General features: G+C 43.2%; 3 protein-coding genes across 7 annotated transcripts; 1 reads left to right on the top strand and 2 right to left on the bottom strand.

Annotated features, from left to right (window-relative positions):
* Positions 1-6,835: 6,835 nt before the first annotated feature.
* SLBP (stem-loop histone mRNA binding protein) lies at positions 6,836-22,611 on the bottom strand. Of its 2 annotated transcripts, none has more exons than XM_075571197.1 (8): positions 22,418-22,611; positions 20,235-20,372; positions 19,787-19,894; positions 15,593-15,652; positions 14,143-14,274; positions 11,685-11,834; positions 10,917-10,998; positions 6,836-10,371 (listed from the first exon to the last, which is right to left on the bottom strand). In XM_075571197.1, the coding sequence occupies exons 1-8, from the start codon at positions 22,471-22,473 to the stop codon at positions 10,270-10,272; spliced, it is 828 nt and encodes a 275-aa protein (XP_075427312.1). In that variant the 5' UTR covers positions 22,474-22,611; the 3' UTR covers positions 6,836-10,269. The 2 variants fall into 2 exon arrangements, with proteins under 2 accessions (XP_075427312.1, XP_075427313.1); XM_075571198.1 differs by having other exon boundaries at positions 20,238-20,372; positions 22,418-22,603.
* Positions 22,612-33,910: 11,299 nt separating this feature from the next.
* TMEM129 (transmembrane protein 129, E3 ubiquitin ligase) lies at positions 33,911-49,292 on the bottom strand. The gene is made up of 5 exons (XM_075571196.1): positions 49,247-49,292; positions 48,389-48,753; positions 42,826-43,300; positions 40,940-41,099; positions 33,911-40,368 (listed from the first exon to the last, which is right to left on the bottom strand). The coding sequence occupies exons 2-5, from the start codon at positions 48,741-48,743 to the stop codon at positions 40,120-40,122; spliced, it is 1,239 nt and encodes a 412-aa protein (XP_075427311.1). The 5' UTR covers positions 48,744-48,753; positions 49,247-49,292; the 3' UTR covers positions 33,911-40,119.
* A 130-nt stretch (positions 49,293-49,422) lies between these two features.
* Positions 49,423-120,900, top strand: TACC3 (transforming acidic coiled-coil containing protein 3). 4 transcript variants are annotated; one of them, XM_075571192.1, is made up of 16 exons: positions 49,423-49,577; positions 61,457-61,619; positions 62,066-62,211; positions 64,436-65,611; positions 67,547-67,625; positions 70,678-70,882; positions 72,544-72,602; positions 72,907-73,040; positions 73,121-73,226; positions 74,900-75,049; positions 87,602-87,678; positions 90,467-90,510; positions 91,755-91,915; positions 95,692-95,798; positions 96,091-96,211; positions 97,073-97,256. In XM_075571192.1, the coding sequence occupies exons 2-16, from the start codon at positions 61,458-61,460 to the stop codon at positions 97,136-97,138; spliced, it is 2,793 nt and encodes a 930-aa protein (XP_075427307.1). In that variant the 5' UTR covers positions 49,423-49,577; position 61,457; the 3' UTR covers positions 97,139-97,256. The 4 variants fall into 4 exon arrangements, with proteins under 4 accessions (XP_075427307.1, XP_075427309.1, XP_075427310.1 ...); XM_075571193.1 differs by lacking the exon at positions 49,423-49,577 and adding an exon at positions 49,588-49,690; XM_075571194.1 differs by lacking the exons at positions 95,692-95,798; positions 96,091-96,211; positions 97,073-97,256 and adding exons at positions 118,094-118,151; positions 120,485-120,900.
* The last annotated feature ends 23,279 nt before the right edge of the window (positions 120,901-144,179 follow it).

Here is a 144,179-nt window from a genome sequence, read left to right as displayed (position 1 = left end):
AAGTTTTAGATCCGGTTTAACATATAGACATACTCCACCGCTTCTTTTTGCTCGATCCTTCCGGAAAAGGGAATAACCCTCTAAATTAACTGCCGAGACATGATTTTCATCCCACCATGTTTCAGTAATGCCTATATCATACTGCTGCTCCCTTGCAGCTGTTAATTCAAGCTGCCCCATTTTATCTGCCAGACTTCTTGCATTAGCAAGTGTAGCCCCCTTTCCCTGTGTCTAGGGTGACAACGTGTGGTGTGCTGTTACATGTAGGCTCGCAGGAGGCCAGATCCTCCGCTGCAGGGAGCCTGCGGTGCACCTGGTTCGTCCGGTGACAGCGCCTCCACCTGTGAAGGATCCTAGCACTGCTGGATACCCCTTGCACAGGACCCAATACAATGCACACACATTTGTATATATATATATATATATATATATATATATATATATATATATATATATATATATATATATATATATAATAGGTTTACTGAACATCCGATAAGAACATACATATGTCTGAATAACATATGTACTGTATGCCTCGCACGGCTGTAACCTCACAATGCCCCCAACCGCCTTGTCCACACCCTGGTGGGGTTTCCCCCCAAAATACTGAGGTGCCCTGGGTACCTAACCACCCGGTGTCCACAGTAGCCAATCCACCCAATGTGTTTGGCAGCACTGCCCACACTGATAGTGTTGTTGGTGCACTTGTTGAGGTACGGGCCCAGGTGCTCCAGCACCTGGGTATGGCCGAAGAGCAAACAGGGATCCGCTGATCCAGCGATCTCATCGTCGGCAAAGCCTCTCACTGAAGTGTCCAAACCATGAAGAGTCTCTAATTCTTTGGTGGTCAGGTCCCAGACCACAGGCCGCAGATACTGCGCGGCACCTCGCCGTGTCCCTGATATTTTGCAACTACAGGGTCAATGTCCCTATCCCTGTAACAGCCACAAACTTATGGGGGAGTTGGGGCCTATAAGGGATCTTTGGCCTACTGCAGGGACAACTGACACCCTGTACACACCCTCATCCTTCTGTGTCCCAGCTCCGACTGACGTGGTCTCTCAAGCGCGCCTAATGTATCATTTTGCAGGGAATCCTCACAGCCCTATTGGTGGTTGCGCACCACCTGACTAACAAGCCCTGTACATTATGGGGCTTGTAGTCCCCGCGGAGCCTTTGCATGATGGCTGCCGCTGTTTGCTTGCCTCTGCGTATGTGCCCGATCTTCTAATGGCCGCCACACTACCTTATGAGCATGCGCCAGTCTCAGGCATGCGCGGTTACATACAAGATGGCGGCACCGTGCTAAGGGAGCCGCCGCGGACCTCTGGCAACCCGCTCACCATCCTGACTACCAGCAGGTCCGCCTGTCTCCTGCACATCTCCCCAGCCTCTGCTGCCAGTCGCAGCCACAGCAGGAGGTAAGAGAACAAAAGGGGACCTACGTTCTGTACCATTATCTTATCTGCTTTTCTGCTGCAATTGGGTTTAGTCTTTAGAAGTTTTCTAGTATTATCTGTATTTACTATGGGTGTCTCGCTGCTTGCCAAACTCCCACTTGCCCTCATTCTACCTCCATGACCCCTAGCTATTTCCCCATCTATTCTATTTAGATCGTTATCCGTTTCTTGTCACTCCCCCCTCCATCCTAGTGTAACGGTGTTTCCCCCACCCCCTGGGAGATTATACCATTACTGGTCATGTGGTGCATGTCTGCTGGTAACAGGAGGGCTGATCTGTCTGCCAATGGTAGTGGGGACACATGATAGTTTCTGGGGTACATTACCCACATGGTTCTCTAGCAGTGCAGCGCCTTCATCTGCTGTAGGCTCCAGGTAGTTGAAGATGATCTCCTATAGCAGAACTAATCACCTCTCACCCCAGTAAGACTGCACACTAGGCGGGAGTATAACAACAAGAACGGGTTTATTCTCTCGGTCTGTACAGTACAGGATCAAGGGGGAGAGAGAGAGTGTGTGTGTATGTATGTGTGTATGTGTGTATGTATGTATGTATGTATGTATGTATATATATATATATATATATATATATAATCTCCAAAACGCATGCGGCACGTGTGTTCGCATAGGAAAGCGCGGCCGCATGCTGTATATTACAGCCCTTAGGGGTGCTCCGACCGCATTCCCCAAAGGAAAGTCATATCTGTTCCTGTAAACAAAGTTAAAAGAAAAGTTCCTGGCACCCGTTTCTTCAAGTGCTTACCATAACAGCCCTGCATGATTTGCAGCACCCTGAGACAAGGTAAATTAGAGACACTGAGCACCACTTGCACATAAGCAACACCTGAATAGACAGTGGATCACTTTGGAGTGGCTCTGTCACGTATAACCTCTGATACTAATGTTCCTATTTGTTCAATGTTTTGGCCCCAACGATTGGCTGCAGGTCATCATATACAGCACAAAACCATCACTCCCTCTTTTCAGATTAACGCACTAAACCATCTATTTATATAAACACGACACTTGTTCCTTGTTCATCCATGCCGTACACAGCAGGGGTGGGCAACTCCAGTCCTCAATGGCCACCAACAGGTCAGGTTTTCAGAACATCACTGCTGCTTTAGCATAAGTGGCTGTCTTCAGCCACTTTTACTGAAGCAGGGATATCATGAAAACCTGACCTGTTAGGCCTGTAATAAAGTGCATGTCAATGATAATTGTCTGTGTGAGCCTGACTTTGCTACAGTTGAGGTGCGCACGCACGGCCGTGAGCGTTGGAGCGGCAGATCTGAAGAAATTTTTTAAAAAAATTGTATTTTCGGTGTTACCGCACCAAGTGACGCTGTGAGCCGATAACAGTGTGGCCCAACGCAGGGACGTCATAGCCACGCCTCGTAGCCACCCGCAACAGCGCTTGCCCAATAGACACAACGCGCACACTATATTACAGGCCTCAGTGGCCCTTGAGGACTGGAGCTGTCCACCCCTGCTGTATGCGGGACGACTTGTCTTTGGACTGAAACATGAAAGTGTCAGCTGTATTAAAGAGCATTGCTGGGCGCATCTGTCCTTGTGTAATATAACTATGCACAAAGGCATACATCATTTGAAGCAAATCTACATGTGATAGATGTGAATCACAAACGACTTTTTGGCAGTACTGCAAATATCTACGTTGTTGTGAAGGGAGGGGGGGGGGGGGCGGGGAGAAACCACTTAACTTCGTGCCTTCCAGAAATTGTCGACTATTCGTGCATGTTACTAGGACGTGGAGTGCTTCCCAATGTATTACAGCAAGTTATCAGAAATGGCAAAATAAAATCTCCAAGGCGTAATGTCAGTCAGTGCATCACTCTTTGATAAAGCTCAGAACGCGTTAGTGACACCTGATTAAAGTTTTTTTCTTTCTTTTCAAACTTGGTTCTTGAATTGTAGCCCCAATTTTTGCCAGCTGTGCTCTGCTTTTTTTCCCACTGTACTGGATCGATTGTATTCACCATTTGTTTGATTCTTTACCAATTTTTTTTTTTTGGGCAAGTCTCAAGTGAAAACTTGATATTAAAATCACACTCCATTAAACACTCCCCTCCTGTTACCAAATGGTCCTGGTCACAGAGCCATTAATGTAAAACAAATATAATCACTGCGCTTCTCCATGTAAAGAGCATGCAGCTAGTGAAGGAAATGGCCATACAAATGTGCAAAACAGAAAGTGACTCCCTGCGCTTCTCCCATAGGGATAGCAATCAATGGGGAATATATATATATATATGTATGGTGTAAATATCTATAAGAAAAAAGGAGACCTTTGGTATACATCCTTTGATCAAATAATGCCAAGCCTGCTAACCACGTCAAGGTAAGTCTCTTTAAGAGCCATTAATGACATCACACGCGAGTGTTTGGCAGCAGGGAGATGCTTAACACTGAACACAGCAGCCCATTGTTTAATATACTAAAGGATGAAATATCAAAGTAATTACCTTTACATACAATCAGACAAAGTTCTTCTTAGTTGCAGTGTATCCTGCCGCTAACAATGCAGTAACCATTAAGGTTAAAAGTGCAATCCAGTTGCATTTCTTCGGGGCCTCAGAATGGGGAAGTGTTTGGCGATTAAAAGGTTCTTTACCCTTATCAGAATACCAATAAAGTTATGCAGAGGTCAGGAGCACATGCGTGACTTGTTACCAAGACGGCCCCTTGAGCAGTGAGCTCTGCAGAAACCGACCAGACCTTTTTTTTTTTTTAAAGCAACAAAGGCTATGCAGAGAAGAAAACACTCAAGCAACTAGCAACTGGGCTGCACCATGAAACCAAAACAAGATCTCCTCACGAGGCAACTCCATTTTTCCTGAAAAAAACAGATACGGAAAATGGCAGCGTCACAAGGCCTCCATCGTAATCCAAGTGGGGGGCAGAGGAACGATCGCTGCCCTCCACGAAGTCATATAGATTTAGCGAAAAACATTCAGGCAACAATCCATGCCGTGTGGGTCTAGTACGTCAATACAATAAGTAAAAAAATGTATATATTAAAGACAAGATGTGCAGTCACAATATAATGGCTCGTTGGTTGCTTTAAGAATTATTTTTCTGCTTCCAGGCTTGCTTTTCAGGAGGTTCCACGAGCCAATCCCCAACAAACAAGCCATATTAGCCTTTCCTCCCCTTTCTCACCATGCGTCCAATGACTGGTGTTTAAATATTTGTGTGAAAGACTTTTGGGAGGCTTTTAGTCGGGCTGCAGGAGAGAAAGCACTATTTGTGTGTCTTTATAAATGAATTAATATGTAACCAAATGTACCCCTTCTTCACTAACAGATCACATTATTGTAATTAATATTTAACAGTGCTTTGTTAACTTAAAAGTTTTAGTAATGGGCAGATTGCATTTAATACTGTTCGTAATCAAAAGGTTTAAGCACCAGTGTCTCCTTACCTTGAAAATTGCTTATAACAGAGCCTTGGGTCAGACATTTAACGGAATCTCATTCAAAAACACAACTTGCTTAACCTCTGATCATTTAATGTAACCATGTATTGCCATCATAACTGTGCACAGGACATACTTGAAAATGGGAGGCAACTCAATGTATTATTTCCTGGTAAAACATTTTATAAATAAAATAGAAATAGACATCGAAGGGCCTGAATTAACAGGTTACAATGCAAACAGCTAGAAACAGACATCCACTTTACTCATCCAGAAACTGCCATTTGAGTGTGATTTGCAACTTTATGAAATCAGGCCGAGGTGGAGCAAAAATATTGCCATGTGAACACTACTGAAGGCCTCTAACTTTAGACCTTACTGTACTACCTGTAGGAGAGGACTATATTTTGGCATAAAGCTGGTTAACATAGAAACATTGTCATGTAGAACCATTAACTATGACTGTCTCTTGCAAGTCATGTTTGGGGGGGCAGAGGCATTGCATGCTTAGAACAATCCGAATGAAACATTCCTTTCCTCAAAACCTGTAAAAAAATAATAAAAAGGGCATTTTGTTTTTTTAACGTGTTTGGGAACAGGGGCACCCCCTGAACCCAACGCCACAATTTTCATCTCCAAGGGATACTCCTGTTCCCGATACTTTCCAGGTTTAAATCTGCCGCAGCAGAAACAAAATGGCTGCCAGATCTCGGGTAAATAGGAAGCTGCATCATCATAGGTTGCGGCGGTCACGGGAGACCAGGACTATCACACCAGGGATCAATTGGCCAGACAAACAGTTTATAAAATTAATTATTGGGGGGGAAAAAAAATATCCACAACTATTTACAGTAAATCAACTCACAACTGGGAAACTGGGGTTACCCTATAAATCTGAGTGTAGGGAACTCCAAAGAGATTTTCCCCGCTCTTCCTGCAATGACCACTGCAGCTTCTCCCAGTTGCTCACAACTTCCTTCCAGCTGCCCCTGCTTATAAAATCTGAACTCACAGCTCTAACTTAGCTGATCTAGCTAGGGGTCTCCCTACTCCCAGATGTTAGCAATATGACCCAGCTCCTGATTGGTGGTGGGGGGTGGTGGGTGGCAGGGAGGGAGGAAATGCAATCAAACATTGACATGCAAAGAGCTACTTGGAAAGATCAGACCACTTTGCAACATTCCATTATCCCCTAGTTCCTGAAGTGCTGGAATCAGGCGTACAATACAGATATATTGTGATAACTAGTGACATACCGCTCACTCAAATAATAATTAATTAACTCTATAATATCAGCTGGTGCAAAGGGGATAGGGATGACAAACATACATATATAAGGAGACTAAGGATGCTCCTAAAAAGATCCCACTTTACCGCACAGCAGTAAAGTGGGATCTTTTTAGGAGCATCCTTTGTCTCCTTATATATGTATGTACAATACAGATATACATATATTTGACAGGTAGGGGTAATGGGCAGGCTTGACCTTTATTAAAACGCAGTCACATTTATTTACCCCTACTGTCACAGCGGCTTCCTAGTCGCCGGCCATTTAAATTCCTTTTAAAAACAACAAAGGGTGGGTAGGCATGTTGGGATGTAATACCTGCAACTTCACCAGTATGTATCCGGGGAACACAAGTTTCTTTAACCCATTAATGCAAACCGAAGAACTTACTAAAATCGTACTCTGCTAAAGCAGTCAACTACATTTTAGACCAGCTCATTTAAGTATATTTGCCAAGAACTATGAATTGTACCCCCTGGTTAACAGCCTCAATATTTTGTATATCCCATTACCAGTCTAATTTACATTTTACCTTGATCAGACTTCAGGCAACATCACATACAGTAATACTCATTAAGCATGCAATATCTGTGACAAATTCATTTCCAAATTATCTTTGCCCGTACAAAATAAAACCGAGAACTGTAAGAATACAAAGATAGCGATCGTTTTATTTAGCAAAGTTATTCATTACAGATCAATTGATTACATTTTAATATGAACCAAGTATACAACCCGCCTGTACAATAACACAAACATTTACAACATTTGTACATAAAGAGCATTACAGATTTAAAAGTCAAGTAAACGATATGCATTAAGTCAGGTCTGTACTTGCAGCATGAGCAAACAAGCCATGTGTAAATAATATTTACAGTTTCAGCTTCCGATCATGTACACACATTAAAAGAAAACCTGCCATCTGAGAGCACTGCAAAACCGGGCATGTCACATCACACAGCATTTCCACTGCAAACTAGTCATACAGCAAATACCAATATACTTCCTGGCAAACCAACAGACTTTAAACACTAAAATGAAACCAGCTCATTAAAACACTGTTTAAAATAAAAAAAAAATTAAAAAAAAAAGGGGGGGGGGGGGGGGGGGGGGGGGAGAGAAATACTCTATTCATGTTTAAGTTTCTTCCTGTATATTGAGAATCTGTTAAGCATGATGCCATGTGCAGTCTTATTGCAGGGTTGCGTGTTTTATCAGGCATACATCCACGTTATGTGTTCAATATGATAAACGCAAACTCGTTATTCTGCTGGTAAACAGATTTGAAAGCTGGAGAAAGATTTCTGCATAATAAAAAAATATAAAATTAGTTTTATCTGAGGCCAGAGTAAATCTGCAGATTTCCTAGATTTTTCACTCGCTCAATTGACTGCTATAAGAACCAGGAACTCCATACAACAAAAGTCTTTGTCCTTTCCCCAATGTTCCTGCCATGACTGGACATTCCTCATCCAAAAAACCTTGCGACAGACCATTGGGAATACACCCCAAGGGTGTCTCAAACCACTGTCCACACCAGGTTTTATTAATGCACTTTTACGTAGGATATTACACCTAATTTGCAAATAAATAGAAAGTTGGGTGGTTGCCCCAGAGCCATGAGGCAGACCCGATTTCTGAGAGGTGTAAGGCCGCGCGAATAGTGCCCGCGACGTCGCCAAAAAACAAATGCATTGCCACCGCATGCGATAAGCGAGACGGCGACAATGCGTTGCGAATTTTGGAAGCTGGCAATATTTGGTTTTTCAAGGGCTGTCGCCTCATGACAGCCCCTGAACCAACCAAATGCCAGTACGCCCACGACACTGGCACAAAGCGAAATATAACTTTCGCTAGCGGCGACGAGTGACATCACCCGCACTATACGTGCGGCCTAAGAACCACTACACCAGAGTTCAGGCATAAAGCACATTTGAATGCTCCATCAGGATACCCATAGCGATGGAACCTTAACTTTAGCACGTTACTGTACCACAGAGAAGAGCTCTGCGCTGCCTGGTAGGCTGGCGTAAGTGAAATTAAGCAGCAGAGGTTGACATGTGATCACTTTACTGCAGGCTTTTAGGTCATACTGAATGCAAAAACAATATTGTAATCAGCCTTGTGGCTCATGTTTTTATTTTAGGGGGCCTGCACCTTAAAGTCCTCTTCCCTTGCGTTTGCCCAATCATAATTACCAAATCTAGACTGGGCTTTAGGAGACAAAACATGCTTTGCCGTTTTAAATAATGCAACCGAGCTGTACATTGGAACTGTTGCGGTATGTAAAATCTTGGTAATCAACTTAAAGAATATGAAGCTATTATCCAAAATAGGAGTCACAACATTAAAGCAGCAAACCCCCAGATCGTCCAATTTTTTTCCTTTAATAGATTCATGGAGGTCAATGCAATACTCCCAATCAACAGGAACACCTGTTGCCAATTTAAACTACAAATATGACCGTCGACAGTAGAAAACCGTTGCGGCATACTATTTTGGTCTGTGGAAGTAAAGCCGACCAAGCAGCCATTTTATTTCCCATAGGGTAAGAAGAAAAAAAAGTAAGTGGTTTCATCAGCCAACAGAATTTAGTCTCCTGTAGAGAATGGTACAATTCAGCACAAGAAACCCAGAGAACAATCAAAACAGTCTGTAGCCACGTTTTTGATGCCACAAACAAGGTTGCAATCATGGAAGTCCGATGGCGCTCTGGTGTCAGACTTGCAGCAACAAAACCGGTAACAAACGGTCAAGGTAAAAAGTAGATCAATACTTTTCGGTCTCTTCTTGCACTTAAGGAGGCCCATGGGTTAATCAGTTTAACAAATAACCATCTTAAACTTGCTGTTAAGGAAATATTTTAATGTTGGGATGCAATGTCTGGCCCACATCCATACTTCTTTTAATGCAATGCCAAGCCACAATAGACCAGATATCCAAAAATCTATAAAGAAGTCTGCATACAAATACAACCACAGCAATCACCACCACCATAAATCCTCTGAAACAGTTAGCATCTCAAGTGTACGGTGGGGTACTTTGTCTGCAGCAGGGGTAGCCAACGCCAGTCCTCAAGGGCCACGAACGGGTCAGGTTTTCAGGATATCCCTGGTTCAGCACAAGTGGATCAGTCGTCGACTGAAGGACTGTCTTCGACTGAACCACTGATTGAAACAACTGTGCTGAAGCAGGGATATCCTGAAAACCTGGCCTGTTGGTGACCCTTGAGGACTGGAGTTGGCCACAACTGGTCTAGAGTGAAGGAACGTTCCAGCCGCCTCTCTGCACCCCATGCCCAGTGTCAGAGGGATACCCCATTTTTCTATCTATAAAAATTAAATAAATGCCCCAATCACACTTATATAGATTATGAAAACGGCAAATATATGGTCTAATTTAACAAAAAATGTTTTTCTTTGTTGCAGTGATCCAAGCTACACCATGAGCAAATGCAAGAAATTGGACTGGACAGTCTTCAGTCTGGTCATTGCCAGAGGTCCAAAAGCCCCTGAGGTTTAACAGTATTCATAACTTCTGGTTACCAAGCGTCAAACTCCAAACAACCAGAGGTAAATGAGCGTGTTTTATATTTTGGTTTGTCACACTAGTTTTGGCAAAGAAGACTTGCCATTGTCACACAAAGGAAATGCCAAAATGACAGTGCAGAAACATTGCAATCTGCAACTTGTTAGACATGTACATTACGACACATTAACACCTTTCAAATACGCAAACCTGACAGACGTTGTGTATGGCTCAGGTTTAGATGCACGTCAGCTGTTCAAGTATCAAGTGTAGGTTTATCACATCCATGTAGTCTTTAGATTACAGGCACCAATATGGTAAGTTACTTAATGCAGTCCAGTTGATGGCTCTAGATCCATATACACCCCCAAAAAGCTATTAATTGTGTACACAGTATCTGTGCTAGAAGCAGGAGGTTGCCCACACAAAGCTTGTGCCAGTGCAAACCGCAGAGTCTAGCTGGAAACGCAGATGTAATTGACATTATGCAGGAGCTTCAGAAGTAGGTTTCTTCCCCCCCTCGCCCCCTCCCGATGTTCAGGTACCGACTGTTAACTAAGCCACTTTGCATCACCGGTTTCATTCAAACATGCTTCCAGATCGAACCCGCCCTTCGACTCAACCCTTCTGACCTTGGTTGGAGTACCTGTATACTAAACACAAAGGAAAATCCAGTGTTAATGGTAACGAGGCAGCTTCCAATCCATCAATATAGTTATCCTGACTAAACAGAAAGAAAACCATTGTCCGATTACCAAAGATAAAACAAGGTGTAATAAAAAAAAGGTAAGGCAAAGATATGTAGATTAGTGTTACTTTTGTACTATGTGCTCTTACACCAAGGGTGGGTAACACCAGTTCTCGTGGGCCCCCCCAACAGGTCGGGGGTTCAGGATATCCATGCGTCAGCACAGATGGCTTAAGCCACCTGTGCTGACGCAAGGATATCCTGAAAACCTGACCCGTTTGGTGGCCCTCAAGGACTGGAGTTACCCAACCCTGTCTTAAGATATTTAGTTTGTGTTTTTGCAGGGTAAATATAAGAGACAACCAAACTGCTTCTTGAAAAGGGAGCTGGAGGTTAGAGATAAATGGACATGCTACCCATATAGTGCAGCATATTCAACTTCAAAACCTTCCCAGGAACGCTCAACAAATAAAAACAAAGGCAAATCACCACCAAGCACTGAACACTTACAAGGTTATCCTGGGAGCTAGATTGAGATTCTGTAGATCCACTGGTCAGAGAGTCAGTCTCCATTTCATCCAGGTCTTTAGTACTGTTAAAGAGACAAGAGACTTCATTGAATGAATCATGGCTTTTGATATATATGAACAGAGAATCCATAGGCCTATACCTTAAATAGCTTGTTACAATGCTCAACATGTTACAAGCAACTACAGACAACTGGAGTCTGGATCGCACACTGTCATTCCCAAAAAACGCTTTTGTGAAGCAACCACGACATTAGTCGTTCCCATTGTTAGTAAGAGCCACATCCCATGTCCTGATTGACTACTTTAGATGTGGGCAGCAAAGCTTGCAGACATACGTTGTAGTCTGAAGTATTTGCAAGGATAACAGATGCAGGGGAATTGATGTCAAGAGGCATTTTTGAAAAGGCTATCTTTTTATATTAAACAAGTTTAAAAACACACCGTATGTCATACAGACTTTGCTAAACTCTCCCTGCCCAACACTTTGCGCACTTAAAACTATGGTTCAGCAGTAGTTTTTAAAATGTATTTATTGTGTTTTAGAATATAAATGTACCTCATTTGAAAATAAATAATCTGCCATTCCAATAGGATCTTAATGACTTATTATAAATCTAGCCTAACAGAGTTTTCTGCAAAACATCCACCCTCATGTTTGCAAAACATTACTTTCCACAGAATCCCACTGCTCCACATAATGCATAAAAACAGGTATTACTAAGCACCCCTAAGGAAGGGACAAACTTACAATGGCTGCACCTCACTCCCTTCTTCCTCTGGAGGGTCCCAAGTATGAAGAGCAATTTTCCAGAGTTTGATTTGCTGGTCCCAAGATCTGCGGCTGTACTTTTTGAACTTATTGGGGGTTCTCGGGTGAGCCCCTTGTTTTCGAAGATTTCTAAAAAAATAAAAAAAAATGTAAAAAAAAAAGAAAATAAAGAGACGCAAGGGAACGAATAAAAACATTTATTTACAATACTACCCATTATGATCCTGTGAAATAAATGTACTGTATGATTAATCAAACATTATCCACACCACACCACTTATACATCTTTGCGAAGAGGAAGGTTTAATAACCAGCAGACTATTATCCAGCTGATCTTTACAGTTATTTGAATGCACCGATAGGGGAATGTTTTGGTACAAAGAACAGCTTTTCAAAATTCATATACTCCAGTTATTGAGGCTACGCATGAACCTCAGGAAGTAATGAATGGGCAAGATAAATAAAAGCAGTGACCGCACGCACAAGTGTGCGCATTTAGTTTAGAAAATGTGGGCCCACAAGAAATATCACAGCATTTGTGCTACTTTTAGTGTGTTCATTAAGGACACTTGCAACAAATATACCAGTTACAGGTTTACTTTCCCCCTCTACTAGTGATTTGATTAAAGCAGTAAATTTAAAAGTAACCATACATTTTTTCCTCTCAAATTATCCAAACCAGAACGCTACAGGATATACTTTGCCTCTTTCATTCAGACCTCACACTATTGTAAAGGCAATTTGAACAAAGAAAACATTGTTCAGGGGCAATATAACTAGAAACAGGGCCTTAAAACTGCCACAGAATGTTAATGCGGTAGTCTGAATATAGACTGGGCTTTCGCCTTTGTTATTCACAGTACGTAAATCCTGAAAACTCAAGAGGTCATGGGTGTGAAGGTGTTAGAAACAGATGTGAATTCCTGACTTTAGCTTAGTAGGCAAAGAGCTGTTTGGCCAGGAAACGTGCAATCTATATATATGTATGTTACGGCTTCGGTTTGAGTTGCAATGTACACATTTTTTTCACTGTTCCAGCTGCCAAATTCCTACATTTTAAGTTGCCATTTCAATTCCATTGCTTATGACTCATTGAATGTTTACCAGTATTTTTCCAGGCTAGCGTATTTGCTTGTAACAGGAGGGGCAATGTTTGTTTTATATGCCTCAAAGTTTAATGATTCCATACTACTAATAATTATATAAAAAATAAAAGCTTGTAGAGGCTCTAAACGGTGTAGGAGAGGACACAGGAAGTATGTGTCCTAAAACAAAATAACCAGGGAACACTTTAGCCTGTATTTCGTTTGAAGACTTATTGGGATGTTCTTGAAGGTAATTGGTACTTTGAGCGTCATCATTCTGCCATATTTGCTGTGAAGAGTTTACAAGGAGTACACACCTCAACAACCAGCACACATTAAGCAAAAACTAAACTTTTATTGCCTTCAAATGATGTAAGTATTTTTGCCTCAGTTAATCATATTCCATCTATTCAGCTAGCATAGTTTACACGCTTAAAATATACACCAAATGTTGAAGTATTTGTTCTTTATGAATTATTCAAGGTCATGCACATAAATTACTTATTTCGGGTATTTGTAATCTGCACGGCAATGGCACAAATCTTACTAAAATCGGTGTGGGGTATGGTCAAGGCAAGACTCTTATTTTCAGAAACAAGAATGTCAGCAACTGAATCTCACACACCGACGTATCCATTTGAGAAATCCTATGTATTAACATTTTGCTAGGTATTTTAAAAAGGTTGCCTTAAGTGAAAAGGATGTAACCACACGCTACATTCTGCAACTTTGTTGTAGCATTACCTCTTCCGTTAAAAATGAGCCCCAGCGTGCAGATGGCAAACCGCACGCAATTAATGGAACTATATTTGGGATATAAAACATTATGGCACGGTAAGGCTGTAAAAAGAATACATGGATGACAGCTTCTGCAAGTCCATACAAGTTAAGTGACTGAACAGTAAAGGTGCAGTCCCACATAGCAGGCCAAAAAGACTCTGGAAAAGAAAGTAACCATTTAATGGTCTTCCTGAAACTAGTCTAACCATACCAAAAGCAAGGAATTGCTTTGTGGGGATGGGTTGTGTGTGACCAAAGCTTTGAATAACAAAGTAATATCAGAAGGGAGCAGCCAGTGTACATCAAATGCCATTCACATCATCTCACCAACTTCTACAAACTAGAAATAATGTAAAGTGTCAATAACCCAGATTGAAGCTCTTAAATATATCTGCCATTAATACACTGCGGCACTAGGAAGGATTACTCCCACAAACCTGAGTTTTTGCATAAAAAGACTTTCAAAGGTTTTAAAAGTATGTTATCTTTCTGTAGAAAGATGTTATCCTTGATAACTACACCCAATATTAACACAGAAGTATATATATATATATAAAAAAAAAAAGTTATACCGTGGTACCGCCTGACTGTATCGATCATAAGCTATTGTATTCTTTCCGTAGTCTATCTGCTTCTGTCTCCTCATGAGAACAACAGAGTCCGTTTCCAGCTCTCCTTGTGTAGAAGAATCTTTTGAATCAGAACTGGAAGGGAAAACATTTGCCCGTGAGAAACCAAATTCATGTTTAAATTGAAAACGAACTAGCCTCAAGAAATGTTCACTTCAATTAATAATTTACAAACAAATCCCTGCAAGCTCTAACCCCAGCACATCAATTTTGGGGGCCAAAAGGAGTGCTAATGGGCATGACCAAAAAGTTTAACTAAATGGCCCTTTCTTATGAGAATGCAAACATTCAAGTATTTAAATATACATTTGTTGTCATATTGTATGTAGCATTGGGTATTTTTGTCTTTGTTGTATACAAGAAATTATAGAATTCGTGAAACCATTAATGCTGGAGGACAAAAATTACAATTAACAGCATTTCAAAGCAAGGGTGACGTAAATTTTTTTTTTTTTTTTAAATCTCATCTGCCAAGTTCAGCAGAATGTTAATGACTTTTCCATGTGGGGAAATTCAGATTACACTATACATAGAGTTGAAAAAATTGGAACAGCAGGAACCCAGAAAAAGCACCGATCAACTCACCAGAGGTAGCAAAAAATAAAAAAGGTTTATTGAATTACATTGTTAAAAACAAAAAACAAACTAACATAAAAAACAAAATCTCCTACATGTTTCAGACTCTCCAGCCCTTTTCTCAAGGAGTATTTTTTTTTTTATGTTAGTTTGTTTTTTGTTTTTAACAATGTAATTCAATAAACCTTTTTTATTTTTTGCTACCTCTGGTGAGTTGATCGATGCTTTTTCTGGGTTCCTGCTGTTCCACCAATTTTTTCAACTATACTGCCCCACGATTGGAGTGATGCACTTCCGCAGCGCAGGTCCGGCAATTCGCTACACCTCATGGGAGAACGCCGAGAGGAGACGGGCACCTCCATGTGAGCAGCCTAAAGTTTTTCCCGGACGGTCTGAGGCTTCGGTATCACCATAGCATAGCTTCAGCACGTGGGATCCTACAAGGCTTTATCATAAGGACACAGGTATTTACCTCAATATCTTTGGACATTAAGGGATGCAGAAGCTAGGACCGAGATATTTATGCTAATGCGTTACTAAGGGTTCGGTTCAAGGCTGGCTCTAGTTTCTCTAGCTACTCTCTTATTGGGTCCATCCTTCCCTGTCAGTTCAGTCCTTCATTGTACACAATAGGCAAAGTTATTTGCCCAAGAACTTATAACCTGATTTGCTGCGGATTTAGAATCATCTTTTGGACTTCATATATGTCATATACTTTTCATTTTTGGGTCTCTCAGATCATTTCTCAGTCTCTGTATCGCTATTTTTGGAGCTGGGAGTAGTTACCTATACAAGATTACACTATACATAGAGTTACCTTCCAGAGGAGGATCTCCTTTCTCTTCCAAAATCATTAATCAGAAGTTTCCTTTTGTATCTGAAATACATATGTACAAACATTTTGACCACAATCCATAAAAAGCATCTTATAAAAACAAAAAAACAGTCAGACATCTGGTAAATGTTAAGCAAATCAAAAATCAAGTCATTTACATTTTTTATGTGTTATAATGCAACAGGATTTGTTTCTATAGCAACCGTTTACAAAGTCACATCCCCTTCTGCTTCCGAGACAGGTCCTGGCACACCCCTTTTTGAGCCCTGCCCGCTCTCTAGCAGTGCAACAATTGTATCTAGTGACTGCCTGGTTACATGATCTTCCCCACAGAACTTTGCATCTTTGGTTTTCTTCTGCTACACTGAGCCACTTAAGTGAACCCCCGATCCGAATCTTCACCAATCGATCACAGTAGAACGGATCGATCGGCAACTTAGCTAATTATTTCTCATTGTGTGGATTGTAATGATGCACATATTAAAGGGAAAAAATTAAATGACTACCAACGATAATTATTCTCCACATGTGGTAGAGCTAAATTAGGCTTCAGCTCTGGATTTTTGTCTTAAGCAGCTTCCTGTTTCTATAACTGCTCCAACAGTTGTAAAGGATCTAGAAACTATGCTAGTCTAGCTACATCAGTGTCATCCACATTTTTGCTAGACATGCTATGTATCGCAGTGTGCTCTGGTTTCAGCCCTTCACTGGGTTGAACAGTTTCACTCCCCCTTCCTCCCCCCAAACTGTAGTCAAGCCATCAGGTTTAAATGATAACTATTTATATAGCGCTTTTCTACTAATTGGACTGAAAGCAATTCACTGCTACAAAAAGGGAAGAGGAAAACATTTAAGGTTATAAAAAAAAACGGGGAAAAAATACAGGATGGGACGATACTGTGACTATTAAATGTACAGGTTGTGGTTCATTAATTAAATGCCAGGGTAAACAGGTAGCCTTGTGTTATAGCTTTCCAGAGAAGGGGCCTTTCTAAGGGCTCGTCCAGGGTGGTGCTGAGCGGACGCGCACGCTAGACACGTTGCAACAATGCACGTGGCCTGCGTGAGCGGGCGGGCACGCCTGTGCGGCGCTCAGCCACTTACCGAGCGAGCAAATTTGAAGCAAGTGTCACGTGAGCGGATCGCCCAATGAGGGCGAACCAGCTCCGTGACGTAGAGGCTGCGCCCCCAGACAGCCAGGAAAAGCACGGCTGAGCAGGGCGCAGCGCCGGAGCGCGCCTCTACCCACCCTGGACGAGGCCTAACAGTACGTGGCAGATTGTTCCAAAGAGTGGTAGCAATGTGACTAGAAACTCGGGCCCCAAAAGAAGTAAAGGAGATTCTGGGAACTGTTAGAAGTCCTTCATCTGCAGATCGAAGTGAGTGTAGGGAACTAGAAGCTCTTTCAGATAACTGGTACCCTGGTCATGTGCTTTTTCCCCCAAGCATTTTTATTAGGCATTTGTATGGTTAACAAACATTGTAGATTACATATTGCCTAATACAAAGATAATTTATGAAGGATAAGATAGGAAAAAATATCACCTGATTGGGCGAGGCCCCTGGGCCACCTTGTGGCCCTAATAGAGAGGCTAGAAAAATAGGAGACGGGGGAAGGATGGAGAAAAAAAAAAGGGGGGGGGGGGGAGAAAGAGTTGACCCCCCCCCCCCCCCCCCCCAGCCGCCGAGAACCAAGACCCACCAGTTTGGTTTAGTTTCAGGGGGGGGGGGGGGGGGGGATATCTAATCATCTAGATCCAGATCTCTCTATCACCCGGCAGAGGCCAACTTTGAATTTCACCTATTTAATCAGCCAGGGCTCCCAGATTTTATAGAAGGCTTCTGTAGATTGTTTGAGGAAAGCAGTTAGCTTTTCCATATACATTGCCTCGTTAATCCTCTTTTTTTAACATTTGCTTAGAGGGGGAGATACTTTATTCCAGGAGGCCGCAATTGCACATCTCGCCGCTGTGAGAATGAAGGAGATTAATTTCCTCACTGGTCCTGGTCATGTGCTTTTAATGTCAAGACAATGTTAAATTTACAGGCAGCCAGTGCAGATAGCCCACTGCAGATAGGATATATTCATGCTCCTGTAGCACTTCAGTACGGAGGAAATTCACGCAATTTTATTTACAGTAAAACATCCAAACACATTGTGTTGTGTTCAAAACACTAAAAATGAATTCTCCAATCACACGGAGCGTCTCACTGCAGATAACACATTATGTGCGATTCTCGATAAAAAATAATTCTCCCGTTCTGTGAAACTTCTGTAACATGCATCAGTATAGTGAGATTTTATGGTAACATTTATTTACAGCAAGGCAAAATTCAATCCAAAACATTCAATACACCAAAGACATTTTCCCATTCGGCAGATCTAACATACCGCGGTATATTGTATCGATGCTCATCTAACATCTGTATGGTGGGATTTTACTGTCTAATGTTCTTTACAACATACTGGACACCTAACAAGCTCCTATTAAACCCCCAAAATACCCACAACATATATATAAGCATATGAGTATCAGAGGAGTGCTACTGAGCATGGCAATATGCATTAAAACCAGAGACATAACATAAAACACAGACAAAGCTCAGTTTTTAGCACATCTAGTGAGACTCATACACGGTACAGTGCCTAAATATATATGAATAAATATCTAATAAGTAAATGGTCTTTTAGTTTGACATTTTTGGCCAAAATTGTTGTAAGCCCCTGAGCCAACGCCAAGGCAGACCACATATCAGGGGTCCCTAACGCTAATAACCCATTAGCGTTAGGGACCCCTGATATGTGGTCTGCCTTGGCGTTGGCTCAGGGGCTTACAACAATTTTGGCCAAAAATGTCAAACTAAAAGACCATTTACTTATTAGATATTTATTCATATATATTTAGGCACTGTACCGTGTATGAGTCTCACTAGATGTGCTAAAAACTGAGCTTTGTCTGTGTTTTATGTTATGTCTCTGGTTTTAATGTTCTTTACAGTAAGGCTAAAATCTACCAAAAATACAGCATCGTGCCATTATTAAATAAATACTTATTTACAGTGTATGGAAAGAGCACATAATGCTGTGCTGGGCTGATATATTTTTTTAGTTACAGTAAAACAAAGTAAAATCACCCCATACTTATGTTAGAGGACATATAAAAAATATCTGTAGTAAGAAAAGTTAAATGGGAGAATTTTTCTTTATAGTGTTTTACAAAACCAGCACAATGCGCTTCAATGTGTTTTTGGCAGGTATTTGGTTTACTGTAAAAAAAGCATTGTACAGTAACACCGCACAATACTGATATATATTAAAGAGCACGGATACATCAGAACTGAAGTGCGAAAAGTTCAGTGGAATAGAATTGTTACAGGTTTTTAAAACCGCACATAATGCAGAATAATGTGCCTTCTCTGTGATATTTTGCCTCTATAAAAAGAAAATCTACAGTAATATCTCACCATACTGATACATGTTTTCTATGAGATGGGCTGCATCATATCTAGTGAGAAAACTTCTGTGGAAAGGGTTTCTTAATACGGTTTGTTACTTAACCAGCTACATTGAAATATGACGAAATCACCTTGTGCCGAGGGGGAAGATGAGTCAGCGGGCACTACGATGCAGGAACATGCATCGTAGTGCCCGCTGACTCATCTTCCCCCTCGGCACAAGGTGATTTCGTTCTACTTCCATTCAGCTGGAGCACACAGACCCGGCTACACATAAGGATATATGTGAGTACTTTCATGCTTCAAAGTGAGCTGCCCCATCACCACTGGTTTATTGTGTTCTTGGTGTATATTAGAGGTTTGGGGGGGTCCCAGGATATCCCCCATACAACTCTCTTTACCCTTGCTTAACCGTGGTTCATCTAGGGGTTAATGCCCAAGCTCCAAGCATGCACCAAGGATATCATGTGTGCCGGTTTGCAGTGAATTTAACAATATTATTTTCTTTGAACTAATGGGTATATGCTCTGTAGCACTAGTTACATTTGGGGTCCCAACCTCAATATCCTCTACTTACATTGAAATATGGTCCGATACCTATACCAACCTCTCAGGACAGCCGCCCCCCTAATTATTGTAACCATTTAAAATTAAATCAAACATAACAATTCTCTCAGACATTAAAAAGTATATGATGGGATCCCTGAGTTCAGGACATACCTTGCCAAGTCCTTGTTAACAGTTTCCTTTAGTAGTTCTTCCTCCTCTACTGCAGTTCCCCAGTCCGCACATCTTGACACTGGCTTGTGGCTTTCTGGTGTAGTAAAGCTGGAAGAAAGGAGGACCCGAAATGTCAGAATAGAACATGCGGAAAACTGTGAAGTTATGCGCTCCATCTTTCTTTTTAATGGAAAGTGCAGGAATACCCCAATACTCAGGGGTGAGTTTGTTCGCACGGGCAGGTGCCACCTTGAGGCCGAGGCAGGAGGCAGGAGACAGAATAACATGACCGTGTCCACTTTGTCAACCAGGGACTTCTGTTACCTGCCCCGGTATACCAACAGATTGAATTCCTTTTCAAGCTAGATTCTCCATCAAGAGTCACCATATAAAAATAGGCTCTTTCGCAATGTGCGTCTATAGCGCACGGAAACCCTATACGTACAACTACCTGTCCGATCGTTTGTCAGCTTCGCTGTGAGGTTTCTCTTCATCAAACACTGTCGAGTCGGTGTCATCGTAATTCCTCAGCTTCCCATCTGACCGACGCTTCCTCCCTTGAGACCAGCGAGACGGAGGTTGAGATCTATAAAAAAAAAAAAAAAACAGAAAAAAAAAACGATAAACATCTAAACACGCTTCAGGTGAAACCTTACAACAGATCCAACAATTGTGTTTCTGCTTTATGGACTAGTGTTACAATCCAGCAATTAAAGCAGCAGTTCAAGCAATATCCTACATGTGTTTTTTAATAAATCAGTTCTGTACTGAGAAAATACTTGTAGCATTTAAGAAAAATACAAAAATGTATTAAAAACATTTTTTAATGTTTCTAATGTAGGAATCAATTCCAAAGTGACAGCCCCCTTCCCCTTCTGAGACAGGCTCTGGCCCTTGAGCCCTGCCCTCTAGCAGTGCACCAACTGTATCTAGTAACTGCCCAGTCACATAATATTGCTGGACTACATTGCCCATAAGGCCGAGTCCATAGAAGGACAGGCCGCACTGAGCCGTGCGGACGCTCCGCACTGAGCCCCTGCATCCTCAATGAGGATGACTTGAGAGGGGGCTCACGCGAGCGTCCGCAGGCGTGCTGAGGCGCTGGAGTTTTCAGCCGACAGCCAAGCTGTTTTTCAGCGCGCTGTTAGCTGAAAACATCCAATCAGCGTGGAGCTGCGTCAACATCACGGCGCCGTGACGTCAACGCGTCGCGGGCGATTGGCCCAGTGACGTCACTGCCCCGCCTCCCTCAGTCTCCCCCTGCCTCCGATCGCACCCGCTGGCTCGCCTGCATGGGCATGAAATCGCGCAGATTTCAGCAGGCGAGTCTCAGCGTCAGCGCGGCTCAACCCTCTATGGCCCCAGCCTAAGGCTGAATTAAATAAACAGGAGCAAAGCGATTGATTACAGAACAGATGGATCTGCAGCTTAGCTAATTACTTGTTAGTGTGTAGATTGTATTGATGCACATATTGAATGGGGAAATATATATATATATATTTTTTTAAACGGCAGCTTAAACATCAAATGTATAACGTGCCAGCTCTTGGCTCCATCTTTCTATCCTTGCCCAGTTGTCCTAAGTAGAACAGTTGCATCAGTTTTGCAGATAACCCATACATCTGTGTTTGATCAATGTCAATATTTAACATGCCAGTGTCAAGTAAAAACATCAGATTTTACGAGTGGCTCCATTTTATTTTATGTTATATAAAAAAAAATGCACATCTAGCAGTCTGCCTTAAAAAGTGCGCATCCTTCTTGGGAACCCTCATGGCACCATGGTGTATGTCTTTGTCATGACTTCCCCACACAAAATACACAAGGCACGGGTATATAGAAAGCACCAGAATATAGTCCGTGATTTGTCCCCAACAGGGCTGCCCCCTGCAGTCAGGCCCGGGAAGACAAAGCACGTGACCTAGCCTACCCCCAAGGGGCGCTGCACGTGTTAACCCATCCGCTGCCAGTACGTTCGGTGGTAAATACCCTTCCCCCCCCCGAGCCACGCTGCTCTCATCGCGAATTAGTACCGCCCACCTCCGGGTGTAAGAGATTCGCCGGGGGGGCGGCGCTGACAGGAGGCGGGAGATATCTGAGGGGAATTGGCGCCAAATGTGAGCACAGGTGGCGGGAGTGGTTGCCCCCTTGACGAACAGGGCCACGGTGACGGGGTGTAGCTTTATCAGCATGTACCCAAACTGCCTTCAATTATAGTTATCTCCCAACACCATTTACAGTGGGGGAATATTATCCTGCAAAATAAGGCATGGGTCCAGGAAACCCCTGTCCACCCCCGTGTGAAAATAACGCGGCCTGTGTCACCCCCTTCTCCTATGGTATTAATCTCCCCAGCTCCTGTGTGCTGCTAACCCGCTCACCCTCTCCCCGCCAGGCAGCTGCTGCTCTGGTATTAATGTGTGAAGCGTCTTGCAGCCTCAATAAATCCTGCAAGAATTACACCACTTGAGTCTGAAATGCAATATGGATGACTACTAACTCTGCATGACAAATACCAGAAGCAACACTAGCAGTGCGAGGAGAGAGACCCCGGATTCACCGGGCTCACACTGCTCGCTATCCAACAAACAAGCTGCAAGGCGCTACAGTAATCCCTCCTGTGTGACCTACCTACAACTCTGCTCTCCGCTCCTGTTGTTGTTATTATTATTCCATTTATAGGCCATGGCTGCTGCGCTCCCCACTGACACGTCCGTCCCGTTCGGCTCTGCGCCCCCGTCTGAGCGAAGCGCGCCACCGACATCGAAGCTTTGTATACCCCTTCCTGGCGCCGGACTATACCACAACGGGGACGAGAAGGGGGGAGGGAAAGCAAACCACCCCTCCGGAAGCAGGGGCTGCTCTCACCATTAAAGCAACAACATAGGGTTGAACATAGGGAAGGAAAAAAGAACCTGTTGCGTTTGCTTCCGTCTTCCCACCCTGCCCTGGAGATGCACAATGGACTATTCCCAGAACGCTGAGAGGAGGTGGATTGTGATTGGTGGGATGTGGTTAGAACGCGCAGGGCTCTGATAGATATGCAGCTGTCCAATGTAAAGGCGCATATACATACAGTATGTGCTGTGTGTGTGTGTGTGTGTGTGTGTGATACTCATTCCCGCCAAACTCAACCGCCTCACATGGGGGTTTGGCGCGAAAACACAACCGGAAATTAGTTTTAAAAATAATAATATGGGGCGGTGTATTCTCAATTAATAATGTATTACATAGCTGTATTCCCAATTAATAGTTGGGCATTTGACAGTAGTTATGCCTTTAGTCTGTCACACATGCTGCCGAAATAATAATAATAATAAACCTATACAGTTCTAATAATACGTTTTTTTTTTTGTGAATACAGACTTTTTTGCTTAATAGTTTTAATGATGTGTTTAGGAACATACTAACAGTTATTTTTTAACTAAATGCGATTACAAATTACTTGATTGCCATTATTATTTTTCTTTTTACAAAGTATAACTTGACATGTAAGAAAAGAACGGATACTTTTGTTTCTGGTTTATTAACTCAATCATTCATATTAATTCATAATAAAAAAAAAATCGAGTGCTAATGGTTATTAATCTTTTAACATCCGTTTGGTAAATAAATTAACTGTTATCAAAGCCAGTGATAATGTGGAAAACAAAACTAACTTGCCCGAGGCCCATAATATAGTACGCGTGCCGCACACTTTGTGTGTATGCTGTGAGCGACACAGTGATGGTGTGTGTGTGTGTCACAGTGATGTAGTGTGTGTATGCTGTGAGCGACACAGTGATGGTGTGTGTGTCACAGTGATGTAGTGTGTGTATGCTGTGAGCGACACAGTGATGGTGTGTGTGTGTGTGTCACAGTGATGTAGTGTGTGTGTGTGTCACAGTGATGTGTGTGTGTGTCACAGTGATGTGTGTGTGTGTCACAGTGGTGTGTGTGTGTGTCACAGTGATGTGTGTGTCACAGTGATGTGTGTGTGTGTGTTAGTTATAAATACGTTTATAATAAATAAATACGTTGGTAAGAATAAATTATTTATTGTACATACACACATACATTTCAGCGGCGCGAAATCTTTATTTTCCCCGTCTTCTCCCCTGTCGGCCGGCTCCACGCTCACTCCCGTGCGAGCAGTCTTATTATAGGAAGCCTGACTAACCACAGCCAACTATAACTGCCCCGGGCACACACGTGCCTCCCTTCTATTCTCTGTCTCCGTGCCTCCCTTCTATTCTCTGTCTCCGTGCCTCCCTTCTTTTCTCTCTGTCTCCGTGCCTCCCTTCTTTTTTCTGTCTCCGTGCCTCCCTTCCTTTCTCTGTCTCCGTGCCTCCCTTCCTTTCTCTCTGTCTCCGTGCCTCCCTTCCTTTCTCTCTGTCTCCGTGCCTCCCTTCCTTTCTCTCTGTCTCCGTGCCTCCCTTCTTTTCTCTCTGTCTCCGAGCCTCCCTTCTTTTCTCTCTGTCTCCGTGCCTCCCTTCTTTTCTCTCTGTCTCCGTGCCTCCCTTCTTTTCTCTCTGTCTCCGAGCCTCCCTTCCTTTCTCTCTGTCTCCGTGCCTCCCTTCCTTTCTCTCTGTCTCCGTGCCTCCCTTCCTTTCTCTCTGTCTCCGTGCCTCCCTTCCTTTCTCTCTGTCTCCGTGCCTCCCTTCCTTTCTCTCTGTCTCCGTGCCTCCCTTCCTTTCTCTCTGTCTCCGTGCCTCCCTTCCTTTCTCTCTGTCTCCGTGCCTCCCTTCCTTTCTCTCTGTCTCCGTGCCTCCCTTCTTTTCTCTCTGTCTCTGTTCCTCCCTTCCTTTCTCTCTGTCTCTGTGCCTCCCTTCCTTTCTGTCTCTCTGCGGTCTCCGTGCCTCCCTTCCTTTCTGTCTCCCTGCTGTCTCCGTGCCGCCCTTCCTTTCTGTCTCCCTGCTGTCTCTGTGCCTCCCTTCCTTTCTGTCTCTCTGCGGTCTCCGTGCCTCCCTTCCTTTCTGTCTCCCTGCGGTCTCCGTGCCTCCCTTCCTTTCTCTCTGTCTCCGAGCCTCCCTTCTTTTCTCTCTGTCTCCGTGCCTCCCTTCCTTTCTCTCTGTCTCCGTGCCTCCCTTCCTTTCTCTCTGTCTCCGTGCCTCCCTTCTTTTCTCTCTGTCTCCGTGCCTCCCTTCCTTTCTCTCTGTCTCCGTGCCTCCCTTCCTTTCTCTCTGTCTCCGAGCCTCCCTTCCTTTCTCTCTGTCTCCGTGCCTCCCTTCCTTTCTCTCTGTCTCCGTGCCTCCCTTCCTTTCTCTCTGTCTCCGTGCCTCCCTTCCTTTCTCTCTGTCTCCGTGCCTCCCTTCCTTTCTCTCTGTCTCCGTGCCTCCCTTCCTTTCTCTCTGTCTCCGTGCCTCCCTTCCTTTCTCTCTGTCTCCGTGCCTCCCTTCCTTTCTCTCTGTCTCTGTGCCTCCCTTCCTTTCTGTCTCCCTGCTGTCTCTGTGCCTCCCTTCCTTTCTGTCTCCCTGCTGTCTCCGTGCCGCCCTTCCTTTCTGTCTCCCTGCTGTCTCTGTGCCTCCCTTCCTTTCTGTCTCCCTGCGGTCTCCGTGCCTCCCTTCCTTTCTGTCTCCCTGCGGTCTCCGTGCCTCCCTTCCTTTCTCTCTGTCTCCGTGCCTCCCTTCTTTTCTCTCTGTCTCCGTGCCTCCCTTCCTTTCTCTCTGTCTCCGTGCCTCCCTTCTTTTTTCTCTGTCTCCGTGCCTCCCTTCCTTTCTCTCTGTCTCCGTGCCTCCCTTCCTTTCTCTCTGTCTCCGTGCCTCCCTTCCTTTCTCTCTGTCTCCGTGCCTCCCTTCCTTTCTCTCTGTCTCCGTGCCTCCCTTCCTTTCTCTCTGTCTCCGTGCCTCCCTTCCTTTCTCTCTGTCTCCGTGCCTCCCTTCCTTTCTCTCTGTCTCCGTGCCTCCCTTCCTTTCTCTCTGTCTCCGTGCCTCCCTTCCTTTCTCTCTGTCTCCGTGCCTCCCTTCCTTTCTCTCTGTCTCCGTGCCTCCCTTCTTTTTTCTCTGTCTCCGTGCCTCCCTTCCTTTCTCTCTGTCTCCGTGCCTCCCTTCCTTTCTCTCTGTCTCCGTGCCTCCCTTCCTTTCTCTCTGTCTCCGTGCCTCCCTTCCTTTCTCTCTGTCTCCGTGCCTCCCTTCCTTTCTGTCTCCCTGCTGTCTCCGTGCCGCCCTTCCTTTCTGTCTCCCTGCTGTCTCTGTGCCTCCCTTCCTTTCTGTCTCCCTGCTGTCTCTGTGCCTCCCTTCCTTTCTGTCTCTCTGCGGTCTCCGTGCCTCCCTTCCTTTCTGTCTCCCTGCGGTCTCCGTGCCTCCCTTCCTTTCTGTCTCCCTGCTGTCTCTGTGCCTCCCTTCCTTTCTGTCTCTCTGCGGTCTCCGTGCCTCCCTTCCTTTCTGTCTCCCTGCGGTCTCCATGCCTCCCTTCTTTTCTCTCTGTCTCCGTGCCGCCCTTCCTTTCTGTCTCCCTGCGGTCTCCGTGCCTCCCTTCTTTTCTCTCTGTCTCCGAGCCTCCCTTCTTTTCTCTCTGTCTCCGTGCCTCCCTTCCTTTCTGTCTCCCTGCGGTCTCTGTGCCTCACTGCCTTTGGCTGGTATTATACTAAGTGCTGGCGTGCGTGCGGCCACGCACAAGGCAATGATAAATACCTGTCTCCCTCCGACAGCTTATCCAGTGCCGACGCGTGCGCGCACAGCAGACAGCGTTGGCGCGGTAGCTGTGTGGAAATACAAAGAAATGTGTATTTTCGAGCGGCTGCCATGCCACATGACACTGTGAGCCAATCACAGTGCGGCCTACCGTTGTGACATCATGGCCACGCCTCCTAGCTGCGCGCCACCATTTGGCCTATATGCACAAAACGCATGCGCCACATGGCTACGCAATGTCGTGCGCGCGCACGCGCTTAGTATAATACATGCCTAATGTTTCTTTAACACTACATACATCTGGTATAACCAGCCTGTGAATCCAATTAAGGGACACACCCCTCATTCAAGGGTTTTGGCATCGTTCAACAAAGTTAGCCACTATTATTTGATACTCATTCGCTGCAGTTCAAGTATCCTATTGTATTGTATGTCTTTATTTATATAGCGCCATTAAATGTACATAGCGCTTCACAGTAGTAATACATGTGGTAATCAAATAAATAACAGATAATATAAATAACAGATCATGGGAATAAGTGCTTCAGACATAAAGGTAACATTAAGAGGAGTCCCTGCCCCGAGGAGCTTACCGTCTAATTGGTAAGTAGGGAAAACGTACAGAGACAGTAGGAGGGAGTTCTGGTAAGTGCATCTGCAGGGGGCCAAGCTTTATGTATCATGTGTTCAGAATATCCATAGTGCTATTCATATGCTTCTTTAAGCAAGTGTGTCTTAAGGTGGGTCTTAAAGGTGGATATAGAGGGTACTGAGGGGAAGGGCATTCCAGAGGTGTTGGGCAGTCAGTGAAAAAGGTTTAAGGTGGGAGAGGGCTTTAGATACAAAGGGGGTAGAAAGAAGACATCCTTGAGAAGAACGCAAGAGTCTGGATGGTGCATAACGAGAAATTAGGGCTGAGAAGTAAGGAGGGGCAAAAGAGTGTAAAGCTTTAAAAGTGAGGAGAAGAATGGAGTGTGAGATGCGGGATTTGATCGGAAGCCAGGAGAGGGATTTCATAAGGGGAGATGCTGAGAGATCTAGGAAAGAGTAGAGTGATTCTGGCAGCAGCGTTTAGGATAGATTGTAGGGGAGACAGGTGAGAGGCAGGAAGGCCGGACAGCAGGTTACAGTAAACAAGACGGGAGAGAATGAGGGCCTGAGTCAGAGTTTTAGCAGTCGGGCAACAGAGGAAAGGGCGTATCTTTGTTATAATGCGGAGGAAAAAGCGACAGGTTTTAGATATGTTTTGAATGTGAGGGGCGAATGTGAGAGAGAAGTCGAGTGTGACCCCTAGGCAGCGTGCTTGGGCCACTGGGTGAATGATTGTAGTTCCAACAGTAATGTAGAAGGTGGTAGTAGGGCCAGGTTTGGGAGGAAGTATGAGGAGCTCTGTTTTAGCCATGTTGAGTTTAAGGCGGCGGAGGGCCATCCAGGATGATATAGCAGAGAGACATTCAGAAACTTTGGTTTGTACAGAAGGTGTAAGGTCGGGTGTTGAAAAGTAAATTTGTGTGTTGTCAGTATAGAGGTGATATTTAAACCCAAAAGATGTTATTAGGTCACCTAGAGAGAGTGTTTACAGAGAAAAGAGAAGAGGTCCCAGGACAGAGCCCTGGGGTACCCCCACAGAGATCCGTGGAGGAGGTGTTAGCAGAAGAGACACTGAAAGTACGATGGGAGAGGTAAGAGGAGGTCCAGGATAGAGCTTTGTTCCGAATACCAAGAGTATTGAGAATGTGGAGGAGAAGAGGGTGGTCCACTGTGTCAAATGCTGCAGAGAGGTCGAGTAATATGAGCAGAGTGTAATGACCTCTGTCTTTGGCAGCATGGAGGTCATCAGTTATTTTAGTGAGGGCTGTTTCCGTGGAGTGAGCAGTGCGGAAGCCAGATTGTAGAGGGTCTAGGAGAGAATAGGTGTTGAGAAAATAGAGCAAGCGAGAGAATACAAGACGTTCAAGGAGTTTAGAGGCAAAAGGCAGGAGGGAGACCGGTCGATAGTTAAAAAGACAGGTAGGGTCAAGCTTGCTGTTTTTGAGTAATGGTATGACTGTTGCATGTTTGAAGGAGGTTGGAAAGGTTCCAGAGCACAGGGAGGAGTTAAAAATGTGTGTGAGCATAGGGATTATAGTAGGAGCAAGAGGTTTTAGGAGATGGGAGGGAATGGGGTCAAGAGGGCAAGTGGTAGAGGGAGAAGAGGCGATCAACAGCGACACATCCTCCTCTGAAACATCATTATTTTTAATTCATTTATTGTATTACATTATTAACCCCCACCCTTTTTAACCACTGTAATTACCTTCACTGATACGTTATATATAATATGTATCAACTCCTAGATCTTTAAGATAGCATGGCGTTACACATGTACTTAATACTAAATGTATCTAAGTGGGATTGGCCCTATATAGGTACAACCAGGAATGCACCTATTCTAAAAACTCATATAGCTACATGACCGTTTTGATGGTCCATGCTCACCTAATAGAACATTTATCTGGATGGGTTTGCCCCCATAGAGGTACAATTAGGAGTTCCCCTATCTAAACAGATTTTCTCTCCACATTTTGATGGGATCGCCCCTTTTAAGTATCTTAACAGTCAAGTAAAGTAACCAGCCTCTGAGAGTCGGGGAAGTCAGCAGAGAGAAGGCAACATATAGACACAGGATACCAATTGGCGCTCACCACCTTTACACCTTCACTTCAGTCCTGGAGCAAAGGCAGCTGGGTCTGATCAGAGCATTACTTGCAAGAAGCGCTGACTGGAGTGTCCATTGAAATAGGACTAGGGTGATTGAGAGGGGCAGAGGTGGCATCTCCCCATACTGCACAGTATTGCCCCTCCCTGCACAGTATTGCCCCTCCCTGCACTTTCACACTACATGTCATGCCTGATCCCCATACTTCATAATCACCAACCCAATGCCTCTCTCATACTTTCCATTAGCCATCGCACAGACCCCCATACCCTCCACCGCCCCCCGCACCCACCCACTGTAGTTTGTCTCCTAACCATCCTCCCATTCCTTCTACCAATCTCTTGCACCCACGCCTATCAGTTGGACCCCACTTAACTCTACAGGCGTTGTTCATTAAAATGATAATTGGGCATGGAATCTCCCATTGACTTGTATGGGAGTTTCCATGAAGTCGAGCTTGATTAGCATATCATACTTTATTGAATAAAACCTTCGGACATTTAATGACCCCCACCTTCTACCCCAACCACTGTCTAACCTGCCTCCCCCTGCTTCCTAAGGCTGCAGTCCAACTGCATTCGACAGCGCGCACGGCTGCGTGCCCATGACTTCCTCCCGAGTCGGCCCCAGTCCCTCCTGACGGCAAGGCTCACTACGCGCTGTGACGCGTCACACGGCAGGGGATGCAAGAGGATTGTTATCCCGAGCAGTGACGCGTCACCTGGTGCGCTGGTGAGCCTATCAGCGCCGGGGGCTGTACCTTCCTGGAGCTGACAGAGCTTCCCCCACCTCCAAAAGGTAGAGGGTGGAAAGTGTGTGTATGTATGTGTGTTGTGTGTGTTTCGCACAGCCCCGGTGTATCTCCTCCTCCTCCTCCTCTCTCACACACACGCGCGCGCGTGGAACTTTACAGCACCCAATCTGCCCCCTTGTATCACCCCCCCCCCACCCTCTCCTGTGGAACCACAAACTCCTCCACCCCTCTCCCCAGGCTCAATGGTCACGCCCCCCCCCAGCCCATTTTGGCCACGCCCCCCCACACCAAAAAAAGTTGACCGCAGTTCGCGGTGAAGTGACTTGCACGCGCTGCCGGGATGCAAGGTGGCCCTGCGGCCGCATGCAGCGGGGCCTCGGCCTATGTGACAGAGACTGCCTGCCCCCACAATAGACAAACACAGGAATTTAGACACATTGTACATAGGAGAAACAAACATCTCCAACAAATAATGATTTAGGTAGATAAGAGAAGTGGTCATATGTGTGGTAACTATAATTTATTGCCAACAAGTGCAAAATCTGGCACTTGGGTAAAAAAACGAACCAAGCCAAATTATTGGATTAATAGTACTGTAATGTAAACTACAATAGAGGATAGAGACACGGGAATCATTATTTTAACTGACTTAAAAGTAGGCAAGCAATGTAATGGGGAAAGCCAGCAGGTTGTACAGGGAGAGGAGGTATTAGCAGCAGAGTGTGGTAGTGGTGCAACTTTATGGTTCACTGGCAGGACCTCTCCATCAATACAGTGGGTCGCGGTTATCCGACGGAATGCGTCCCGCAAACCGCCGCCAGTTAACGGACCATCGGAAAGCGGGTCCAATGTTAATCGGCGGCGGTGACCGCCGGATACGCGGATTCGGCGTCGGACAATGCGGCCAGAGACTGCATTGTGCGGCGTCTGAAAAACGCGTTGGTCGGTAAGCGGAACGTCGGATACCGAGGACTGACTGCGTTCAGTTCTGTTCAGTCCTGGAGACCATAGTTCCAGTAGGACATGAATAATGTAGAGATTGTATAACTAAAGGCTACTATAATGGTGCAGGGTCTTTCTTCTGCATCATGCAATTGATCAGGAAAGACTAAATGATCTGAATATGTACAACACGGGGTATAGAAGGGAGAGGGGGATATGATCGCAAACTTTACAATATATCAAGCGTTTCAACTAGGAAAGCGTATTTCAGAGAAAGAGGAGTGCTAGAACAAGAGGTCATTCTCTGACGCTGGAGGGTGGGAGGCTAAGGGGGAATGTGAGGAAGAACTTCTTCACAGAAAGGGTGGTGGATTCGTGGAATAGCCGCCCAGCTGAGGTGGTAAAGGCTAATTCCGTAAGGGAACTCACACGCTAGGTATAAACATGACAATTCTAAATATAAAAGAAAGACATAAACCAAATAGGGCCTGATGTTTTACAGCCGATAAAAAAAAAATATAGATGGCAAAATAGGTTAGAATGTCATTTTTTTTCCCCAAACGTTTTTCTAATTTAAATAGGGGGGGGGGGGAGGGGTCGGGGTGGCACCCCTGGGAGTACGACCCTAGGACCACGTCATGGTCCAGAGGTCTGGGTGGGAGGAAGAAAGAGTAAGAAGAAGAGGCGAGGGATGGGAAGGGGAAGGGAGGGGATGGTGGGGGCTAGAATGTAGTTTTAAATAATTGCAGCACCTGAAAATTTACCTTTGCTTCTAAAATGTTATTTACAGAAACCCTAGAATCTCAGGGGTGCTTAACTCCAGTCCTCAAGACTCCCTCCAACAGGTCAGGTTTTCAGGATATCCTGCTTCAGCACAGGTGACTCAATCAGTCCTTAGCTTCAGCACAGGTGGCTCAATCGGAGCCATCGGTGCTGAAGCAAAATATCCGGAAAACCTGACCTGTGGCGGCAGGGGGGAGGGGCTTGAGCACCCCAATTAACAAGTAAACAATAAGCGACTTTGCAAAGCAGCAGGGGGTGTTTTGAATACCAATAAAAAAAAAAAAAGCCATTGTGTTGTTCCTCCTTCAGCTTGCTCTTGTTGAAGAGATGGTTTTATTTCATTCAACAGGGCTTCTCTACTCTTGATTTCGCAAATGATCAGTTCTGCCCCAAAATAACCTCATTTGAAAGTGAGGCCATTTGGGTGAAGTTACCTTTCTATGCTTATTTTTTAAAGGTTTAGTTAAATATTTCTTCATTACTCTGTACAGTAGTATCTATTTTCACAGCTCTAGTTTGGTTGTTTGCGCACCGATTTTTTTTTTGTAATCAGTTATTCCTGATAAAACGAGCCCAAAGCCAAAAGTTAACATTGCAGCTCAACCACTTCACTTCAATAGCTCAATCTGGGAAGCTCCTCCTTTGGAAATCTGCGTTACCGTGTTGGGGAGAAGCGCGTAAGAATAAACAGCAACAGTTGCCACGTGAAACCTCCACTGCAGGTATTTGGCCCTTTTTAAATAAAAATGTAACCAAAAAAAAAAACCAGCCAAGGTAAAAAATAATACGGTTTGTAATTTTTGAAGGTTATAACATTCAGCTAATTTTCAAGACAGGTGCCAGCGAGAGAAGCCCATACATTTATAAATCCTGCTGGCTATTCGTACATTTTTTAAGGTGCACCCTCCTAGTGTGTGAAGTATTAGCCACTGTGCCTATACGTTCCAGTGCGCACAATTACTCATTCTTTTAATCGACACCGTCAACTGACCTCTGCATTTTTTTTTTGCGATTTAAATATTAAAGATTAATTCAAATTTATGTTCACATTGCTATACAACCACTAGAGGTCAGCAGATCACTCTCCGGGCATTTTATTCTTTATCTAGAATTGGCCAGTGATATTCTTTCCTATCTATTGGGATACATCCCTCACTGTCATTCAGCCTTTCAACCAACACAGAGTCTAGAGCAGCGGTGCACAAACTGGGGGGTGCGTGGGCGGTCACAAAGGCCCTGCACTCTTCCCCACGGCATTTAAATTATATGCCGGGGGAGGCGTGACTCACTTAGGCCTAGTTCAGGGTGCATGCTGCGGCTGTGTGCTCCCCTCAACCGCACACTCCTGCAGCCCAGCAATCTATGTTCAGGCTGCAGGAGTCGGGTTGCAGCATTTGGGGGTGTGGCGGGAGGCGTGGCCAACTTGTCACGGAGCTGGTTCGCTGAACCTGCTCACGTGATGCGACCGCCGCCCCAAAAAATCAATTTAGATTGTAACGGCATAATGTAGCAACGACAACGCTGTACTTTGCAGCAACAAGAAATTGCAACCTGACATGGTTTATTGAAAACCCTGTCATTGTTCCGATCGTACGCGCGCATGTGTCGTGTAGTAAGCACCCTGAACTCGGCCTTACCTGCTGCCAGCCGGGTCTTCGGCGACGTGTCGCCATGGCAAAGCGCGTCAATTGATGCCGTGGGGTCACATGACCCGTGACATTTGATGGCGTGCCATCGGGAGAGGGGGGCACGAACACTGCAGCACCCAGGAAGGGGACCGCCGCGCAAAAAGTTTGCGCACCGCTTGTCTAGAATGCACACAATTGGGGCTTTATCCTGCCTCTGACAGGTATTCTTTTTCGCTACCCCCCCCAAAAAGACTATTTTGATTGTTGTGTGTAGTTGAATGTGAATGAACAGAATGATAAAAGGCGGGGACCTATTTAATGTGCTGTGAAGCTGCTTCTCTTGGCTGGAGAAGAGCTTAATCCAATTTGGGGACATGGAACAGACCTCTTCAATACTGGAAAGCAGTTTTACAGTATAAATAGGGGCATATGATTCTTGCTCATGGAATATTGTAAATGTGACAAACATTTCACTGTTTCATGCAAACAATAGCATAGACAGTGACAAGCTAATTTATTAACATTAAATAACGAAGTGAGACCCAACCAAGTACAGTTAAAAATGTAAATCTATATCTAGATATACACACGTTTCTTTCTAAAGACATTGACGATGAACATTATGGTTGGTTTCAGTATTTTTGCTGGATGCATGCTTGTGTGTTTATAATAAGTACTTATTTCTGTAGTCTCAAAATAGACACACTGTACTTGAAAGGTTTATCTTTATTATTAAAAAATACAATTTTAATTTACATCTGTTTTGAATGAAGAACTTTAGGCATTTGTCTATGAATCAATTGTTTATATACATTATATAATATGTTAGACCTCTATCCAATCACACCCTAAAAAAAAAAATATATATCATCGTGAATAATCTGATTGTAAACTTTTTCAATGAACTGACTACAGTACATTTTGAGTTTGTTTAATACAGTTTTAAGCGACCAAAAACATCACACCAAAAATTCTAGATAAAATGCAAATCAAATGACCGGTAAACAATGTAAAGTAACATGATAGAATCTACCACACGATGAGGACTATGTATAAAGCGTTGCTAGAAGTAATTTTGTCACAGTAGAATGGCAAGTTAATGCGCCTCCGTATGCCAATGTATAAAACCAGTTTGCGTTATGCTGTGTGCGAGTCTATATGAGAAGCCCAGATACATGTAACACCCATGATTCCCTAATTCCTAGAAGAGTATCCGGATTCCCATCCAGCAGCACACATGGCCTTCCGTCATCGACTGAGCCACCTGTGCTGAAGCAGGGATATCCTGAAAACCTGACCTGTTTTTATTTTAGTCCTTGGGGACTGAAGTTGCCCACTTCTGGTCTAATGTAATAAAATAGCTGACGACAAACCAAACACATGCCACTTATGTCAGATCATCAAATGAATTTGTAACGCAATGCGCTCTTTTTGTTTTGAAAACACAAGTCTTTAAACATAGTCCCAACACTGTTACAGTAATATTGCATTTGTGCAATGCGCGGTTTAAATATTTTCAGCTCTGGGGACTAGCTAGTTCCCGGGATACTCAACAGTGACAGTAGAGTTCTCCATAGGAAACAAAATAGCGGCACATTTCCTGAGTCACCTGAGGAAATAGGGAGCCGCAACCTTAACTTTTGAGGGTTCCTATTGACCTGCGTGACATACGGCAATGCCAGGAAGTACTGGTTACCTTTACCGGTAAGTATCTTGGGGAACCGGAGGGCTCCCAGAACTGAAATGAACGTAGTTCAGGGACCCCCGGCGGCTTTCATAATCATCTAATATTTTGCAGATTTATCGAACACTTTTGCATAAATCATATGGTATAGGCAACTTTGACTGTATGCACAGCACAGATCGAGAAATCATGTTCATTTACCATTGCCTGCTGTGGAAAAGTAAGGTATGCAAAATCAACTCCGTTGCACCTTGGTATCAACTTTCATCATCTTCAAATATTAGAATATAGATGCATTTTACACCAGATGAACTTTCAGGTGAAATAATTCACCATCAGTTTGACTCTGCAAACGTTCTGCTCGGTACTCTTTTCCAAAAGCTATATCTTAGGTCATATTTATTAAGCTGTCAGAAGACAACTGGAAGATAAACTACAGCCCGGTGACTTGACTGGGCTGTAAGGTGTCTTCTACTAACACAAGGGAGAGGTTTATGGCAGAAGATGGCTTAGTAAATATCCCATTAATAAAGTATAGGACATCACTTCTTCCCACTACCATAACCGAATGACAGAACCGACACGTCCTCATAATAAAAAGGAGCAATTCCCCCAAATGTTTTTGAAAACATTGAACATATAAAGTAGTCTGTAGTGTATCGAAAATAGTGTTTTAATAATTCTCCCTACAAATCACACTCTTGAGCATAACCAATAGGCATCAAAACCATCACCCAGGGGAATCAACTTGACAAACAAAATAAACACGTGATACGAGGCCAACTACCCCAGCCTCATTAGGAAACTCGAGAATAGTCTGGTTCAATGGTCTAGATCCCCAATATCTTGGATAGGAAGAATTAACACAGTTAAAATGAATCTGCTACCTAAAATATTAGCTCTTTCGCACTCCAACTATTCAATTAAAAAAAATGATATCACAACCCTCCAACAACACATGAAAAAATGTATCTGGAATGGGAAAAAAAACGAGGGTCCGATATAAGATAATGAAACGTACATCCGGCTCAGGACGCCTTTCGGTACCCTGCCTGTACTCAATACTACAAAGCAGCACAAGTGAGTCAGTTGACACTGTGGCACCTGGAGGAAGGTTTGGGTAGACATCGGGGCAGCAGATACGGCAGGTACACTGTCACCAAGATCTCTATTATGGTTTCCAGCTCAATCCAGACTGAAGGAGGTGGCGGCAAACCCATTAAATCTCCCACTCTCTGAACATGTGGGATAGAAATACATTTAAACACAAATTTACTTTAAAAATGCTCGAACATGACCCCACTATTTGGAAATCCAGAGTTCAAACCTGGTTACTCTGGTCAAGGCTTCCAAAAGGTGGGTCAAGGCGAGTATAACCAGAGTGGGAGATTTCCTGCTGGACACAAAGATTAGAACATTTAATACATTTAGGGAAAGTTATGGTGCCCCTCAAGGGGAGCTATTTAGATATCATCAGTTGACACTGTTGGCTCCAAAAGCCCAGGTATCTCTTCTTTCAGGGGTACCCGTTTTGAGTCTATTTGTAGGGCACACCCACTACAAACGGGTTTGATATCGCTTATGTATCAGCACATAATACCTAGTGGTGCAGACTCAAAAACCCAGTTTATGAGAAAATGGAAGGCAGATATAGGTGAGGTCCTGGAAATGGAGGACTGGGAAAAGATTTGGGATGAGCTGGCTGCAGCCTCGATAAATGTGATTACCAAAGAAAATGGATACAAAGTCTTTTACAGGTGGTACCTTTGCCCATCACGGTTAAACAAAATATACAAATCATCGCCATTATGCTTTAGAGGCTGTGGAGAGGAGGGTACAATGTACTACATTTGGTGGACAAGCCCAGAGATAGAACCCCTATGGGAAAAAACCTATGACCTCATACATTAAGTGGTGGGCCTCAGAATTGTTCCGAATCCTTGGCAAGCCCTCTTTAATAAACCCCAAGAAGATACTTCTAAAACAACCCTTAAGCTAATTAAACATATCCTAACAGCAACCAGATGTTGTTTATCAGCCTCTTGGCGACACAATATGCCCAACTATGTTAGAAGTAGAAAAAAAGACTGTGGGGGATCCTCTTTATGGAAAAAACCAACAGCCATTCTTAACGATAAAGTGGCGAAATTTGAGCCAGTCTGGGAGCCTTAGATGCTGAGAAGCGATCCCCAAAGCACTAACCATCCACTTCTTACAATTTAGGTATCATTAAACACTCAGTGTAAATACCAGACTGGGGATGACTGGTACTAAGGCTGCGGCCCCGCTAGCGCTGAGCGGTGCTTGGTGAGGTGACTTACGTGTGTGTGTGTATATATTATATATATATTGTGACAAACGGCTTACTCCTGGGGCTCCGCCGTCTGTCCGGGACTGTTAGAACACGGTCTTTTAAGGTAGGTTAAATGACGAGGCGTAACGTGCTGTTCCTTTAAACAGGCTACTGCCTGGTTTATTCAGTCCCAGGCACTGAGACTGCCACATGGAATACAAAATAATACATAAGCAAACCAAACCCTGCTCGCCTGAGCAATAACTTAACTTAAGGTTTTCCCTGACTGGGGTTGGAATGGCTTATCCACTTCCAACAACAAAAATAAGTAACTTTGCAGTTTTAGAAAAAAGGAAAAGAATGATTTAACCTGTTTGGTGAGAGGTGTTTCCCCTCTCTGCTTCCAGCAGCCTTCCTGCCTCCAGGCTCTTGGGGAGAGGAACCAGGAAATCAGCCTTAAATACCTGATTTCTAACTAGCAGGACAGGTGACAGAGATCAGGCAGCAGACAAACTCTGGTCTGGATGCCTCATCCCTCAGTTCCAGCATTTGCCAAACTGTGGGATGCAGTGCATGCATTCTGTGGCTGCACTTTTCAGCCTAAACAGGATAGAAACTGTTCAGTATCCTGGGAGCCCTATATATGGAATTTATTACCATACCCTGGTTTCTGTCAATATATATATATATACACACACACACAAGTCCCCGCACACGCGATGCGCTTAAGTAAATACAAAATTTATACTTACCCGCTTGCTCAATATTCCGCAATGCCGCCGCCCCTCCCTCCGCGAGCAAACGCAGGACACCCACCACGCATGCTTTGAGCGGGGCCACAGCCTTAGAAAGTGGGGGATCATGAGAGCACAAAGTATCAACCTTTCGTTTAAATATGTACGCAGGGAGTCTATTCTGAAATGTACCTAACCACTATTATTGTGATTTCTCATCTTTCTGTACCTTCATTATGATATATTTTACTGTCTTTAATTGTTCCCATTCCCACCCCTGCCCGTCTTCCTTTTTGTATCCCCTTTCCCCAGGAAAAATAAAAATATCTTAATAAAAAAATAAAGTTTAAGGGAAAAAAAAAAAATTAGAAACAAGAACCCCAGCACGTGTTTGGTAAAATGAATGGAAGCGTTTACTACCGGCAGACATTTCTTTTCACTGCAATTATAATCTTAAAATCCATAATATACAAATAAATACTAGAAATTGAAAAATAGTATATGGCCCAGGTTCACTAAAGGGTGCTAAGCATGGACTAACTCCTATTCAAATGAATGGGAGTTAAGGTGTGCTAATGCTTAGCGCCCTGAAGTACATCTGAGCCTAGGATTCCATGAAGCTGCAATACAGACAGCTTCTCAAAATATGTAAGTGGCTTCTTACGTCAGAATAAGTTAATAAATGGAATGTATTATTTCCATGTTTGGGCAATAATACAGGTCTATTAAGTAGGATTTATAACCTATTATTCACTTTATCAGATAGTTCCAAAATACAGGATACCTGCATGTAAATGTACGAGCTTCTGAACCCTTATTTCTTGCCATATCTTCTCAGATCAGCAGTAAAACACACACACAGGAGGAGCTCCAATAATTGGTAACTGAGCTCGAGCAGCGGTTTCAGTGATTTGATTCAATGGCTGACCATGCCGATCGAGCTCCGTGGACCCCTATTTTTTAATCTGCAAACAGTCTACACAACTGAGACTGCAATTAGTTTGGCAGACTTTTCATAACATTGGTTTCATTTGCAACTTCCTCCCACTACAGTATTAAACAACGTAATACTTTCCCCCCTCAGATTTCTGCTCTTTATACAAGTTATCAAGAATAGGCCACACAATTCAATGTGATTTATGCCCTGTAAATGACTTCCGCTTCTCCCTTCCCACCCATACTTCATGAGCAATTTACACAGAAAGCGCCTATGTTCAGCTACTTTGGCATTTTTAACCCTTTTGCTGCCAGTGGGGCAACTCAAAGATTCAACTATAACCATGCGTACGCCTATATTTCAAGAGCATGTGAAAATGTGTTCCCTTTACCATTAGGACGACGGAATCACCCATTTGATGACTGCTCTTCTAGAGTAGACTGACTGGATTTCACATCACAACCCTGTGTCATATGTGGATACAGTCCTCAATCAAAACCGAAAAATAATCATCTGAATTTGAAGATACAGTGACTGCTATGATGGGCGCCCAGGTATGACAATATCATCTGAATTCAAAGACTCCCTACCCCAGAAGCAAATTCACACTAGTATTAAAAGGACTCCCTCTCCTGGCTTCAAATCAGCATTCTGTGCTGCTTGATTTTATATTTTTGGGGGAGGACAAGGTGTAATTTGCTTTCACCTTAGTGCAGTGGTTTCCAACCTTTATTTGGTTAAGGAACCCACAACGATCTCTAATAGCAACTCTATGATCAGATGCATTGTAAATTATTTCTGTATTTGATACCATTTTCAAATGACCAGTATATTGCAGGGAACCCTTTAGGGATGTCCAAGAAACCCAAGGGTTCAGAGGAACCCTGTGGAAAAACACTGACAGTGGCTTGTTGGGGTCCTGTGGAGTTCAACCACGCAGCTCCAGTTACCGGTCAATTAACCCTTAAATATCCCAGGCAACAATACTTGCCTGGGAGAGCCAGTGGGTGAGTCTCGAGTCCGGCGCACAGCATACAGCGCGGCTTTCTATTGGTGGACCTGACTGCTATGGCATGTTTTTTTGGGGGAGGGGGAGGACGTTGCTGCTTTAAGAGTAATCACAGGATTCATAGGCATTTTATAAAACGAACAATATATAAAATGTGAAAGTTCCCCATGAAGTAGGTTTAAACGCAGACAAAAATATAACACTTTTGCAGTCTTGGCAACAAAAAAAAAGCACATGGCCTGAAAAATCAGGAATCTTCTTCAACGCACTATGCAAACATCTAAAATGCAGAACCTTGCGCGGCATGTGGGACAAGGTACTTGGCTGGAGAGCCAGGTTTCAGGGTGCTGCTGATCCTGGCGGCTAGCAAACCATTTCCCCATACAAGTCAGGCACCACATGGGCCGACAGTAACACTGCTGGCATTCTCCTTCATTGGCATCCTGACAAAACTTCACCAGCTTGATGTTGGCGTTCGTCTGCATGCAGCCTATGCAGGGCTCCAGCTCCTTGAAGAGGAGAGAGAAAAAACGTATGTATATTTAAACAGGTTTGTGTAAAGCATCAACAATCAAAATAACTGAACGTCATCTCCCACTGATAGGGTGCAAAATTGTGTTTTAGGAGACTCCAATCAGGGCAAAGGTCAATTAAGTTATTGTATTAAACAATTATTGTGCAAACATAGCAAGTCCTCTTCCTCCACGTCATGAATATTTGGTGTGTAGCTTGTTACTTTTACATTTTAGTTCAACTATGTAATAGCATATATACAATATTCAATGGTTATTTTATAAGATCCATTAAATAAATGTGCACTTTGAAGATCAACTCTGAAATTAAAAATACTAAATATCAAGCACAATATGTGCTGTGTCCTTACAGGCTCAATCCTAGCCGAGGAAAGATTGGTGCAATGATTCTAATGTAGAAATGACTTGGGCCAAGTTATAAAACAAGTTTTTAAATGTAACTAGGTGACATATGAAACTACTGAAGGATTTCACTGTGGTGCGTGTGATCACAAAAAAGGGTGTCTCATCTTAACAATACCCCCTCTCTTCCCCCCCCAACCCCCACCTGATTGCTGGGCAGCTCATAAAACGGATTGGTTTCCACAAGAGATCTGAACGTCTCCAGAAACAGGTCACTGAGGGTCTGATGTATCACGACGTTCGCAGCGTTTCGGATTGGAGCATGAAGTTTCTCTCTCAATTCCCCATATTCTGTAGAATGCAACCTGCAAGAATATCTCAAATTACTCATTCAAAAATTAAAAACACAAATGTTAGACTCACCCGGACGTTTTACCTATTTGGTGATGGTAGATAAAAATGAACACCACTGAATTCAGAACACATTGATAATCTTGTGTCAAGTCCTTGTAAACAGGACAATAAAGTCAACAATAAAGTTTACAAATTACATATTTTTCTTACATGCACAAATCATAGACACCAATACTATTTTAAATGTGATATGTTACAATGTACACATGATTAAGTCAATGTGTAACTGTGCTTACAACCTGTACCTACAGTACAGGCATACCCCACATTAACGTACGCAATGGGACCGGAGCATGTATGTAATGCGAGAATATACTTAAAGTGAAGCACCTTTTTCCCCACTTATCGATGCATGTACTGTACTGCAATCGTCATATACGTGCATAACTGATGTAAATAACGCATTTGAACAGGCTCTATAGTCTCCCCGCTTGCGCACAGCTTCAGTACAGGTAGGGAGCTGGTATTGCTGTTCAGGATGTGCCGACAGGCGCATGCGTGAGCTGCTGTTTGCCTATTGGGCGATATGTCCTTACTCGCGAGTGTACTTAAAGTGAGTGTCCTTAAACCGGGGTATGTCTGTATATAAATGTATATAACTTCTCCCTCCACCACCTCACCAAAAACATAAACAATATACACATACATAGTGGCCGGTTGTGTCAAGCGCTGTTTTAGCTATACTAAATATACACAATACTGAACATTATGGATGTATTACGACTCTGGTTGACTATGGTCTGTGGTTGTTGTGGCAATGCCCGAAAGCAATTTTAGATTTCACCTACGCATGTTTTTCAGAGTACAAGAAACAATCTAATTCTGAGTCAAGAAGCATCTGGGGCTGCTAAGAGCCTTTATGTATGTGCAGGTACCGGAGGCAGCTTTATATTCAAAAAATAACAGCTCGAGTTCTCGTGAATCTATTAAAATGCACAATACAAGTCACAACAAAACTAATACTGCTCTCCAACATTGTTTGATCGTGTTGTAGTTCTATACTGTAGATAATCTTATTCTAATGACCCTCTGTACGTTATATTAAACAAAATGACACGGGTGTTACTTTTGATGCATTTAAGCCCATATATACTAAGCAGTGTTATTCTGTAAGACACCACGATGCCTTGCAGCCCAATCGAGTGAATGGTCCACAAGGTGTCTTTCGGCTCCAGACGTTCCATGAAATAACCTATAAACATGGGCCTATATATGACTCCAACATAGTTTCTACTCCAACAAGACTACTAGAATGATACCTTTGCTGCAAGGAAGGGTTTATAAAAGTATGTATATATATATATATATATATATATATATATATATATATACACTTTTATAAACCCTTCCTTGCAGCAAAGGTATCATTCTAGTAGTCTTGTTGGAGTAGAAACTATGTTGGAGTCATATATAGGCCTATGTTTATAGGTTATTTCATGGAACGTCTGGAGCCGAAAGACACCTTGTGGACCATTCACTCGATTGGGCTGCAAGGCATCGTGGTGTCTTACAGAATAACACTGCTTAGTATATATGGGCTTAAATGCATCAAAAGTAACACCCGTGTCATTTTGTTTAATATAACGTACACACACTTGGGTGGCAGCAAAGTGGTTAATTAATTTTCCCACAACGGGTCTTGCAAGATGATAGAATCACAATATGAACGTGATTTACCTGATATCAAAAGGTTTCACATTGGGGTTAATGCTGGCTACTCGTATTGTGATGAACTGCACGGGAGTATTGGAGTCTGGGGATAGCTCATGTTGCCTGGAGTCTGTCACTGTCAGATGAATGTCCTGCTGCTGAGCAACGTAGACACTGTACGTGGTCACCTTCATAACCCACGTGTCCGTTACAATCACCCTGGCACCCGGCGCGCCCGTTGCAAACTTGTCTATTCTTCTAAACTCGGTGTTGATGGAAGAGGCGACTACTCTCCAGCCCGAGTGAGGAAGAGCGTGATGAGCCAAAGTCCTCGCAAGAGGGTGGTTACTCCACCTCTTCAGTGACCAGTAGAAGGCAAGGACGCTGGTAAATGTTGGTAGGATCACGGCAAGCAATACAAAAACTTTCCAGCCTTCACTGGCCTTGTAAAAATAGTAAAGCTGTTTTTCTGGAGCTGCAAAACACATCCCCATGTAGTATCCTGTAAAGAAAAAAAGTTTCATGTGTGCCAACAACAGGAGGCTGGTGGCGCAATTGCTAAAGGTCACCTTAGCCTGCTAGCTTTACATACTTGTTTTAGTTTGTAAAAGTAATAATACACAAAGGGAGGAGGGGTGGGGGAATAAACGTGCTCAGTAATGTCAGAAAGGGTGCTGCCTAGGATAAATATATTAAATTGATAAAATGGTGTGTGCAAGCCCGGGTGAAAAAAATCCTACATTGGCACACATCTGGTTTGGTGTATGAAAGGAGTTAAAAGGTAACTGAATAGTATAAATAAAATAAAGGGACTGGTCGTGATGTTGGCTAGTAATCTTTATACAAGTGATGCCCAAACAGCCAGAAACAACCTATAGCAGCCTTACACGTGTAATACATATCAAGACCCAACACCTAAGTGAGTAAATAAAATAATAAAACCAGTGCTGCCTCCGAGATACTTAAGTATATGTATATGATTCTGAATGTATGAATCAGAAACATATGTATACCCTGCACATTACTTCTCTGAAGTCTAAAAGTTCTCCTATTATCTCTGTCCCAAATATCTTGTTGCTTGATCAGCACAGTTGTGGAGATAATATAGTGGAGTAGGTAGGTATAGCCAAAGTCTGGGAGAGAGATTTTCTGGCACCGACTGTCAGAAAGGAGCCAACTGTAGCAGTAGCTGAAATGAATCAACTTATCTAGCGATATTACTGAACTAGGTGGTACCAAATGCTGTATGAGATTTAGTTTGTAACTTGTAGGTGATAAAGTAGCCAAATATTGTAATATGGTTATAATCTAATTCTCATAGTGAAATTTACAGAGAGCAAAGATTAAAAGTACATGGGCGAGAAATACAATCTTGATAACAAAACCTATGTAGTTTAATGCAGATTTTGAAGAGCATAGTGATTGGATTGATACCTGCTCTATATGTTATTGTATCCAGTCCAAACTTATGAATGATAGTTATAATTATAGGAGACTTTTCCAGTATGAATAGTGTTAAATGAATGGTGTACAGTATAGACAAAACTCATTTAGACCATGAGGTGAAAGTGTACCCAGTGTATATATCTACATTACTTCCCGTTGTAATAACTCTCTATCCCAGCTACCTCTTCTGATGTCTTGGGGAACGTTATCCACCCCCTGGCATTTCAGAGCTTTTGTGTTGCTATTATGCATTTCTCTCACATGGCGTGAGATAGACATCCAAACCATAGCGAATAAAAGGTAAATCCTGGTTTTATTAATTTATTTATTCACGTAGGTGTTGGGTCTCGATAAACAGTTCACGTGTAAGTAAGGCTGCTATACATTGTTTCTTGCTGTTTGGCCATCACTTATGTAAAGATTACTAACAAACATGATGATCAGTCCTTTTATTTTATATATACTACTAGCTGATATACCCGGCGTTGCCCGGGCGTGGAAGGGCAGGGGGCATGGAGTGAAAGGGCGGGGAGGGGGGGGCCAAGGGGCGTGGAAGGGCGGGGAGGGCAAAGGGCAGGGGCGCAAAGGGCAGGGAGGGGTGGGCAAAGGGCAGGGTGGGCAAAGGGCAGGGAGGGGCGGGGGGGGCAAAGGGCAGGTAGGGGCGGGGGGGCAAAGGGCAGGGAGGGGCGGGGGGGTGGCAAAGGGCAGGGAGGGGCGGGCAAAGGGCAGGGAGGGGCGGGCAAAGGGCAGGGAGGGGTGGGGGGGGGCAAAGGGCAGGGCGGGGGGGCAAAGTTCAGGGAGGGGCGGGGGGGGGGGCAAAGGGCAGGGAGGGGCAGGGGAAAAGGGCAGGGGGGGGCAAAGGGCAGGGAGGGGGGCAAAGGGCAGGGAGGGGTGGGGGGAGCAAAGGGCAGGGAGGGCAAAGGGCAGGGAGGGGCGGGAGGGCAAAGGGCAGGGAGGGGCGGGAGGGCAAACGTGCAGGGAGGGGCGGGGGGCAAAGGGCAGGGAGGGGCGGGGGGGGCAAAGGGCAGGGAAAGCGGGAGACCCGGGGAGAGGAGGTGTGCGCGGGTCCCGATGAGCGCCGCGCAGTGTGTGTGTGTGTGTCCGCCTCAGGCCAATGAGAGGGGGCGGGCGGGCCAAGGGAGCAATCTCATTGGCCTGGCCCAAGGTCCAATCTGATTGCAGCTAGGGACACAGGGAGGGACACAGGGAGACACATACATACAGACAACGACACATAGGACACTTTCAGAAATATATAGTAGATTAAAAGTTACCTTCTAACTCCTTTCAGACACCGACCCAGGTATGCACCAATATAGGATTTTTTTCCTCCTGTGCTTGCACACACCACTTTGTAAAAGTAATAACATTTATTTCATTACTGTTTGTGGTTTCGGAGAAGACGGAAACAGCTGATGTCATTTCAGACAAAGCAGGAGGAAGGCTCTCTGCTCAGTGGTAACAAGGCAAAAAGTAGCCATTCCCTAATATGAACATGTAAGTTACAATTTAATAAATATTAGGACTATTAATAACTATTAGGTAACACACACACACACACACACACACACACAGTGAGTGAACTGCGGTCAGGGAAAGGTTGAGAACTTCTCATGCAGATCTTCAAACCAACTCTACATGACGGTAACCAAGTCTAGGGTTGGTTACCATCATGTTGAATTGATTTGTAGATCTGCATGACAAGTTTTAACCTTTCCCTCACCGCAGTCTACTGTATGTCGATAATCATTTGTAAGACATTATACATACTGTCAATAGACTTCCATATAGGTAAATGCATATGTCAAACATACTGGGATATAGAGCTAAAATGCGACCTTCAAAAACGCACATGCTCATAGATACAAATGCAGGGACCACCGTTCGAGAACCAGAGATAAGACACTGAAGACATTGCTACAACACTGAATTGATGGAAGACGCTACTGTGGATCAGGTGACAAGCACTTAGGTTAACTCATTTTTTTAGGTCAGTGCAACACTGCATTGTTACGAGCATTACTTTTTGAAGTTTGTAATTCCACATTGAATTATTATTTACGAGCCCTTAACTCTCAATTGTAACTTTTGGGTTGTTGGCAGGGGCGGATTAGAAGTGAAATGTAGCCCGGGACATTTCACTTATTTGCCGGTCCTCCTCCCGCAAAGTCATGATGTTGCTGCATCACGTGAAAGCACGTTGTCATGGCAATGTCTCGCCATGACGAGCTAGCATCACATGACGCCACGACGTTGATGGAGGACTGCTCTGTTAGAGGCTCCACTCTCCCCTGGCAATCAGTTTCATTGCTGTCAGGGGAAGAACGCAGCACCTCTGTAACCATGATGCATAGCTCTGATGCCGGCCCACAGCACCCATGGACCCATCGGGCATTTGCCCAGTGTCCTGACGACCCAATCAGCCCCCAGTAAAACCAGAAACCATGCTCATGATTCACAAAAAGATCAGACTACCCTCAACTAATGTGTGTCAAGAGATATATCTACTAAGGCAGAGGCTTACAGGTCAATGCAGAGAGGAGCTGGGTTTCTACTAGCCCTCCTTATGGTATTCGAACATCCTGAAGGACAAAGTCATCACTGACTGAAGGAGTAGCTTAGTGGTATATAAGAAACACAATATTATGACTGGCAAAGTCCAAAGGGGAGACAAATTATAGGAGATGGGGGTATCACGCCAAAGAATATTTGAGATTTAAGATAGCAAAGGGCAATAAAGATTGGTAAATAGGTGCTCATATGGGATTGTTTGAGGAAAACTCCACTGATGCTTGTCCTTAGTGTGATTGATCATCAGTGGTCACATTAAGAGGCTTATTCAATAAAGCCCAAAGCGGCTGATCATGGAACTCCCATGGGAGTTTGCAGCTAATCCTGGTACGGTCAGCCTCTTTTGGGGTTATTGACTAAGCATCATTTATTAAAGTCATGGCTTTCCGATAGCTCCCCACTTTCGCTTTGCTTATAGTGCCTGCACCTACGACGCAAAACAAATGCATTGCTGCCGTCGCATGCACTTATAGTAAGCGCAACGCGCCGGTTTGGTCGCGATCGCTGGAAGTCATCTCGATTTGATTTTTCCAGCGTCCGTAGCGTCGCCGGCACTATAAGCGGAGCCTTACAGTAGATGTATCTCTGAGAAGAGCCTACTCAGACCATTAAGTAATCTACTCAGAATAGTGGTAAAAACTTTTTGGTGTGCTTAATGTTTAATAAAAAAAACAAAAAAAAAAAACAAGTGAATGACTCCCAAGAAAACGGATGCATATTCCTGAAGGTAGCACGCGTGTGTACCAAGTGTACAGTAAATAGACATAGAAAAGACAAGGAGTCCATTTGTATCCCCTTGGACAGAATACTTAGTTGGGCTATCAAGTCTAAGGCTGCGATTATAGTAGGCGCGCCGGTGCGTGCACTTCCGTGCGCTGCGAGAACTAAGTGCAGCAACAGTTATGGGCCGGCCATAGTGCGAGCAACACAGCAGATTTCTCAAAAGACAAAACTATTTTTTTTTCACGTGATCGGTTCAACCAATGAGGGCGAACCAGCCTGGTGACACACCCGCCACGCTTCACGATAACCTCCAAGCCCGGTTCACCCATCACTTGGGCGACAGGTGTGCGAGACGCCATGCGCTCCGACGCACGCGCCAACAATAATCTTAAACCTTTACCCATCGAGACGCAGAAGCCACATAGGGGTCCATATGCACCAAGTACTATTCTGACGTAAGACACTTTCCAGCGCTAGAAAACTTCTACAGCCCATTCAAGTCAATGGTTCAGTGATCAACAGACTGCTTAGCTAAGGCTGCACTTATAGTGCCGGCGACAGCGGGTCAAAACAAAAGCATTGCCGTAATCGCGTGTGCTTATAGTAAGCGCAACGTCTGGGTCGCGATCACTAGAAGTCATCTCAGTTTGATCTTTCCAGCGACCACAGCCTGACGTCGCCGTTCGCCTGCACAATAAGCGCAGCCAAACACGGGCCATCCACCAATCATTGGTGTCACACTCAAGTGGGACTGCCCAGTGACTCACGTCTCACTCACTGGGAGACACTAGTGGCCCCATCACAACGCCCTCCTCCTGCCCCAGACCGAGGGCGAGTCTTCCCCTCTCACCCAGGGGCAGCAGGGAGTGCACCAGCACGGTGGCCGTGCTCCTCCTGACGTGGTAGTGAGTGAAGCTCACGTCCTCGCTGCCCAGCCAGCCGGACAGCAGGTTCTGCACCGTGATCCCCGCAGAGTGGAACTCGTTGGGGGTGAAGACGAAGCACGCGGCGAACACCACGTAGGCCAGGGTGAAGGTAACCGCCGAGGAGCTCTCCATGACAGCAGCTGAGAGAGGCACGCGCTGCCACGCACTTCCGCTCCGGAGCGAAGAGGATGCTGGGAGTTGTAGTCTCTTCTTGCAAGGCATTTGGAATCTTGCTGGCCTGTAGGTAGTCTGCGATATTCTGTACAATGGTGTAGTCATATTCTGTGCTCTGTAGTAAATATAATAAACACACATGTATACAATGCATTTATTACATTTGTAGTACAGTGGATTATATTTGGGCACTTTATTAGTAGTTATATATTTTTTATATATACTGTACATATAATATAATGAATGTATTATACAATGAATGTATTGTGTGTGTGTGTATGTATGTATGTGTATATATATATATATATATATATATATATATATATATATATATATATATATATAATATATATATATATATAATATATATATATATATAATATATATATATATATAATATATATATATATATATAACGGTACATACACAATACATTCATTATATAACACTTTCATTATATTATATGTACAGTGGATTATATTTGGGCACTATTAGTAGTCTCCTGGTTGCAAAAGTGGTACAAAAACATTGCACCAGAGTTATCCATCAAGAAAATAGAATTAGTTCCGAGCGGAATGTTATTTCCTTAGTAAATAAGGGGCAGTTACTTTTGTTCCAGAAGAATGAAAACAGAGACATTATTCCAGGCAGCTGCTATGTGACGTCACCTCCTAGTACATCCCCCTGAGCGCGCTCCCGAGCCAGCAACAGTACCCCCGACTCGGCGCGCGCCCCCTCGGCATTCCACGCTCCCTATTGGCTCGTTCGTATCAACGTTTTGACGTCACGCGCCGCCGGAGCCTGAGATTGGAGGACAACGGCCAACGCTCAAAATTCAAAAAAAAGAAAGTGCGTAGTGTCCGAGAGAGGAGAGAGACACAGAGCGGCGCGAAGGGTTTAAATAACGAGGCGCATCGGTCCGCCCGGGTCCTCGCACAGGTAAGGGGGCTGCGGCGCCGCCCTGGGTGTGTATAGAGCGGCAGTGTCCCTTCCCGGAGTTCCGAGGTGTTTACAGGCCTCTCACATGTGGCTCATGGATGTCGGTGCAGGAGGTCAGTGCAGATTATAGGTGCGGGAGGTGTCAGTGCAGGATATAGGTGCCGGAGGTGTCAGTGCAGGATATAGGGGCGGGAGGTGTCAGTGCAGGATATAGGAGGCGGGAGGTGTCAGTGCAGGATATAGGGGGCGCTGGGTCAGTGCAGGATATAGGGGGCGCTGGGTCAGTGCAGGATATAGGGGGCGGTGGGTCAGTGCAGGATATAGGGGGCGGTGGGTCAGTGCAGGATATAGGGGGCGGTGGGTCAGTGCAGGATATAGGGGGCGGTGGGTCAGTGCAGGATATAGGGGGCGGTGGGTCAGTGCAGGATATAGGGGGCGGTGGGTCAGTGCAGGATATAGGGGGCGGTGGGTCAGTGCAGGATATAGGGGCGGTGGGTCAGTGCAGGATATAGGGGCGGGAGGTGTCAGTGCAGGATATAGGTGCGGGAGGTGTCAGTGCAGGATATAGGTGCGGGAGGTGTCAGTGCAGGATATAGGTGCGGGAGGTGTCAGTGCAGGATATAGGGGGCGGTGGGTCAGTGCAGGATATAGGGGGGGTGGGTCAGTGCAGGATATAGGGACTTCCATGCAAGCAATGCTTTCTACGGTGAAAAGTCTGCAGTTGGTGGTATGCACGGATCCCTATTGCTACTACAATGTGTTTTTTTATCTTCATTTATTTGTATTTACTTTACAAAAATAAACACTCGTTTATTGGACATGAATGTCAAAAACAGGGCTGGAAAAAACGCACCGTTGTTAATAGTACATAATCCACACAAGCCCACATAATCATTGTATCTGGTTAAAGATGTATGCTGGAGATAACAAAATCATACAGGGAACTAACAGGACCCGGACCCACCAAGGGGAAAAACATCCTAAACCGCAAGATCTGACTCTGGATATAACACACGCGGTAAGTTATCTGGCAGTATGTGGCAGATATAGTTATTGCTCCTGTGCACGAGACAGGTACTCATGCTAAGGGCTGGGACCCTGACTGCTGCCTGAGGCTGCGCTTATAGTGCCGGCGACGCGATGGTGATGTTGGGCTGCGGTCGCTGGAAAAATCAAATTGAGATGACTTCCAGCGATCGTGACCAATGCATTTGTTTTGATGCGATGTTGCTGGCACTATAAGTGCAGCCTGAGGCCTCGTTCAGGGTGCCAGAGACAGGAGTTAGGCCTCGTTCAGGGTGCTGGCTTCGGGGGCAGGGCGTGCTGCCGTGAGCAACAAAGTATTCAATTTGAATACTTGTTGTCAGGGTAGCTACTGCCCTGCCTCCGAAGCCAGGCGTTGCTGCTGACGACAGCTTCAGTAAACGAAAATTTCGTTTCTTGGAGCTGAAGCAGCGTCACAGGGACCAAGGCAGCCAATGAAATCATTCTTCAGAATGATTTCATGACTGCAGCTTGGATACTTTACCCTGCGTCTGTAGCCCCGCCCCCTCCCCAACGCTGAAAAGTCTGCTGGGGGATAATCACATGTCTCCCAGCAAACTCCCAGCACTGCCTGCCTCCCGCCCTCCCTCCGAGTCCTCAGCTGGCAACCTGAACGAGGCCTTAGGCCCCGGACATGTTCCCTGCGTGCTTGCGGAAGCGTGCTGACGCGCTCTCCCGCTCAGCACTGAGCCCCTACAGCCGCAATTAGAGCGGCTTTAGTAGGGGCTCACCTGCGCTTCCGCGCGCTTGCGGAAGCGCAGGTCTTAGGGGAATTTAAAATTCCCCCGCTTGCCGGCGAGACAGGCCGGTCACGTGAGCGGTTCGCCCAATGAGGGCGAACCAGCTCCGTGACGTCACTGGCCCGCCCCCGGCCAGTGACGCGCCCGCTCCCGGCCCGCCCCCTGACGGTCTGTCCCCCTTCTGCCCGATCCCTGTCCCCCTTCTGCCCGATCCCTGTCCCCCTTCTGCCCGATCCCTGTCCCCCTTCTGCCCGATCTCTGCCCCCCTTCTGCCCGATCCCTGCCCCCCTTCTGCCCGATCCCTGTCCCCCTTCTGCCCCGATCCATGTCTCCTGTGTGTGTGTGCGTGTGTGTGTATGCATGTGTGTGTGTATGCATGTGTGTGTGTATGCATGTGTGTGTGTATGCATGTGTGTGTGTATGCATGTGTGTGTGTATGCATGTGTGTGTGTATGTGTATGCGTGTGTGTGTATGTGTATGCATGTGTGTGTGTGCATGTGTATGCATGTGTGTGTATGCATGCATGTGTGAGTGTATGCGTGTGTGCGTGCGTGCGCGAGCGCGCGTGTGTGTGTGTGTGCGCGCGTGTGTGTGTGTGTGCGCGCGTGTGTGTGTGTGTGCGTGTGTGTGTGTGTGTGCGTGCGTGCGTGAATATATTTATCAAAGTTGCACAATGTTAATAAATAATTTATTCTCACATGTCTTTTTTTTTAATTTTTAAAATATTATATAATATACACACACACACACACGCACGTACTCACGCACGCACGCACGCACACACACACACACACACACATGTTCCCCAGTGACACACACACACTGACAGCTACCAAGTGACACACACACACACAGTGATACCCGCCTCCCAAGCGCTTGCTGTCTCCTCTGTAAGGACAGCAAAAAGCTCCTGGTAGAGCGAGCGGCAGCAAGCGAGAGCGAGCAAGCGCCAAACATGGCCAAGGCCTTAGAGGGCAGACGTTTGGGAGGGGGGGCGGCAGTCTGCTGCGCAATGTGTGTTCATCCCCAGCAGACTTTTTTAGGAGGCGGGGAGGGGGCGGGGCTACAGACCTGAGGTTAGGGATCCAAGTTGCAGTCTTGAAATCATTCTCAAGAATGATTTCATTGGCTGCCGAGGTCCCAGTGACGCTGCTGCAGCTTCAAAAAACGAATTTTTCGTTTATTGAAACTAGCCAGCATCAACTCCGGGCTTCGGAGACAGGGCAGCAGCTACCCTGACAACCAGTATTCAATTTGAATACTTTGTGTCCCACGGCAGCACGCCCTCCCTCCGAAGCCTGCACCCTGAACGAGGCCTGAGTCACTGCTGCTTGTCCTGTCACGCAGGGAGGAGGGGGGGAGGGGTGTGCTGTATCCCCCACCCCGGTGGTAATATGGAGTCATGTTGCTTGCGTTGCGGTTTAGGTTGGTTTCCCCCTTGGTGGACCTGGGTCCTTTTGGTTTCCTGTATAATCTTGTTCTCCAGCATACACGCGATACTTTTTACTTTTCTTCATATACAGTATCTTTTTGTTTAGATTTTCTAGTGTTGGTGGTTGTTCATGTTAAATAAATTTGCTTTTATTTTATCTTTTTGGGAGTGCCTTTTTTTATTTTATTTTTTAAGGTTTTACCTCGACTGTTGCAGTGGGCGTATTATTTATTTATTTTCCCGTCCATATTTTCTAGGTTGTGCCGATTTTTTTATTTTTTATTTTTTTAATTAAATTTTTTACAGATGGTGTAACAGGTTGCGAGGAGGAAGGGAGATATCTGGCATCGTAGCTTTAAAGATAACGCTCGCTCGTGTGTAGCTGTTGCGTTCAGTGGGTCCAGCAAGGCTTTGCTTCGGCAGTGAAAGGGTTAATTGCAGTGCCCATCTAGACCCACTGCACCCAGCCTATGTGTTGGTCCAGGGGCTGTCAACCTGTAAGGATCAATATATGTGCTATTTTGAGGGGCTGTAGTCCAGAAAGAAAGAAATATTGTGGCAGAGAACAGTACTGATTTGTGTTTGTTATTGATATCTGAGGCAGTTTGTTTAAAAAATCAGCGAGGCTGACCCCAAATCGATGGGTTTCTCAGAAAATGTTTGAGATTTGACATGTCTGCCAGTTTCCAGAACTGAGCAGATGTTTCTGTTGTTGGCTATAATTGCAATTGCAGCTCTCAAAGGGCTGGAAATGCGACCTGAATGTTCGAGGTGGGTTAAGGCCCTGGGATCGCACGACCCTGGAGCTGGAATAACTGCAGCATTGGAAGGGTTAAATAACAGGGGACCCTTGTAAAAGTTGTATCCGTCAACTAAGTATTCCAAAGGGTGAAAAAGCGGAGCAACAGCATGCAAAAAATGAAGGGGCTACGATACAAAAGCTACATTAAAAACAGCTTTATTGATAAGGTGACGGGATGGCTTGAGCAGGGTGGATCACTCTTTTTTGCATGCTGTTGCTCGTTTTTTTTTTCTCTCCACCCTTTGGATTACCTGCATGATGTTAAGAGCGTGAAGCACGCACCAGTTCTGGACAAGCATCAGACCGTGAGTAATTTCAAAGTAATTTACAATGGACTTTAAAGAAGAGTGCACATATCTGTGCTCTAGGTTGAGCTGTTCACATAGGTAGACAACGAGCGAAGACTGCTCATTCACAGTCATTGACTCCATTATCTACCGGAGGATTTCATATATATATATATATATATATATATATATATATATACACACTATTTCCTGAGCTCATATATACTATGGATTAAATATCACACTCACTGATGCATTTATGGTCTAAGGCCCCGGACACGCTTACCGCTGGCACGCTGAGGCTCAGGGAAAGCGGGTGCTTTCCCTGGCCTTGCGGTTGCTTACTGCACGCGCTCTCAGGGGGCGGTCCGGGGGCGGGCCAGTGACGTCACGGGGCTGGTTCGCCCTCATTGGGCGAACCGCTCACGTGACCGGCCTGTCTCGCCGGCAAGCGGGGGAATTTTAAATTCCCCTAAGACCTACACTTCCGCAAGCGCAGGTGAGCTCCTACTAAAGCCGCTCTAATTGCGGCTGTAGGGGCTCAGTGCTGAGCGGGAGCGAGCGTCAGCACGCTTCCGCAAGCAAGCGCCAAACATGTCCGGGGCCTAACTCACAAGCAAGCTAATTACTTCAAAGCTACATATTGCTACTCTTTATTCAGGATCCGTAAGTACTGATAAATAGAATAAAAGAACAAAGTTCTAGTTGAGTATTAAGTAAGGCCTTGATTATAGTAGGTTCGGGTGTGTGCGTGTGCCCTTGTGACGTCAAGCGTGAAACCCGCACTGAAGGCAACAGGGAGGCGTGGCCATGATGTCATGTGAGCAGTTCACCCTCATTGGCTGAACCGCTCGCGTCACTCAGCCATTGCTCGGCACTATCAATTTGCCTGCTCAAAATTCGCGTGCTTGGACTTGTCGTTCACGTGCACACAATTAAAACCAGTCATTTGTTGACATGTGCTGCAGTTATAATCACAGCATAAGATTTTTCATCTAGCTGAAATCTGAGCTTAGCCAGCGAAATTGTGCTAGCGTGCGCGCATGACGGCGCGCAATGGCACGACCGCGTTTTGAAAAGACGATAACATTTTGTCTAAGCGTGTCACGTGAGTGGCTCAGCCAATGAGGGCGAACCAGCTTCATGACGCCTCCCTAATCGCCTGCAGCTCAGTTCACACATCGCTGGGGCTGCAGGTGTGCGTGAGTCTGTGGGGTCCGTCGCGTGTGCGCAGGTAGTATAATCTTAATGGAGATGGAGCTCTCATCCGTTTACAGGATAAAGGATGCGGTGACCGCACTGCTGGAGGGGCCATGACACTTGTCGCGTCCCCTCTGGCACTGAGAAGGGTTAAATAAGCCTGGTTTCTGCTGACCCCAATAGTCCTTATCTGGGAGAAAATCATTCCTGGCAAAATAAAGGAAGGAGATTTTTGTTTGTGTGGTTTTTTTTTTTTTTTGCAGGGAAAAATAAAGATGGCTGTGGGTCACCTAATCAGAAGCTGTGATGTTGTAGTGTTTTATTTGTTTCCAGGGTCAGGCTGATGTTAGGGGCTATACCAAAGCTGCCCAGTTATGAATAACTAGTTTGTCAGAGACAAGGAAAAAAAGGTGATGTAGAAATAGCGCTAAAGAACCAATAATGAACAATAGACCCTAGATGAGGGTGAACCCTCTAATGGGGTAGAAGGCTGCCTGGTGGAACCTGATAGTACAATCAGAAAAGATACAAAAACAAGAGATACCGGCGCCTAATGAGTCCAATTAGATGATAGTCCTGGAATTCCAGACAGAAGGAAATATGTCCCAAAGTGATGACTTAGCAATTCCTCAATCTTAGGGTAATCATGCAACTTCATCCGTATGGAGTATGGCATGAAACGAGAAAAGAACAAGATATAGTGCAACACAGCTAACAACAATCACTCAGACAGACTTACAAAACAACACAAACAAGACTAACATAAACACACGAGCAAAGCTGGAAGTAAAAGTTAGTTTAATACAACTATAAAACAATAAAATGAATGGACGAAGAGCTCAGGGAACGCCAATCCGGTAGAGTAAAACCGAAGCGCTACTCATAGGACGGCTGCTTGGTACAAGCAATGGATGTCAGGTAAGGGATAGGATCTGTCCTCTAGCTGGGAAATGTAATTCACCGGCGTATTCCCCCGTGTCCCGTGCTCCTCAAACCAGAAGTGACGTCACCGGATGTTTTGTCACAGGTGGGCGGAGATCCTTCCTACTACTGCTCCAAAGCCTCAGCCTGTCTGGACGATCTGAGGAGAGGAGTGCTGAGGCTTTGGAGCAGTAGTAGGAAGGATCTCCGCCCACCTGTGACAAAACATCCGGTGACGTCACTTCTGGTTTGAGGAGCACGGGACACGGGGGAATACGCCGGTGAATTACATTTCCCAGCTAGAGGAGGACAGATCCTATCCCTTACCTGACATCCATTGCTTGTACCAAGCAGCCGTCCTGTGAGTAGCGCTTCGGTTTTACTCTACCGGATTGGCGTTCCCTGAGCTCTTCGTCCATTCATTTTATTGTTTTATAGTTGTATTAAACTAACTTTTACTTCCAGCTTTGCTCGTGTGTTTATGTTAGTCTTGTTTGTGTTGTTTTGTAAGTCTGTCTGAGTGATTGTTGTTAGCTGTGTTGCACTATATCTTGTTCTTTTCTCGTTTCATGCCATACTCCATACGGATGAAGTTGCATGATTACCTTAAGATTGAGGAATTACTAAGTCATCACTTTGGGACATATTTCCTTCTGTCTGGAATTCCAGGACTATCATCTAATTGGACTCATTAGGCGCCGGTATCTCTTTTGTAGTTTGTCAGAGAGCTTTTATCCAACAATGCTAAGACACCATATGAGGTTGATACTAATCGCATCTTCTTGATGGCAAAATGGACTTGTCATGCTCAGTATAATTTTCATTATGGGGAGAAGTGTGGTAATTCTTTGTTAACAAAGCATTAATGTGTTCGCTAGTGCTGTAGTTAATTCATTGCTAACTGCGTGGTTTCTCTACCCATTATATTGACTAAGGGCCATAGTCTGAGGGGAGAGGGTGATATTATGCAGCAAAGAATCCTCCATTGCGCACAGCTTCTGAAACACAAAATGCATTTCAGCAGCATAATATAGTGAATTCAGACACAATAGTTAATTGATGGCTTTTGTAGTGTAGTGTGAATGGGGAGCGGGGAGTTGAATGATTTTTAAATTAAAGATCATTTTCTAAATTAATGATCATGTTGGGACATTTCATTAGTGGGACTTCTCACAGGCAGATGATTTTTGAATTAAGTAGAAATAGCTGTGTTGGTTCAGTTGCAATTGTGGAGAATAAATTAGTACTTCAGTATTAGGTGATAACTTTTTTTTATTTGGACTAACAATAGTTCTTATAAGGCTGAGGTGGGGGTCTTCCGGGATGCGAGCCCCCACACATGCTCTCTGTGCTCCTCCTCTCTTCCCCCCCCCCCCCCGGTCGGTATACACACACATACACTTCCCCCCCCCCCAACCTTTTGGAGGTGGGGGAAGCTCTGACTCTCTCCAGCCCCCAGCGCTGATAGGCTCACCAGCGCACCACGTGACGCGTCACTGCTCGGGATCGCAATCCTCTTGCATCCCCTGGCGGCTGAGCGTGTTGTGAGCCTCGTCGGAAGGAGGCAGCGGGGACAGACAGGCATGAGGTAAGGGGCTGGTGGCCCGCGCGCGGCCGTCCGCAGCGGGTTCTCAGCCTAAGGCCGTGGGCACGGCTGACCCGCACTCATGCTTGGCAGTGAGCCCCTGCAGCTGCAATGAGAGCGGCTTTAGCAGGGTGCAGAAGCGTAGTCGTCAATTTTTTTTTTTGGTTGTGTGACATCACTGGCCCGCCCCCCCCCCCCCCCCCCCCCGACATGTCCCCGGACGGCGCGCGAACTAAGGCCAGGGAAAGCACCCGCTTTCCCTCAGCCTCCGCACGGCTGGAGTCTATGGACTCGGCCAAAGAAAAGCTTTCGGGAGAGCTCTCTTCCTTAGGTCTGCAATACTGATTAACGAAGATTCCATGAGTTTAACACAGATGAAAAACGAAGATGCATTTATTCATTCTCTGCATCAGCTGCCTAAGGCCCGTAATAAAGTGGGCGCGCTTGCTCCACCATGCGCGCAGCACTTACAATTGGTTGTGTTTAGCCAGCCGTTCTATACTAGGTCCGTGTGCACGCACGACAGTGAGCGCAGAGCCGGCCGATCGGGGGGAAAGACTCTGAAAAGTATGTTTTCACGCTGCTACCCGTTGCGCGTCACGCACTTATACAGTGTGTATGTATGTGTACACCATGGGCAGATATAGTACTCACAATCACTTCAAGTATTTGCTGCACTAGGATTGAGCATTTATTAAATGGGGGAAAAAATAATTCCAGGCGAAAGCCAGTACATGAATAATTAATGCAACATTCGTCATGGCCACGCCCAGCCATGACCACCTGTCGTTCAAAGCACAGACCTGTACACAGTGTGCTTCACGTGCACGAGGGCCAACTATAAAACAAGCCTTGGGCTATGCTTATGGTGACGTCAGGCTGGAAAAATCAAATTGAGATGACTTCCAGTGATCGCAGCCGAGCTGTCGTGTTGCGCTTACAATAACCCACACGACAGTGGCAATGCATTTGTTTTGACGCAATATTGCTGTCGCCGGCACTGTAAGTGCAGCCTTAGATGGCGATCTTCTCTTTTTTTTTTTTTTTTTTTGTTTTGTTTTTTTTTTAAACATTTTTTTACATCCGTGTTAAATTCATGGAATATTTGTAAATCAGTATTGCTGACTTGATGAAGAGAAAACTCTCGAAAGCCATCACCTTATACTGAAGTACTCATAAAATAATTTAAAAATCCAAATCCTTATTGGAATGTTTAAATGTACGCAAGAACGGAAAACATTTGAACTGAAAATTATAATGCTCTTTGGCATTAAAACAAGCGGTCTTAATGCTGATATGGGGTTTGTCATGGAACAAGAACAACACTTTTGTTCAACCCCCTTCTTTCCTTTGCAACTTCTGCTTGTCAGTTCTTATTTTTAGCTGCATGGAGTTTGCATACACATACTGTGCCTGTGTGACATGTAACAATGTTGCATTTCTTGCCTCTGGGCATGAAATCAGTGAGCTGCAGCCTCTGAGATCCTCACTAGAATGGGCTAGTCTGCCACCCTCCTGTTTGTTCAAGGATAGTCTGTCCCAAGACTATTCCCTTTACCCACACTGCCCCTCACTTCTTTTTCCACCCTGGAGACAGTGAGTACAGCACCCTTCTCTGTTATCTCCCTCGGTGAGGCCATTTCTTTTTACCTGTTTCTAATTACAAATCACTACTAAACACCATCCACAAGAGCCTGTATTTACTGCTGCTTTTCCAATAAAGTGAAGGAAATATTTAAGGACTTGGAGTGATTTGGAAAGGGAGCTGAGTTAATGCTATCTGGGGCCATTCACACATCACACGTGACCCTGGCTTCAGAATAGGGTTTCTTACACACTTCTAAATTTTTGTAATGTTTCTCTCTGCCGCTCTGTTCATTTTACCATCCCCTCTGCCATGATTCCTACACATATTCGGTCTTTATCTGTATTTTTACGTCTATTTAACTCTTTCGATATTTTGTAAGTCTTTGTTGCTTAACGATCAAAAGTTTGTCTTATTACATCAATTGTTCAAATAAAAAAACCTATCCCCTAATACTAGCCCCTTGAACCCTGATGATGTACTTACCATAATACCCTCTTACTATCTCTGTAAGTTCTCCCTACTTTACACTTAAATTGTAAACTCTTTGGGGCAGGGACTCCCTTTCCCATTGTCACATTCATGTCTGAAGTGCTTATTCTCCCTGTTATATTATGTCACTTCTATTACTGCTGTGAAGCGCTATGTACCTGAATCGCGATATAAAGAAAGTTGAACATAAAATACTGAAGTAATCATTTCTGGACACTAATTGTCATTGCCTAACTTTAATCACCTGAGAATCTCTTCCTAAAAGCATTTATAACTAAGCAAATATATTGTTTATGGCTATTTTAAAATAAAATGGTTATCGGGGTGCTTTTTTTTATTTTGGCCACCCAAAAATAGAGAGCTATCAAATAGTCTGATACAAGTAATGGAAACTCTGCAGCAAGATGGCGGCCTGCTTCTTTGATCTTGCTCTATCCCTGTTGGCTGTAGACTTGGGAAGCCTGCAGAGAATTTGGTAAACCTTTAGATAATGGAGACCACTGTGGCTTTATGATCTTCAATATGAAAATCTGTACCCCTTCAGTTGTGTTTATTTTTTTTTTTTTTTTTTTAATTTAAATTGAATGAAACCAATGCTTTTTAGAGACCTTAACTCCCCCCCCCCCCCCCCGCCCCCTGTATTGCATCCTTTACTTGGGAAAGGTGTCTGTTACTTTAGTTTTCTGTATTTGTAATTGTAATGTCTTAATACATGTAGCTTTATTCACATCTTCTAAAAGGGGCAGTCATTTAGTGGGTAAAAAAAAGTATATCTTGGAAGGATTTTGAAGATGTAGTAAAACAAAACGTTACGTTTTTGTTTAGAAAATAAGTGACAATACAGGTCAATTCTTCAATTGTCCGCAAATAAACCTATGGGGTATTCCCCAAAATGTTGCCCAGACATCTGCAAAAAAAAATGAAATGAATCAAGATGTCTTGTCATGAGACTTCAGAATGGTGCGGCCAGTTAAAGAATTTACATGTGTTGGTTTTGTCCATGGTGGAGTTGAGGTCCCAGCCATTCTTCGCAACCAGCACATTAGGAACAGCCATATATTACCATCAATGACAGGAGTGCGGTAAGCCTGTTATAAATATGTACTGTATAATAGGTGAATTATTTCCATATAGATTTTGGGATCTATAAACTGTTTTATAAATCCAAATTGTATAAAGAACTAAAACCTGGTAATAATAATAAATATAATATTTACGTAGCGCTTTACAGACATTTTTGCAAGCACAGGTCCCTGCCCCGTGGAGCTTACAATCTGTGTTTTTTTTTTTTTTTGCCTGAGGCACAGGGAGATAAAGTGATTTGCTCAAGGTCACCCTGCTTCAGGCTACCCTGCTTCAAACTCTGTGCCAGTCAGTGTCTTTACTCACTGAGCCACTTCTCATCAGGGAGGAGTGGCTCAGTGAGTAAAAGACACTGACTGGCACTGGGTTTGAAGCAGGGGAACCTGGTGTCGGCTCCTTGTGCCTCGGGCACCAAAAACATAGATTGTAAGCTTCACGGGGCAGGGACCTGTACCTGCAAAATGTCTCTGTAAAGCGCTATACAAGAACATGCTTATTATTATTATTATTATTATTATTATTATTATTAAAACAGTAGGTTTTACAATGAGGATGACCACCCCCCTTCGTTTAACCTGTTAAATATACAACTCCTCTTTGTCCTAGGAGGGCTTCCTTTAAAGCAACATGCTATCAGGTCTGTGTGGTTCCTTATCAGTGGTATTACAGCTAGTTTATTACACCCATTTTAATGTTTTCCTTTTTAGAATGAGTCTGCAAGCAATAAATGATGAAAATATCATAAATGATGTAACAGCCGAGCCGTGTGACTTCCTGCTAACGTCCCCACAGCCCACAGGGAGACCTTCTATTCTTCGGCTTTCACAAAAAGAGAATCTGCCACCAAAAATTGTACTTAAAAACACAAAGGTATGTTTAGTATTCGATTCCCCCCTCCCCCTCCTCCTTTCCCCTCTAAAGACTTGACAATGTAAATATTTAGAGTTTGGTCCCTCCAATGTCAGCTGTGATGTACATGACCCCTCCCCCACCCCCCAAACAGGTCAGGTTTTCAAGATATCCCTGCTTCCGCACAGGTGGCTCAGTTTTTGTTTGAAGCAGAGATCCTGAAAACCTGACCAGGAGGAGGGAAGGGGGGTTAAATCTTTTTATAGAATGGTAACTCCTTGTCCTCATCTCAAATTCCAGTGGTTGGGTGCCTCCTTTATGATATTAGTGACTTGGGGTATCTCATGGGAATTTTGCTTTTGTGTCTGAACTTTGTAGGCTAATTCTTTTCTTCCTGAATTTATTTTGGGGAAAACCCATTAGACAATGTTTTCCCATGTATTAATGTCTCTAATCCTGCACTTCAGGTAACCTTTCAGACACCAATGAGGGATCCACAGACGCACAGACTTGTTAGTCCAAGTGCTGCAAGCAAACATGAGGACCCTCTTACACTGGATGAGTGTACACAAGCACTGGAACAGCTCCACCTGTCCGTATCTAATACCTTAGGGCAAGTATCTACTGAATACTACTTTATATAGCGCCAAAAGTGTACTTGGCGCTTCACAAAGAATACAGTACAGGGAATTATAATTATACAATAAGTGCAGCAAAATCAGACAATAGGAAAGGAAATCCCTGCCCCGAAGAGCTTACAATCTAAGAGTTTTTTGATGGGGAACTGACAGAGAAAGCAGGTGAGGGAATAAGTTCTACTGTATAGATGGCAGTGCTTGCTCACAATGGGTGGTAGGAGTGACTGAGTGTGGGACAGTAACCACGAGTGCAAACTATTGGGATGCTTGATTTGTGGGGCAAGTATTAAGGTTAGTCAAATAACTGAATGGTTAACACACTTTACAGGGGAAGAAATGGCAGGGAGGCATGGGTGAAATCAGATGTGTATGTCTGGCTTCAGTCTTAGGTTAGATCCCCAGCAGCAGGAAGGAGTAGATAGAGGGTGTGAATATAGGATTTGTGTGGGTGTTTTTTTATTGAGGGGTAAAGAGGTTGTTGGGAGAGAAGTGTAGAAATAATGGTGCAGTGGGATGTTGTAGAGAACAGAAATACTCACAAAGGAGTGAGGAAACAGTAAACAGAAAAAGAAATAGGGAGGGCATAGTGAGATGCAGGAGGAGAGAGCTCCAAGGTACTGGAGGATAAATGTGTACAAACAAATCACAGATGATAAAAGTTAATGTCTCACAGTGGCAAAGTTGTAATGCAGAGTCAAGATCTTCCTCCAATTTCAACTCAAATTAACTCTTGTAGACACTTATGATGTGACGCTTTTGATGTTACACAGCCATATGCCTAATAGCCATGCTACAGTGACATAAGTACCCTATTCACATGCATTTGATTAACACTTAAGGGAGGGGTTTGTCTAATCAACTCACAGACATACAAAATATAGTGTATAGAAATCTATGTATGCCTCACCACATGCACATATTTTGTGTATGCACCACTTCACAAAATAAGATACTTATTACTACATGGCATCTAGTTGATTTGCGTTAATTTTTTTTTTTTTGGCGTGTTTTATATATTTTAAATTTAAATACAGGTTTATTCTATTTGGATCTTGTCATTTGGACCCAGACCATTGTTTACTTGTGTGCCAGAAAATGCACTAATCCAGGGGTGACCAACTTCAGTCCTCAAGTGCCACCAACAGGTGGAGGCCCTTGATGACTGGAGTTGGCCAGTCCTGCTCTAATTGATTGGAAGCCATGTTTAATTAAAATGGCTATGCAGTGAGCCTCTTCATTGTTAAATATAGATTTTACGTCTAGTTGGCACTCGTACTTCTCTTGACTATGGCTCCGATTTAGCTCAATATTTTCCTAAACTGGCAGGTTGTAAAGGCTATCTGAAGTCACTAAAAAAAAGGATAGCCATTTCAAAGTTCCTAAAAATTGTAAACTGCTTTAGAGATCTGCTTGCTATTTTGGAGTTTTTGTGGATTGGAAGTCCTATTACAAAGCCTTTCCATACGGAGATAACACCGACAATGCAACCTTTATGGTGCAATTCCTGACACTAAGGCCTTGGACATGGTGCAGGGAGCGGCGCTGACCTGTGCTGAGGCGCGCGCATGCTTACCAGTGAGCCCCTGCAGCCGCAATGAGAGCGGCTTTAGCAGAGGCTCGCGCTCGCTTGCGGAAGCGTGTTTCTTAACAAATCTTCAGTTTCGGCGCTCACGGGAGCGCAGGGCCGGTCACGTGAGCGGTTCGCCCAATGAGGGCGAACCAGCTCTGTGACATCACTGGTCCGCCCACGGACGGCGCACGCTCTAAGGCCAGGGAAAGCACTGCTTTCCCTCAGCGCGCCTCCGCACGGCTTCAGTGTCTGTGGACTAAGCCTAAGGGTGCTGAATATTTTGGTTTCCTGTGTTTAATGCCTCTTACTGTATGTTTCATTGTAGTCTAGAAAAACACTTCAGCTAGTGTTCCAGGTCCACATTTTGGTAGCTAAAATCTTGGTTATGTTTTTATTAGATCTGCACGATTGCATGCGTCATGTGACTTCAAAACCCCACCCTCATTACATAGAAACCTAAGCTCCCAATGCTCATCTATTTTTTGAACACAAAGGTATACATGTGTTTCACTTTTCTGGAGATGTGTCAAATGTAGCATTATCTACCAGACTTAATAATTTTCTGCAATCCAGAAAAAGTATATAATAAAAATGATACTCAATGCATTGTACATTTTCTTTTCATACAGGCTAAATCTGGAAGAACCAGAAAAATTAAGCAACAATTGCATCAATGACCAACCCTCATCTTATCCAGATGAAGAAATGCCAGTTAAAAGCTCGGGGAGTTATAGCATTGATTTTGGCAATTTGGGTGACTTGAATCCATTTGAAAGCACTACCCAAATGCAAAATTCACCTTTGAAAACTGATGGCACTTTTGAAAAATATTTCCCAAGTACCCCTGACTTGGAGTTGTGCATGGCTAAAAACTTGTCTGAAACGCCTCTCAGTGTTGCAAATAATTCTTGTGAAGATGTGATCACTTATTCTCCACCACATCCCAACTCTCCTGTTACAGTACAAGTATGTTCTGAAAGTGTTACAGTAAAAGACTGTTCTGAAAGTGATGTCTTAAATACATCTGGTAAGAATACTGCATTAGATGACATGCTTCCTTTGACAGAGTCAAATATTACAGAAGATGTGATGCTAAATCCAAATGCGAACAATGACCTTGGAAAAGACCTTGCTTTACTTGAGACATGTACCACAAATGACAACGTGATGGATACCATAACAAATTCTGCTAATGGGGAAATGAGTAGTGTTGAACCTTTAAGAGATGCAGAAGTTCACAATTCCCCACCTATTCCAAAAGTATCTTACAAATTTGACCCTGATCAAGTAGATTCAATTGATCCTTTTAAAATGGGCGGTTCAAAGGTACAAAATTCACCTACCAGTGGGAAGAACTCCCTTTCAGAAGATGCAGACGTAGTTAAAGCTGAACCTGTGAAGCTAGAGTTTGATTTCATTGATGGCAATGCCCCGGTTAGAAAGCCACCTCCAAAATTTGGAAAGAGGCCGGTAATCAAATCTGTACCCAAGAAACCAGCTGCTAGTCAAGAGAATGCATCAGAGAAGCTTAAAGTGCAATCGAATGAGAAAAAGACAGAAGATGAAATCCCTGTCCCTAAGGCGTCTTATAAATTTGATTGGAATACGTTCGATGATCCCAGTTTTAACCCCTTTGGATGTGGTGGTTCTAAAATCTCCAACTCGCCTAAAAACCAGAAGACGACCAACGACAAATTAAGTGCTGGAGAGGAGAGTCTGCCAAAGGTGGAATCTGCTTCTATAAGTTTGTCAAACAATCAGGATGACATTGATCAAACCATAGTAAATGAAACTTGTGAAAATGAGTGAGTACAATTTTTTTTTTTTTTTTTTTTTTTTTTAATGGTTGGTCAAGCTCATGCAAAATATAGTTCAAGTTTAATCCATGCTTTTAGGATCACTATAGTGTTGCTAACTTGATAAAGTAATTTGAAATGCCACTATAGCTGACTGGGCAGGATAATGCATGACTGCAAAGAATTAATGTTGGGGAAAAACGTCCATTGTGTCTGAGGCCACTTGCTTGGTGTAAAGTAATATTGCGCTTGACTACAAAATGTATTTAACATACTGGGATATATTTGAACTGCCCTAATGCATTTGTAAGATGCGTGGGCCAGGGGAGGAATTGACAATGGGGAATATAAATGGAAAGGAAGGTTGATTAGTCAATTTAGAGGCAAAATAGCTAGTGGAACTTTTAATAACAAAGTGGACAAGTCAATGGAGCTATGTGGAAGATATTGGATTATGCTTGGGGGAGTGCTAGTAACACCAATGACTACTATTTAACTAACCTGTGTTAATGACTGCAGAAGCACAAATGTAGTATCTATCACAAGTGGAAGTAAGGTAGAAGCGGGTAACTACATGCCAGTGAGCCTGTCGTACATATTCTAGTTTTATAAAGCTCGAGGATATAATGCAGTGTGGTGAAATGGGGGAACAGAATGGTATAAATTACAAACAAGTGGGATTTTAATGGGAGCACTGCAGAAAAGATTTGTTTAAATATCTATTGTTTCACTGAGTGGCTTGGTTAAGATCAGGGTAGAGTAAGCATATTTACTGTAGATTTTAATTCCGCCACTGACACTGTCTCACATAGACAACTAAAAGTTGCAATCCATTAGGTTTTAAGGTGGCTGAAGGATAGGTGACAGTTGTGGTAAATGGATTACATTCTAAGATGATCACCAGCAGTGTAACGTCCTGGATCTCAGACTCGTGATCTTTAATATCTTTTATTGACATTACAAATGTTGTTAAAGGAGCATTAAATGCTAATGGGGGGTTAGGTGGTGGTCTCTGCCATTTTGTAGATCATTGGTAAGACCTCACCTAGGGTACAGTCTTCAGTTCTGGAGACCATGTCTCCCCCCCCCCCCCCCCCCCCTCCTGCTCGGCTCCGGCGTCAAATGACGTTGCGGGGCCATGTGACGGCACATTGCCATGGCAACGTGACCCGCAGTGTCATTTGATGCTGGTTACCATGGCGGTCGCCAAAGATCAGTTGGGAGAAGCTGCAGAGCCCTCGCGTGGTCCCCCAGGCACTTCATTTAAGTGCCTTGGGGGAGAGCGCGGGACCTCTGTAGCCGCCGCGCCCCTACATTGCGCGCCCATGTGCTAGATCAAGAAGTCCTGCTCTGAGGCTGGAGGGTGGATGGCTCGGGAAATGTTAGAAAGTACTTCACAAAGCGCGGTGGATTCATGGAATAGCCTCCCAACAGGAGGCAGAGACTAACACGGAATTCAGAAATGCTTGCAATATCCTAAATAAGAAAGCAAGCCACGGATCAAATGTGTGTGAGGTTTTTAAGCAGATTAGCAGGAAACCAAGCAGTTCCTAGCTGCAGTCAATTTTTCATAGCAAAAAAGTAAATGTTTAGAAAGGTTGCCCCTCTAGGAGAGTGCATGGTTTTTTGAAGCTCTGTTTTTTTTTTTGCCAGGGGGAGGAGCAGGAGCCGTCATCTTTAGTCATTCATTTCTGAGTAATGAATAGCAGCTTTTGTACTAGCCAGATCTCCCATGTTTTTTCTTTATAAAGTTTAATATATTCTAGTAACAGGCTTTGGTTTTCCCGTAGTTACCTTTAAAATAAAAATGTTAGTTTATTTTTTTTTTGTGCTTCTGCTAAAACCCTGCATGGCTGTCAACTTTTTTGGCAACATTTATGCTCCCTAAAGACAATGTATTGCTCCTTATTTAGCCTGTAATCTGGTAGTATGTTAATATTACAGGTCTGTTAAGCAACCTTTTGCATTTGAAGACAAATCTATGATTTCAAGCTATCTGGATACAGAAGTTACAGATCAAAAGGTAGGTATTTTTTCTTTTCTTCCCTATTTGGATTAGAACTGATGTGACACTTGAGATGGGAAAACTGAAGAGAAATCCATGAGGGGCATTAAGTATAGTAGACCGGTCAAGACACAAGTCTTTGGTCCCTGCTTTGGTGCTAACTAATTCTGTTCCACTGTGGCTGGTAATGGTTGTGGAGAAGTGGGCTCCAGTCTAATGGTTACACGGAGTCTCCCCAATGTGCCTGTAAGCATGTTGCACATCTGTCCAAAATCCTGGTTTGCTGGTTATAAATCAATGTTTCCCCGCCCTCCCCTTCTATAAATACATATTTTGACAAGCTTTGTAATGTTTAATCATGAGACTCCTTTTCTGCCTTTTCCCTCAAGCACCCGCAGCAACACTGCATCTTTTCATATTGGAAGCATGCAAAAATTAGAGCAAGAATTTGGGGTTTTGTTTTTTTTAAGTGAAACTTCTTTGCTGGCACCTACAGAGTATTGATAGGGAACATCCCTTGTGTTGTAACAAAATGCCATGACGGAAGTGACGTCACGCTACTACAGTGCGCGCACCACACCCGCGCATGCGCAGGCCTCAAAGCGCTTCCCTTCAATTCCCGCGCACACGGAGGTTGGAGCCAGCAATGCACCGTGGTGGCTGGGCTCGCTGCACATGCGCCGTGGTGGCTGGGCTCGCTGCACATGCGCCGTGGTGGCTGGGCTCGCTGCACATGCGCCGTGGTGGCTGGGCTCGCTGCACATGCGCCGTGGTGGCTGGGCTCGCTGCACATGCGCCGTGGTGGCTGGGCTCGCTGCACATGCGCCGTGGTGGCTGGGCTCGCTGCACATGCGCCGTGGTGGCTGGGCTCGCTGCACATGCGCCATGGTGGCTGGGCTCGGCGCACGCAGACACACAGTCATGAGGAATTCAGTTGGTATAAATATAGACGTGCAAATAGCTAAAACGGGGGTAGGGTGGTGCCGAGCACACGCTTTGTAAGTCAGACTTCTTTGCGTTTTCTCACTGAAAGTGATGTTTTTATTTAAAATCCAAACACAATGACAAATACAATTTCTGTGACAAAAGAAGAATGCATGTGCTCGGCACACAACCTTTTTATTTTTCTCAGATGCTGTTCCACTTGGGATGTTATAGAACTTGTTTTATTGAGCCTTACGTGTCTAAGGTCTCGCTCAAACAGAACGCGATGCGGCGCACGTTCACCATTCTTTCGCTGCGTTCTGTGGGATGTTTCAAACAGAAAATGACACCCCGGCGGCGAAGTGCAGCGTTGTCGCGGCTGCAACTCTAGCTTTCAACTGAAGTTGAAATTTCAAGCGTCAGCCGCGTCACATGTACTTCGCCAGCCAATCACAAACACACACTTGTTTTTTTTTTTTTAAGTTACGCCCCCAATCGTGTCATTCTGTCTGCTGGGGATGTTCACACGTAGCCCAGCAGACAGAGGCTTGCGCATCCGTGTAGCAGCCTGTTTGAGGCCTTAAGTGTAAATCCGTGGGAATTTTATGCTAGAGTATTTCCCTATTTACCAATTGTTTTCTGGTATGGAGTGGTGTGTGTAAGAAATACTGTACATACATTTGTATTTCAAGTTCTTTAGTTTGACATTGTGGACAAACGGTGGGCCAAGTAGGCCTTTATCTGCTGTCAAATTCAATGTTGATACGTGATGAAATTTTTTTTTAAACTGAAGATTGAGCAAATATAAACAAATTAATTCAAAATACAGCATGTTAACCTCGTACCTGCCTCTGTCCTGCTCCCAGGAGTTGCCACGTCACCCATACCTATTCCCTAAGTTTTCACCTAGCCTTCTATTCTTCTGGCCTCTCCCCTCCACATGTTCTGGTTGGTAGTAGGACCTACTCAAACAAGTTCCAAGCTACACTTCCAACTTATCAGATGGGAAAGGTTAATGATGTAACCCACCTGCTTATAGTTTAGTTGTATTGTCCAGCATCTGTTTTCATTTGTTGGTTTTAGAATACCATAAAAACAAAGCTTCTAGATTTCTTGTGTACTTGTAGGAGGGGCGTAATTAACTGTTAAGATACCAGTCCAGTTTCTACAGTTGTAACCAACCTTACGGTCTCCAGTGCTGCTGCCACCTGTAGTCGTGACACTAGAGGTTTAATTAGGGGGGGTTCCATTCGGAAGCATGGACCCCGTCCATAATATATTTGCATAGACTAGGGGTAGCCAACGCCAGACCTCAAGAGCTACCAATAGGTCAGGTTTTCAGGATATCCCTGCTTCAGCACAGATGACTCTGGAAGACGGCACCACCTGTGCTGAAGCAGGGCTACTCTGAAAACCTGACCTGTTGTTAGCTCTTGAGGACTGGCGTTGGCTACCCCTGTCATAGACCCAGTCTTCTGCGCTGCATCTTTTGCTTCAACTGTGGTGCTGGGGACACTATGTAGATTTTCAAGTAAATCTGGTGTGGATGGTATGTGTACACATACGCCACTCGTATTTATCTCTCTTGCAGTTATCACTGAACGTGTTGGGTTGGACAGATTGCAGTAGTCAAATGGAAGTTTAAATTCAAATTACAAACCTTAGCGGTAGAATTTGCCTTTGTGTTGATGGTACAGGTCCCTCCCTTACTGTCTTAAATTTATTTAAAAAGCCCAAAAGCCTGCAGGAGTGTTCACACTACAACGTTTTTCTCTTCTTATTCCAACTTGCTCTACCCCACTTTGCAGCACAATGTTTTCCATACAGATTAAAAAGTCTTATCTGAGAAGATCATACAATGGCATTTCTCATAAGGTTGTGTCTAATGTCACTATATAAGAGCGTGGCTGTTATTTTAATTTGGGTATTGAGAAAGTTATTAATAAAATGGTTTAACTATTCTGTAGTACGGTGAATAATTCTATAAATAAAATAAACATGCTTTGGAGAACATAACAAGTTTTGGTAAGCTGGAACAAAAGTGTGGCAATTTTTTACTGCAATCACTAAAGTACCATTGGTAAAGTGCTTGACTTTTTTTTTTTTAAAGGGATGTTGGTCAATTGTAACTAATGTTTGTTCCCAGGTGGAAGATACAAACATAATCCCAGTGTGCGAGGATATGTTTGCTTTGATCGGTGATGGAAACCCATTCCAAAATGACTTGGAACTTACAGTTTCTAATGAGACTGCTGTCAATTCAAATAATGGATTTGGGATGGAATTCAAACCAGCCACAGAAATTGATTTCACTCCAGCAGAGGAAATGGAGTTTAAATCAGCCACAGAGGGTAAGATTCAATTCCGAAATACATTTTGCGGTCACCTTTTACACTTCTTTTCAGTCCTATCAAAGATTTAAAAAAATAAAAATATATGAATATAACGTGGCTGCTATAGGGTGCGTGATGAGCACATTTTTGCATGGGTAAGATTTTAAGGATCCATTAGTGATGCAATTGAAATAATGGAATTTGGTTCCTAGGAGCCCATGGGTTCTCTTTAATTTTTAGGTCACTTGAAAATTGTACCAAATACAGACGAATTTATGATGCATCTAATCTCAGATGCGCCAATACAGAGGATTGGGATTCCTTACAATGCATGTGATCTTGTACGTGCTATTAGACAGTTGGGGATCCTCTGAATGTCACAATATAATTATAGGGTACCTTAACCCCAAAAAAGTTTACAACCACTGCACTATGCGCACAGTCACTGTAATGAGTTGTGTAGGGTTGAGCGATTCCCATTATAACGATATTGAATGTATTGTGATTATTGCGATATCCAATAGAAATAAAAAATGAAGTCCTCAAAATATCTCAACATTGGTGGAGAGAGAGAGGGTGTTTGAAATACATTGGGGAGGTGGAAGGAGGGGGTTTAAGAGGGAGATTACCAGTAAATAGAGGACTCTTTTGAGAGCATGCTACAGCTTTGTCACAGCTCACAGCTCTGCCCTCTCCCCTCTCTGCTACAGCAGAATGGAGGGGTGGGAAAGCTCAGGGACATGCTGCAGCTTTACACAGACCTCCAATAAGCAACGGTAATTACTGAGTTACTGCCCATTTTTATTACTGCAGTATTGCCAGCATACCGGTATTCTGGTACAACAAAATGGGCTTAATTTTAGTTATGGGCAAAGTTAAAAAAATAAACATTTTTGGCTTGAAGGATGAAGTGGCCAATTATGTGTCAGATTTTGGTCAGATAAAGTGTTTATATGCATTCTCCCCACCCCATTGGTTCCCTAGGAGGTGCCTGCCCATCAGAAGTTAAATATAGCTTTCTACCTACTGTTTACACTTGGGATTGATAGATGTTTTAGGATCCTACTATGTAATTTCTTTTGACTGTAATTGTGTAGTTATTCCTTAACTTTTTTCTGGGTGGGGATCGCCAAACGTGTACAGCTGCTTTTATATAAACAACACCAGTAAGGAGACGCCTTCTAGAAAATGTTTAATTATCCTCATACACAAATTGGCATTTATTAAAAGCATAAACTTCATTGATAACCATCCCACCTCGTTAAAATATTACAGCAACTTTTCTTTTAATAAATGAGCCTACATAAATGGAGTCTTGCTCATTTATATGACCTTTTATTTAGTGCTGAACACCATAGAAAGATAGGGGGGAGTTTATTCTGGTATTCTAGCAATATGGTCAGTATTGGGGATCTAGCAATATGGTCAGTATTGGGGATCTTGCAGATGGACTGTACTAACCCAGTGGTGCTGAGTCTGTCTTTGACTGTACACTTGAGTAATTGGAATAAAGGCTATTAGGGGAGGTAGGACAAACATATCTTTATAAATCTGATGTAGAAGTGAAGTCACTTTGTAATGCGACAGGGCATTGAAGGACAAGCTGGTGTGTGTGTGTGTAATAAATAAATGTATAATTAATACCTTTCTCTTCCCCCCCCTCCCCCCTTTATCTTCAGTTGGAGGGTTTGGTCAGCCAATAGAAATTGACTATCTTGAAAACTTTGGCACAACCTCAGTAAGTATGGTTTGTTTTCCTTAAATCTCTCCCCGTCCCTCTAATCGTATCCAATCATCCATGACTACAGTGCTGCTACTTTTCCATTTGTATAGTGGCTGCTGCTCCCACTGTTCAGAACCTCCCCAAGTCCTTGTTATCAAGACCCCACTGTTTAAGGAATTTTTTGGCATGTCACCCAATGTAATACTTGAGCATCTCCCCTATGTAGATGAGTACCCATTGCTAGTCTGGCTGAAGGCCATATGAAGTGAAGAGGACAGGTCCACATATTGACTTGGTTTCTTTTCACTTTTTGTCTTAGTTCAAGGAGTCTGCGTTAAGAAAACAATCTCTCTATCTGAAATTTGATCCTTTGTTAAGGGAGTCTCCAAAGAAAATTGCTCCTGTGAACAGTGATTCATGCCTTGGTCTAATGAGTGTACCCATGAAAACCTGGTAGGTTCCCCATCTTATATATTTTTAGGAAATAAACATTTTTATTTCAACAATTTTATACAGCTAATTTGTCATTCCAGTTCTGAGCTGTTTGGGAGCTTATCTGAAGCCAGTTACCCCATTGCATTTGTTGACAACGAAGAAAAACTTACAGGTCTGGATCTCTTGGGAACGGTTACAGTTTCAGTAAGTATCAAAGTGTTCTAATTCCTGGATCGTATATGTAAACACAGGCACTTTTTATAAGCTAAAGACAGTTAGCAGAAAAACGTCAGAGCGCAAGAGATCCCTTTTTGTATATACAATTGAAACTGAGAATTGTCTTAATTGGACATATACTGTACCTTGTTTAGCACGGTAGTTTTTATTTCTTCAAAAACATAGACTCGATTATTTTCTGAAAAGTGCAGAACATATAGCTTTCATTTTGAAAATAGGCCTTCTGTAACGATTCTTATACTAATGTGTTTGATAAAGGTAAAAAAAATAAATAATCAAACTTGCATTTTAGAAACTCAAGACACGTTGAGACATCCATGTTTGTTTCTGTCATGTTAAAATTAGCACAAACCGCTACTTTGGCTTTTAATGCCACCAATAGGACGCTTGAGTGACCTTTTCAGGGGACAGAACCACAGTGGCAAAAAAAAGAAAATTACCATATTAATGTAATTGCCCTAGAGATTTTTGATTAATATAGTATTGACTAAATCTTATTTGGCCAGGAACACAACTACTGTAAACTAAACAGATTAAGATGTCTGTATGTTCCCAAACAGGGTTATGAAATGTTAGTTTAAAAAAAAAAATAATACTCACCCATGCCTACAATCTCGTCTACATTTGAACCTGGCAAATATACCACTTTCTTCACTGCCTTTTTAATAGGAGGGTCCATAACCATTTAATGTACAGGCAGTCCTCGGTTATCCAACACAATGCGTTACTCAAAATGGCGTTGTAAAGCGAAACACGTTTTCCCATAGGAACACTGTTTAAAGCCGTTCCTCAAGGCATTTTTAACACTAAAATACACCAAATATTTTATGCAGGCAATAAGATATGCAGCACACACATAAATGATATAGTGTATATACTGTATTATATATATAATATAACATAATAAATAATATAATATATATATATATATATATACGCTCTTACGACGTTGTGAATGTGTGTGTGTGTGTGTGTGTGTGTGTGTATACACACACACACACACACCACACCACACACACACCACACACACACACACACACACACACACACACACACACACACACACACACACACACACTGGTCGACAAATCACCAAAAAATCTACTCGCCACCTAGTACCAAACGTGTGCTGCTTGGGCCAATAGGAGCTCGCCACGATGTTAAATCCACTCGCCCGGGGCGAGCAAATGTATAGATTTGTCGAACACTGTATATATGTATGTGTATATATATATATATATATATATATATATATATATATATATATAAATACACAACGTTGCAAAGCGTCGTAAGAGCGTTGGATAAGCCATTTTGGTGTTGTAAAAATGAATATAGGTATGCGTTGGATAAGCCATTCGTTGTAAAACGAGGACTGCCTGTATCCGGCTATTTCACGCAATGTAGTTTCTATTACCCCCCCCCCCACCCCCGCTTTCCCTTTGACTAGAGCAATGATGCAGTGACAGACTTCATTCGTTTTTTTTTCTTTTTTAGCTTCTAGTTACCATAGCAGCTTTGCTTTTGTTTGTAATGGAGTAAGTAGTGTGGTGTTTTGTTACTCTGAACAGACAACCCTGGTTCACAGGACATAGGGGCTGTCTCTTGTCTAAATGTCTTATTTAATCTTTATTCCATAGGACACTGCTCCCTTAATGCCAGAAACCTCAACAGGCCGCTGTCCTCAAGTTTCTTCTTCCCCTTTGACCTCTGATGTGGGTTCTATTGTTGAGGTGCTGAAGTACAGCCAAAAAGATATGGATATGGCTATAAGCATTGTGCGCTTGGAGGTAAGTGGTTTTTACAATAGTGCAATTTGAAAATTATTTTGTTCTGGCAAATGTTGTAAATGGTGCTATGTAAATAAACAAGTGCCAAAAATGTATTATAATTTTTGATTGCTTAATCTAGATCCTTATATTCTGGTGTAGAAAGAAAGAAAGAACCAATATTTTCAGGTGAATTTTGGGCTATGGTATTGCTTGCAAAGCTCCTGTCCTTGTAGGGCAACCAACAATCAAGGTTTTCAAACTTCTTGTAATTGACCAATGAACCTAGCTGTAATTAACAGACATCTTGCTTACATGTGTTATCCTGAAAACCTGTCCTTTTTAATTACTCTTAAGGATTACATTTGGGGAACCTTGCTCTAAGGTTTGACCTTTCGGAAAATGGGTTAAGGCAGGGCTGCAGACAGATTTCCTGGGGCCCAGGGCTAGAGTTTTTACCCCTCTCCCATGTTGCAAGCCCCCCCACCCCCGTCACACTACCTCACAAGCCCCCTCTATCCACCTTGCAAGTCCCCTCTTCTATCCCCCTTCTCTTGGAATGCCCTTTCATCTCAAATTTCTCTTCTCCTCTCCCTCTCTCCCCCTCACTCTTCACCCCCTCTCCTCTCACTCCCCCCCCCTCCACTATCCCTTAATTATCCTTCTCCCTCAATACCGCACGTGCACACAATACCTTCCCCCCCCCATTTCCAACACACCGTACCTTTGGGGTTGTCTGAGGCCTCTGGTGCCGCGGCTCTTACCAGCTGCTACCCGGCCTCTCCCATGCCGGGCCTCCCTCTCCACGAGACAAGTCTGGCAGTCGTTGGTCTTGGCCCAATTTCCAGTGCTGGCCTGCTCCCCCTCTGTAGTTGCCGGGACCCTTGCCCTGGCTCTTCCCCCTGTCGGCAGCCTTGGGGTAAGTTGGGCTTGTTTGTCCTGATTATAGCTATTCATACTTTTAACATGGTCTAGCTGAAACCTAAAGATGTACTTGCTCATTACATAGTTACATAGTAGATACGGTTGAAAAAAGTCACGTGTCCAAGTTCAACCTATGCTAAATTTAGACAGATACTTTATCCTATATCCCTACTTACAGTATATTGATCCAGAGCAAGGCAAACAAAAACCCCAGTGGAATATCTGAGGGCGAACCAGCTCTGTGAAGTCACGTACATGCCTCCCACTGCATCTAGCCTGGCCACAAAATGCTCCCGCTAGAACGCGTGTGACTTCACGGACGTGAGCATGCGGTCACCATTGATCCAGCCTAAGGACTGATGCACAAAATTGTACTCCATACTCAAGGTGTGGTCTTACCAACGTTTTATTAAGGGGCATAATTATGTTTACTTCCCTTCCATCAATTGCCTGTTTAATGCAAGATAAGATCTTGTTTGCCTTTGAAGCTACTGCATGACTTTGGGCACTATTGCTAAGCCTGCTGTCTACAAGCACGCCTATATCCTTCTCCAAGGATTTCCCTAATATATCCCCATTAATTTGTAAGTTGCCTGTTTATTCTTGCTTCCCAAATGCATAACCTTACATTCATCTTTTTAAACCTCATCTGACATTTACCTGCCCAAGTTTCCAGTCTCCAAGTCTGTCTGGAGAGAAATTACACCCTTCTCTGATTCTACTACCTTAAACAAATTTGTGTCATCAGCAAAGATGGAGACTTTGCGCTCTATGCCAACCTCGAGGTCATTAATAAAAAAAGTTAAAAAGCAGGGGTCCTAGAACCGATCCCTGAGGTACGCCACTCATAACTTTAGCCAAACCTGAAAGTTCAATTTATGACAACCCTCTGTCTATCCTGTTGAGTCCATTTTGCTTTATTTTGTACACCAACCTCTTGTGTGGAACTGTATCAAAAGCCTTTGCAAAATCGAAGTAGACCACATCAAATGCATGACCCTGGTCTAAATTCCTACTTGCTGTCTCAAAGAAACAAATAAGGTTAGTTTGACATGATCTATTCATAAATCCATGCTGACTATTACTAATTTTTTTTTTGTGTGTGTATTCCTGAATATTATGCCGTATTACTACTTCAAGTAGCTTCCCCACCATTGAAGTCAGGCTTACAGGTCTGTAATTCCCCGGTTGTGATCTAGCTCCCTTTTTAAATATAGGCACCACATCTGCTTTACGCCAATCTTGTGGTACTGAGCCTGTGGAAAAGGAGTCCTTGGATATTATATGTACTGGTTTGGCTATTGCTGAATTTTAACTCCTTGAACTCTTGGATGTATGCCATCGGGGCCAGGTGCCTTATTTACATTTTATCAAGCCACCTATGAACTTCTTCCTCAAATAACCAATTGTTTGTTACTATAGAATTTGTGGCTTCCTCCTGTGGCACTACTATTGAAATTGATTCTTCCCTGGTAAACAGAGGCAAGAATTTGTTTAATACCTCTCCTTTTTCCTTATTTCCAATAATCTGCCTGCCCATCTCACACAAGTGTGTGTGTGTGTGTGTGTGTGTGTGTGTGTGTGTCCGTCCTTCCGTCCTTCCTTTTCCTTTTAGGGTTCATCTTACTTTCTATATGTCTACGTCCCTTCTGACTTCAAGTACCTAACCGCCTGCCTCTTTTCCATTTCCTCCCCTACCTGTTTATTTTTAGCCACATTGGTTTTAGCTTGTTTCTTTTAAACTTATTACCCAAGGAATGGTTGGGGTTTGGGGGGCGGGCAAGATCTCAAACCGCTCCACTTCACAGTAGCCGAAGCCCAAAAAGCCGCCCTAAATCGAGATGAATAGCGCGGAATCACTAGACGTATTGAACATCCTGCCATTGACCTCCACAACACATCACTCCTTACCTTTATAAAAGATGAAGCAATGTTTACGGAGTATGTACATACATATACCCAAGGGAATACACTGATAAGTGTGCTTTTCTAACCATGTTTTAAAGACTGCCATTTATCTTCTACATTTTTCCCTGCAAAAACTTCATCCCAATGTATTCCTTGTAGATTAGTCCTCAGTTTGTTTTAATGTGCCTGTTTAATGTGCCTCATTTATTTCAAATGAGACCATGTTATGATCACTGTTAACAAATATTCAAGTCCAGGAACATTTGGCTGTTACTTCTACATTGTTCGATATTACCAAATCCAGTATTGCCCCCCTCCTGGTTGGTTCCTCAATTTGGGTCATGTAATTCCACCCCTAAAAAAAACAGATTCCTTTTGTTGTAATGCTATTCTCATTGCCCCAGTCTGTCTGGGTGATTAAAATCACACATTATGCAAACATGAGCTAGTTTTGATGCCTTCTCCATTTGCAAAAGTATTTTAGCTTCCTCAATCTCACATATATTTGGTTTATAGCATATTCCTACAAACATTTTCTTTATACTTTTACCTCCACTGCTAATTTCTATCCACAAGGTCTCTACATTTTCATCATTCCCTTCATAAACATCTTCCCTTATAATAGGTTTTAGATCTGCTTTAACATATAAGCATACTCCACCTCCTCTTCTATTTGCTCAATCCTTCTGAAAAAGGGAATAACCCTCTAAATTAACTGCCCAGTCATGAGTTTAACCCACCATGTGCCTATATCATACTGCTCCCTTGCAGCTATTAATTCAAGCTCCCCCATTTTATCTGTCTGCTTCTTGGATTAGCAAGCATGCATTTAAGGTTTTTTTTTTTTTTTTTAGTATGTAATATTATCTTATCGGCTTTTACTTTTCTGCACCCATTGGGTTTAGTCTTTTGAAGTTTTCTAGTATTATCTGTATTTACTATAGGTGTCTCACTGCTTGCCAAACTCGCACCTGCCCCCATTCTACCTCCATAACCCCTTGCTATTTTCCCATCTATTCTATCTAGTTCGGTATGTTTCTTTTCCCCAACCCTGCCCCATCTCCATCCTCGTTTTAAAATCTCCTCAAACCTTTATAACATTCTTCCCCCCCTAGCACAGAACATTCCTCTTCATTGAGGTGCAATCCGTCCCTAGAATAAAGATTGTACCTCTCAGAAAAGGAGTTAGTGCTCTAAAAACCCAAACCGCTGCTTCCTACACCACTTTCTTAGCCATGCATTAACCTCCCTAAGCTCTGACTGTCTCCCTGGGGTAGCTCATGACACTGGTAGTATTTCAGAAAATACCTTGGAGGTCCTAGCCTTAAGCTTTTGGTCTAGATCCCTGAAATCATTCTTTTGGACCCTCCATCTTTCTCCAACTTTGTCATTGGTGCCAACGTGTACTAAGACTGCCGGGTCAATCCCAGCCCCTCCCAACAATCTGTCTACCCGATCTGCAATATGCCGAACTGGGTATCTGAGCCTCCTGAGTCCACTCTGTGCTGGAGGACAGTTTCTGCAACTTGTTGCAAGTATTGCTTCTTTCAAATTCAAAATGGAGTATTCCAGGCAATGTAGAGCAGCTGTTGGTTTTGCCTAGACCAATTGAGGAATGCTGATTTTTAAAACGATGAACTCCTGTTTCTTAGATATAAATAAATGGAGCCTGGTTTGCTATTAAAGGGGGGAAAGAAGTGTGTATATGTATACTATATCCTGAACTTTTTGACCCAACCCCTCTGCGGGATTGCTCAAATGCTGGAGCTTGAGGGAATGAAAACCTTCCCTTGTCTCTGCTTAACATGTATACAAATGTATTTTAAAACATATTTTCAATCACCTAAATTTGACTAACAGAACTGCCATTAGTTCATTTTGGTCTTAGAAAGTGCTGCAGCTTCAAGTTTCTGAAACCTATTGGACCAACTCCTTTTTTTTTTTTTTTTTTTTTTTGCATCGGTGAAATGCCAAGCACGTGTGCACATATCTTGCATTTAAAAATGTGACATTTTGGGGGGGTTATTCCCAAATCTTGGCCTGGATTATTAAATTGGGTATTTATAAAGCCAGGTTTCCTGAAGGTTTGTTGCACCGGAAGCATATTGAGACCTTGTACCTGTTATGATCGCCAAGCATTTCAGTTTGTGGGCATGCATGTGTGTATCTATCCTATCTATCCTAAATATATAAATAGGATTTTCCTGTTCCCTGTGGCAGTGGGAACCGTAGGGTTAAGTCCATCCTTGGCTTAAGTAGGACAGGAAATTGAATTCTGCAGATAGTACCAGAGAAGACCCCTCCTGCTACCTGCAGGTAGTCTTTCCTGTCCTACAGCTTGGAGTAGTGGTGTGTTTTTTTTTTTTTTTAAAGAACTCACCAGACTGTAGCTAGTGCAATTAATCCAGGGGGTTGTCAGCCTCTCTCCTCCTGTAGCTCCGACGTAGAAGCACCGTGGGGAGTAGCTGTTTGGAGGCCCATGTGACCGGGAAGACAGTAGATGCATCTTGGTATGCAGCGCTGATGCAGGGACCTGGCTTTCATGGAATCCCACGTGGTTTAATAGCGTGCAACAGTTTACTTGCACGCTCCCCACATGCAGGCACAAGCACGGCTGTGCAGAGATGCCTTCAGCGCTCTGGGTAAACGGACAATGTCTGAGGTGAAGGAGTGCATGCCTCAGAAAATGTAAAGCGATCTGCAGCATGGAACGCTCTGCAGTAAGGAAGGCAAATCGGCTGGAAGCAGTACAGAAATCGGCTGGAAGCAGTGCAGAAATCGGCATGAAAGCTGCTGCAAGCAAAGGGTCGCTTCCTAAAACAGGGTGAGCCTTCAGTTTAGAGGAGACAACTAAAGAGTTGATTATGCAGGACTATGCATATTTATCACCATAGTTACTCTGATACAGCCAGGAGAGGGAATATCTAAAGTGGCAATGGAGGCTCTGCATCAGAAAAATAAATTTGTTAAAGACAAATTGTGTGCAGCATGCGATAAACCTGCATTAGGAGCTAAAACTCTGTGGAAATTGTTTTAAAGCGGCAGGAGATCCAAATGAACAGATTTGTTTTCTATCATGGATGAAATATATAGTGACTCAGAGCGAAGAGTCAGCAGTACAACAAGCAACTAAGTCAACACGAGATCAAGATCTCAAACCAGTTTGGATAAAGTGATTTCCTCGCCTGACGAATCAGAGGTACAATATCAGCATTTCACAGCAGCAGAATGCTGTGATTCTTCAGAGCAAGAGATTCCGACAAGATTCAAAATTCAATCTAGAAATGGTGGCACCTCTAATAAAAGCAATGAGTGAAACGTTGGAATGAAGAAGATAACTGTCAGAGCAGATACGTTTATTTGGGGGAGCTCAAAGAAAAACTGGGTGTTTTCTGAGCCATCAAGTGATTTAAGGATACAGTACAAGCAGAATGAGCTCAGCCTGATGGAAAACTAGTGATTCCCAAGAGATTCAACAAAATGTATCCTTTAGGAAAAGAGCTGAAATTCTGTGAAGTAATTCCAAAATTGATGCAGCAATGTCTAGTTAAAAGGAAAACCACTCTACCAGTTTGACGCAGCATCATTCAAGGACGTGATGGATAATGTTCTGAAGAAATCTTATCTAGCAGCAGGTACAGCGTGTAAATCTGATCTCGGCCACGTCTGTTTCGAGCTATGCACATATTGATCTCTAATCAGGAAGCATTAGAGAAAGTCAAGCGAGCTTCAATTCTAAAGCGTGTAGCAGAGATCAAGTCGGCAGCCAACTACATTGCTGAAGCTTCACTAGATGCAGTGAATTTAGCAGCCAGATCAGTGTCGTATTTTGTAACCGTAAGAGCTTTGATTTGGGCAGGGGATGGCAGATTCGGCATCTAAGAACTGTATTTATATAATTTTACATTTTTGAAGGAATTCCTTTTTGGGGAGAAGTTGGATTCAATTATATCCGAAGCATTAGGCAGTAAAGTACTCTTTATTTTTTATTTTTTTTGCCTCAGAGGAACAGAGATTTTATTTTTCATCTCATCAGAGAGCTCTATAAAGAATTTAAAACCAGGGACAGAACATAAAACACAGACAGAGCTCAGTTTTAGCACATCCAGTGAAAATCATACACGGTACAGTGCCTAAACATGGTTATTTTGGGGGTTCAATAGGAGCTTGTTAGGTGTCCAGTATGTTTTTTACAATTCTTGTTCAGCTAGTCTTGGCTGTTTGGAGGGTGGCAACCTCCTACCTATTTGAAGCTCACCACCTCCCACATTTAAATGGTTAAGGGCTCACTCCAGAGCATCTTCCACTCAGGGGAACTGGCTTGCTTGCAGTACGGTTGTGAAAACTCTAATACAGAGTGCTTTTCCTGGTAATGTACAGGTTAATAAAAGCTTCAATCAGATTTAGAACTTTGCAACTAATATTGACAGATTTACTATAAATCATTCTTCCTGTTATTAAGAATTTATATTAGCGTTAGGGACCCCTGAAATGTGGTCTGCCGTGCCGTTGGCTCAGGGGCTTACAACAATTTTGGCCAAAAATGTCAAACTAAAAGACCATTTTACTTAATAGATATTTATACATATATATTTAGGCACTGTACCGTGTATGATTTTCACTGGATGTGCTAAAACTGAGCTCTGTCTGTGTTTTATGTTCTGTCTCTGGTTTTAAATATATATATTGCCATGCTCAGTAGCACTCCTCTGTGACACTCATATGCTTATATATATGTTGTGGTTATTTTGGGGGTTCAATAGGAGCTTGTTAGGTGTCCAGTATGTTTTACAGCTCTATAAAGAAGCAAGATCATATCATCCAGGAAGACCATTTTCAAGACTAACTTCTTGGCGAAGTGGACAAAATCTTTTTCGTGGCTCCAGAGGGAGAGCTGCATTCGCCAGAGAAGTTTGCATGAAGGTTGAGTCCAACAGTCTCCAGTTAGAGGATGAATAATCCAATTCTGGGCTGCTTAGATTTGATAGACAGGCGAGTACTTCAAATCCTTTCCTACGAATACCACCTGGTGTCCCAAGAAAAGATGTGCTCTTAACATCAAGATGTCCTTTGATTAAAGAAGAGACCAGGGAAATGAGTCATTTTGAAGGACTTGTTGCAAGAAAAGGCTACAAAAACAAGAGCCAACTAATTCCAATGCAATCATTAAAATTCCTTGGAATAGAATTTCATACCGCAGAAGAAGTTTCTTTGCCTCACTCAAGACATTGCGGACTGGATGAGCACTCCGGACAGGAAGCTTCACTTGCGCAGTAGATTGTTTGAAATTCACGTCCATATTAAATGTGGTAAAATGGCCAGGGATTCATGAGGCCTCTACATCAAAATTTTGTGTGTGAGTAAATGCCCAAAATCTCTTAAGGCATACGCTACACCGAGTGCATTGGTTAACAATAACCACAGATTTTAGTGGTGCTGGTTGGGGAGCATAGATGAGTGATCTAGTGGTGCAAGGTACTGTACTTGGTCATCAAAAGATCATCTACCATCAAATCTGCTAGAGCTCAAGGCAGCTAATAAAATTCTAGAAGCATTCCAAGGACACAAGGCGTGGAAATATACAAATAAGATCCGCCCACAGCACTGTGTGTATATATCCAAACAAAGCGTGGAAGATGTGATAAAATTAATATCAGAAATCCTGTCATGAGCAGAAGGCTGTCATAAATGACAGCCATACATATACCAGTGCCACAAAACACAACCACAGATTATCCCTGCTGCAACAAACTTCACCCTGGAGAATGGGCCTTAAACGACCAAGTATTTCACGAAATAGTCGAGCGTTGGTGGTGGTGCTTATGGCCACATCACAACAAAAAGGTGGATTGTTACTGCACGAGGCGATTTCATCCTGTGCAATGCAGACGGATGCCCTCGGCTTCAAACAGGCATATCTTCTCCAATCCCTCTAATTGTAAAAGTATTGAGGAAAATAAAAATCAACCAAGCAGAGGTGATACTGAGCGCTATATTGGTCAAGGAGACCATGGTTTGCAATACACATGGCAATACACATTGTGGCATTTACCAAATGTTCAAAGATTGCTAGATCAAGGCCCTGTGAAACATCCAATGCCCAGACAATTGGCTCTGGTGGTTTGGAGATTGAGTGGAAAGTCTTCAGACAGAGGTTGTTCAGATAGGACTATACAGACTCTTGGACGCAAGGAAAAAGTCAACTGTTTACTACAGAATTTGGCTGGTTTCTGTTTTACACACCAGTCAGAAACAAAGTTCTTCTCCCCAACCTCTGACATTGGTAGCATTTCTGCAAAAGATTTTGACTGAGGCCTCGGTCAGAGTTCACTAAAAGTGCAACTATCTGCATTATCGGCACTATTGGAAAGAAATCTAGCAGCTGAAGGACCCATTTTTTTTTTTTTGTTACCGCTTGCAAGAAATGAATAAGGCCTCGGCCAAGCTCCCCGCTGGCGTGCTGAGGCTCTGGGAAAGCGGGTGCTTTCCCTGGGCTTGCGGGTGCTTTCCCTGCGTGCCGTCAGGGGGCGGGCCAGTGACGTCACGGAGCTGGTTCGCCCTCATTGGGCGAACCGCTCACGTTACCGGCCCTGCGCTCCGGCAAGCGGGGAAATTTTAAATTTCCCTAAGACCTACGATTCCGCGCGCTTGCGTAACCGTAGACGAGCCCCTACTAAAGCCGCTCTAATTGCGGCTGTAGGGGCTCAGTGCTGAGCGGAAGCGCGCCTCAGCGCGCCTCCGCCAGCAAGCAAGTACCTTGGCCGAGGACTTAGACTGCAAATCAGGAGTAGAGTTCTGTCATGGGAACTCTTACTGGTTCTGGATGCCCTAACAGTACATAATTTTGAACCTCAACATCAAATATGTTTTAAACTATTGTCATGGATTATTACATTTCTCATGGCTATAACGTCGGCAAGGACTGGGAGAGCTACAAGCTCTATCTTGAAAAGAACCAGTTCCTTCTCGTTCACCAGGATAAGGCAGTCATGGGACCAGCTTACCATTTTTATTTTTTATTACCTTAAGTGGTATTTCCATTACACATTAACCAAGAAATTGTAATTCTCTAATTCTGCCCCAAAAAACAGGGAATGGGGAAGTATTACACAATCTCGATGTGGTGAGGTGTTTGAAAACCTATATCAACCGAAAGCAAAGTATGAAATCGAATGGGTTGCTTATCCTCTGAGAAGGACCCGGGACTGGACAAGCGGCTTCTGTGGCAACAATATCCAGATGAATTGTCATACATATGAACAAAAGCACCCTTTTTGACAGCACTCGTATATAGTAGTGTAATGATGAATAATTTAAAATATAATCTTTTAATTCAACTCAATAAAAATAATTGTCAAGACATTTGAACCAAAAATCCAACTGACATTGGTGACAAAACCCATAAAACAGACAACAATAATTAATCCTTAAACTACAAACTAGGTGGTTAATGAGAATCTAACCAGACTGCCTAATGGCAGAAAAGAAACTCATGTATGGGAGTTAACCTCCTAGTGCAGCAATAATAAAGTTTAAAAAGCCTGTATAATTGAAACAGGTAACATAGGACTGATATTACACATGTATATACCTCTTTAAGATACTGGGTATACAACAAATGAATGTTGACTCACTGCCACATAAAGTTGTATAGACCAAATGGTATCGCAATAAATGGTCTAATAAGTCTAAGGTTGCTAACCCCCTGTCGGGAACATTAGTATGCCTAGCAGTACTTATAGCTTAGAAAATCGATGTCAATGATGGCAATAGTGAATATTGGGCACAAGAGCTCACAAAGTGTGATAACTGGCTCTGGGGCACGGATCTAGTCCGTATCCAGTTATAGCCCCTTAATAAAATGTGCGATGTAAACACGTTAAATGTGAAGCAACAGACATATTGCAGTGTGAAAACAAACAAACATAAAGGAGGGGATGGTTTGATGCAAACAGCAGACGTAATCAGCTGCTGTTATTGGACAGAACAAAACGGGGTGGGGTGAAAATATACACACAATTCAGACACCCTCACTGCAGCAGCGTTATATCCACAAAACCAGCATCATGGTTGTGAAAGCCCAGTAATCCTGAAGATGGTAAAATACCATTAAGTTTGTTCCCCCATGTTTAAGCATACAAGGTACCTTCAGTGAGTATACAGAGCCGTGTGATAGTACACACAGGTGCAGCTAGATTTTAACCTCAAAGCCAGCATAAATGCCAACAGGGCTCAGTAATGCTGCATCTGACACAAACATACTCATAGAGCATACAATACCTTGGTTGAGTATGTACACTACCGATTCAACACTCGAGGTACCTCCTAGCAAACAAACCGGCACTTAGCAGTGCCTCTCACCCTCTGACCGGCATGTGAACGTCATGTGGCCAGGTGGGAGGCGGCTACAGGACTGATGTCATGACGTTCACATGCCGGTTAATTAACCACCTAGTTTGTAGTTTAAGGATTAATTATTGTTGTCTGTTTTATGTGTTTTGTCACCAATGTCCGTTGGATTTTTGGTTCTAATGTCTTGACAATTATTTTAATTGAGTTGAATTAAAAGATTATATTTTAAATTATTCATCATTACACTACTACATACAACGAGTGCTGTCAAAAAGGGTGCTTTTGTTTTCTAGTATTAATGTTGTTCTCTCTCTCCCCTTATTGCACCGTTGTATACATTACATATAGATTTGATCTCTTATACTAGAGGCAGATGCGAGGGTCCCCTTTCTCTTCCCTTTCCCCTAGAGTGTACTATCATACATATGAACACAAAGGATAAAATCCAGTCTAAAGGCTCATTCAAGAAGCTGGCATGGCCATATCATGGGCATTTAAGGCACAGGCATCACCTGCACAGATCTGCAAGGTAGCCATATTGTCATCATTTAACACATTTCTGAAATATTATATAGACTAGACATTCAGGCCTCAGCTGACACACTTTGGTCGCAAAGTACTTCAGTCTGTAGTAACAAAATAAATGAGTTGACACTAATATTGGTGTTCATTATTGCCCCCTCATTGTATTGCTTGGGTATGTCCCTAAGGTGCCCACTCATGGGGAACCAGAAAATAGAATTTATCCAACTTACTGTAATTTTATTTTCCTGGAACCATATGGAGGTGGGCGCACAGGGCGGGTAACTATGTTTAATATTGGTTGCATTATTCAGTTATGGGAGATGCCAAAGACCACCTGCAGGTAGGAGGGGACTTTTATGGTACTACCTGCTGAATTCTATTTCCTGTCCTAATCAAGCTAATGATTGACTTAGCCCTATGGTGCCCACTTCCATATGGTTCCAGGAAAATAAAATTACGGTATGTTGGATACATTTTCTCTTGAGCTTGTTAATTATGATGAACAATGGAGCAGTCAGACTGAAGACATTCTTATCAATATTATATATCAATACAACAACATTTCTTATCAATACTTCTAGATGTTTGGATTTCTGCAGTTCAAATGGCCATGCATGTTTCAAATGTACTTGCAATTAGAACGAAAACGAACTGGGGCTCAATAACCTACTGGCTGAGGAAAGATCTATTTAAGGAAGAGGGCACGATAAAACGGTTGCTTTGTGCTTTAATAAAACTCTGAATATTTTAGCATGAGTAAACCCCTCTGTTTATATAGTGGTTTTCCCCATTTCCGTTTTGTAAGCTATCATGCCAAATGATTACATTTGTATTCGGGCCCTGATTTGTGTCTGTTCTGTTCAGGTTCAAGAAAAGGAAATTGCTGTTTTGGAGTGGAAAAAAAGGCATGAAAAGCTTTATCTGGAATACGTTGAGATGGGGTAAGCATTTTAAAAGCGGCCACGCACCATATGTGGTTAGTCTGTTTAAATTTTGCTAACTAAATGACGTTAAAAAAAATCAAAGCACATGATGCAGTAGAAAATATTCTATTGTGACGGGCAAAGGTGAATCCAACACTTCGGTTCTAAGGAACCTTCATGCACTAATGAAGGCTTATTAGGACTGAAATGTTTCACTTTGACTGTCATAATCAAATATTTTTTTACTGCATTGTCATGTTCTAGATTTTTTTTCAGTATCGTGTATAGTTTTGGCCAGGTCCCTGCTGCCTGCTTCAGCATCCACTATGGCGGGTGCTGCAGCGACGAGAGCTGCTCCTCAATGGAGCTGGGCCCACTACAAGGGGTGGCTGCTGTGCTACGCGGCCAGTTTTTCCTGAAGACAGGAAAATTGAGCCCCACCTGCCTTTCCGCCTGCAGCTCACTGCAGACCGGGGATCAAAGCTGCACGCGCCGCCAGCTTGCAGGCGTGCGTGCAACGCAGACAGCGGGGCCGTAGCCTTAGACACCGACTTGTAAGTTAGTGACGTGTCTTTGACTCCTTACAATCATGTAAAGTGAATGTAACGTTGCAAATGGTGAAGGGAGGGGGAATGGGGTGATTGGAAACAATGATAGTAATAATCGAATGAAAACACTCACGGCCATGTGTGAGTGGCTTGCTTATATGTTGCAGAGTTTGGTCACTGTTACAGCAAGCACTTCTACTTGAATGGTTAGGCTCCAAACTCCTCAATTTCCTCCGTGTGGGTCTCAGTAATGAAGAGAACAGAGGTTGGTGCCGAAAAGGGAGGATATGGGATGTGAAATAAATATATATATAAATATAGCACTCACATGGCCATATGTGAGTGGCTGCCTCTCTCAATGCTTCTAACATGATGCCCTCAGGTGATCCTCTGTCACATTCCGTCCCCTCACTGTTGTGGTGACAGAGGAGAGGTGGTATAAATGTTAACTATTTATTATAAACGAACAACAAGTAAGTCCACATACACTTACAATTAAAAATGCACAATTCGACTTGCCGGAGTTGCTTTAGGTCTCTTGTTGCAGATGGCTTCCGCAGCCGGATCGCGGGACTGCAGATAAGCGGCTTCCAGGAACTACGGTGGCAGACAGTGATCAAGATTCTCCTTGGTTTGGTATTTATTTCACATCCATATCCTCCTTTTTCGGCACCAACCTCTGTTCTCTTCATTTCTGAGACCCACACAGAGGAAATTGAGGAGTTTGGAGCCTAACCATTAAACTAGAAGTGCTTGCTGTAACAGAGTGACCAAACTCTGCAACATATAAGCAAGCCACTCACACATGGCCGTGTGAGTGTTTTATCCATTTATTAATATTCTTCCTATACCCTTTTCCCGTCTCCCACGCTGCATTCACCGGCCATCAGAGTGGAAATATATGCCGTAACAGTTATCTAACTCTGCAACATGTGTAGGCCACTCACACATGGCCGTGTGTTTTCATTCGAATATTATTACTATAATTGTTTCCAATCACGCCATTCCCCCTCCCTTCACCATTTGCAACGTTACATTCATTTTACATGATTGTAAGGAGTTCTCTAAGACGTCACTGACTTTTTAATATTCTCTATTTGTGCGCTCACTGATATCATGCCTCTACCCACCATATGAGGATCCAGGGAAGATCCTCTCCCAGTTGAGCAGCAGCAAAAGTTTGGAGCCAGTATATTCTAATACTCTTTGGTCTTCTTTTTTTTCACCACGTATCTCTTTTCTCTCTAATTTAGAGCTCCAATATATAGTGCTTTCAGGCTAATCCTATCATTTAGGGAGCGCCGCAGATTTTCCGTTTTCCATAGCAACGATTTTTGTAAGCCATAATTTTTTATGGACTTGATTTGGTTACAACTATGCACCCCCAGTAACCATTTTATCATGGCTAAATGACAGTTTGTTTGGTCTCTTAGTCTACATATCAAATCTGTCAAACTTTGCATCTTCAGTAACCTGCTCACTGGCTTATGAAGAGATTAGATAGTGTGATACACAATGTTGTGTTCAGAGATGTTGCCAAATGAAAAAAATAGGATTTCATTTGAAGGGCAATTTGAGGCATTCTTTTAAATTACCGAATACACTTACATGTTTTTGCTTTCAACTGCACAAGTGTTATAGGTAGTCATTTTTATTTGAAACAATTGTGCTTTAAAGGCATTGTGTATATTGGGGGTCACTCCAGCATGAAAACAGATTTGTAATCTTTGAGGGTCTTTTTCCTGAAGGTACACTTTTTTTTTTTTTCCCCCCTTCCATTTTTTTTTTCATTCTTTTTAAAAACCCTGCGTCAATAAGAAGACCTTCATTTAAATGGAATGGTGTGCAGAATTACATTAACGCTACTGCAGCTTAATGATTTGAGTGCCTGAGGTGTTGTGCCAACAGTGCCACAGCCCCACCAACACGTGATCGCTCCTCACCAATGATGGAAGGGGAGGAGTCGTCCTGTAATCTCCCCATGAAAAAAACTATCAGGAACATGGACGTTGCTCCTACATCCTGGGGCTCCCGAAGTGCCATATCCCATGATATAGTAGCTACGTCTGTAGAGCACCCAAAGGGTTAATACGATTGGGCCTTTAACATACAATATCCTTCAGTGCAACAGAAAACTAGTTGTCTTACTTGGACACTTAAATAAATCCGACTATTCCAGTTACTTCTGACTACAATGAAGATTACTACTTCCAAATATTTTGTCCATTGTGTACTTTATCAGTTTCTCTTTCTTTTAGGAAAATAGTTGCTGAATTTGAAGGCACGATAACACAAATGATAGGTAAACTTTTATTGTATGTATATATTTATATAGTGCCTTAAGTGTACTTGGCGCTTCACAAAGAATACAGTACATAGAATTATAATAAGCGCAGTAAAATCAGACAATAGGAAAGGAAATCCCTGCCCCGGTGAGTTTACCACTTACATTGTATGTTGGGAGACATAGAGACAGCAGGTGAGGGAATAAGTGCTGTAGATGGCAGTGCTTGGCCACAATGATTGGTTGGAGTGTGTGGGACAATAGCCTGAGTGCAGGCTATTGGGATGCTTGATTGTCCGTATTAAATCCGATTAACACCATTAGCAGGGGAAGAGGTGGCAGGGAGGACTGGGTGAGAGCAGATTTTTATATGGCTGGGTCCAGGATTAGGGGAGAGATCCCCGGCAGTAGGAAGGAGTATAGGGTGTGAATAGAGGATTTGTGGAGGTGCTTTTTTTATTGAGGGGTAAATAAGTTGTTGGGAGAGAGGTGTATAAATAATTGTGCTGTGTATGGGAACAGGCATAGGTTGATGGGGGGGAGAGATGAAGACATGTGGAGGGGGGTGGGGTAGTTGGAGAGAACAGAAACGTTTACAAAGGAGTGAGGAAACAGTCAAGCAAAAGGGAGGGCATGGTGAAATGCAGGAGGAGAGACATCCCAGCTATTGGAGGCTAGGAAGAGTACAAATTATCACATTTAGAAAGTCACATTCTCACAGTTGCAGAGCTGTTGTAGTGCAGTCAAGATCTTGTAGTATTCACCTCCAATTCTAACTCCAGTATTAACTCCACAGACGCTTTATATATGACACTTAAGATGTTACTACGATGTTGGCACAGCCATAAGTAGTATTACTGTATGAAGAGTATTGACCTGCTGATTAAGAAGACCTGGGTAAAAAGTCTTGGACATATCTATGTAATATGATTTTGGAGGTTTGTTCAAAAATTGGCCAACTACACCACTACAAACAAACTTTTTTTTTTTTTATTGAGCTATTTATAGCAAGTGGCACTCTAAAGATTCTCTTCCACCTATAGTGGTGTGTGTGCAAGTTGGCTAAAATAGTGGGTGATCGATAGAGTGTTATCTGAAGTTCAATCAGTGAAAGGTCTACCACACACCTTGGTTTCGGATGTAAAGGCTTTTGTGTGCATCAGACGGTGCTGTATCCTTGACTCAGTTAGTGCTGTGATGTATTGAATTAACTTTTAGATTTACTTTTGTGCCACAAAACTCAGACCTTCCTTTCTCTTTAGAGGACTCCCAGAAACAGAGAGAACTGACAAAGCAGGAAGTACATAAGGTTTTGCAAGAAAAAGAGCAAGTGCAAGTGGATCTAAACTCGATGGAAAAATCATTTTCAGAACTGTTTAAAAGATTTGAGAAGCAGAAAGATTCTTTGGAAGGATACCGCAAGGTAAGGGCCATACAACATCTAAGCAGAAGGTGGCATTTCTAACAGTCTCCAACATCTGTCCGGGCCATAGCTCCAATGACCATGGAACCTAGACACCTAAAATGTTGCAGGCATGTTAAGGTGACCCTAGATGTCCACCGGGGGTACCTTTTTATTTAAATGCATTAATTCTTTGAGTGATCTCTGAAAATCAAGACAGCCAGTGGGTGTTGTACCCAGTCAGCTATGTATCTGGAATGTGACATTGTAATGCACATAGCCTGGTGGCAGATAAGGAGAGTTGGATAACTATAAAGTTTAAACAGAAAGCAGACCAAGAAAGGGAGGAAGTCCATTGACACGTGAAGAGAAAGCAAGAATTTTGGATAAGGAACAAGGCAGAAAGACTTGGACATCATAAGGTATTAAAGGAAAGTGATATATGGGGGGGTAGGGGGGCAGGTAAAGACACAATGTATTATTGTTAATTTTGATTACTGCAACCCGTGCAAAGCTGGACTTGAACCATCTAAGAATGTAATGGGGAGAGAGATGAGGGTGTAGGTGGGGAAAGGAAAGTCTGAGGTAATGCATGTTGATACTAAAGTGTTATATATATATATACCGCCAACCCTTTAATTTGTCTTCCTTTTATGGTTGGGGATGCCGCTTCACTCCCTGGAAGGTGGAATTATTTATCAGGTTAGAGGGCTCCATTATAGATTATGAATCAGTTTAAAGTCTGCAACGGAAAAGATGACTCGAATACTGTAACCTGTGCGAAGCCTGGAACTTTAGCTAGTATTTAAAGCTGCAGAACAAGCAATATCCTACATGTGTTTTTTTTTTGTTTTTGTTTTTTTTTTTAATCTGTTCTGTACTAGAAGAAAACACTTGTAGCATTTAAAAAAACAACCTCAATTTTTTTAATGTATTATGTAACAAGCATTTGTTTCTATAGCAACCATTTACAAAGTCACACCCCTTTCTTCTGAAACGGGCTCTGGCACATTTTTTTTTTTTTTTCTGTTTGTTTTGAGCCCTGCCCTGTTAGTAGTGCATCAGTTGTATCTAGTTACTGCCTGGTAACATGATCTTCCCTACAGAACTTTGCATCTTTAGTCATCTTCTGCTTCACTGACAGCCATTTTAGTGAACCCCTGAGTCAAATCTTTGCTGATCGATCACAGGAGAACGGATCAATTAGCTACTTAACTAATTACTTATCATTGGGTGGATTGTATTGATGCACATATTAAGGGGTCGGGAGGAGGAGGAACTGCAGCTTTGACTGCTCCTTTAATAAAGGTTTAATACAATTCCTGCTGCGGTTTGTAGCAGATGAAGCAAGGAAAAGGAGTGACCGGTTTATTCTATTCAGGAGGCAACAGAAACCAGAGGCAATATGCAGTAGCTTTCTGACTGGCTCAATTATACATACATACATACATACATACATACATACATACATACATATTACTGTGGGGCTCCATGTGCTACAAAAAGCAAGATAGCTGCTCAAACCTGAAGTTCCATACCTTGCACTCTCGTCTTTGAAATTAAATGGATTCTTTTAAGCCTGAAAGATCCACATCTACCGAGATGTGAATCTCACACTGAATAGTTTTGTAATGTCTTAGCACTTTGTGTAATATCTTCCCCTTTCAAAGTTATTGATCCTAGGATGGAATATACAGCAGTAGCAGGCTGATATTACTCTTGTTAATGCTTCGATTACTGCAAGATTTGCCACAAACCATTTAACAATAGGAATGCGTGCCTTCTCGAACATGTGATATGTACTGCATTTGTGCTTGTGATATTTGGTGTTTAACGGGGATAATGATGCTTGCTACGCCTGCAGGATACAATGACTCTCAAATCATCCATATTTTCAGCCCATAAAAAGTTAGGGTGTATTTATCTGTTTAACACTTCAGGAATTCCTAATGTTCCTGAGACTACCGCACAATATGCCCATAGACTTATCTTGTATTTGACAACACTGGGTATCTCTAAAGCCAAATGTTTACTTGATTGAGCTATCGAGGCAGCAGATCAGAGACATTTTAGTCATTTTGTTACTCCACATAAAGAAGCATTTCTCTTGGCCTCAGTCTTGACCAGGTATTTCATTCTGAAATTGTGATTGTTCGGTGCATAAATCTCAATCCGCTCTATTTTGAGAACTTTTCAACCATTTTGCCAAGGTCATTTTAATGCACTGCTTATTCTAAATCCCACACTGAATAAATCCATTGCCAATCATAACATTTCTCCCTTCAACTCCACTATAACAAATTGAAGGCAACAATTCAGAAAGTGACCTGATGGGATATAATGCAATACATTTATACAAGATTTTTACTTTTAATACATGCCCCATGAAAATTACTCCAGAAATATTTTTCCAAACCTGAGCCTAATGGCTTCAATCTCTGCTGTAAAAATGTTGCACCTTTTATTTTCCTGTATGTAAAAAAAAGTTTTACAAAGTTAGGCACCCACTTCCGTTAAGATTGGCTAAAAGCTTCATACATGTAGTTTTACAGCAGATCAGAACCTGTTAGACCTCTGACCCAATTTGAACCTTGTCTTTCGTTCATATTTTGCATAGCCTTGTCTATTCTAAGCATTTTTAATTCCCGTACTACAGGGGTGTCCAACTCCAGTCCTCAAGGGCCACCAACTGGTCAGGTTTTAAGGATATCCCGGCTTCAAATACTAAGCTTTTTTTCACAATGTTTATTTTTTAGAAATGTACAAGACCTCATGAGTTCTGCTTCTTTCTTTGCTTAAGAGAATATATTATTATAGAACTATATGGTGCTAGTTACCCACTTGTTTGATATCAATGCAATGTTTGCTAGACTTTTTTTCTCGTTATTCTTTTTATTGATTTTCTAACATTGCTGGTAAACATGACAGCTTTTAACATCTTTACAATTTTCCATGTTTAAATTATACTTGAAAAAAAGTCTGTCTCTCTCTCTCTGTCTCTGTCTCTGTCTCTGGGCCTCATGCAGAGAGCATCGTTATTTTAAAACTCGCCATTTTTTGTTCAATTTCCTTCAGAAAACGGCATAAAATGGCGAGTTGCGAAAAACGCGCCATTTTTTTTTTCTATTTTTAAAACTCGCCTCGCGGCTGGCGAGAACCTCAATCGCGCCATTTTTAAAACTCTCCGAATGCAGAGAGGTGCGAACGGCAAGTAGCGGCTGTTCGCGCCAAAAAAAGGCGCGATTCTCGCATTTTTGCCGCGCCACGAAAATATGGCAAGATGGCGCTCGCCGCCTACAGTAAAGGGGAAAAAAAAGGCGCGAATTTGTTTTTACACGTTTCTGAAGCGCGCATCTCGCCAATTTAAACTCGCCACACGCATCCATGTTAAACATAGCAGAATTCGCACTTTTCTGCATATGGAGAATAAAACTCTCCAAAAAATCTACTTTTTATGAAATTCGCCATTTTTAAAATTCTATGCTCTCTGCATGAGGCCCTCTGTCTCTGTCTCTGTCTCTGTCTCTGTCTCTGTCTCTGTCTCTGTCTCTCTCAAACTTAACTCAAATACAAAAATACACAATTCTTAAATTAAATAACTCACAGAATGTACAAAACATAACTTTACTCAGACACATATTAGATGTTGGGTTCAGATATAGATATTGACTTGTACTTTGAACTGGGTAGCAAAAATGTTCTTATAATTCACTATTTTGGATCTATTGTTTTGTAAATTCTTATGTATTATGAAGTCATCTTTACATTTTCCTGCTCTACTGTGATTCCTTTTTTAGAATGAAGAGGCATTGAAGAAATGCGTTGAGGATTATCTTACACGAATTAAAAAGGAGGAACAGCGTTATCAAGCACTGAAAGCACATGCAGAGGAAAAATTAAACCAGTAAGATCCCGGCAGATCATGCACACTGCAGAACCTTTTTCATTTTGAACATTGCCTCTTTGCTGCAGAATGGAAGCCTGTTGTATACTCATACTAAATCTATGTAAAGCTGGTTTTAGGTTTGGGGCAGCAGTCCCAGAACAACCCTCCATTTCATGAGGAAATGTAACTCTGAAATGTTTAAATGGAGCAACTTATGTATTATATGGGATGTCTTGTGCATGTCCAGTTTTATCAAATATATGCTAATGTTTTTTTGTAGACCAACACTTTTTTATTTTTTTTTTAACAGAGCAAATGGGGAGATTGCTCAAGTACGGAACAAATCTAAGTCTGAAGCAGCGGCTCTTCAGGCTACATTGCGCAAAGAGCAAATGAAGGTTCAATCACTGGATCGCACTATTGAGCAAATGGTTAGTGTTTGCTTGGATGTAGTCTGCCATTTTCAAAAGCGCTAACATTTTGTTAAAATACACTGATCTCCAGATAGCGATACTCAAAGCCAGACGAGATGGGCTTTCAAAGTTCAGCACGAATATTGCCCTGATTGTGCTAGCTGAGAATCTTTGGTTAAAATGAATGTGACTAACATTCTCTAGCACAAGGAAGCAGCTTCACAACATTGAATAAGTCCTGTGTCTGTACACTAAACATTTTAAGTTGACTGAAAGTCAACATGTGTTTACAAAAAATAGTACCCAGGTGTTTAAATCATGTTTCCTAATTAAACCTGCTATCCCATTCCTTTTTCTGACTGCAACTCAAGTGGGAAAATTGAGTTGGCACAATAGGAGTCTCGGCTATTAAAAAAAACGAGTTGCATTGGTGTTCCACTTTCTCCCATTAACATACTGCAGTGTGGTGTAAGACTTTTATCTAGCATTTACCAAGTGCCTGTCCACCATACCCAGAAATGGCAAACTTTTTAGTGGGCAGAGTTTGTAGTGTTTGTCAAAAGAAATTCAGCTACGCCAGTAAAGCTTGCTTTAAATTGGCAATAGTGTTATTGGAAAAAGTATTGCCCAGCTGTTAACTTTTGATTAAGTGCAAGAATCTGTTGAAGCCTCATGTTCAATGTTATGTAACTGAGGGGAGATCTTGCAGGCCCTGTACAAAACTATGCTGCCAAGATAAGTTAAAATTACAACCTGATGGACTTTTTTGCAAGGAGTAAAATTAAATGTCTTTACTAGATCACTACATTTCTATACAATTGGCAATACTGCATGATTGTGAATGTGCAAAACCATGGTTTACTTTGTTTTCTACTCCAGGCTAAAGAAAACGATGAGCTAACAAAAATATGCGATGACCTGATTGGGAAGATGGAGAAAAATTGATTTGCAGGCACATGGCTGACATCCTGTATATTTTCTTATAGCACTCTATTTTTGTTTGTCTGTCATGTTTTGTTTAATTATGGATGTTAAGAACTAATAAATAGAATTTAACTTGAAAGTTATTCTTGTGTATTTTATCACCCCGAGCATACACACAACTTTCAAATGCTGAAATTACTGCTCGATACTGGCTTTCTTTGTTGTAATAAAATCTTTTGACTGGAGGTGTAAGCCATTTTTATTTTTCTGGGACTATCACTTCGGCTTTGTATATCCCAGTTTGATGGCGGAAAGGTCCCCTTAATTGTTAGTGAATTTCTCTGAAGTAATAAATAAAATGTTTATAAAAGCTTAGTGTTTCCTTAAAAGTGAACACTAGTTTTAAATGGCGTACAGGAAACGGTAATGTCAAATCCTATGGCATTTTTAAGTTGATGGAACAAGTCGTGGTATCTCATGGAGTTGGGCTTTAGCAAAATTTCCAACCAAGAAAAATAAAAAAATTGCCCAGTTGTCATCAAATGTAGTTGAAATCCCTGGTGGTGGGGCTTGGGTGCATATGGGTCAAGTACATATATTGTACAAATTAGTATTTAGTAATTGTAGCTTCACCACCGGGGATTTTAACTATATTGTTCACACTGTATATATTTGCACTTGGATTGTTATAAATTAATTAATAAAGTTTATTTATTTTTCTGGCATTATCACTTATCCTATGGTTATAACACGATACCATTCTTGATTTCAAGCCCAGGTGTACGTCACCGGTTTTCATTTAACATCATCAGAAGACTATCTGTCCTTATGCATTTTTGTGGATGAATGCAAATTCGGGGAATCTTTCTTGATCCTCCTTGGATAATTTTTTATTTTTTTTGTATCTATCGAATAAAGTCTATTAAGAAATGTTTCCCTCCGTTAGAGGTTGAGAGCATTTGCAGGTGGTGTTGGGACCTGCAGCAACGGTATACCTTGGCTAAAGCGTTTGCTTAAATGACTTGAGAAGAGACTAAGGGGCCAAGTCTATAATCCTCGATAAGCCACTTATCAAGCACTTATCTGCCAAAATGCCTACTGCTATTCAGTAAGCCTCAATAAGTGGGCGATTAAAGGAATGAATCGCCAAAAATTTCAGCAGTCATAAAAACAATCGCCGGGTGAGGGGTGATAAGCCATTTATCGGCAGGTTCTGAAACCTGTGCAATTCTAGTAGCTGCGATTTAGGTTATCGAGGCTAATCGTGGATCTAGAGTGGCGAGTTTCTCCCAAAATCCTCAAGAGAAGTTGGCGTCAGGCTGGTCCATCCATATGCTGGCTTTCACCCAATACCCTGGTGCAGAGGATCATTGCTGTAGGAGGGACCTACATCCCCATTGAACCCCTGGAAAGGTTAGGAACAACAAGAATCGTACTGTCAAATGTGTCCCCCTTCCTCCCGGACTGCCTCATGTGTCCAGTTCTGCATACCCTGGGAGATATCAAGTCTCCCATAACAAAAATACCATTGCGCTGCAGGGATAGGGCACTAAGGCACATGCTCTCATTTAGGTGGTGGGTGCAACTGCTCCTGCCAGGGAGCAGTGTCTGTGTAGGGGTCCCTTACGGGGGCATTGTATACCGGGTGTACTATGGCACAGAGGAGGTTAGATGCCATCTGTGCAAGAAGCTGCCCCAAGGGAAATATAAGATCTACCCCAGCTCCTGCACCCACTCATCCCTCGGCCACAACACCCTGTCCTGCTGAGCCCACCACAGCAGGGCCCAGATTCCACCAATGCCTTAGGAGAGGTCGCTATACCTGCTCGAACAATGACTTCTGTACCTCCCTCCCCCCAAAAAAATGGGGAGAAAAGAAAAAAGCCACTAGTACAGCCACCCTCTGTTACTGTCTCACCCCAAGCACACCCTATCCCCAATACAAGCACCTTTTATAGGGTGCGGGGGAGTGGGAGGAAACTCCTACTGGGGAGATGGTAGCACCCTCTCCTGGGGAATCACCCCCAGGTTTAAAACCCAAATGAGGGTGGCTAAGTATGATCATGGTGAACATTACTAAGTGGAACAAGGCATTGTTCTGCACTGGGTGGTCTTGTCCTGAGAATTTTCTCTTTGTATCTGCCATTGATATGGGACGCATCTTTTGAAAAAGTGGGATCCTTCTCCAGGGTGATACTATTTTTCCCCACTTAATTTTCACTTATTTGTGATTGCACACTTATTCAATCTTCCACTTTTTATGAAATCTTTGTCCTTTTTTCTTTTTGTTAACTCCATTGTTTGAACCATTAAATGAAATTCCTTTATTCTTCACTATAAAAACCATTACCTTAGCTCGACGGATTGGAGAACTACAGGCGCACTCAGCACTTCCTCCAATTTTTATAATACATCAGGGCAAAATTGTTAGAACAGTACCTGTATTCAGTTCACAGATTAGTATCATCTTTCCATTTAAACAAGGACATCATGTTTCCATCATTCTGTCCTAGTCCTCGTAACAAGACAGAGAAAAAAACGTCAGAGCCCTCTCCAGATACCGTGAGCACACAAATTTGTTGCGTAAAATACAGATTATTTGTTCTCTATGAAGGTCCTCGTAAGGATTTAGGAGCCTCCGACAGTTCTATTTACCATTGGATTAAGAAAACTAGGCAATTTTCATATTAGGCCTCAGGTCTAGAAGCCTTGTAGGCCTTAAAACCCATTCCACCAGATCCATGGCTACCTTTTGGGCAGATAGATGGCTGTCTCTGTGAATCAGATCTGTAAAGCAGCCACCTGGGCTTCACTATCTACTTTTGTTAGACACTATAAGGTAAACATAAAAGCCTCAGCAGCAGCCCAATTTGCGTCAAGCAATTATCAAACGATATTAAGAATATTATTCCTTATATAACAGTGTTTTTTCCACCCCCTGGGAGATCTGCTATTACAGGGTGTGTAGTGCTGGGTACCTGCTGGTTCACAGGATGCTGAGATTTTCGTTGGTGGTATGGGGAAGACAGGACAGGCTTTTGGGATGATGTTTAGTTGTTGTTTTAGTGGTTCAGGGCCTCCATCCCTTGCAGGCTCCAGGAGTGCTGGAGATAATCCCTGCAGGAGAACCCTCTGATACTCCCCCTGATTGCAGTCTCAGGCAGGAGTATATTTTATATAATAGGTACAGCTTTATTCTGCAAGTCACAGGATACAGCATACAGAATTCAATCTTTAACTGACAACTGACTAAATTTACATGTGCAGCCCCTTAAGTACCCTGGGGGAGGGTCCCAGGTCTGAGCCCCTGATTGGCCAGAACAGACCCTAGGTCCATCTCTCCCTGTCACTCAAGGGAGCTGATCACTGCAGGGAAAAACCCAAATTGGTCCTAACACTGCCTGTAAAGATACCAGGGCTTATATGTTAGGCTGAGTCCATGGTGTCGGAGTCCGCGTATATTGCCTTAAGGCATTGATTGCGCCCATTGACCATGTGGGCGGAGGCAGGAGGGGGCGCGCGTTGCGACATGCAGGTCACATGAGTGGTTCTCCCATGAGGGTGAACCAGCTCCGTGACGCCCCTATGCACGCCGTGTCTACCTTGGACAGGAAAAGCACCTGCTTCACGCGGGTGATGTCACAGCCTCCGCACGGGCGAAGGCACCATGGCCCGGGCCTTAGGGAGGGTAGATCAGTAGCCAAAACCAGACATGGCTACACTTCTATTTGAAAGTTCTATTTTTTTTGTAACCTAAATTAATTACGTTTTGGTAAATCCCACTAGTTGCCGATGTCATGTGGGACGCAGAAGCAAGAGAGGCATTTTACTTACAATACTTTTCTATCCTCTACTGCCATCATGACATTGCTTACCCTCCCTAAGATTGTTTGTTTATTATTGGAGTCTCATATGAAGTAATGGATAGAAGTTGTGAGTTAGTTATTTGCTGTATTAACTCTGTTTAGGTTTTAGCTTTTTAAATGTATTTGAAACTGGCATTAGGGGGGAAGAAGAGGCGTTATATACCCCAGGACGCCGTTTTGTTCTTGTCCTATCCCTATCAGAGTTTAGAAGGCTTTTGCTAGTTTGACTGACTCCCGAACCGCAGATAACCACATTCAAGAGTCCAATTTTGTTGGTGCCGGACATGCGCCCCCAGTCCATTACTTTTTATTTAAAATGTTTTGGGTATTTAGCCCTTTTTTATATTTTAAATACGGTATGTCATACTGTCAGGAAGCAGGGCTCACGCAACACCTCCTTAACTTGCTCGGAGGTTGTTGCTGCCGCCCCTCGGCCCCCGCAGAGGTACCCCAATCGCGGTGTCTCATTATCCCGGCCGGCGCTGGGTCACGTGTCCGCCATCTTGCCGGGACGCGCGCAGGAGGAACTTACACAGCGTGCGTCCCCGGCCGTAATTTATTCACCCCTCTGGGTTTCTGGCCACGCCCCGGCACTCTAGTCCCGCTCCCGCCCCTATGCTCCACAGCTGATCTCAGGCAATGATGAGAGCCTGCACCTATTACAATGTGCTCCACGGCACACTCCTGCTCTGCCTCCCCCTGTGATTGGCTCACCTACCTTTATAACCCCAGTTCTCCTTGGGAATCATTGCTCTGCATTGCTTCTGTTAGTCTCGTTTGGATTTCGCCTTGTTCTCTTGTGTACTCCAGGTTTTGACCCGGCTTGGCTTTCGACTCTCTGGCTGTAGACCCCGGCTCCCTCCTCACTACGCAGTCTCTCTAGTCCCTCGATCACGTTTTGAACCTCGACCTCCCGGACCTCTGGTATCCTCGACCCCTGGCTACGGCAACCACCATGATTTTTCAATCTCCGGATCCGGCAAGTACCTTTGTTATTATAATTAAAGTCTCCTGGCCTGGCTACGTAATCTACCACACTCCGGAAACGCTTCCTCTGCTGCGGGTGCGTGTTATTATACGTCCCACCTCAGTAAAGGGACGGGTCTGGTCTGCGGGCAGCACTACTGTGACACATACAAAGATATCACGACAAGGTCTCCCTATGCAATGAATTCCAAAGGATCACTGCAAATAGCAGAACAATATAACAGAAATAAAACAACTCAGAAAAGTCTGCACACTAAATATTAGAAGAGTAAAAAAAAAGCCAACATGAAATATAATATAAAAAACCTTATGGAGGTCTATATCTCCGGAAGCAGGGGGTTCCCGGAGTTTAATGGGGTTCACTTCCGGAGACCCCCTGCTTCAATACAGTAAATACAATTAATAAAACAGTAGGGTGGGTTAACCCCTTCATTACCTTAGCTGTTAGCCACTAAGGTAATGAATATTTAAGGTTTTACTGGGTTTTGTTATTTTTATAAATAGTATTAAAGTAGGGGGTCTCAGAGGTGAACCCCATTCATTTCAACTCCTGCTTCAATACAATATAAAAAGAAAAAAACATTAAATCGCTGTAACAGATGCTCAGGGAGACACACACACAGAGACCGCTTCTCTCTGGGACTCCTCGGTGCAGCTATTACAGACGGCCCGGGACAATTAACTCTGCTTCAATGCCGCCAGGCCGCAAACTTTACTGCTGTCTGATGCCGCAGACCTGTTGCAGACTTCAGCCTGTCGGTCTGCAGCAACGCAAGCAGTAAATGTTGTTACATCAGTACAGTACAATGTTTTCTTTCCAATCTGGACGCATTTGTTACCAAATTTTACCACTAGATGGCAGTGCTACACTGCCTATTCAATGAGGGGTGAAAGAAATACACAGATATCTTAAGCTGCGTCCAAGCAGCGCTGAGCCGCGCAGAAGCTCTGCGCTGAGCCCTGGCATCCTCAATGAGGATGTCTTTAGAGGGGGCTCACGCAGGCGTGCTCAGGAGGTGGATTTTTCAGCCGACAGGCAAAGCTGTCTTTCAGCGCGTTGTCGGCTGAAAACATCCAATCAGCGCGAAGCAACGTCACGGCGCCGTGACGTCGCCCGCGACGTCACTGCCCCGCCTCCCCCTGCCTCCCGATGGCGCGTCAGCGCGGTTCAGCACTGCTCCCATCTCTATGGATGCAGCCTTAGGCTTGTTTTATAGTTGGCGCGCGTGCGAATGCTCGTTCACGTGACGCACTTTTTGTGTGTACGGGTCTGTGCTTTGAGCGACAGGCTATGACGTGTGTGTGTGTGTGTGTGTGTGTGTGTGTGTGTGTGTGTGTGTGTGTGTGTGTGTGTGTGTGTGTGTGTGTGTGTGTGTGTGTGTGTGTGTGTGTGTGTGTGTGTGTGTGTATTTTTTGAAAGTTAATAATTTATTTTATAATATTTTAAAAATTAAAAAAAAAAAAGACGTGAGAATAAATAATTTATTAACACGTGCAACTTTGAGATATATATATATATATATATATATATCTAACGACAAACAAAAGCGCCAACTCCATAGCACGTAACTGCTTAAAAATAAAGATGCATTTATTTAAAATATCAGCAACCCGTAAGAAATGCACTTACAGGATTTTAAACAGAACCATTCGTGGGAGAGAAATCTCTATTGAGGTCATCAGCGCTGGTAGGGTGAGTCCCAGGTTTGCAGAGTGGAGGTACACAGCCTGTAGCCACAATAAACTCCTACCGCGAGTTAGCAGCAAGTTGTAGAGGCATTCAGTGCCTTCACGTCCTTCTCTCCTGCATGCAGTAATTGCCAGCACTCGAAAATACTGCCAGCTAGAGCGCAAGGACCCGAGAACTCCAGATACACAAACGCAATGACGTCACCAGCCCTACGCGTTTTGTCACTCTAAGGCGACTTCGTCAGGGGAAGTCCTGGCAGGACCTTCTTCAGGGGGGTGAGGAAGTTGCCCTGAGGAAGGTCCTGCCAGGATCGAAACGTTGGGTTTATAGTGTGCTGTTTTGTCACTGCTAATACATGTCTTTTTGCTATATCTGAGTGTTGCTGCTTTTGTGCCTTCTCTTATGGGAAGACAGGGTTTCTAGATATATATATATATATATATATATATATCAAGCTTAAGCCTATAGGGAACCATGTTAAAAATGGTTTTTGAAGCAAAAAGTGGCACTGTGTGCTCATTTGCATGTCATTTCCCAGAATCCCTTGCTGCAGTGGAAGTGCTGTGTGCTGGGTGATAATGGGGAAAGGCGGGGTTGCAGACCTGCCTAAGACATGCAGACGAGCATACAGTTGTATTTACATTAATATATATTATATATATATTGTGTGTGTGTAAAAAAAAAAAAAGCAGCAAGCACTCCAATGTAGATATGCAGAAAGGCCTGGTGCTAGTCCCATAAATAATGTAAAGAGTACGTTACCATCCAGCAAAACAGCAAAGAGAGACAGCACTCAGAGGTAAGTCAGCAAAATAATGTATTGAAACAGACACAAAAATCCACTTTTTGTGTCTGTTTCAATACATTATTTTGCTGACTTACCTCTGAGTGCTGTTTCTCTCTCCTCTCTCTCCTCTCTCTCCTCTCTCTCCTCTCTCTCCTCTCTCTCCTCTCTCTCCTCTCTCTCCTCTCTCTCCTCTCTCTCCTCTCCAGCACTCAGAGGTAAGTCAGCAAAATAATATCTATGGTATGTGTATGTGTATGAGTATGTGTATATATATATATATATATATATATATATATATATATATATATATATATATACATATACACACACACACACACACACACACACACACACACACACACACACACACACACACACATTGCAGCCTCACACACACCCATTGCAGCCTCACTCTGAGCGGCAGCAGCGAGAAAACGTACTTTTCTGAGTGTTTCCCCCGATTGGCTGGCTCCACGCTCACTGCCGTGGACGCGCGGCCCTAGCATAGAACGCCTGGCTAACCACAGCCAATTATAAGTGCGGAGCAAACGCAGCCACAATATTATGGGCCTTAGAAAGAAACGGTACATCATTTTTTTTTCTATGCCATCAATTTGTGCATTTTGTCATCAAATTGTCCTAGTATTCTCAAGCTTCAGTTAAAAACGGTAATGTCTGTCGATTTAATCCTCACATTATTGTGTGGTATTACACAAGCTATGAATAAGCCTAGTTTCCACTGACAGTCGAGGCCCCGGCAACAAAGTTATCCAGAAAGGCGGCTATTGTCTGTCACGACGATCAAGCAGTGTCTTGAAGTCAAACAAAAATGTAAATAGTGAATATCACTTCAACTCTCACATTATTGCGGCTTGAAAAGAAATACTTTTAATATAATATCACAAATGGAAAAAGACATCCGTGTAACAATGACAATCTCATTCGCAAGAAACTGTCTGAAAGTTGAAAAACAAGAAAACAGCACAAAACTCTCAAGAAGGCCGTGATGTATGAGCAGTTATACTCACATTGTGGGAGGGACTGTGGAAAACCGATCAAAAACCTATTGCTAGTAAACAAGAGGGGTTCCCCCGCAACAACGATGATGCTGCATGCTTCTATTTATTGCCAATATGTAAATTGTTCGTTAGTTGACCAATGATGTGAGCCCTGCTGAGCAAAGTGTGCTGTGCCTGTTCAACCAGCAGAGGGGGTTGTGTAGACCTCTTCCCACTGTCATGTACACTGATAGTTTAGAAGAAGAAAATAATTACTCTGGATAGATCTACTAATTACCATATAATTTTAGCACTACAATGAATGCCTAGAGTATATAATAGTAGATAACCAGATAATAATATACTAAAGTATGTGAACCATGATGTCTGATAAGGTCCAAAGCGTGATCAGGTCAACTTTTAGTAAGATAGAATAACCGCACTAAATGAGAGGTAAATATATTATTTGCAATGACACATCTGTAACCAAGGTGTGAAGGCCACTGGGTTAACCTGTTTCAAGATTTTGTAGTGTCCAATGAACCTGGGACCAAGTTTGGAGGAAGGCAGTTGCAGGAAGCAAAACTTGATCCCCTTCTTAAAATGGATGGGATGGCTGTCTACACTTATTCGACTTGGTTTTCTGTTGAACAGCAGCTTTGGATAGGTTGGCATGGAACTTCTTTCAGAGCTCTTGAACCACCGATCAACCACCTGAACTCAAGAGGGAGATACCGAAGAGGGAAGGGCAGAAGGGTGATATGTGTAGGCAATAAAAAAAAGGAGATTCCTGTGTGGAGTCATGTTTTAACGCGCTGCAGGTACATTCGGCCTGGGAAGCAGGTCTACCCAGTGGTCTTGTAGTTCATTGACAAAACCGCAAAGGCCTGATTGTTCCGGACCGTGAGTCCGTTGGACTCGGGATGGTAAGAAGAGTAGAAGTGGAGGGAGATTCCCATTTTTAGACGGAAGGCCTTACAAAACTTCGAGATGAACTGGGACCTCGATTGGAGACTATATCGGTAGGGATGCTATGCAGACTAAAGTTCTCCTTAATGAAGATTTTAGAGAACTCAGAGCCGTGGGTTACTTTTTGAGTGGAACAAAATAGACTTGGCACGTAAAGCAGTTGACCACTACCAGAATGGTGGATATACATCTAGATCAGGGATCGGCAACCCGCGGCTCTTCCCGCACCTACCACGCCGGGTCTCTGATGCCAATGCGCACCGGAAGTGCGCTTCGCAACTTCTGGCGTGTGATGACGTCACAGAGCGGCCCAGCGTTGGACAATGAGGAGTCATGCCAGCAGCTGGGGAGATGCTGGACGGCGACAAGAGGCCCAACCAGCGCCGGCCGGCTCTCACCGCAGCACACAGTGAGAGAGAGAGAGAGAGGCAGCAGCTGGAGAGTGGCAACCCCCCTTCCCCCACCCCAGCCACCAGCAGCAATCTCAGCCACCGGCAGCCCATTGAGGGAATAAAGCTGAAATCCAGGATAGTGAGTGCAGAGGGGAGCCATGCCCAAAGTGTACGTGTGTACGTGAGATTTGTACAAACTGTTTTGTACAAAAAAACTATGAAAAAAAAACAAAGCGACTTATTGTGAGATGCATTTTATTCCCCCACATACTTTAATCGAAATTAGGCAAACTAAAAATAAGTTTGTCGTATGTTAATGCTTATACAGTATATACCTAATAGTGAGTTTACAGTATATGTATGTGTTTCTTGGAGTGTAATATTCATGCATGTGTTGTGGCTCTCTGAATATTTTGTACAAAGAATATTTTTTATAAATAAATGGGTCCAAGGACAGATAGGAACAGGTAAGGGCTGGAGACAGCCACAGGGTAATGTTCGAGGCACTTTAGTATGAGCGCAGACAATGCTGCCACAAATTCTTTGGCATCTCTCTTTAGCCACCAAAAGATGCGCTCAGGGAAGTCACAGGTCTTCCTCACCCCTAGATGTCCAACCATCTTGAATTGGGGACCCCACTTCAATACTTTAATACTTCTCTTCGAAATATGCCTTTGGATTTTTATGTGCGGATCAGATTTTGGTAAAAACACAGCGGATAAAACGTAGATCGGATTTTTAATAGTTTCACCCATCCCTTCTCCTTACTCCACACTGGCTATTGTCCATGGTTGGGTATCTTTTACGGTCTCTGTTCCTGTGGTTTACTTCTGTTTTCAGCACTACCGTAAGTAGCCTGGCAAAGTCACCTGACACAATCTGCAGAGTGCTGCAGATTTACCTCCATTGTAGCATTATATAACTTCAACCCCCCCCCCCCCCCCGAATATAGAAAGATTAGCAGGCAAGAGAATAAAGGGGTTTATGTGTCATGTAAATTTTGGCTCAAAACCATGGCATTTTCATACTGCACCTATATACTGCATTAAAATATTTTGCTCCCGTTTTGCCCAATCTGCCCTAGCTTCCAACTTGTCAGTAGGAGGAGTTGGGGAGCAGTTACATGGTGCATATATTATAATGGGATGTATCACATTGTGTGTTGTTCTTCTTTACTTTGATTTTGCCTCCAAAAATCCACCATATCTGCTGTCTGAAGTCTAAAACTCTGCATCTGATATAAGAAACTTTTCTTACATCTGCCACAACTCTGCTCCTAAAAATTAAGCAGTGCGTCAGAACAACCGGTTTATCTACTTTAATAAATAGACCCATAAGGTGGTAAAAATTACCCCACCACAGACATGGCCAGGGCAAATTAACAGAGTCATTTGGCCAGTCTGGTGGGAGAATGGTGGGCTGCTCATCTTTTCAGAAGTCTCCTTGTCATTTCAGGACACTTGGCCAATCTGACTACATCCCAATTCTTCTGCATTCTGTACAATTCTTGCAGTTCTGTATACAGTCTGAAAATAACAATCTCAGAAATATGATTCTGTAGGATCAGGCTAAAAAAATTTCACCTACCCTTAGCCTGTCCGTGCCCGTTGGGAATGTCCAGGAAGCCTCCTATTGGTTGTTGGGCACAGAGGAAGGTCATTTCCAGGGTTCTAGTCATCCTGTAGATCTGAGCCTGTCTCTCACGTATGTGGAGTTCAAGGGGCTACGGCTCAATTAAATTCCTAAAGGATATACCATGTAGTAACTTCTGGGTTAGGGCTGGTCTGCAAGCTCCATGTATGACCCCTATAACTGAATATCACAGTAACATGATTACCTGCTGCATAGCAGTATTATAAACCTTTATGCTACCAAAGAGACTATTCTGGCATTACACTGGTTAAAACTTGTTTTTTGAAGTGAAACTTCTTTAGTGGCACCTCATTCGTAATGGGACAAAAATGGATTGTGGAGACAGAAAATGAAACGGATGTGACATCAAAGTGCTGGCAGATGAGGCTGGGCTGTGTTCTGGCAAATCACATCCGCTCCTAACAGGCGCCGCTCCCCCCAGCGCCGCTCCTAACGGCCGCCATTCCAGTCATTCCCCCCACACGTCCGCCGCCGTTCCGCGCCCGCTGACATCTAACTGCCACCGCTTCCCCCACACAGCCGCCGCTCCCCCACCTGCTCAACATTTACCACCGCGACTCCTAACGCTCCTCCACACCGGCAGCCGTCCCCCTCAACGCATGCGCAGAGGCTCTGTCCATAGCCATGTTGTGGATGCAGGTTTCGTGGGGTTGTGATTGGCAGAGGGCGCTGCTGCGAGGCAACCGGTGATTGGCTGTCGTGTCTCGCTCGCCGCTGACGATTGGTTGAGGGGCTGTCAGTCGGTCAAGGTTAAGTCAGTCGGTCATCCCCATCAGCCAGCCCGGCACGGGCTCTGCGGTGTTGCCCGCCGTGGAGTACGCTGCTCCGTAGTGGGGTAGCTATATGAGGCCGAGGCTCCACCCCCTGCCCTGTCGCTCCGGTAACGGGAGGAGCGGGGGCGGTAACAGTGTCGCCGGGGGGCTGGCTGCAGCAGGACTCACAGCTGTGTCCGCAGCTCCGCCGGGGGTAGTGGGAGGAGGGGGGGGGGGGGCGACGACAGAGAGACATTCACACAACACAGAGAAAGAGAGAGCCATACACTGACGGACACACACACTGACTGACACACACACACTGACACATACACACACTGACTGACACACATACACACGCACACACTGACAGACACACATGCACACACATGCACACACTGACTGATACACATGCACACACTGACTGACACACATGCACACACTGACTGACACACATGCACACACTGACTGACACACACACACACACACACAAACAAACATACTGGCTGACACACATACATACACTCTGACACACATACATACTGTACTCTCTGACTGACACACATTCACACACTGACTGACACATACACTGACTGACACACGTGTGCCGAGCACGCGCGTTATAAGTCAAATTTATTTGCGTTTTGTCAATGAAATTGTGATTTGATTTTTAATTAAAAGCTTTTTTTATATCAGGTATCCCACATATTTTTCATTCTCAATCACCACTCCCATTTTCAGCAAACAAACGGCGTAACCGTTGCTTCACAGTAGGCTCCACAAAGAAAAAGACACCAATACTATGAATATCATTTACATTATTTTGAGCAGCAAATAACAATATCAGTTGCGAGCACATTCACATGTCTCAGACAGGTCTGCAACCCTGCTTTTCCCCATTACCTCATACAGTGCTTCCACTGCAGCAAAGGATTCTGGTAAATTACAAGTAAATTAGCACACAGTGTCACCGTTTACTTCATGTCCATTTTAACATGAACCTGTATAAACTTAATGCCAGCAGCATTACACAGCTTTTCAGCACAGCAACTTATTTAATATGTGATTATATGTGTGAGTATTACCTCAAACTTTAATAAAAGTGAACGTTTCTGTTTTGAATGAGGCACAGTATCAATACTTTTTGTGGAGACCTACTGTTTATTTGGGTGTAGACATAACACTTTTTTTTCTCCTTGCCCTCGATTATCCGTTTAGATCCTGAGTTTTGTACCTGCAGGTATTATTTTTGACAGTGAAGATGCTGTTAACTGAAACTGTCAGATTTATATTTGCTTTTGTTTTAAAAAATAAATAAAAATACAGTATCCCTTGTGAGCACATTCACATGTCTCAGACAGGTCTGCAACCCTGCTTTCCCCCATTATCTCCTAGATACATGGATGCACAAACTGGGGGGCGCATGTTTTTTTTAGGGGGGGGGGGGGGGCGTGGCGGTTAGAGTGGTCCTGTGCTCTTCCCCACAGCATTTAAATTAAATGCCGGGGAGAGAGCTAGGCCCCTGTAAGTTACTTACCTTGGCTTCAGGCGATGCATCACCATGGCAACGCGCATCAAATGACCCCGCAGCATCATTTGACGCCGATTCCTAGGTAAGGGGGAGCGTGAGCAGGGGGTTGGCGCAGAAAGTTTGCGCACCACTGTCCTAGCATATAATGCTTCAATTGCAGCCAAGAATTCTGGGTAATTACAAGTAAATGAGCATACAGTGTCACCTTTAACTTCATGTTCATTTTACCATGGACCCCTAAAATCTTATGCCTGCCATATTACACAGCTTTGCAACATAGCCAGTAAAACCTACTCACAGACATTTTTTATTTTTTTTTATTTTTAAGAAGCCTGGGCGGTGAAAGTGTTCATCCTAAAAAACGTGTTTGTAGTCCACAAAGGGTACCATGTGCGCGCCACTTGTGACTGTCTTTTTTGTAGATCAGGCCAGTCCATGATTTGATCAGTATCTCTTCAGCCAGAAGGCCACGAAGAGTCCCGACGTTATACTTGACGTCTTCCTTGGAAGATTCCGACGTCCTTCCTGTCCCCTCCTTGGCCAGAAGGCCAGACTGGGGGGTCCAAGTCTTGAGGGTGTTCAGCTCAAAGACTTACTGACCCAACGCAGTCTATTCCCGAAGGAGGGGCGTCCAGCACTCATTCTTTCTCTCTCCACGGAAAGGTAGGTGACTGTTAACCCAACACCAAAACAAATCCATGGTGCTAGTGCTTCAGTGCGCTGTGCAATGCAGTACAGAAGTGCTCCAAACGAACAACACAATGTGCAGAAGTGTGCACCCCGGCCAAAAGGCAAGCATCTACAAAAATATTGAGCTCCTTCCCAGCCGGAAGGCCTAGGGAGGTGCCAGTGCAGAAAACATAGGAGTCGTGCAAATTATCCGTGCAGGTGTCAAGTGCTCTAGTGAAGGTTGCTTTGCCTCAAACAACACAACCTGAAGGTGCAGCTAAATGGACCCCACCAGGTTGACATGACCTGGGGTGCACCAGAATAAAAAAAGCCCGGGCTTCTTTGTATCCACCTTCTCGGCCATGACCAGAGGATCAAGTGCATACCCGTGAGTCCGTCCTTCACAGGACAGACCATACACTTGACCTTGGCCAAAAAGCCGAGAAGCGATACCAGACAGCTTTTTGTTTTGAAAATTATTTTATTGTGCAGTGAATCTTTACAACAAGATCATAACAATATATAAATAATTTTCCAAAAGAAAAAAACTGACGTGAACAGCGCAGTGCATAACCCATACATCTCTCATACATTTACTTTTATGACTATTTTCCGAAAAGTAAAAAAAACTGGGCCGTGCACAACGGCGTAGTGCATTACCTATACATATGTCATGCATTTAGTACAATACATGCCATACATACATATTCTCAAACTTTATTTTCACAGAAAATGGGGGAGGGTGTTTAGTCGTCCACCTCAGGGCCGTCAATTATGGAATAGTCTTTTAGCAGGCTGTGAATCAGCCTGCGACAGTCCTGTACCCACATCCTCTTCTCCTTTGTCAAGCGTTCCCTGGCGAATAGCAAAACGTCATTGAAACAACACACTAGGTGCCAACCGGTTTCGATTGTGTGTGTGTGTGTGTTCCCGAGAAAAATCCAAGGAACACTGAATAGTACGTACTGTACTTCCACGGTATACAGTCTCTTAGTTCAGCGTCCAGAGCTTGCATCAAGGCAGGGGGCATCAAGCAAAGGGGCAGTCCCAGAAGAGGTGAAAAACTGTTTCCTCCACTGTACTGCACCTGGGGTAGTGCATTACGAGGCTAAGTCTGCTTTTGTACTTGTTGGCCATCACGGGGAGTCCTCCGTGTTATGGCCCGCCATGCAATGTCTTTGTGCTTGTTTGTAAGTCTTTTCGATGACACATTCCTCCACACTGTTTCAAAAGTGTTGGGGTGGAGTCCTGGGACCGACTCTGTAACGTCCTTTGCCCTAATTATCTTGTAAATGACCTTGGACTTCCATAGATCTGTTTTTACTCCCTCCAGTTGGTTCTGCCTCACAAACCTCCTCACGTCCTTGTAGCACGAGGGCAGGCGCCAGTTGTAAGGGATGGAGCTGTCCCACTTGTCCCATCCCAGTGCTCTCCAGAGAGGCAGGAGAAGGAAGCGGAACATGGAGTAGCCGGACAGGTCAGGAAGCGGGACATGGAGCACATTCACATGTCTAAGACAGGTCTGCAACCCTGCCTTTCCCCATTATGAAATAGCATACAGTGCTTCCACTTCCGCAGGGGATTCTGGGAAATAACATGCAAATGAGCACACAGTGTCACCTTTTGCTTCAAATCCATTTTTAACATAGACCCCTATAAGCTTATGCCTTCTGCATTTCACAGCATTTCAGTACAGCCTGGATTTGCATAGCCAGTAAACCTACTCACACACATCAGTTTCGCCCTTTTGGGTCTCGTCAGTGGGAGACTTGTTATACTGGCTGGGTTATAAATTATTTTGAGAAATCAAAATTGACATGTGAGAAAATAATAATGCACCTGACCATTGTAGAGTGTAGACTTCAGTTCTCTCATGGAACATATGGACTATATAATTCTGCATCTTTTCCATTCATATTTATATGTATATGTTGAAGGCGCCTCCTTACATTTGCACAAAAACACATTTATAAAGAATTCTCACTAAATGTCTGCTGTAGATTCATGAAAGACTAGAGAAGATACGAAAAGAGAAATCTTAATGTGCGATGGAGTGAACATGACCGTTCAAACGAATGGATAGTTTGTTACAATCCCATATACCACTCTTTTATTAATCTACCCCTAAATACCTTATTAAATAAACAAGAAATGCATTTTATGTCATATCCTAAAACATAGTTAGGAGTCTGATTGTTGTACAGTTTTAAGCGTGAAGGAAGTACTTGTAAGTACCTCCCTTCTTACCTTACAATTGTTGTAATAACGTTACCCATATATATTATTAAAGTAATAATAGCCAAAATTCCATTCTATCTTATAATAGAAGACCATGTACTGACATTTTCTTGATGGGCGTGTGACTAACACAACATTTCAATTAAATATCTTATACGGTTTCATTTAATTGCAGCGATTATCATATTTTCTACAACAAAATATCAATTGATACTTTCATGAATACACAAGATTTTTTTTATTTATTTATTTATTTTTACAAGAAACCTATCATTTTATTTTAACATAACTTCAACAGTACGTCTGTGAACTAATTACTTTAAACAAGTACGTCCTGAATTGCTAAATGTGTTTATGGAAAAAAAAGCTGTTTACCAAAGGCTGTTTATTGCACAGGTTTGACGACATTGGAAATATGTACGACTTTACTGGAACCAGCAATTTATCTAACTGGACAACTAACAAACAAGCATAGCCCACCAGATCCTGTTGATTCGATGCAACGGTTTACACTTCAGGCAACGCAGGCCTATTTCTTTGCCTCTTATTAGGTTCCTTCTTGCGGTTGGTTGTGGAAGAGCCTGCAGTATGACGCAATGTGTTGAATATCTCTCCCGAACCAAATGAGTGAAATAGAGACATTCAATACCTACAGATTATTGTTTGTTTATTACGCTACATCTGTCGTAATACAGTTCATTACATTTGCGATGCGTTGCAAAGCGTATGAAAACGACTACTTTTTCATTCACACACAAACAAGGTTTAAGTAAAAAAAACGGTTAGAATTCTTGTCTTGTTCAAATTGTACTTTTAAACCCTTTACTGCAATACACTGAATGCCCCGTAGTGCAGCAACTGGGGTTACGTTATCCACTTTCATATTGGACTTTAAAGAGGCAATTCAAGCAGGTGTTTTTTTTGTGTGTGATTTTTTTTTTTTAAACATGGGATTGAAGCAGGGGGTCTCCGGAGCCGAATCTCATTCATTTCAGTTCCAGGGACCTCCTGCTTCCAGAGATATGTACCTCCGGAGGGGTTTAAAGCTCTGCATCACGTGGGCCAATAGGAAGCCGCGCCGGATGACAGTGTGGGAGCTTTGAGCTTTGATCCCTGTTAGTGGAGTGGTTTCTGGCCTCCCCTATGGAGATATGTATCTCCAGAAGCAGGGGCTCACCAGAGCTGAAATGAATGTGGTTCAGCTCCAGAGACCCCCTGCTTCAATCCTATGTAAAAAAAACAACAACCATTCACAAAAAATAAAAACACCCGCTTGGACTGCCTCTTTAAGAGGGACATGGACCTCAGCAATAGCAGCTCCCCCTTAAAGGGCCATATATACCAAGCGTTGCTATTCCATAAGACACCGTCCAGTGATAGAAGACACCTCGCTGCCCATTAACTTCAAATGGGCTGTAAGGCGTCTTTCCGGCACAGAGGTATTATTTGGTAGAGAACCACTTAGTAAATATGGGCCAGCATCTACTATATCTCAGTGTCCATGTTTCGAGACCCAGAGGAATGAAACGTAACTTCTGGACTAAATCACTTAAACTGGCTTCATCCTTCGGAATATGCAGAGGTCCTCCGTGAGCTTGTTAGGATCTAAAGAGAGTGGTCAGCTTGTGTTATCCTTCCTGACCTCTGTTAACAATCTAAAACCTTTGAAATAGATTCACTTTTTCTCTGTTATATTTAAAGCATTTTAATTATTAGAATTTAACAACGGTCGAACTCAATGGACAAATGTATTTTTTCAACTTTACTATGTTACTACGATGTGTCTCGGCCAAACAGTAATTTGGGTTAAAACAAGTTTAAATGGAATTTATGTTTAAAATCTACTGTAATACAATTTAAAACAAATTCTTCTTTTACTCATTTCAACAATCAAAGTTTGACTGCGTATTAACGTTCAAATGTTTAGATCTATCATAGTTATTCTTAAATCATTTGTCAAATGAAAATACCTACAGTATGAGAACGGTCTGCAGCTCAACCCACATCTGCTCGTACAAATAGTCAATTGTACAAACACAGGCTTTGAGGATTTTCACATTTGGTCCTGAATATTTACAGCTCATATCTAGAATCTGGGAAACTATAAACTGTTATGTGTCAGTATCTTCCTCTCTTTTTAAACAAAGAGAACATTGCAAGAAAGAAAATATCATTACTGTTTTATAATAGCTTCATTTAATCAGAATCATCATTGAATGGCAGCCCAGCCATGTCAATTATAAACAAACATTTAATTATTGTAAACCTTCGAACTCTCTAAAATTGGCTAAAATGTTCCTGTACAAAGTGCCTTTACTGTGCCTTGTAAGGGATTGAATCTGTATGCACTTATTGAAGGGTGGCTAGTCTCCCCCTAAAAACTTTTGTGTTATATGTTCTGCTCACTGACTTGTGAATAAATGTAGCTGACATTCATCCAGCTTTGAAGTGGTTACGTTTCCCTGGCGAGGGAGTAGTTTTTTCATGTGTAAAATATGTTTCTTTATAATTACCCAAATGAAAACTAATACAAATATAAAAAAACAAATGTAACATTTTAAATATGTAATATGTTTTTTGATAGTCCACTGAAAAGAAATATTTTGCTGCATTCAGCAATAAATAGTGAACTTGCAGATAAAGGAGTCATTGGAAACATTATACACTTTTGGACCCCCGAGTGTTCATTATAGAACAAAGGAAAAAAGCACTGTACAGTTATTGAATGAACATGCGTTGGATCTACTGATGCATAATGTTATCACCTGTTGACACTGTAACCAGTGTTAAGTATCAGGATTGTGAGCAGTTCGGATTGATATCTATGAGGTTATATACTACATGTATTGTGTAATGGGTACAGCTGAAAGCAAAAAGTTATAAAATAATGTAAAAGCCGCGTTCCCCCTGTTTTGTTTTCTCTCCAGAATTTGAGCGAGGGCGTCCTCGAGAGCTTTGAGGAACCTTTGGTTCCAGAGAAATAAATGTTGTTGCTTATTTTTTTTTTGCCCTTTTGGGGAATTAATACAGATGTACTAAGTCTTACTGTCCCCACAGCCGCGGCGCTGGGGACAGTGTCTGCCTCGTTTTTGTCAATCGGTCCGGGCCGTGATCGGCTTGGTTGCGGGACCGCGAGCGGAGGTGGCAACTCAAACAGTAGGTCTTGCTACATTTGTATGGCTGCTGCAGTCTCCCTCATGTGGGCCAATATGAAGCTGCAATGTCATTTGGAACTGACATTGCGACTTTCTATTGGAAACAATTTTGGGGGGAGTCCCCTGAGCTAAAAAAAAAATGCTCAGTTTAGCTCCACAGAACCACATGTTCAGATTGATACTAAAAATGTAAATAATTACCTAAATCGGCAGTCCCTCCAAATTGTTATCGTGATGACTGCGCAAAGTATTTTTATTATACTTATTTGTATTACAATGGTCACAGGGCATATTCTTTGATTGCATAAAATAGGGGTTCTGAATTCCAGTCCTCAAGACCCCTCAACAGATCAGGTTTTCAGGATATCCCTGCTTCAGCATGGGTGGCTCAATCTTTGACTGAGCTACTGATTGAGCCACCTATGCTGACGCAGACTCTTCGTCTGATCCACTGATTGAGCCATCTGTGCTGAAGCAGGCTCTTCGACTGAGCCACTGACTGAGCCAACTTTTCTGAAGTTGGGATATCCTTAAAACCTGACCGGTTGGGGGTTCTTGAGGACTGGAGTTGAGAACCCCTGGCATAAAAGATATAAATTGCTACGGCTCCTCAAATACAAGTACATGAGCATGTGTCACTACTTAGCTACCCATTAGCAGAATGCAAACATCCTGTGTCATAAGAGCGTTGGATTTCATTTCCTATAGCAGAAATGTGCCAAATAAAATGTACATCTGGTCTGGAAAACCACAAATGAAAAAAAATGTTTAAATTAGGTCTCCGGAAGATTAACAAACAATGACAATATTTAAAATGGTATATATGAAAAATATATGTCTTTGACAGAAAAACAAAAGTAGTCATACAAATCTATTTGGTATGTATTTTGTTCGTTCTGCAGATTATAAAAAGTCATTAAAAATCGAAATAACACAGATGCCAAAGTGATGCAGCGTCTTTAATTGTGCTCTGTGTTTATTTACGTAGCACTTGTATAACTATATTTAGAGATGTGATGATTTCTTGCCAAAGTTCGTGAATCAGTGAAATTTGACGTTTCTTCCCCCTCCGCAAAATATTTAACAACATCAAGCTTCAAATTTTTTTTTTTTTTTTTTGTTGGCAAGCATAAAAAGTAATGGTCATGTGGTCCTTTATATAATAAATACAATGTTCTCTCTAAAGGCCCATCTTTTGTTCCCACTACCATCCCTAAGAGGTTTGAGGTAGAGGTTGAGCTGTTAAAATTGGAAAGGAAGCTTAACCTTAAATCCTTTTTTCTCAACAGAGCGGATGGTCTGCGGAATCAACAGCAGCAGCAGCAGCTACCACTAACTTATTTCCAGGTACCTGACACGACTAGGTTGACATGTAAGTTGAACTCTAAGTTCACACCACCAATTAAAAATCCCTCTGTCCAGGTATTTATGAACATGGTGAAAAATTATGTTAATCAATTTTTTAAAACACACCATAAGACACATCACAATCCCACAAAGAGAGAGGAAAGCTGTTTAAAAAGGCTGAAGGCTAACCCCAGGATAATAATTAAAAAGGCGGATAAAGGGGGAGCCTTGGTTCCGCAGAATTATGAACAATATAGAATTGAAGCCTTAAGACAGCTGGGAGACGCTAGGTGTTATACTATTCTCCAGCGTGACCCCACTAAGATATCTCAGCAAGAGATTACCAATATATTATCATTAGGTTTGGGGAACTCATGGATCTCTGAGTCAGAACTGGACTTCTTGACAATGAGTAATCCACGGCGCCCGGTACTGTATTTATTACCAAAAATATATAAGAGTTTCCACAACCCACCCGGTAGGCCGATTATATCAGCCACGAATTCCATAAACCAGCCCTTAGGTGTCTATGTTGACCAGTTTTTGCAACCCATTGTTATGGAGGGTCGAGCTTACATCAAAGACACATTTGACTTCCTTGACAAGATAAGAGCACTATCTTTGCAGGAAAACAAAATCTTACTGGTGACCATGGATGTCACCAGCTTATATACCATTATCCCTCACACGGAGGGTATTGAAGTAGTCAGGGATTTTCTTGAACGAAAACATACCACACAACCCCCTATTGATTTTATCATTTGGTTACTGCACTTTGTGCTTCACAAAAATTATTTCAAGTATGAAAACAATTATTACTTGCAAATTAATGGAACAGCTATGGGGAGCAATGTGGCACCCTCATATGCCAATCTGTATATGGTTGATTTCGAGAATAGGTATATTTATAATACTATTTATGATCAAAAGATACTCTTCTTTGTCGGTACATTGATGACTTGTTCATCATTTGGGAAGGTACCGATGATGAACTTATTGATTTCTTTAACTACTTGGAACAAATTCCCACTCCTGTGCGTTTTACCAAAAATTGGAGCGATAAGCAAATATCCTTTTTGGATGTCCTTATATCCTTTGGTGGACAGGCACTACACAAAGACCTGTACAGGAAACCCATGGACAGGAACTCAACTCTGTGGGGTTCTAGCTTTCATCCAGTGTCCCTAAAGAATATGCTGCCCTATTCCCAAATGATAAGGGCAACACGGGTGGTTGATAGACCTGAAAAGTTGGATGAAACACTGGATGAAATTAAGACCAGATTCCTTCAACGTGGATATAAAAAATCTAATATAGAAAGGGCCTTTCAAAAAGAGCCTATGACCAATCCGCACAGGGTTGGTGATGAAAGAATCAATATAGTGAGCAAATTCACTACAGCCAGCAGATATATAAAAGATAGTATCAATAGGCATTGGGGGTTGCTGCAACAGGATGAATTACTACATACAGTGTGTAAAGAGAAACCAAGGTTTGCATACCAAAGGGGTCGTAATATCAAAGATATCCTGATCTCTGCTGATGATGATAAACATTATCAGATATCACATTTTCTTCAGTCGAAACCAGGATGTTATAAATGCTATGGGTGTACAATATGCAATAGTCTTAACACTGGGGATGAGTTTCGTCACCCCAGAAGTGGGCAAAAATATAAGATCAACCAGAGAATCACATGCACCACTACCAATGTAATTTACACTATCAAATGCCCCTGTGGACTGGTGTACGTTGGTAAAACTAATAGAATGTTGAAAACACGTTTTATTGAACACCGTAGCAAAATTAACGCCAAGAAAGAGGAGACTGCTCTTATCAGACACTGCACAGAATTTCACCATACAGTGTCATCACTGAAACTGATTGGGATTGATCGGGTGCAAAATACCTTTTCAGGTTCAGAGAAAGATACTGCCCTATTACAAAGGGAAGCATTTTGGACTTTTACGCTTGACACTGTACATCCTAGGGGTCTTAATGACTATATCTCCCTACACAGCTTCCTTAATATTAGATGAGATCAGTATGCAGATTTCTGATTTAATCATAGTTGGTATAGGATGTGTGGGAGTTTCGTGTTCCCCACCATTTATGTTTTTGTGACGCTGCTGTTGCTGCTGACCTTCTCCTCATTTATGTCTCTCAAATTAACTAATTAATTATTTTTGTCTCTGTTCCCCTCACCTGCACTTCCCCCACCCTGGGGGACTGTATTAGTATCACTTAGTGGTTTTAATACCGGACTCTCATTTTGTTTTTTTTCTCTCCTCCCTTATGTACCACAACATCTCCACTGCCCACTGCCCTCAAAGATAAATTACAAGAAGGACTTTATTGGGACTCTACTGCACATTGTGTATATGGATACACTTGGTATATGAATCCCCTTGACAACAGGCATGAAGATTGAATGATAGAACATCGTTGGACAGACGGGCCAACCGGAGACTACTCTATTACGGGATGACGTCACTATGAAGGAAGAAGGATCTGATGTGCACTCGCGCATGCGCTTGGATGAGGTGCCGAGATCTCCTACTGCAGAAACACAGAGGGATGACAGGACCAATCGGAAGGCAGGGTGGACCAAATGACGACATCACTCGGAAGCGACGAAGACGCGGATATGCACGCGCATGCGCAATGGACTGAGAGACATCTGTGTGAGAAACCGGAACATTTTAAGTAATTTCACCTGGGTTGGGGCTATAAATAGTGGACATTTTGTGATTTATTTTCTATCTTCACTTGAGAAAGACCACGCTTGTTGGTTGAAACGTTGTGCTTATCTAATAAATTTTCTTGAAATCCGTAGTGCCCTGAACCATTATTGCTAAATCTGGCTGGAAATATGAGCAATGTGAGTTTATGTGAAAATTTCCCACAAACTAGAGATTTAAGAGAACTGTGAAAATATTTGCAAAGCAAATCTGAAGACATTCTCACATCCTACTTATGTCTGAGTGTCATGTTAAGGTGCATTTACAACTGCAATCAATGGTACACTATTTGAAAAACATATTTACGGACTTACTAACAGCCTTTTGTATCTAACGTTAATACTTCTACAGCACCTGTAACTGTACTTCTACCTACAATTTATTTTGTTGAGATGGTTCAGAACAGCTGCTTTCAGACTCTGGTGCAGGTTGTTATACATTTTTTTTTGACACACTTGATAGCTCTTCACAGATACGTTGTATGACCAAAGGTTATACATACTGTAACCGTGTATTGTCAACATAACTCTCTGCCCAGGACATACGTGAAAACTCTATATTTCCTAGTAAAACATTTTATAAATAAATAAGATGCAGTTGTACTGAAGCTTTTCAAAACCTCCCTCGCCTCTGAATTCATTTGTGACATAAGATTTCATGTACGCATGAAGAGAAGAACTGCTGTTGATCCTCAAAAGTGAACTTAAAATGGTCTGGCACTTGCCAATATCCAGTAGTCAAACAAATGGAAAAAAGTACTTATTAAGAGTTTCAGTGTGACGGTTCAGGGGATTCCTTCCCCTTCTTTCACCCTCTCTGTCCCTTCCCCTGCCAACCTCCCTTCGCTTACCCACTCCTGTCCCGCTCCGACAATCTCTGATGCCGTCCCTTTGCCTCAGCGCGCCCGCACGGTCCCTGAGCCCCTGCGGCGACGCTCCCAGGCCTCCTCAGGGCCTGCTTCCATTCCCTCACCTCTGGAGGTGGTCTCCTCTGTTCCTCCGTTTCCCTCCGCTGGTGTGCCCGCAGCACGGCGCTCCGCGCGTCTCGTGACGCAGCCTGTGCGCGCACACTCTCAGTTTACAGAGGGCGCGCGCACACGCTCCTCTTCTAAGGCCTGTCAATCTCTTGACTCCTCCTCCCATGCCCTGCAAGCAATCTCTCTGTCTGATTCCTCTGTCTCCTCCTCCCCTCCTGACCTATCCCTGTTGTCTCCCACTTATCTCTCTGCTCCTCCTCTCTCTCCCATTGGTGTTCCCTCCTTTATGATCCCTGTCTGTCCTCTCTATCATTGCTCTGCATAGTTCCTGTTTTCCCTGTGTGTGCAGTCCTATGCTTTGCTCTCTCTGTGTTTCAGCCTGTACCTGCTCCTGCTTATCTTTGGATTCCCCTGGTTTTGACCCCTGCTCGTCCTGGACTACCCTGCTCTCTGTTACCCTTGAACCTTGCTACGAACTCTAGTCTGCTGACCTCTGGAACCCTTGGACTTGGCTTACGAACTTTACTACTCTGCTTTCTGGATCCCTGGACTTTGGCGCACGGACACTACCATTCTTACGTTATACCACCAAGACGTTGCAAGTATACTAACTATTTTCCAACAGGCCTAGCAACGCCATACCACACTCCGGGCTTGCCCCCACTGCTGTGGGTGTGTGGTAATACCATTCCCACCTCAGTATTGGGGTCTTGCCAGGTCTGCGGGCATACAGGCGTGACATTCAGTGCATTGAAAATCATCCTCCATTCTGGACATAATATATAAATATATATACATATATACATTGGCGAGAAAAACTTTGAGAACCCCTTAGGATTTATAAATATTTCACATATTTCAAACCTTTAATGTTATTAGATCTTAATCTAAGCCCTAATAATGGCTAAAGATAACCTGATAAAAAAATACACAAAAACATTAAACGTTTTTAACATTTATTTATCCACAAATGATTCAACATTCAATATCCATGTTTGAAAACATATATGTGAACCTTTAGATTTAGTACGCCTGGAGTAACAATGACTTCAACTGAGCATTTCCTGTAACTGCTGGTCAGACCCTCACATCGGTTTTGAGGAATTTTGGCCTATTCCTCCTTACAGAACTGCTTCATCTCAGTGAAATTTGAGGGCTTCCTTGCATTGACAGCTCACTTCAGGTCCTGCCACAACATTTTGACGGGGTTTAGGTCCAGACTTTGACTCGGCCATCTAAAATGCAGAATTTCTTCTTCTGCAGCCATTCATTTGTAGATTTGCATGTATATTTAGGATTATTGTCTTGCTGCATGAACCACTTCAGCTTCAGCTCTCAGACAAATGGCCGGACATTCTCCTCTAGAATCTTCTGATACAATGCAGAACTCATGGTTGTGTCAATGATGGAAAGCAGTCCAGGTCCTGAGGCAGCATTGCAGTCCCAAACCATCACATTCCTACCACTGTGCTTGATGGTTTGGATGAGGTTCTTCTGTTCGAACGCAGTTTTGTTTTTCACCAAACATAACATTTCTCATTGAAGCAAAAAAGTTCTTCCTTTGACTCGTCTGTCCAGAGATCATTGTTCCAGAAGTCTTGTGGATCATTTATGTGCTCTTTGGCGAACTTCAGATGGCAGCAATGTTCTTTCTAGAGAGCAGTGGTTTCCTCCTGGCTATGCTTCTATGAACAGCATTCTTGTTCACTCTTTTTCTGATAGTCATGAACATTCACATTAGCCAAGGCGAGAGTGGCTTGCAGATGCTTGGATGTTACTCTGGGGTTCTTTGTGACTTCCTGGATGATTTGCTGGATTGTTTTTGAAGATATTTTGGTAGGACAACCACTCCTGGGTAGAGTGACCGTGGTCTTGAACTATCTCCATTTATCTGAGTGTATTGGTGGAGCCCCAAATCCTTAGACATTGTTTTGTAACCCTTTCTAGACTGATGAGCATCAATAACTGCTTTTCTGAGCTCCTCAGAGATGTATTTTAATCATGGCATGACAGGTTTCCACACACTTGTATGGTGAAGACCAAACTCACAAAATTTATGATCTTTACATAGAATGGGGCCTCCCAAACTGACTCCTGAAGATCTACCTAATTATTTAAACGCCTGATTCTAATTACCCCCTTTAATTTAGCTGATAAAAGCAGGGTTTCAATTACTTTTTTCACATACCTTGACTCTTAATTACACATTGTTTGTCTAATTCATTCATCATTTTGTTTTAAAAGACATGGATAAACCCTATTGGATATTTAAGAAAAGACTCATTTTGATTCAAGAAAGTTATCATGGAAAAACTATGGAATTTCCGTAATTATCATTGGGGTTCACAAACTTTTTCTCGCTGCTGTGTGTGTGTGTGTGTGTGTGTGTGTGTGTATGTATGTAAGTGTACACACACACACACACACACACACACACACACACACACACACACACACACACACACACACACTGTACACAAAAAAAACCAGTCCAGCTAAGTCATGTGAACTAAAAGATATATTAAATTATCACATATATGTAGACAGAATGACCATTAATATTAATTTGGCATTGTCAGTCTGCCATAGTTAATCAATTCTATTGTAAAAGAAGACATATTGAACACTGGTAAGATGTTTGCCACAGGTTATACAAGGACAGACAATTGATATCACTTTATTGAATGATATAACTTTGACTTGTCTCTTACCCACCTTTGTACAGATGTAGCCTGACTCATTACCCCAAAGCTGCAGATTTGTTACATTTTATTTGAGTGAGAAATGCTTATATCTGTATTCATAGAGCTGCAATTATATGACAAGAAGGTCATAGGAGGAAGGATGGAAGTTACAGCAGTTTCTGTATTTGCTAACATCAGGCTGAGAATCACGTGGGACTTTTTAGGCAGAATCTATCCCCCTGAAATTGATCATCTTGCTTCTGCAGCAGTGCAAACAACAAGCTTTGACTCGAGCCACTACTCATCAACCACACGGTTCAAACAGACTTTAGCCTTCTAATTGTCTGCATCTGGCATGCAAACAAGCACTTGCCTTATATATTAATGGGCATCTCTTTACTCTTGGGACTAACACAAACTCTTGGGAGTAGTCAATGGACAGTCTGCAGATACATTGTTCCACTGCAATGCTTCTACCAAGAGCCATTTAACAACCCGGATCCAAAATGCAGGATTTATATCATCTTTTTTCTTTTTGCTGTGATTCATGATTAGAGATATCCATGATGTCAAAAATTGCCTACTATTCAATGTAGCATATAAACTCTTGACTTGGCACTGCTAAGGAATTTTGTATCACCTTTTATCTTCTTAAAAGTTCTTCAACAAGTGTTTGTGGCTTCTTCATGATGGGTTTCTTTGGTAGTGGATGATCCTCATTGCATCCCCAATATCATTGTGATTATGGCCACTTCATATCCTTGCACTACCCCCACTAAAGATATTGATTGTAAGCCTTTGAATGTTGGAAAACCTATTTACAGCGTTAAATGCAGGTGCCCTGCCAGTGGTAGAAATCTAAATAAGTTATTATTGGCTCTTTTCTGAGTTCCAAGTGCAAATGCACTGTTGTTGTTTGCATTTAACTGTTTGTAAATGAAAATGAAATGGAAACAAGTTCTTAACTTGGATTTCCTGGAACATTTTCTCTCATTTGCTTTTTTTTTAATAAAAAATAAATAAAAAAATGACTTAAAAACATTGTGAAAATAAGAAGAAAAAAAAGGTTTCACGTCATGTTTTTCACCACAGCATAATGAGACTTATTGCTGTAATAACAAACACGGTTTACTAGGGCACTTCTGCTAAACCCTGTATCCTGTGAGCTGTTTCTCATGGGCGGTGGTTTCAAACAACACAGCAGCTGCTGTTTTGCAGTGAACTATTTATCGAGGATGTAGTGCCCCAACCATTCAGTAAACCTCACATTTTGTTGGGTGATTGGATTAACATGGAACTGTAACCTCTTTATGCTGATATGAGCTTTCATAACCATACCCATTTTGGAGGTTTGGAGTCTCCTTGTCTACTTCTAATCTGTATTTCATCTCCTACTTGATACTTCGACCCTCTTGGAAACACTCTGGCAAAGTGCTTATAGATCCTGTCTTGGACAATTACACATTTTACAGACCAAAGCAGAATCACAACATAGACACTGGTTTACAAACCAGTAATGGGTGGCAGACAATTTTGTTTGAGGGCTGAGTAATTGGGAGCAGGTGTTGTAATATTAGAACAGCTGTAGCATGTTGGAGACGTATTTGCTTAAGGTTGGAATTAAGCAAGACTTAAAATGTCATATATTAGTTACCAATAAATGATGTGTTGCGGTATGTTTATATACATGTATGCTTTCCCCTGGTCTTTGAATATACAATATTTATTTTTACTAGATGTTATTTTATATAGTTTATAAGTATGTACAGACATACTGATCCTTAATGATTATGAACTTTCCTAGAAAAGGCGCTTTATATGGCTTCACTGGGATGATAGAAAGGCATTGTGCAATGCTAGTGCAGACTAGTGCTATGCTAGTCAATAAGATTATTGAAAGAGAAAATCACACTGTTTTCAATTATATTTATTTCTCTGTTGCTGTTTAGCATCAGCTTTGCAGCTGGAAGTCTTCAACAAGTATTCCTCACTTTTTTTTAATGTTTCTTACACAGTGAATTTGACTTTGTTTCACTTATTTTTTTTGCCACTACCATCATGTTTTTTTCTGCCAAGAGAAAGGGGCCACGGTCATTTAATGATAACAATTGGAATGACCTATTCAGCTTTACCCCAAAGAGAAATGCATGGTGATCTACTGTAAATGTTAATTGGGCTCAAAAAAAGCTTTGGTTTGTTTCTTTTAACCATTTAAAAGGGGTATAGCTGGCACAAGCTCTGTGCGATATTCCAGCTTCCACTAACAAAGTGTTATTTCAAAGTGCATGCAGAGGAAACGTCAGTGTTAGAATATAAGGATTCAATATCGCAACATCATCCATTCTTCTTAAAAACATCGTACAAATGTGGAACAGATAATTTAGTTTCATGTGGGAGTCTGTGTAGCCTAAAACTCTCTTTCTCTCTTGTATGATACTGGATGCATCTCACGTAGGCCCTTATTCATTATGCTGTGAAAGTCTTTTCCGTGCTCAGAATGATTGAATCCCCATTCAAAAGAAATAAGCTGAAATAAAACATAAAATAATTTAGTTTACATCTTCCTGAGCACGTAGAAACCAGCTTCTCAGAGTGATCTTTTTTACCTGTGAGGATTGGGTCTCGGCTCCGCTCCCGTGACGCATCCCGTGACAAGACGGGTGGCGCTACCAGGCTGGGGGACACCGCACGCACCTCGCTAAGGCTCCGCCCGTGACAAAACGGTTGACGCGCATCACGCTACCAGGCCGGGGGGACACTGCACGCACCGCACTCAGGCTCGGCCCGATGACGTCACGGTTGATGCGCATCGTACGCAAGTTACACGCAGGCGCCGCACAGCCCTGAGAAGTCTTGCTCTCAACAATTATTCTGTACCTGCTCTTCTTCCCACCCCTGCCTATCAGTGGACTGAATACATCTGAGGGGGCGGTTCTCATTCATTACCTTGCAGCCGTGTGCTAACCTGCTATTGGCTACCTGCCCTATTAATACTCACCAAATCCTCCTCCAATTTGACTGAGCATAAACCTCTGTTTGTGACGAAGTGCTTGCCCAAAAAGCACCCTGCTGCCTTGCTGTTACCTTGCCTGTACTTATCTTGTTTCTCTTGGTCCTGTTTTGACCTCGGCTTGTATCTGGACCTCCGCCTTCTCTGACCCCCGACTTCGGCTTGCAATTGGACTTCTACCTTCTCTACTCCTGGACCCCGGCTATGCACTACGACTACCCGGTTTCTCCAACCCTAGATCACCGCGAGTATCACGACCATTCTAACCTCTCCTACCCTGACCCGGCTACACGACCTTCACTCTGCACTCTGGACGTGCTTGCCCGGTTGTAGGTCGGTGGTTACCAACATCCCCACCTCAGCCTTGCGGTCCCGTCCTGTTTGTGGTGAGCACTCGTTACACTACCTGAACAATTATTTATCTTTGAACATAACACTTCTGTTTTTAGAGAAGACAAAAATGCATATGATAACCTACCATTATGGTCATGAGTCAATGCATACTACAGGTGAGTCAAATCGCACACCTACATATGTTTGTTGGAAAGCAGAATGTGTGGAGCCAATAGAATAGAGATGACCATTACTTTGTTTCTGTATCTTTCTGTCGCATGCATTTAAAGGAGGCAGTGGTCCATATGGACAGCCAAGATATTTATTGGATACCAACAAGAACACAACACTCTGTGGGACAAGGGAGCCTTCTCCAGTCAAAAAATGAATATTAAACACTTTTGAAACCAATTGCTTCTAAAAACGTATTGACAGTTTTCTTCATTAACAAGTATTTCATATTGGTAGGATACTTTTTTTGTATATTTAGTCTGAATGCTCCAAGCTGCTTGTGATGGTAGGGGCAATGCGGCCCATATTAATAAATGTTAATCCCAGCCATTGTCCCTACCCGTCTGGATGTGCAGTATTACCCTGCACATCCATCTGCCTGTGGCACATTTGGCCAACATCCTATATGTTGAAGCATAATACTGTGTGTGGAAGCCTTTATTGGATGCAAATGTTTTGTTTAAACTGCAATGTGTATTTCTTGTTCACCTGGAGAGCTGGCTGGTAAATACACGTACACAGCCTGCATGCCAAGGGATAATGGTTTGTCTGGTTCCACAAGGAGGTTGAGGTTATAGGCAATTGAGGGTGGGCAGTCTCCCTATTTGAGAAACGATGGTCCGATAAGGAGAACCATTGTTTGGCCCAGACAGCGAGACGCCTGTCTAATCAGGAGATAGCATAACGGCACTGAGAACAGGAGCAGGAAGGTGATGTTCTCATTGGTCGGTTCGTAATTCCTGCTCGCTTTGCCTCAGCCCCTCTGTCACTCACTCAGCCCTGAATTGGCCAATACAATACTTTCGCTGTGATTGGTCCAACACTCACCATCCACGCTATGATTGGTAGTGACCCAGTTCTCCATGCTTTCCTATGCTGCCTGCTGATCTGGTCATCGGATGTCGCATAATCCTGCCAGCAGCTGCACTACGGGCCTCCGCTCCTGTATGGAGACTGGCTCCAACCCTTCCAGTTCCCGATCCTGACCTGCATAATTTGTCCATGAGATGCAGTGCTTTTGGTGTAATTTGATGGAGCACATCAACCGAGATTGCACTGCTGTTCCCTCTACTTCAGGGGCACGAACCTCCGCTCCACACCTGATTGCCTACGTGGGTAAGACACCTGCATTGGATAACCTGTCCTTTGACCCATTCACTCCTCTGCCAGATATGAGATCCCAGTGGGCACAGCCACCAGTGGAGTATATCACATTGCTACACCATGGATAGGCTATCAGGATCCCAACCGACACTACCTTTGCCCAGTGATCATTGGAGGCAAGCCAGCCAGTGGCTTGTTGGACACCAGAGCCACAATCACCCTTGTCCAGCCTGACATGATCCAGCCCAAGCATTTTATACCCGGGAAGGTGGTTCAAGTCAAGGTGGCAAATGGAGCACCCAGATCCCTGTGAGTCGCCCCTGTACACCTTGATTTGTGGAGCAGGCTGAAGGATACGTAAGGTGGGGGGTGGTGCCCGACCTGGATGCTGACCTTTGGTTCAGCTGCGATCTCTGAGATTTTATCTGCAACTATTCCCAAGGTGGCCCCGATCATTAATGTATCCCATTGCTCGAGAAGAGGGATTCCTAGTGCCTAGGATATCAGCGGTCCGGGGTAAGTTGAAGACTCCATCGTTCCATGACCTTGGAACTCAACACCCAGATTGTCCCTGCCAAACAGGAGATAAGCTGGGGAGAACCCACCCAGATGGCCATAACCCTTACTGGCTTACCTCCTTCCTGGCTTCCAGACTTCCAGCACGGGTCCCCCTCTGGCACAGTCAGCCCCTCTGGCATCAATGCTAGGATCACCAGGGGTACCAGGTGATAGTGTGGGCTATCCAGACAATTCAGCCACACATAACCAATTCCCTACTGGACCCCAGCTTCCCAACCTTGTACTGTTTACTTTGGGGGGAGGACCCAGCCCAGGCTCAGGAGCTACAGTTGGCCTCGATCTTGAGACTCAACGCAGGAGAGCATGTGCCCCAGAGTATTTGGCTTAAGAGGGGAGGTGGGATAATAGGGGCAATGCGGCTCATATTAAAGAAGGTTAAGATGAGCCATTTCCCCTACCCGTCTCATGGATGTGCAAAGGACAGTAGTTACAAACCCTCCTTTTTAAGAAAAATCTTTTTACAAGGGGAGTTAAAATATGGAATTCATTACCCATGGAGACTGTGATGGCAGATACAATAGATATCCATAAAAAAAGGTTGGACATCTTTTTAGAAAGGAAAGGTAAACGGATATACCAAATCAGTAAACATGGGAAGGACGTTGATCCAGGGAGAAATCTGATTGTCAATATTTGGAGTCAGGAAGGAATTTATTTTTCCATTTATGAGATATCGTTAGATAATATTTCACTGGGGTTTTTGTTTGCCTTCCTCTTGATCAATATACTGTAAGTACAAATATACTGTAAGATAAAGTATCTGTTGTCTAAATTTGGCATAGGTTGAACTTGATGGACGTACGTCTTTTTTCAACCTCATCAACTATGTAACTACAGTATGTGATGATTTATTTGTTGCAGCTTTCACCTGGCTTTCTCAATACACCCCAAAATTACAGAATTAAAAAGAACACTGAAAGGAAATCCGATGATAATTGCAGGTGTAGCAGATATGGACGCAGGCAGATGACACAGGGAGATTTGGACAAAAAATAATATACAAAACAGTCAAACAAACACACAGAAGTAAAACAAACTTACTATTCGAAATTGATAATGTATTAATGATTTTTCAACCCTCCAATTGGTCTCCCTGCATATATAGCACGTATCACATTTATATTCCAATATGTAAATAGTATATCATTTCACTAATAATTTTGCAACACATTATTTGTTGTTAATTAGTGTACTTGTAACTAACTTGCATTTTCTTGCATCAAACTTCCCTTTAAAAACTTTTTAGCATCAGATAGTGAGTCCTTTAAGGCACTTTTAACAAGACAGGCTTAAGGAAACAACCTCTTTCACAAGAGCCAGGAGTCAGCCGTCTCTGATTTATGATGTCATTAACAACATTTGATTTATTAAAGCTGCTGAAGAGTATTAATATTTACTACCGATTCTTCTGACTCTTGTTTTCCCTGGAACAGGATACGGGTCCCATAAAGTTTTCATTGGTTCTGTAGGAGCATCAGAATCAGTACTGTTACAAAGACACTTAAGCGGTTTGCCAAAACGAGTCCTAGGTTGCATAACCTGTATGTGCCAATAGGAAAATATACCCTGTGAGAGTTATATCAATGTTCATGCTTTGCTAATAATTCACAAAGTAAAGCACCATGTTAACTGTGAGTGATTTTGCTTCATATATGCTGCCTACCATATCTTTCCCATAGACCAATCCATTATGATATATTATCAAATTAATAATTATAGACAATCATATGGGACAAACCCATAAATCTCAGCATGCAGAGCTTTGAAATACAGGTATCGCATATAGAGTACCAATGACCAGATTAGGGAAGTACAATTTATTGGCGAGTGGTGACAGACCTCAAACTTATTCAGACAATGATTAGCTGGTTGTGCATCTATGATTTGGTAACCTGTAAAATAATATTGATAGACCTTCCTCGCCCAGTTCCCCAGTTGATTGTCTATGGGCTTTGTCAAAAACCTATACAAAGTAAAGATGCATACAGTAGTAAGAAATCAATTGCTTTTTGTCCTATCTTTGTCTAGAATATATTGTTGTTGCTATACCATTGCATATTTCAACATATAAGAAGACAAAATGCTTTATTGGCAAGCATATCGTGCAGTGCATTATTAGTTGAATGGTTTTTGCAGGTTGTGATACCTTTTAATGGAATAACAGGAACGCTTTTCATTGATGTAGTTTATTAGTTGTACTAAAGCTTTCATGAAGTCACAAAAAGTTTCTACGGATATACAGTATTTGTATATTTGTCTGACCACTTCAAACTTTATTTTCAACTCTATCTATATAGAACTAGAAGGTTGATAGAAAGCATGAAACGCACATGCATGAAAGCATGAAACGCACATGCATGAAAGCATGAAACGCACATGCTTTTGCGTTTGATGCTTTCCGAACAAAATACCAGCCCAGAAGCTTTTGTCTAGAGTCTCTCTAGTACCGTTACACTTTATATCTGATGCCTTTTATGCGTTCAAAACCCAAACTGATCTGCAATGGTTATCAAGGATTTCTGCGGAATGTTGCATGTACTGTAGCCAGTCAAGAATAACGAGATCTAAATTGAGAAATACCTTTTGTTTCCCATGAACTAATCATATGGATGTAAAAGTTTCAATTGTGAAAGTTTCTTTGGTAAATACCTCTGGTAAGAAGGAATACCTCTTGATAAAGGCTGGGACTGTTTTAAACATACACGTTAGTCTCTCTGTCTCTCTGAGACTTGTTTTCAAAAACTATTAGCCCAGCAGCTTCACTGTGTTTCTCTATGGAATGAACAGTGTAATGCATACAATGATCAAAAACAGAGGTAAATATATCCTGACAGCACTTTTTCACATGAGTACAGTCATACAGTGCACTTTAATTTTATTTGGCAGGAGGTTGCCCATAATAGTTGACTTTCTGGAAGTTTCTGGGGACAATTGCAGTTGTGGTAATTTAATCAGCGAGAAATATATAGTTATTTATAATATAAGGGTTCAATGAAACCAGGGTCCTTCGGCAGTCATAAAATTATGTCAATAGTCAGAAAGACATTTAAATACTGTAGACATACAGTAATGCACCGTGTATGCAAATGCATGATGTCTACAGTATTAAAAGAACTTTAAATGCCTTTCTAACTATTGCCATCATTTTTTGAGTGCCACAGGCCCTGGTTTTCATTGACGATTAGAGCGTTTTCTGCTGGAATTAGAGTGCGCCTGCCATTTTAGGATTTGTAAAAGTATAATGTAGGTGCCCTCCAAGGTTCAAGAACTGTGCGATTATCTCCCAGGAGAAAAATTCAAAAGATACATACCAAAGATTTAAAATCGAACTTTGGGAAAGCCAGAGTTACTTTGCAATGTGTTGCAGGCGCCTCTGTCATCAAGAGGTCTAAAGGTCTCAGTCTCACATAGGACTAAGGTAAGCTGTCAGCAATGATATGTCTGTAAAATGCATCTCGACCGTTTATTCTTTTTTTTTCTTTGAAAAATAAAAATAAAATAAGTTTTAAATCTGTTTTGAAAGTGGTCTTGAAAATGTTGATATATTTGGAAAATGAGGGGATCTTTCAGTTTTCTTACGTCCTGTCTTTTGTTTGTGTAGCTGCATGTTGAGAAGCCTCTCCCATTACTTTGACACGTTGATTACATTGGTACAGGGTGCCTCTTGAGTAGAGACGAGCAAAACATTACCAAAAAAGTTTGAAACTGAGTCATTTTGGACTGTCTGTGTTTGCAAAAAAATAAATAAAAAATCATTATGCTTTAGCAACTATTATGCACTGGATATTTTGGGGAGAAAGGTGTCCTGTTCAATGAGTGTTCTTGAATTTCTTTAGTGTAAGTGCTGTACTATAGACAGAGCACAACCAAACAGAAATACACCTCCAGCCTACTGGAATTTAACTAGGTCGTAATTGCGGCAGTGGTGGTGTCTATGGTGGGAATTGAATTCTACTGGGCTACCTAATATAAACTGTTTGTAGGCCTCTAGTGGTTGTAATTGCCACGTTGAGCCTCAATTATCCCCAGTGTGACTGTATATCTGTACTCATAATAACTGGCAAGGAAATGCATTTTAGGGAGCACATGTGATGAGAGATGACTATACAGTACCCCCTTCAGCAATCGGCATGGGGCTGATGGGGATGATGATAACTGACTTTGCACAGTAACAATGTGGAGGAGAATCACGATAATTAGCCGTGTTCAAGGGCATCTGCCAACAGGTATGCCCAGTGGGGTCATGGCTCTTTCTACCCAGTGCACAATGGCCCACTCTACTATACAATCTGAAAAGGAGAATCATGAACAATAGGTCTTCAACCACTCTTTGTGACTCCACACCATCTGCAGTGCCTGTGAAAGAACCATCTGATTTCTGTAGAACTGCAAACTAGAATGAGTACTGAACTGGGCCTAGCAGCACTTATATATGCGTAAATACGGTGACAATTGTGAACTTTTGCATCAAAATGGCTAACATTTTTATATACAAATCCTCACAAACACTTTCTCAATAATGCAAATTTTTTTTTTTTAAATGTATGAAAATGGTTGCGCGCTGCAAGACACTCGCACATCTCAACTCCCGAGTTCAGACACGGCGTGCAGAAGATCCATATTTACGTTTGTTTTAGAGCAGGAGTGGCCAACTCCAGTCCTCCAGGGCCAAGGGCCACCAACAGGTCGGGTTTTAAGGATATATCCCTTCTTCAGCACAGGTGACTCAATCAGTGTCTCAGTTGTTGGATGAGCCACTGATTGAGTCACCTGCGCTGAAGGGATATACAGTAGAGGCAACTCTTATTCTAACAAAAACCAGTGGCAATTCCCCAAAAAACCCAGGAAACACCCAGGTACATTCTGAATACATGCCTTAAACTTTCCTTAAACTAGCCCCAGCATTTCTGCATTGATTAATGGCCTATCAGATTAACAGCGGGGGTCCCTGGCAGTCCCATTCAAACTGAATTGGACTGGCAGGGATCCCTGCTGTGTTAATCCTATGGGTCGTTAGTCAATGCAGAAATGCCTTAAACGTGCCTCAAACTAGCCCAGAACATACCCAGCACATACCCAGCACATACCCAGAATGTAACCCGGCTAGTTTACGGCAAATGTTAGAATAAACGTTGCCTCTACTGTATCCTTAAAACCCGACCTGTTGGTGGCCCTGGAGGACTGGAGTTGACCACGCCTGTTTTAGGGGTTCTACTAATATTCCTGAGGCTTTTGCTTTGCAGTCAGGTCCAAGTCCCATCAGCAGCCAAATTACTGAAAAGTTAAATGTGGTGATGGGTATTAGATTGGAAAGCAGGCAAAGTCATTTTACCTAGAACATCTAAAACAATATACAATACTCCACAAGAACTGCCTGCAAGCTTTTATACTGATAACCTAAAATCACAACCACAAGTTTCACAGAAACCACAATACAATCGGCTGTTGTTGTGGGCTAGTGAAGAAAAGGAGAAGCCTGAAGGACTCATAAAAGAAAGCGAAATGCAGTGATTCTAGAGCTGTGGAAATTTGGTGTGCATTTTAGACCTTTGTTAGTAACGGTGGCCATATTTTAGAGGCCCGATAAAAAAAAAAAATTACCCTATATCAATATTTCCCTGAAATTGAAAACAGATGAGGATTTGACAAATAAGCATGTTATGTGGCAATAACAAAAAAAACATGAATAGGTTTAACCATATTGGGACTAATCCCACCAGTTGCCAGAGGTGACACTGCACAGCAGAGGTTAAAAAGCTCTGTATTTTTGGTCAAGATACTGAGCAACGAGAAAAAAGGACTGACCTGGAATTAACTTAAAAAATCCACCAGTATGAAGCAAACGTGTACAGTATGTACTCAGCTTATCGATTTGACAGAATATTATAGGAATGCTTCATAAAACCCAAGGGGGGTTGTTTCATTTTGTCTTTTGTTTTCTGTAAAAAATATGAAGAATTTCCATGAATTAATTTTTATACCCTGGCTCCAGACTGTAAACACAGCCCCAGTATAAGTGCTCCATTATTTTTGAGAAAGGATGTGAGAAGTTCTGTTCTAGTGTCAAAATATGTTCTACAATTAGGTTGCTTCTGCCAGTGGATTTAGTCTTAATAGACAAAGTGTACTGTAAGTTCTGTGCTGGGTAAGGCATCTAGAAGCTCATTTTCTTCCAGGTTGACTTGATACAGAATGCTGTAACTTTCCGCCCCATTTGATCAGTGAATGCAACTGTTTATGTAAGAACAAATTGCATGTCTGTATGTTTCCTCATCCCATGGTCATTATCGTAACGATAATTCATAGACAGAATATACTGCAGATCACTAATATTTTGTTGGCATAGTATTTATTAACACTATTATTATTTATTAACACTGGCTGACTTTGGTAAAGTACTTTGTCATAATTTCAAACACAATGACTTTGTACCACATTATTCACTGTTTTATTTAGATATGTTGATATCAATGTTTCATATTCAGTCCTATCTTTATATAGGCTTCAAATTGCAAAGCCAGTATAATCACCCTGGCCTGTATAATCACCCTGACGCGACCCAAAATATCGAAACAGCTGTCTGTGAGCAGGTTTACTGGCTATGCACTTCTTTAACCCAGGCTGTGCTGAAAAGCTGTGTAATGCAGCAGGCATAAGCTTAAAGGGCTCCATATTAAAATGGATTTGAAGCAAAAGGTGGTGTGTGCTCATTTGCATGCCATTTCCCAGAATCCCCAGCTGCAGTGGAAACAATGGATGCTAAGAGAGCATGGTGAAAAGCAGGGTTGCAGACCTGTCTGAGACATATGGATGTGCTCACAAGTGATATTTGTATTTGCTGTATCTTTATATAGTAATGTATATACTTTTTATGCACATTTTGGTTTAGTATGTTAGTTATTTTATAATCCCTACTTGCACTGGAGATGAATGTTAATTAATAGATCAACCTCTTACTGGGTATTTACTTCTTCCTCCTTGGGGTCCTGCACAATTCCTTGTGGGCTCTTCTAGCTCTTTACGGGTTAATCGGTGTTTTGCAACAAAAAACTAAGCGTAATTTATGCTTTGGCAAACTACTGTACAAATGTACAAACAATTTGACATTTCATAGAGCAAAATCATATGCTTTCTCATATTTATGAGGGCAGCCAACTAAACTGAGCTTGGTTTCTGGTGAGGAAGGGAGGAATGAGAAAAAATCTTTTGCACTGAGATATGCAGGCGGTCTGCAAAGCTCACTGCTTGTAATTCTATGCACTTCCCTCACTAACATTGCTTGCAATCAGAATTGTGACAATCCGTTTGCACAGTGAGCCTGACAGTATAAGCTGTTTGCTGTTCCATTGCAGTGGGGTCCTCAAAAAAGGGTGCCCAGTCTGAGTATCAAAGCTGCATTCCATGATGACAGCTGTACTTTATAGCAGCCCCTAAAGTCAACTCATTAAAACCTAAATATAGCATTGAATGTCACTGAATAATACCCCCTTTCTTGTATAAAACGTGATTTACACATATTCTAAAGTATGCCCCTACTGAAGTCACACTTAATTAAGGTCACACAAAAATCTGGCATCAAATAGCCCAATAAAATAACTGTAAGTAAATGTATATGTAACGGTGTCCCCCCCCCCCCAATCTCATATTGGCCCCTTACGTGAGGAAATTGCCCCATGTTATATGTACTATAGTGTGGTGAATCTGCTGGCTTACAGAACTCTTGAGTCTTCCGCGGTGATATGGGGAAATACATCAGGACTGGCTCGTGAGGTAATGCTGAGAACTACTCACTTCTGGTACAGCGCCTCCATCTCTTCCAGGACTCCACCACAGCAGGGATGAGTCTCTGAAAGAGAACTTCTGGGTGCAGCTTCTCCCTGAATGACTCCACTCTCAGGCAAGAAGGTTCTTTCAATTTGGACATTCTTTATTGTCATCTTTAGTGGCAGACTGCCCATCATTGTGGCCGGTCTCTAGCCGCTCATCATAAAGGTTGCCCACCTCAAGGAAGTCCCTGGACACCACAAAATACACATCACAGGGGGTGAGGGCAACCCTCATGATTACTCCTGGCAAACCTGCCCTTTTAACATGGATTATTGCACAGGAGGAGAGAGGCATGTAACCCCAAAATTACACAGGGCTACAATCTCCCTCTGGTGGATCCAATGGTCCCCACTTGGTCCTAAATTTGCGGGGCCTTCCTTCAAACTGGCAACTGTAAAACATACAGGAAACAACAATATCATCAATACAAAAATACATTGACACACACCATACATAATTCAACATAATGCCTAATCACCATAACCGCATTACTGTATTCAGAACCATCATATTACTACTAAGATTACTCCCTAGGAGAATCCAAACTTCAATAGTAATGTCTGGGGTCAGGCTTCTTTACCTCTCGCCCGTTGTGATCAATAATTGTAATACTGTATGATCTAGGCGGCCCATTTTCTGGTCTATACTCCATTTTATGCATGTAAATGTTGCGCCCAACACTCCAAACCCTCATCAGATAACATATCCTAGCCTCTGTTCAGTGTTCAGAGTAACTAGACTTTGACTTGAGGTAGTCCTCCACTGCTTCCCTTAGCCAGGTACCCCGATTGTCCTCTATCTCCTGCATTAGAGGCTCGGGAACATAAGGATACTCCAATCCATGAGATTGCTTATATCTCGCTACTATGGCCCTCTCAGCCTTGCTTATCCTCACCAGCCTCTTATTCCCTGCTTTGCCTGGCAGGACCCATGACAGTGGTTCTTCAGGGGCAATGAGAGCATATAGTATAGAGGACACCTTTGGGATGACTATTCCCTTCTGGATTTCATCTCACCTCCTCACTAACTCCTTGTGGCTTTCCTCAGCCGTGTATTCACCCACATCCCACCAGTGATCAACTACATCTCCCCGCATTAAGATAAATCTGGTGCGGTCCAACCACTCAGAATACCCTTCATACAACGGAGCCCACCACTTGGTGCTATGCTCCGAGGACTGCTTCTTTACTGCTAACGCAGTCTCAGACTCCTCAGTCTCAACACCAGAAGAGACACCAGATGTAGTATTTGAACGGGTGGCAGTCCCATAATGTTTTGGCCTTCCCCTTACAATATGTCTATAATTTGTGGGATTCATTTTCAGGGGTGTCACAGCAAGTACTACTTCCCTTGCCGACCCCTCATCAGAAGTAAAACAGTCCTCCCAGTCCATGGCCGACCCAGGCCGTACCTCCGACATGTCCCGTGACTCCCCAGATCACCCTTGGCTCGATCGGGACCCCGAGGGAGACGTGACAGGGGCAGGGATAGGGGCAGTGGCCTTGGGCAAAGGGAATGGGGAAGTGTTCTTACGTTGCGGTATCATAATTAACAGCTTGGCTATGCCACGACCCGTTGTGACGTTGGGCAGAGAAGGCTCACCACTCTTCTTGTTGCCCCGATTCTTCACCGCTTGCCGATACCTGTCCATTTCTTCTTGGGACAGACTGGTACTGATCAGCTGCAAGGACGGATGCTTCCGGTCGGCTCCGCTGTGGCTACTGGAAGTGACGTCATCATTCTCTCGTGAAGGAGCGCCATCTTGGGTGGGGTCCCCCACCTGAACTTCCTCTTCCATCTCGACGTCCAGCGCCAGATATTCGATGTCGCCCCTCAGCTCCACTTGGGCCTTGGTCGGGCCTTTCTCTTCGGCCGCCTCCATCGGAGCCTTTGGGAGGTAAGAGGGTATCTCACCACTCAGCTGGCTTGCGATGGGATCCTCTTCCTCCGGCACGCTGGGAGTCGCCACGGCCGTGGGACTCTTCCGCTGCTCCGGTCGCACCAGCGCGTGCTGTCGGTGAATTTCTATACTCAACAGCTCGAGATCACTGGTAAGTAGCTTTTCCTTCTTTTCAGCACTGCTGTAGTGGCCCGTCGGTAGGCGCATCACCACCGATGCAAGGCTTCCGTTCTCATCGTCCGACGAGGCAGATGCCGAGGACGGTAAGGGTACCTCCGCAGGGGACCGACAGTGAGGTTCCAGATTCTTGCTGCGGTTGCAGGCCTCAGCGCCATCCTTCTTGGGTACCATCATTAGTAGCGATCCCCATTCTCTGGGATCGACCTCCTCTTTTTTGATTTTTGGCAAGGCCTCAGCCGTCAGCATGGCTGTATCTCCTCCTGCCTCCGCGTGCCCAGGCACGAACGGCTCCATGGCTCACAAGTAGTGGATGCCGCATTGAGGGCATCTCGCCGTGGTGCTGGCTTCTCCGCCCGGTAGCCTACACTGCATACATAGGCACCGTAGAATCTTTCTATCACCCGTCTTCACTACCAGGAAGCCTCCTGGAAGTTGGTAGGGGTGTAAGTCAAAGTCCGCCATGACACAGTTAGTAGTTGCACTGATTAAGGGAGACACACGGCACAACAGTCTCTCTTGCTCACCAGCTCTTCGCAACTGAGGGACAGGAAGCGCACATCTGGCTCCTCCCTCAGTCAGTTCAGTCTTCCATTGGCAGATGCAGGGACCCCTCCCTCTGGTGGAGATTAGAGGAGGGTCCCACAGGTTCACGTCATGACCCAGAATCGGCTCTGAGCCTGTCACATCCCAGGAGGGCGCGGCCACGGCTTTCGCGCCACTTCCCCGATAAGGGTAGAGTTCTCTTTTTCGCGCCACTCCTGGCCAAGTTCCTGCAAAACCATTTTCTGCACACAGCCCACACGGTCTCCCAGGGACGTGGAAGCCGCCATTTTGGATCGCTCTGCAATCCCTACTAACAGCAGTTGTGACTTGAGTAGTAATCACCGCCTGGCAATCAGATACTCCATCAGCCTTCTACACATAATTGCAATGTCCTCACAGCTATCCTCCAGGGTTGCACCCCGGGAATTCAGGCAGGACAATAAAGGCGCGGCTACAGCTTTCGCACTGCTCCACAGCCTACTCAGTATAGGCGTCTCCGCACACGGTTCCTCCGCTGTCCACACAGCACGTGCGCTTCCCATCTCTGGCGCGAACCGCCATTGTGGACTCTCCGCACCGTGCGGGACCTCATCACTTATAGTCGCCATCTTTACTTTTTCTTTGCAATCGCACATGGTGCTGCTCTGCTGGGCCGTCGCCATTTTGATGCAATAAAGTATGCCAGTGCACCTCTACATGTATCGCAAGTGTGTCTTACTCAGTTGTGTTGCACTACCTCATGCTAGGCTAAACTCTTTCTTGTGTATGCTGAACACGATATCAGTCGAGTATACGTGCTCTGTGGTTAGTAGTCTGGTTACTGGCTAGAAGTACTCTGGGCTTCTCCATGCAGTACTTAGGGCATCACCTACGGTTGGCTACACCTAGCGCAGACCCTCCCAGGAGTTCCTGACCCACGTTAACCAGGCTACCCCCTAAGGTATCCTACAACTAGCTGCCTTAAGGTGACTAGAACAGCAATAGCCCTGTCTCCAGATCTACTTTACATCATACAGGGTCCTAGGGTGTGCTTTGCAAGCAGCCATACTACCCCTGACTACCCCTAGGCTCCCTTCCATTCCGCAGCACTTTCCTGGTAGCATACATGTTCCTTTCCTACAGTTTGCCTAGCTAAAGCCTGTCCTGGTGCAATCTCAGCAGCGCCTCCAAAAATGTAACAGTGTTCCCCCCCTCCCCCCCTCAATCTCATATTGGCCCCTTACGTGAGGAAACTGCCCCATGTTACATGTACTATAGTGTGGTGGATCTGCTGGCTTACAGAACTCCTGAGTCTTCCGCGGTGATATGGGGAAATACATCAGGACTGGCTCGTGAGGTAATGCTGAGAACTACTCACTTCTGGTACAGTGCCTCCATCTCTTCCAGGTCCCCACGGCAGCAGGGAGGAGTCTCTGAAAGAGAACCTCTGGGTGCAGCTTCTCCCTGAATGACTCCACTCTCAGGCAAGAAGGTTCTTTCAATTTGGATATTCTTTATTGTCATCTTTAGTGGCAGACTGCCCATCATTGTGGCTGGTCTCTAGCCGCTCATCATAAAGGTTGCCCACCTCAAGGAAGTCCCTGGACACCACTCCTAGTCAGGGCCCTAGAAGCTGTCCTTGCTCTTCCCTTACTCTCTAATATAGTAAGGAGAATAGTCTGCCCACCTCTCCCCTAGGGGAGGGCCACAATCCTTGACAGAGCCCTGGCAGTGTGTTGGGTCAGACAGTCTCATTCAAGTGGGATGAGACACTCACACACACTAAATTCAGGAAGTGATGCATACTATATAGCTCTAGTAGGCACCACCCCTGTGTCACTGTAATTGGACACAGAGCATGATGTTACTTCCTTCACTACACAATACACATCACAGGGGCGGGGGGCAACCCTCATGATTACTCCTGGCAAACCTGCCCCTTTAACAGGGATTATTGCACAGGAGGAGAGAGGCATGTAACCCCAAAATTACACAGGGCTACATATATAAAACCCATTGTTTACTTTCCAATTGCACTATTTGCAGCATATTTTATGGCTAAAGCACAGTTGTTTTAACATCAAGACCCCAAATTCTCATGCTTATGTATGAAAGTGGCCATTGGTAACACAAACAGTTATTACAGAGGTATCAAGACTTAGGCCTCGTACAGGGTAGGTAGAGGTGCTCTGGCGCTGCGCCCTGCTCGGCCGTGCTTTTCCTGGCCGGCTTGGTGCGCACGCGTCTGGGGGCGCGGCCTCTACGTCACGGAGCTGGTTTGCCCTCATTGGGCGAGCCACTCACGTGACGCGCTTGCGAGCAGCAAATTTGCTCACTCGGCAAGCGGCTGAGCGCCGAGCAGGTGCGCCCGCCCGCTCACGCAGACCACATGCATTGTCGCAACGTGTCTAGCGTGAGCGCATGCTGGGGACAGTGTCTGCCACTGTCGTGCTGCGGGGGGAGGGGGAAGGGGGGCGGGGGTGGGGAGGGCGGTTCATGCTTCCGTATGGGACCCCGGCAGCATTAATCCATCAGGGCCGCGACTATTATGGTTGCGGGACAGACAACAGTAGTCTTGCTACATCTGTATGTACAATGGAGATCAGGTTCAATGAGCTAAAGTTGGGGAAATATATTGCATTCTTACCCTTTGCTTCCCATTGAATACAAACCATTCTGAAGTGGTTATACTGTACCTTTCTGCAGCTGTAATTCATCTTTGATTAGGTGTTAAGAACTCAAGTGGGTCATTTTACACTCACAGATACTGTTATACACATCTAGTTAGCATTCACGTGATATGAATAATGACGCCTGTGTGTGCTGTCCTATGCAAGTTCACACTATCTATTCCCTGATGAGATTGTTTAGAAGCCAGAGTAAGAACATGTATATATTAAATATGCCTGCTCTTTATGCATGTGCAGGCACAAACACCTCGGTTTATTTCCAAGAGGCTTGATTTGCGTATGAGCATGTTGGGTCGACTGTATCTAATAATAGAAATAATAATCCTTCATCAGTCAAGCACCTACTGCGAAAAGCAGTCAGCAATATTGGGTACAGGTATTCAGTTCACATGTTCCATGCAATTTTTGCTTTATAGAACAGATGGGGAAAAAAAATACGTTTGACTTTTATACGTTCATGCATTTCAACTATATTTTTGTTACTGCTTAAGCAGAACAGAATGTTTATTTCTACATACACCATACTACTTTTTAAAAATGGGTTCAGAGAATTCAAATAGTTAATAAAATAAAAAAAAGGACTATTCTGGTGGTATACTATCCCAGATTACCTCCACACAATGTTTCCTGGTGTCTCTGCTAACTGTTGAAAGGGTCGGGCAGAGAAGTGTCTTCTCCAAAGAATTGTCCACTGAGGCAAAACGTCTTACCTCTTACCTGCAGGTGTGAATGGTTCCCAGCTTCCAGAGGTTTCCTGAATCCCATTGTTGTGAAAATCCACCCCAGGTTATTTTCAATTTCAAATAAACTTATTAGACATATTCTGGTGACTCGTCGCCATAGCTGTCGCATGGGGGAAAAGAAGTACCCCATAAGCGGCACAACCTGGTTTATTTTGAACATGAAAAAATGTATTGTCCAGGTTACATTCTTTGCCTAGGTAAAGGACAATATGGAGCGTCATTTATCAGAGTCTAACTGGTGCAAAACTGGAGCAAAACACAACATCAGACTCATCAAGAAAATATATATATCCCATTGAGAGCAAAAGAATTGGATTTTCTTCATTTTGTTCAATCTGTTTTTCCCTTATGAGACATCATTGGATAATGTTTCACTGTTTCTTTGTTTGTTTGTCGTCCTCTGGAAACAGTAAATACAAATATAGGATGAATATTAGTTGTTTAAATTTAACACCGGTTGGACATATGTGTTTTTTTTGCATGCGTTTTGCAGCTGGGAGACACCATA

Source organism: Ascaphus truei, chromosome 1 (genome assembly GCF_040206685.1).
Source record: "Ascaphus truei isolate aAscTru1 chromosome 1, aAscTru1.hap1, whole genome shotgun sequence".
NCBI lineage: Eukaryota > Metazoa > Chordata > Amphibia > Anura > Ascaphidae > Ascaphus > Ascaphus truei.
This window is presented reverse-complemented; position numbering and strand designations above follow the sequence as displayed.

Excerpts from the sequence above, each read along its gene's own strand:
- TMEM129 (XM_075571196.1), bottom strand. The coding sequence starts at position 48,743 with ATGACTACACCATTGTACAGAATATCGCAGACTACCTACAGGCCAGCA. Across the intron at positions 41,100-42,825 it reads GTGAAACCTTTTGATATCAG|GTTGCATTCTACAGAATATG; the intron begins GTAAATCACGTT and ends ATATTCTTGCAG. Across the intron at positions 40,369-40,939 it reads ATGAGCTGCCCAGCAATCAG|GAGCTGGAGCCCTGCATAGG; the intron begins GTGGGGGTTGGG and ends CTCCTCTTCAAG.
- SLBP (XM_075571197.1), bottom strand. The coding sequence starts at position 22,473 with ATGGCCTATAAATGGAATAATAATAACAACAACAGGAGCGGAGAGCAG. Across the intron at positions 19,895-20,234 it reads GACAAACGATCGGACAGGTA|CTTTACTACACCAGAAAGCC; the intron begins GTTGTACGTATA and ends CCTTTCTTCCAG. Across the intron at positions 14,275-15,592 it reads AGGAGATCCTCCTCTGGAAG|TTCTGATTCAAAAGATTCTT; the intron begins GTAACTCTATGT and ends TTTCCCTTCCAG.
- TACC3 (XM_075571192.1), top strand. The coding sequence starts at position 61,458 with ATGAGTCTGCAAGCAATAAATGATGAAAATATCATAAATGATGTAACA. Across the intron at positions 62,212-64,435 it reads TCCGTATCTAATACCTTAGG|GCTAAATCTGGAAGAACCAG; the intron begins GCAAGTATCTAC and ends CTTTTCATACAG. Across the intron at positions 95,799-96,090 it reads GCAGAGGAAAAATTAAACCA|AGCAAATGGGGAGATTGCTC; the intron begins GTAAGATCCCGG and ends TTTTTTTAACAG.